This window comes from Notolabrus celidotus, chromosome 7 (genome assembly GCF_009762535.1).
Source record: "Notolabrus celidotus isolate fNotCel1 chromosome 7, fNotCel1.pri, whole genome shotgun sequence".
NCBI classification, from domain to species: Eukaryota; Metazoa; Chordata; class Actinopteri; order Labriformes; family Labridae; genus Notolabrus; species Notolabrus celidotus.
Window position 1 is genome coordinate 34122665 of NC_048278.1, and position 144179 is coordinate 34266843.

Genomic DNA, 144179 nt, shown 5'->3' on the forward strand with positions numbered 1-144179 from the left:
TGTGAAGTACATCATGTATTATGTACAAATTGTAGTTCTTACCTGGGTCCTGTGCAGAGGCTTCACAATGCAACATATTGGAGGATATATCCTACCATTCATTTTAGTGTTTTAAACTTGTCATGAGAGTTCACTCTGCTTGATTGTTTTAGAGGATTGTGTGAAACAACAGCTGGCTAGTTGTTTTCAACGCTGTCATGAAGTTCAGTTAATTGGGCTCATCACTGCGACTGACAGTGAGGAAACTTTAAGTGCAGTAATATTGAAATATATGATGAGAAACAAAGTGGAACAAATTGGTTCAAATTGTTTAGGGACACATTTGGTTCCATTAAACACATTTATAACAAAGCTTTTACATTTCATCTTGTACTTTAGTCAGCTGTTGTTTTAAACCACTGTGTTGCTGTTGCACTTAAATGACACTATATTTAGCGGTACAGTGTGATACTGAATGTCAAACACTGAGGAACACATTCAAACTCTCATGACTGAATACCCTCCAAAGTGATTATCTTACGAAACAGTCTTATTAGGATGATTTCATGATAGAAGTATGATCAATTTCCTACCTTTATACTCTCAATTTGAAACTCCTGTGAGTATTTTTTATTACCTTGTTACAAAATAGACAGAATTTAACACAGATGTCCCATCCATCCATCCATCCATTTATTTTCTTCCGTTATCCAGGGTCTGGTCGCGGGGGTAACAGTCCAAGCAAACCAACCCAGACATCCCTCTCCCCAGCAACACTTTCCAGCTCCTCCTGGGGAATCCTGAGGTGATCCCAGACCAGGCGAGAGATATAATCCCTCCACTGCGTTCTGGGCCTTCTCTCCCAAACAGATGCCTCTTTATGAAAGCAACAAAAGCAAATGAGACCATCAATATTCAGACTGACTATTTATAAACAGTGATTTTTATTCTATGGTGCCTCTGGTGGGGGGAAGGTCTACGTTGCCGTCAATAAGTCATTTAATTGTCCACAAGAGTTTAGATGAGTAACACATTTTGGTGTGAGAGTAAAGCAGGAGGAGATTTGTTGTTTAAAAGCACTATACAGAACAAAATCAGTGAAGGAATAAGAGGTATGGCTTTTACCACAGGGGGCGCCAGAATCAACACAATCTGAAAGCTCTTTACAGGAGCTTTATTCACAGGACTTTTTTTCCTTGGAATTTTGCAAATGTCATTTTTTAAACCCCTCTGATAAAGCATTTAAATTGAGATGGTTTGATTGCCCCTTTACAAGAAATATCTTGATTTAAATAGTGGGTAGATATTGTGGATATTCTGTCATTAACAGCAAACATGGGTTAGTCAAACACAAACTAGGTTTGTTACACACCACAGGTAAACCAAATAATCCACGGCTCATTTAAGAAACAGCTTGTTGACTGTGCATGTTGCAACAGCCCGCATTGGTCCGAGCTGATGATCCAGGAAACTGTTCAGATGTCCTGTTTTGTATCCCTGTAGAGCTTTTCAGATCTCCACTCAAGGCTTAAAGTATTTACAACGCTGCAGTCTGCTTTCCTCCAGCAAAGTTCTCCCTGAGGACGGCATTACGGCTAATGGGAGGGATATGGCCGAACAGATGGAGCTGGCATGCTGCAGAGCCATCCGCTGTCTCAGAGAGTTTAAGATGGGGTTTATTTGTTTGTTAGTTTATTCATTTTGGAAACTTGGCCAGTTCTGGGGGTTAAATCTTAAATACCCGTTCCCTCACAGGCTTGAGTGGATTAATCGGGAGCCAAGTTCTAAACTGGTCCGTATCATTTGTAAAGAATTAGTGTGTCAGGAGATTCCCCTGAAGAAGTGTGATGATGGGTGTTTTTGTGGTTTAAGAAAGTGATCATTTATCAGTTTAATAAAACAAACAGGCTTGTGATTTCATGTGAAATTCTGGAAAATGTTTAATTTTTCATCATCAAGTGTTCTTTTGTGTCTGAGTGCTGGTTATCTCCAAGGGTCTAAACATTTCCAAGGTTCTGGTATCTGATGTTGCTCTCTCTGATCACTGCTGTGTTTTCTTTGAAAGTGATTTATCTGTGAACACTAATGTTCAAACTGAGGTTATCTCAAAACGTTACATTACTGAAAGTACCAGTGATATATTTATTCAGGCTTTCTCTTCCATAACCCCCCTCTCTAGGTTCTCTGCAAATGAACTTGTAGAAGATTTCACTTTAAAAATTACAAACATTATTGATTCCATTGCACCAACTAAATTAAAAGTGGTCTCCAATAAGAAAAAATCGCCTTGGAGGAATACCATGCAGGTCAAACATGAAAAAAAGGAATGTCGAAAAGCTGAGCGCAGGTGGCGTAAAACAAAGCTTCAGGTTCATTATGACATTTATAAAGAAAGACTTCACATGTTTAATCTAGAACTGAAAAAGTCAAGGCAGACCTTCTTCTCAGACATTATCTCCAAAAACAAAGATAATGCACGCGCCCTGTTTGCTACAGTCGACAGGCTAACAAACCCCCCTGTGCCAGTGGCCTCTGAACACTTATCTACCAAGGCCTGCAATGAATTTGCATTCTTCTTCACCGCCAAAATTCAGAAAATCAGACAAGCAGTCAGCACTACTGTACGAGGTACTGGGAATGTGTTATCTGTGTGTCCACCAAAAAACAACTCAATCACTATGACACAATTTAATCCAATAAATTACAAAAACCTACAAGATATAATACAGCATTTGAAATCCTCATCCTGCTGCCTTGACATTCTACCATCACCATTTTTCAAAAAGGTTTCAGACTGCATGACCTCGGATCTGCTTCAAATTGTCAACATGTCTCTTCTTACAGGTGTCTTCCCCCAGGCCATGAAAACAGCAGTAATTAAACCCCTCCTGAAGAAGAACAATTTAGATGCATCAGAAATGAACAACTATAGGCCGATATCAAACCTCCCTTTTTTAAGTAAAATTATTGAAAAAGCTGTTTTTCAACAACTGAACAATTATCTAATGATAAATGACTGTTTTGATGTCTTCCAATCAGGATTCCGATCACATCACAGCACAGAGACCGCTCTAGTCAAGGTCCTCAATGATATTCATTTAAACACAGACAACGGCAAAATCTCAGTTTTGGTATCACTTGATCTCAGTGCTGCTTTTGACACAGTTGACCACAAGATACTACTGGACAGACTTGAAAACTGGGTGGGAATCTCTGGTGCAGTACTAAATTGGCTTAAGTCCTATTTAAATGACCGGGACTATTTTGTGTCTATAGGTAAATACACATCTGAGCGGATGAAAATCGTATGTGGAGTACCTCAAGGATCCATTCTGGGGCCTCTACTATTCAACATCTACATGCTCCCCTTAGGTCAGATAATAAGAAACAACCAAATAAAATACCATAGCTATGCAGATGACACACACATTTACATCACCATATCACCAGGGGATTATAGTCCCATACAAACACTGAGTAAATGCATTGAACAAATCAATGACTGGACGAGCCAAAACTTTCTTCAGTTAAACAAAGAAAAAACTGAAATGATTGTTTTTGGAGCCAAGGAAGAAAGGTTAAAGGTTACTGCTCAGCTCCAATCTGCAATGATGAAATGTTCAAACCAAGCCAGAAACCTTGGTGTAGTCATAGACTCAGACCTTAATTTCAGCAGCCACATTAAGACAATTACAAAGTCAGCCTACTATCACCTTAAGAATATATCAAGGATTAAAGGACTTATGTCTCAGCAGGATGCAGAAAAACTCGTCCATGCATTTATCTTTAGCAGACTAGACTACTGTAACGGGGTCTTTACAGGACTCCCTAAAAAGTCCATCAGACGGCTGCAGCTCATACAGAATGCTGCTGCTCGAGTCCTAACAAGGACCAAAAAAGTAGACCACATTACTCCAGTTCTTAGATCTCTACACTGGCTTCCTGTCTGTCAGAGAATAGACTTTAAAATCCTGCTGATGGTTTATAAAGCACTGAATGGGTTAGGCCCAAAATACATTGCTGATCTGCTACTACTTTATGAACCACCTCGACCTCTGAGGTCATCAGGTACTGGTCTGCTTTCAGTTCCTAGAGTCAGAACGAAACATGGTGAAGCAGCGTTTAGTCATTATGCACCACATATCTGGAACAAGCTCCCTGAAAGCTGTAGGTCTGCTCAAACTCTCACCTCTTTTAAATCAAAGATTAAGACTTTTTTATTTACCTCTGCCTTCCTATCTTAGATTATTTTAACCCACTTTAAATTAAAATTTTAATGTAATCTTTAATATATTTCTAATTTTCCTTTTCTTTTCTGTTTTATCATATTTGTCATTTTAATTATGTTCTTTTATGCTTGTCTGAATGTCTCCAATGCTTTTGTGTTAATGTAAAGCACATTGAGTTGCCCTCGTGTATGAAATGCGCTATACAAATAAAGCTGCCTTGCCTTGCCTTACAGTACAAAGAGAGACTTAAGTGAAGGAACAAATACAAACTCACACACTCATACACACACACACCATCCAGCAAAACAATGTGTGGTAGCACTGATGTAGTAAAGAAAGAGAGATATCATACAAGTATTTACACAAACTGCTCTGCAGTTTGAAGTCTCATAAGACGACTGATATTCAAACATTAAGACATAATGCTTTATTGCATACATTAATGAAGCACCTTTTGTTCAGGTGGATTTGTTGGGAATGTACACCGATCAGCCAGAACATCATGACCACCTGCATAATATTATATACTCCTATAAAAACAGCCCTGACCTTAGGAGACATGGACTACACCAGACCTCTAAAGGGGTGCCGTTGTATCTGGCACCAAGACGTTAGCATCAGATCCTTTAAATCCTGGATGTTGTGAAGTGAGGCCTCCGTGGACTGTACTTGTTTGTCCATTACATCACACAGATTCTGGACTGAATTGAGATCTGGGGAATTTGGAGACCAAGTCATGACTGTGGTGTTCCTTCAGGCCAACCTCTGTGGTCCAGTTCTGATGCTCACATACTCATTGTAGGTGTTTTCAGTGGTGGACATCCTGACCGCTCTGCAGCTACACCACCACAAACACAACAAACTGTGATGCACTGTGTGCTCTGACACCAGCATTTTGAGCTCCAGTAGCTCTTATGCTAGATCGAACCACATAAGCAAACCTTCACTCTTCAGAAGCAACAATGACCCTAGGCTTCCCATGACCCTGTAGCTAGCTACTTCTTTTCCTTTCTTGGACAACTTTTGATAGGCTCTGACTACTGGAGATCGAGAACACCCAACAAGAGGTGCAGATTAGGACATGCTCACTCAGTCTCTTTTTTTAAAGTTATATTTTTGGGCATTTTGGCCTTTAATGGACAGGACAGCTGAATAGAGACAGAAAATGTGGGGAGTAGAGAATGGAGGAAGACATGCAGTAAATGGTCAACCAGCCGGGAATTGAACCAGCAACCTCTGCGACGAGGACTATGGGGAAACATGGGGAGCTTAGACCGCTAGGCCACCAGCATCCCAACTCACCCAGTCTCAACATCAGAATTTGTTCCTTGTCACAGTCGCTCACATTCTTACACTTGTACATTTTTTCTGCTTCGAACATCGACCTCAAGGACAAAAATGTTCACCCAAACAGATGCCACAGAAAATGATAATCCATGACATTCACTTGACCTGTTAGTGGTCATGGTGTTATGGCTGATCAGTGTAAATCATGTTTAAGGGGTCAGTTCACCAAAAACAAGACAAAAAAAAAATCCCTTTATTTTTGCTATGCAGATAGTTTGGTTTTATTAAGGGGAGGAGTTCGAATGAGAACGGTGACAGAGATATCTGAAATGTCCATGAGTAATGACATTTGTGATTAGATTTTGAATTACAATTTTAATTACATCACGAACAAAACATGTTTTCACAATAAAAAACAAAGTGGTTCCCAGCTCAGTTATCTCTTATGTGCAAAGAAAGTACGGCTGCTCAGTTCAAAACTTCAGCCAAAGCTTTTAAAGTTGGTTTGGAGTAACAGGAAGTTCAAGAAGTCGATACTAAATAAGGCAGGAGTGAAAGCACCATCATTGATTGATTGGGACGGGATTGGGAACTGACTTCTTGTGTTCTTCCAAAAGGCACAATGGAATCATTTAATAATAAGCAAACAGTCAGGATTCATAAAGAAGCACCGTGTCACAAATATATAACTGATTGCACAGACATATGTTTCCTGACATAACTCGTGTTCACACACAAAGTCCCTGAACAAAGTGATCGAAGAGTAAAAGTAGCACAGCTCAGATGGAGGAAGGTGGGGTTTTTTTCTTGGTAATTCAGGAAGTAATTCAACATTCCTTCCTAATCCAGGCTGTGCTACCTTTCTCTTTTCAACTGCTCCTTTCTATCCTTGAAGTTTTTGGGCAGCCTCATTATAAACGTTCAGTTTGTTCCTCTCCAGTCTGAAAGGAATATTTAATAAGCACCAAACTTGCAATGTGTTCTACGTGGCTCTGTTTTCTTTGCATAGAGCAGTATCCATGGCAAAAAGACCAAATAATCCCAGAGATTCTGCCACTCCTGTCATTATCCTGTTTCGTCTGTCTTCACTGGATACCAGGCGCCACCAGGTATCCATTAAAGGTGATGTAAACATCCACATCATCGCTGTAAACAGCATTCTCCCTCTCCCTCTTGTAGAGTCGAACCCAGACCTCGTCATTCAGAGCTAAGTTCATCATGACGCTCTGGCTCTGCATGATGGACCTCTCGCTGGGCTGAGCGTACAGGATCACCTGCTCCTTGTTGTTGTGCATGAGGTGCAGGTAGGTCTCCTTAAAGTTCCAGGTGTGGATGTTCACGTTGAAGAAGTAGATCCCCGGAACATAGCAGTAGAACTTTCCCTTGAACATGTTGAAGTGCTCGTGGATGTTGACAAAGACTGTGTCGAACACCAGCGCCTGGTAGTAGTCCACACTGTGCAGGGACTTGCGACGACCCACCGAGAAGGTAGAGTGAGGGATCTTGCAGGGATCGCCGGGAACACCCGCTTGGCCTTTGCTGCCTTTGGGGCCAATGGGTCCACGGAAGCCAGTAGGTCCATCTAAGCCAGCCTTTCCAGGTGTGCCTCTGTCGCCTCTGTCTCCTTTATCACCTTAGAGGAAAAGAAGAAACAGAAGGGAGTGATGTAGACTGAAACATCAGGGCCATAATCTGAAAGTAACAACATTCACTGACAGGGTTCCCACTCTTTTCCAGGGATCAATTTCCAGGACATTTCCAGTGAAGTTTTGAAGATGTGCGTGGCGATGTCTGTTGTAATCAGCGATGTCTACAACATGCAGTTTCTGTGCAGCTGTGTCGCTCTTTTCGTTTTGCTTGTTTTCACTATCAGGACTTTGCACTCCTACTAGCTACAGTACGGTAATTGAGCTCTCAACCTGCAGGGAAAGTAGTGAGGCACAGACCCCCAAGCTCTCTGCCCAACACCACTGGTCACTCTGTAACTTAAATATAAGACTCCTTGAATCAAAAGAGCACTCCACAAAGTAAATTTACCATACAATAGAAACAATAGACCCCTGTTTTATTTGAATGCATGATTATGACCAGTGAGGGAGAAAAGATGTGACAAAAGTTGCACAGCATGACCGGTCTGTGGCGCTGTCTTTTCCAGCACAGCGTGCACTCAGCTTTCAATGAATGGGAATGTGTTTTTTTAATCATGTCAGGTCGCACTCAGTCTTGTTGAAATAATTTTCCAGGACAATACGTGATTCTCCAGGACAATTAACTTTTTCTCCCATTTTCCAGGTGTTTTCCAGTACTGGAAAACTGGTCAACAGTTTTCCAGGTTTTTCAGGTTTTCCAGGACACGTGGGAACCCTGCACTGAGCTAGAGACCTCAAGTCCACTTCATTCTACTTCTACTATAAATTCAGGTGAGGTTGAAATGAGTCTGCATTGCGCCCATTAAAAAAACAAGCAAGGGGGCGCTGTTGGCCTAGCGGTCTGAGCGTGCACCCCATAACCAGAGGCTACAGCCCTCGTTGCAGAGGTTGCAGGTTCAATTCCAGCCTTGACCATCAACTGCATGTCATCCCCCACTCTCCACTCCCCACATTTCCTGTCTCTCTTCAGCTGTCCTGTCTATTAAAAGGTGAAAATTCCCTAAAAATATAACTTAAAAAAAAAAAGACAAGCTAGTTTAGGCTTCATGATTTCACCCTGATTGGCTGTCCCACATGAGTTTTGAATCACAGAAAGAATATTCATGATTTATAGAGACCAAATATCCATTTACCGAAATGCAGCTTGCTACTGAGTAAATTAAGTCAATCAATTAAAGCTCTCGCTCAAACCTTTCATCTTGACGTGCACCAAGCTTTTTTTATTGTCTTTCATAACAGTTACAAATCAGATATGGACACAGATTGCAGCAAGGCTTTCACATCAGTCATTCTAAATCCCTCTTATAAATCTAAAGCAATTCAGTTAAACCGATACTCATCTTAAATCTGTGAGCCTTCGGACGGCCAGACAAAATGTTCTCAGGGAAATGTTTTTGGGGGGGTCAGTCTGAAAAAATGTGAACATGCCAGGAGTTCAACACACCGAGTCAGACACATTTTTTATTTTACATTTGAACTTCTTTGACCTCTGATGATGTAAGCGTAGGAACTGCAGTTACATTAAATGCACAGTTAGGTGTGCTACTCCTCAGCCGATCTTTTCTTTCAGCACTTCCTCCATGTTTCCTGTTTTGCTGCTTCAAAAAACTCATTGTTTGTTTGGATTTTAAGACACCGTGTGACCTGACAGCAGCCTTTGAAAATGATTAATGCGCTCCTGAACGTTCTCCTTTTGCCACTCTTGACTGAAACCTTGCTGCTTATTTTAACATTTTGACTGCTGTTATTGTTCCAAGTACACAAAAGCCTCTTTGCTGTGATTTTGAGGTGACAATGTTTACAGGAATTCATCACCATATCACGACAAACAGCTTTCACAATTAAAGAAAAGTCCTTTGAGCACAGCAAACACTTCCTTCGTGATAAGCAGGAGTGAACAAAACAAAAGAGACTTGGTTGGAGGAAAAGCAAGTGACAACTCTGTGATCTTATTCATTTAAATAACTATATGTGGCTCTGTCAGGGTTTTCAAAAAACAGAGCAAAATAAAGCAAGCTTCAAAAAGGAAAAGAAGTGATTTCATGCCTGTGAGGCACAAAATAAATGTTGCTCTCGTGTGTTAAGGATAGTTTTTTAACCCAGACCTCTAATGCAGTCCTAAATTAAACGCCTGTGGGCTGGTTGAACCACACAGGAAGAAACTGCTGAGCGCTGCCCTCGTTCACTATGACCAACACTTCCTGCAGACCTGAGGTAAATACCAGTGATCCTCTGCACAGATGCTCAGTCTGTTCATGATCCGTGCAGCTGTGACCAGTGTCCACACAAAGAGCCCAGAGGGGGGAGTTACAGCAGTTTCCACTAACAGCAGCTTAGCAGCACCTCTGTGCCAGATGCCTGTAAACCAGACTGATTCTTTATCTGAAGATCTAAAAACAACATAAATGTCCTATTGTAATCCTGACTGTTCTTTTGGATATTACACAAGAGTAACCATTATTAAAGGTGACATATCACGCTTTTTTCATCAATATATATTGGTCTAAGAGGTCCCAAAAACATGGCTTTAAAGTTTATGCTCAAAAAAACACTTTGAAATCAGATTTTGACATGCCTGAAAAATCCTTTTCTTCAGTCCTCCTCAGAACACTCTGTTTTCTCTCTGACCACGCCCCCTCAGGAAGTGGATGTGGTCTCGGCTCTCCAGCACGTTGATCTAATGTTTACATGTTGGCTCTGAATATACACGGCTGCTCAGAGATCACGTTACTTCAACCCTCTGAATCTGATCCAGAATCTGATCCTGACGGAGAGGCGCCTGCAGCAGGACCTTTCTTAACGATTGGTCATAGATTTAGTGTTTCTTGTTGTTTTATTTATCAGTATGTCGACGTGTGTCTTGGTACACAGCTACGGACATGTAGCTATGTGGCTATGCTAACTAGCGCTAGCACTTATCCATGATAAATAAAAATCATCCACTAGATCTTCAAATCTGCAGGCCTGGGGAGTAAATCCGACCTCTACCAGAAAGGCAGCAGGACCTTTTATGAAGGATTGGTCACAGATTCTGTGTTTCTTGTTGTATTTGTCAGTATGTAGACGTGTGTCTTGGTACACAGCTACAGCTATGAACATGTAGCTATGTAGCTATGCTAACTAGCGCTAGCACTTATTCATGATGAATAAAAATCATCCACTAGATCTTCAAATCTGCAGACGTGGGGAGTAAAATCGACCTTTGTGTTTATTAAGACAGCCTACAACTAGCATGCCTCCCTCCTAAGCTCCTTGTTAGCACACATTTGTGTAGGTAATGAAAAACAGAGGGGGGATTCAGTATTATTTTATACAGTCTATGGGCTGAACAAGCTCCGAGCTCTGACTCCGTGACAGACCGGATATTGTTGTTACGTAACAAAAACACGGAAGTCTGAAACGGCTCGTTTCACACACATAAAGGTGGAGAAATCAGAACAGGGGCAGAATGGATTTTTTTCATTCTTGGGGGGTTTGTAGACAGGGACACATATTTCAGGTAGAGAACCATTAAAAAGTCCATTTTGCATGATATGTCACCTTTAAGACACCCAAACACTGACAGAGATATGTCTGTGATGTTTGATAAGTTCAAGGAGTGAAATGAGGGGAAACATCATGAGCTACTCTTCTGATTAACGTTCAGCCGGTCTCATCTGCTTTTAAGTGAGCCGTTGATTTTCCGCACTGTGCCTCTGCTTCGCTTACAGAAAACAAGAGGACCTCTTCATCGATTGAACACAGAAAGACAGTGAACGAGACTAAGTCAAAGCAGGGAACTACAATCAAAACAGTCTGTGGCAGTAAGACCGAGACATCGAAACATGTTGCAGAACCAGACACTGAAGACCATTGAACAGAGGAATGGGTTAGGGTTAGACGGAAACCTCCAGGGCTAAGAAAGAAATGAAACCAACGTGAAGCTCAAACTGCAGATCCATGAGTGGCCACTCGAGGCATGCCATTAAAGTCTGTCCATCTCCATTAGGCCTCATATTCAAATGCTAAACTTTACTGCAGAATTAAACATGTTTACAGTCTTGTATGAACAAAAGTGTTGATCTTTATCATTCTTTTCTCTGTTCATGACACTGTCAAGGGGTGAACTGTGACTGATACTGATACTCTCTGGTCTTGAGTATTCTAAGGCTCAAAGATATCCGAGCTGTCTGCATGGTATAATCTAAGCGACAAGTCACTGAACTCAACTTCTCTGGCTCATTTGTTGTTGTTGTTTTTTTGTTGATGCCTTTTGGAGATGTTTCAAAGGTGACATATCATGCAAAATTGACTTTTTAATGGTTCTTTACCTGAAATATGTGTCCCTGACATGTCTACAAACCCCCCCGAGAATGAAAAAATTCCATTCTGCCCCTGTTTTGATTTCTCCACCTTTCTGTAAATGTGTGTGAAACGAGCCGTTTCAGACTTCCGTGTTTTTGTTACGTAACAGCAATATCCGGTCTGTCACGGAGTCAGAGCTCGGAGCTTGTTCAGCCCATAGACTGTATAAAATAATACTGAATCCCCTCCTCCGTTTTTCATTACCTGCACAGATGTGTGCTAACAAGGAGCTTAGGAGGGAGGCATGCTAGTTGTAGGCTGTCTTAATAAACACAAAGGTCGGTTTTACTCCCCACGTCTGCAGATTTGAAGATCTAGTGGATGATTTTTATTTATCATGGATAAGTGCTAGCGCTAGTTAGCATAGCCACATAGCTACATGTTCGTAGCTGTGTACCAAGACACATGTCTACATACTGATAAATAAAACAACAAGAAACACTAAATCTGTGACCAATCCTTCAGACAGTTCCTGCTACAGGCGCCTCTCCATCAGGATCAGATTCTGGATCAGATTCAGAGGGTTGAAGTAATGTGATCTCTGAGCAGCCGTGTATGTTCAGCCAACATGTAAACATTAGATCAACGTGCTGGAGAGCCGAGACCACATCCACTTCCTGAGGGGGCGTGGTCAGAGAGAAAACAGAGTGTTCTGAAGAGGACTGAAGAAGAGGGCTTTTCAGACATGCCTAAATCTGATTTCAAAGTGTTTTTTTGAGCATAAACTTTAAAGACATGTTTTGGGGACCTCTTAGACCAATATATATTGATGAAAAAAGCATGATATGTCACCTTTAATGCAAATATCTGTCATATAATATATTATATATGTGTTAAAATGTGCTTCCAAGAAGTATTATAGATAAGGTTGTCTATACTTTAGTACTAACACATGCTTTATAATGTCCAATTATGCACATTCATATCAAAAAGTACCAAAAAATGAAAAATCTGATCTTTAATCAAAAACAGAGTGAGCAGTGGTTATGGAGTTACATTAGCTGTGTTTCCATCATGTGGTCAGGCTCAGTTTGGCACGATACCATACCGAATTACTTGCATTTCTGTTGTTAAAAATGAGGAGGGGTCCCAAAATTACCAATCCATACCATCCTACTTTTTTGGCACGCTTCTGTTGGGGTACCTAATATACTGATCAGGCCCATAGACCCTATTTTCCTTAATTATGACTCTGTTTTATGTACAGTTGTAGTTTTGGGTGTTATACAGGTGTCAGGGGATAGTCTCATCAGGAAACAATCTTGATGATAGACAGACACCAGCTGAGCGGTAAGAGGGGCACAGAGATCAATGCAAAGGGAGAGGGAGATGCACAACACATATCTTTTAGCCGACTAAACGTGCACAGTTTTGGGTAAGCCGGGATGTGTAGTTTACCTGCCCTCCTTCAACTTCTAGAATGAAAAATAAACAACTCTAGTGAGCAACCATCACAAAAAAATCACGGGCATATACTGGTCAGCTTCAATAACTTTGTGGATGCTAACCCCTCACTGTTTTCCACCTTCATCCTTTACTCCAAACATTGTCACTTTTAGCTCCAAATACAGAGGCTTCAAAAAAAGGCAGTTCAACAAACCAATTGGGGATCCCCACTATCTCAACAATGTCCAAGAAAAACACTGAAGGTCTAGTAACAAAAAGCTAAGTGACCTTATTCAACAGAATTCAGTCATAAACAACACTTAGAAAAAAAAAGAAAAGCACAGCAAAAGCAATACAACTGGTTTATATAACTAAAAGCATAATAAAGTGTCTCAATACATCAAGGCTGGGTGAAATCTACTTTAATTCTGCACATGTAGAAAAACAAGATGTCAAACGTTACGGTTCACGGTCATCTTTTTCCACGTTGGAGAGTTCTGGTTTCTTTTAAACAACTTGGCAAACTGCGCTCTAACTTTGGGACTGGCCGAAAAAACTGATTGTGGGTTATGCTCTTTAAATCCAATCACTGCAGCTTTTTTGCAGGAGCACGCCCAAACTCAAACACAATCAAAGCAGCGTATGTTTTAATGTCAGCTGTCAGTGGATCAGTGCAGCACGGGGAAGAAAAGTGAGTTTATGTTTTCTGCCACATAAGCAGGTTCAGTGCCAGGTAAATGCACGTTATGAGACCTCCTTCATTGCACAGCTGGAATGTAGGACATCTGTATTCTGCTTTATTGGCACTTTGTACAGAAGAGCACTAAACGGAGATATGACATGCAACTCTTCAGCTTTAGCATGAATCCATCTTTTGGATGTTATTTCCTATCTTCTAATATATGCAGCACAATGCACAAAAACACAAACATCATATGTGATGGTTGCACATTTTGAAAAATCTGTAGCTGCCTCAAGATCGCAACCTACTCCATGTCACAGTGTGAACAGTCCTATGTGTTCAGAAAGCTCAACTCCCTTACTGAGAACTTTTCAGGTCATCCTTCTGGCAGAGTGCTTCTAAAAGTTTTCCTTGGAGGAAGTTTCTTTGCTGAACACAAAGTTTATGAAGGTATTGAAACTGAATCTGGATAGCTCAGTGGAAAAGTTGTGGGTTGTTTTTCAGTATGGAAAGGCATTTTTTGTTTGTGTGCCTATGCATCATCTCTGGATGGATGTGTGTGTGTGTGAGAGAGAGAAATACTTTTCTTTTCCACAGTTCAGCAGTTGGATTGTTTCAGAGGGTTGATCATGGGTCAGAACAGACTTGGCATGTCCAGTTATCAGAGATCCAGCAGATAAAACAGAAGAGTGATGACACATGGTTTGGACTCATCTGGTTCAGTTGGCTGCTAAGACTCCTGATATTGGATCCACATGTTCTGACAAATCCCTCCCCAGCTGTGATTGTGTGGTGTCTAGAGACTGGGAAATCCTCATATTTTAATCACTTGTTTCTCTTGTCAGATTTTCCAAACTCTTTAGGTTTCCCCTGGGCCTTCATACACTTGGACGAACCATGATGCACAAACACACCATCATCATCTCACACAACATAGTCACAGTGTGACCGAGACAGACTCCAAAGTGAATCAGGACTGTGTAACGAGCAGAGACTTCCATGAGTCTTCAAGTTTCCCAGACTCCAGAGTTTGAGTCAGGTTTGTTATAACTTTGTAGTCAGTCTAGGTATGTCACAATGTCATGGACAACATTGCCAAGGGTGGAGCGACACGCTACCTCATGAACTTGAAACGCAATCTACTAACTTCCATGTCATCATCGTTTCTAATGATGTTCAAAATCATGTTTTAAAGTTATATTTTTGGGCTTTTTGCCTTTATTCCATAGGACAGCTGAAGAGAGACAGGAAACATGGGGAGTAGAGAGTGGGGGAAGACATGCAGGAAAATGGTCGACCGGTCGGGAATCGAGCCAGCGACCATTGCGACAATGACTATGGCCTCTGTATGTGGGGCGCTTAGACCGCTAGGCCACCAGGGCCCCCAAAATCATGTTTTATCTGCGTCACCAGCCCTGTGACAGACACTGACAGTCTTTTTTATGAAATCCCAAAAAACTAGCAGGGAAACTTTTTTTGAGTGTGCATAGAGTACCTCACTTTCATCTGTCATCTCCTCCAACATGATCTGTGCTGCAGAACAAGTTAAGCACTGTTGTAAAACACTAGCTAGCTAGCTGGTTACTGAGTCTTCTTCTGCTGCTGCTGCTAAATCTTCTCCATCTTTCTAATACTGCCCCCCAAATTCTTATTTTCAGCATAATATCAGTATTTGATATCAAGCACATTCCATAGAGAGTGTCCTAACGTACTGTATCACAGTGTGGTATGCAGGCTGCACCATGCGGACTAGAAGGCTCTGCAAAGACTCATCAGGTCTGCAGAAAAGATCACCGGCTGTCCCCTGCCCCCTCTGGATGAACTTGCCACCTCATGCTACACCAACAGAGCATCATTTCAGACCCCTCCCACCCTGGTCACCCCCTTTTTGAACTGTTACCATCTGGTAGACGCCTCAGAACTACCAAATCCCAAACCAGCAGACTCAGAGACAGTTTCTTTCACACAGCCATCAGCACACTCAATAAACAAAAACCCAAAAATGTTTTTTAGCCGCTAGTATACACTGCACTTTGCTGCACATAGACACTTTTTACATTTATTTATTACACTGTGACAATTGTTTTTATGGTGGCTCCTGTCTTATTGAATGTGTGTATTCATTTGTCTGAGTGCATCATTCGGGTTGAGTGGCAATATTAAGTTTGTTGTAGCACTACAATAAAGGATTCTGATTCTGATTCTGTTTCTGATTTCATTCTTTTGAAGACATTATTTTAAAAACAGGTATAATTCAACAGCCTTAATTCTGTATTTTGTTTTGGAGAAATTCAATTAAAAGCAGGGTTTTAGGTTCTTATGCAATATATAGAGAAGTAAAAACATACATAACCACTTGTGTCTACATATTCACAATAAGGCCCTGGGAAAGAGCATTTTTGGGAAGGCCTCAAGATTAGTTAAGGGGGCAATGTTGAGGTTTTAAAAAATAGGCATGACAAGCCACAAACGCTTATGTTACTCCCTGTCCAACCCCGACCTCTTTCCACCTTATTAAACAAATTAGAGAGGTGTAGTACTTGCACAACAGTCCTGCCTTCAACGGGCTATGTGACAGGGACCAGAGGGTCAGTTTGGATCTGGTCTAGTTGGTAAGGGGTCTATTTCAGACCTGGTCAAAATAACTGCAGATCTCTTTCAGATTGGATCTATTTTACTGTGTGCCATGTTGTGTATGAAACAAGCGGCAACCTCCGGTCTCAAAATATGAAGCCCATGCAGAAGTGTTATAAACTGCAATTCACCGAGAATCTGCTTGAGGCTGGCTGCAGAAACATCGGAAACCACATACACACCAATTCACAATAGATGATCTTTGAAGCATTAAAGGTGACATATCATGCAAAATTGACTTTTTAATGGTTCTCTACCTGAAATATGTGTCCCTGGCATGTCTACAAACCCCCCGAGAATGAAAAAAATCCATTCTGCCCCTGTTCTGATTTCTACACCTTTCTGTAAATGTGTGTGAAACCAGCCGTTTCAGACTTCCGTGTTTTTGTTACGTAACAACAATATCCGGTCTGTCACGGAGTCAGAGCTCGGAGCTTGTTCAGCCCATAGACTGTATAAAATAATACTGAATCCCCTCCTCTGTTTTTCATTACCTGCACACATGTGTGCTAACAAGGAGCTTAGGAGGGAGGCATGCTAGTTGTAGGCTGTCTTAATAAACACAAAGGTCGGTTTTACTCCCCACGTCTGCAGATTTGAAGATCTAGTGGATGATTTTTATTTGTCATTGTTTAAGTGCTAGCGCTAATTAGCATAGCCACATAGCTATATGTTCATAGCTGTAGCTGTAGCTGTAGCTGTAGCTGTAGCTGTAGCTGTGTACCAAGACACACGTCGACATACTGACAAATAAAACAACAAGAAACACTAAATCTGTGACCAATCCTTCAGAAAGGTCCCGCTGCCTTTCTGGTAGAGGTCGGTTTTACTCCCCACATCTGCAGATTTGAATATCTAGTGGATGATTTTTATTTATCATGGGTAAGTGCTAGCGCTAGTTAGCATAGTCACATAGCTACATGTTCGTAGCTGTGTACCAAGACACACGTCGACATACTGATAAATAAAACAACAAGAAACACTAAATCTGTGACCAATCCTTCAGAAAGGTCCTGCTACAGGCGCCTCTCCGTCAGGATCAGATTCTGGATCAGATTCAGAGGGTGGAAGTAACGCGATCTCTGAGCAGCCGTGTATATTCAGCCAACATGTAAACATTAGATCAACGTGCTGGAGAGCCGAGGCACATCCACTTCCGGAGGGGGCGTGGTCAGAGAGAAAACAGAGTGTTCTGATGAGGAATGAAGAAGAGGGATTTTCAGGCAGACCAAAATCTGATTTCAAAGTGTTTTTTTGAGCATAAACTTTAAAGACATGTTTTGGGGACCTCTTAGACCAATATATATTGATATGTCCCCTTTAATAAACATGTTTACAGCCTGGTTCAAAAAAACTCAAAAATGACTGACTTGACCGGCAGGCGGGAACACATAGCTGTTGGCTAGGAGGCTCAAACCCCTCCTCTTTACGTCACACTATTTTAGTTGAGTTCAACATTTCCAGTATGGCTCCCGCTGACAATTGGCTTCAAAACAGCGCTCAGGAACAGATGGGTGACGTCACGGATACTACGTCCATTATTTATACAATCTATGGTATGAATGTAATGTATGCATGTATGAAACTATGTGTGGTTCTTGTAGATTTTCCATTGATGTGTTCCAAATCAAATTCCAAAACATTAGTTTGAAGACATCCAGTAACAAGTAACAAGTAAACTGAAGTTAGGAGTTTGTTTTCATGTTATCGGTAGCTAGACTGGCATAGTGATACTCTTCAGTGACAGACTACATGCATACAAATGATGAGGTTGTGATTTTCTGTGGTTTTTAGATAGATATGAGATTTCTGAAAAGGAAATTTTCCCACTTTTGCTGTAAAATAAAACTTTACTGGAGCTATAATCCAGTGTGCAAAAAAATCAAATATCATAGCTTACAAAATTCATGTATCAAAAGGCATTTCCTCAAACATGCACTGTCAGAAGCTTTTTAAAGTCACTGTTACTCTGCAGTCTGGTTCTTTTCAAAACGCTGATTATGGTTTGACTCTTTAAATGGTTCCAGGTTGAGAGTCCTACTTCATTGTTAAAAGGAAAGTCTAACTGTGGTCTCAGTGCCAATAAACTTTCAGTGTGAACTTCAGCAGAGCTGCTGCATTACGATGAAATACGTGATTACTCATTTCATCAGATATATAGTTAGCTGCCTGAAAATAAGAATTACAACATCCAGATAAGAAGAAGCGTATCCATGCTCTGGTACCTTTAAGGATGGTCATGTTGATGACAGTGTGGACCTCAGGCATCTGATATTTGGTGGAGGTTGCTGGAGGCTCAAGGTGGTCGCAGCACCTCCTGCATAGTCTGGAAGGAGATCGGGAGGGGGAGGGGACACTGCTGACCAGGGGGAGGAGCAAAAGCAGCCTCAAACATGGGGTCAACATGGCTGTCACAACCTGGAGTGAAACAGAAAGAAAGGAGAGGGGTCAAGGTTTAAAGTTGAATGTTTATAGAGCATATTCACCCTTATGAATGTATTGCAAATGGACACTTTTAACATATATGTAGACTTGAAAACCTGTTTGAGGATGGGAGCAAGCGGGAGCTTCATCACAAAAATCAGTATTCAAGAGGAACTTCAAAAAGTCAAACAAGTTCAGCACAAAAAACGGAAAAACCCTCGACCCCAAACCAACATTTTTGGGTTTGAATTGGCAGTGTACGTTTGACATTCCTGTGGATAACTGGCAAAGAGTACATTTTCCTGACAGCCGAGTTGGAGGATTGTCTTTGAAGAATTGAGATTACAGACAGTAATCATTTTGCATTTCTGTCCCTTTGGAAACAAGCAAAACGTTCATGTTTTTGCCCTCATGCTGCAGCAATCAATCACAGAGGAGGCCGTGTAACAGAGCTGCCTCCTAATAGTCAACCCTTATAACCGTCAATCATTGGAAAGACAGAAGACCTAGTTGATTATTGATCAAGTAGTCCCAGATATAAAGTTGTTTGCTGTCTAAACATCTGCTTGATCTAACTGTAGAATACCCTGCCCTACTCTTTTAGGGAGGTCAGCTTATAAATATTAAATAATTTTGATACAGCAGCTCCTCAACATATACATAAACAGTATGTATGTTTCTGGAGTAAACCAGCCCCCAATAGCAAGGACCAAAAATACAAAAAATTGACATTGGAGTTATTGTTTTTGACTTTAATTTGAAATGCAATGCACAACATGTAAAATGCGGTGGAGCTGCTGTATTGTTGTTGTTAAAATATTACCTTTCAACCAGGTACTGTATGGTTTTTAAACTTTTGTAGCTTGTTAAAAAGGACATACAGTAAAAAAAAATCAAAAATCTCTCAAATTTTAGGAGTGCTGGGATTCAATTTAGAGGTGCTTCAGCACCACCAAAAATGGACTAGAAGCGCCTATGGCACTGAGGTATACCTCAGATGGAGTAAAGTACAAGTTCATATGACATGCAAAGCAAGAATTTTAAAGGTACAGCAGTCAGAATGAAGTGTCTTGGTAAGCTTGGGTCTTAGCATAGTGGTTGTGAAGGCATACATTGTGTTTGAATTGAGTGAATTAAACACGTTTTATGCAGTTTTAGCACAGAATCCAACAAACAATACTTAACCGTTAGTTATTTAGCTAGCTAGCATAGACTTGCCAGGTTTAAGCTGACTGAATGAGTCCAAAGGGACCACCAACCTTCAAAATGCATGGTTTAAATAACAGAAGCAGGGGTGGAACAATGTTAAATTGAAGTGGAATTAGCGTTAAGTCCCCATTAGTTTTTGGTGTCACATTCAAAATAAGAACTGCTTTTTCTGTTGGCAAGCAATGCCATCTGTGCATGCACTTGTTGATTTGAAGTTGGTTCCTGTCTAGCATAGCATCAAAAGTTGTGTTTATTAAATTCTCATTCAGCCCTGGAATTCAGACCATTTACTTCTGAACCAAAGGTATTAAGATAATGAATATAATCTGCAATGAAAGTCTTTAGATGGGAACAGCTGTAAATGTATGTATTGGGATACCATTTTCTCCAGCAGCAAGTCAGGGCCTGTGTCCACTAATGCCTGTTTTTGCACTGGCAGTGCCTGCTTTCTCTACAATACCAATGCAGTTAAGCGTATGTATAGCGCTCAGGGGTAGAGCATACAACCTAACCTGGCTTCTTGCCATGACTCTGTCATCTCCGTCTTTTAATTAAGCATACAGAGCAAGTTAAAACTGACTTAATGGTCACTACCAAGGAAGTGCAAGGAGACAACTTTTGCAACCCAGCTATAGGAGCTGGTAAGAAGCAGTGATTTTGAGGTTGTAGCTGGACCCAGGCCTTAATACTTTGTAAAATTGTAATAGAGATGAAGCCAAAGTCGTGAATATGTCCCAACCTTGTGCACTGCCTTTCAAATTGTTCATCTCTAATAATCCTTTCACAGATAACTTTTGGCAGCTGTTGAAAGATGTCTGTCAGACGTGTTGGTACTTCAGCTTTTGTTTTTTCCCTGTCTTGTCGTATTAGTGGTTTCCTACATTTCCAAAGAATGTTCCCTTTAGCTTCCAAGGCCAAAAGGAAACTGCAGTTTGAAGGTAAAAAAACACAGATGACAGATTGTCTCGTGGCCTTGGAAGTTCTCATATGGGGTCCAGAGTGAAATACGAGTCCTGCAGAGAAGCTACAGATTTGAAAAGTGAGAAGGATGAAGTTATGCGGCCTCCAATATGTACACATTATGCACACCTGGACTCAATCTGATGAAAAAACATCAGCCATTATTGAACTCTCTGTACGTAAAGAAAGCAGTGAACACTTTCATGCACGTGTCCAAGGACGACATGTGGTGTTGAACCTGTTACCCTTGTCACACCTCTTCATATTACCCAGATCCACACACTCAAATGTCTTTGTTTGCAACATAACACACTAGAAGCATCATAATAAGATATTAAAACTTGATCAATATACTAGGTGTACTCATTTCAGATTAACTTTACAATAATAAGACGGCAGTGAATGAAACTGTAAGGATACAAAGACATCCATAGTAGGTCTGTATTCTGCATTATGTAACACAAAACATCTGGCCCCTGTTTGATGTTGTTACCCAGAATGCCTCATGGTAAACTGAGTGCATATGTTACAAGGATTATCCCTGAGGGCCGGGACCTCCTGAGTCACACGAGACCCTGATGTGACATAAAACAAACTGATTAAGAATTACAGGATACATTTTAGTGGATATTTAAGCATCCTTACAACACTACGTGTAGTATTTGTTTTATGTTGGGTTAAATCTGGCGTGAGGACGTTTTACAAACACAGGATATGAACATCTGCAACATTCAAACCCTTCTCTAATGAGTTTACAAAGCGTTTGGTTTCTTAGTGGTGCATCACTGATTTTGTTTGTTTCTACTGTGAAGTTTAGAGTAACAGGGGACTCTATCTACAAAGTGAGTTTAACAGCAGATCGTCATATCTTTACAAGAACAGAGCAAACTATGATATTAGAAACATTTGAAGAAGTTAGGCACACAGTGATCCAGAGTGAAATCAACACAGCTGAAGAGAGAACAAGGCAGAAAAAGAAAAGACACTGCCAGTGAATGCACAAATTATGGCTCATTATCTTTCCCATCATTATACCGCATAATAGATCTGATGATATAAACTCCAGATTTTTTTTTCATTAAGCTGTGTTACTTAAGTGAGCTTTGGATGCAATATTTCAGCTATCAAATGGAGGAGTATGGTGATGACAAACATGGATATAAAAACACAATTCAAAGCCATATGCATGAGCTGTTCTACACCCAATAAGTGGCCTGCAAAAACTTCAAGCCTTTGGTGTTGAGCTTCTTACAGTCTCTGTTATAGCAGGGGTTCCCAAATTTTCAGCCCGCAACCCCCCAAAATATTGGTGCCAAAGACTTGCGACCCCCGCTGTCCCTCAAAGTGATTTAATGTGGCTTCATTTAGCTGTTCTGCAGAAAATTAGCCTACCTACATGAGCCTGTGGTTGTGTTTCCTGTGCTGTTATGAATTAACCTGCTGCTTACTGATGCTTTTGATAATATAACTGTTTACTAACTCTAAACTTAGGAGTCATCTGGCAAAAAGAAAGGCAGAAAACTCATTACATTTTCTATTTTCAAGGTTTTATTTCAAGTTTAGCTACTGTTTTTTTCAATATTTTTGTTACTATAATGGATAAAATGTACTATTTTTAGATAATTAAGAAGAAAAAACATTCTGGAAGACATCTCACGACCCCGCATTTGTGTCTGGCGACCCCCCAGGGGGTCCTGACCCACACTTTGGGATCCCCTGTGTGATGATATCGGCACAATTAATAACTTTCATTACTAAAGTGTTCTGTCAGTCTTTCTCCTTCCTCCCCTCTACCAATCAGCTCACAGAGCTCCAGGATCAAGGGAATCTACTGCTCAGTGATTTTCAGAAGATGAGTAGGTTATGGATTCAGCAAAGTTTACCATGCTGATCTGAGAAGTGAACCAACTTTGTAAACCCTGACGTTACCTAAAGAACTGAAAATCCTGGTTTGAAGTACAGGCCTCTCTGTCCTTTACTTTTTTCTCTGTTTTGGTCTCCACCATCCCACAATAATAATGTCAAATTCCTTAAGTGCTAGATGCTTCATTATGCACTCCAATGCCAAGTTTATCTGTCTATTTGGAGAGCAGGGGGTGGTGTACAGTGGGTTTATCAGTGCATATTTCCCAAAGCAGCAGCAGTCTGCTGTGGGAAAGTTGATGAGAGTGGAATTCAGGGATCAAACCACCAAAACGATAAGCTAAAACAAACCCTTGTTTCTGTTCTTGGATTTACAGTAAATCTGCTCCCCACTTTCTATCCCCCATCCTCCTACATTTCCGTCTTCTTTCCATCCATCTTAGTGTTTTGCCCCCTTAAACCCACACATGTGTATCACAAATCCTCTTGAGGGGAGGATTGAGAAGAGAAAACAAAAGCAAACGTTGGGATGAGAGAGCAAACTAAAAAAGAACATAAACAGGGGATAACAGAGACATTCCCAGGAGCTTTTAGAGTGATGGATGGCTGTTAACTGGATTTGAGATGACGGATAGAGCATGTCTGTGAGAAAATGAAACAACTGGAGCACTGCAACATAATATTATCAGACTACTGATATTAGAATATAAACATAACAGGTATTATCTGAGTCTGCAGCCAGACAAATGTTGAGGGAAACATTAACAGTTACTTATGCAAGTTCATGATCATCATTTTAGGCTTGACATTTTTGTGCATGCATAATACATCCTAATTATAAACCTGTTTATTATTTGGCAGTAGCTCAGTCTGCAGAGACTTGGCCTCAAAACTGGAAGGTTGCAGGTTCAAGTCCTGGAAATTGCACTGGTAGCTGGCGAGGTGAAAGTTCACTTCCAGGCCACTGCCAAGATGCTCTTGTGCCAGGCACCAAACCCCTAACTGCTCCTGTGCTCAACCATGTGCAGTCCCCCCCAGCCTCTCCATTATTGCATGATCATAGGATCCTGTTTGTGCATGTGTGTGTGTGTATTTCAGCAAATGAATAATGAGCGGAATCAAATTAATTTCCCCATGGGGACTCAGAAAGTACATCTCCTTCTTTTTACACTTGATTACTCAACGTCTCACTGCTTTTATAAAACCACTGGTTGTGCTTTCTCATGACCTGATGTTGCAAAATCCAATAACACTGATTTACCTTAAAAAAAACGTATGGTACGTTCTTTTAATTTACAGACCATATTACTCTTAACATATAGCCTAGTTGCAATTCTTGGCAATTATCTGATGCAGGTTAGTTATGCAGGTGAAAACAACTTTCAACTATTAAATTATTAGATGCAATTAAATGACAAATGAAGAGTTCATTTGCAAAAACAGATGACACCGTTCATATACATTTTCAAAAAACACATTTCTTCTTTATTTACATATTTAATAGTTACATTTTTAACAAGCCTCTAATGATTAATGCCATTTTGACTTAGTCAAAGCCACCTAACTTCAGTTGATTGATAATATTGATAAAGCTAGCAATATAAAAAAATATGTTTTTGAAACATTTTGAAAACATTTTAAAAGTGAGTTATCTGTTTTTTGCAAATTAACTTTTCAAATATTGAAATATCTTGACAATTTTTAAAAAGAGACTGATCTCTTTAAAAATGTTTTTTAACAAAATTATCAGTAATGTGTTTGGCACGTTCAGGTACCCTCGTATTTTCGCACATTTTTGTGCAACCGGAGCTACACACGTGCCAAAATGACTTCAGCCCACCATGACCTTATGATACCGCATGCACTCACCCTTCCTCGCCCACCAATCATGACTCCCCCCGGAGCTGTGTGCACAGCTGACACCACGACCACGGTGCCATCAATGCTGCTAATGAAGTGAGCACACACTGATTCACAATAGACCTGCAAACCACAACACACATGCATAACACTCATAATGAATTCATTGGGGGAGCCACGTCTACAAAGCCAGAGCATCAGTTTGGCATGCAGCTGCAAACCGGATAACCTCACACACACACTCACACGCACACACAACTAAAACTGTAACACACACTTACGCACAGTGCGCTTTTCAGGAGCGTATCAGGGAGCCGGCGCGCGTCAACGTGCACGATGATGCAGAAGGGATAACTTTTGGAAAAAAGGATAAAAAAGCTGCTGAGTTGGAGACTTGTGAATAACTTCTTCTATGCTGCACGTCCCTGCAAGCACGCCAACGCGCCGCCGGGTGTTTCTTCCTCTACTACTACTTTTACCTTTAAAGCTCCACAGCAGGATTATTCTGCAGAGTCGTGTCGGCTGAGTTGTCAGAGTTGTGTCAGATCGTGTCACAGAGCCTGGTCGCGTTTCTTACCTGCTGCTGGAGCTCACTTCAGCCGGGGAGGAAAAAAAACAGACTGCTGGTGTCAGACTGAGAGGAGGAACCACTGAGGAGAAACCTCTTTCCCTCTTTCCCTCCCTCCCTCTCTCTCCTTTCTTTTTTTTTTTTTTACACACACACACACACACACACACACACACACACACACACACACACACACACACACACACACACACACACACAAGATGTGAACACACACCTTTCACCCTCCCTCATCAAAGTGCATCAAAAGTCAAATTTGTCTCCAATATCATGTCCCCTCCTTTTCTTCCTTTTTTCTGCTCCTGTGATCATCTCCTGAACTTCCCCTCCTCCCCCTTCATCCCTCTTTTGACTCCTCATCCATCACTCTTAGTACTTATAAGAGAGTCAAAGCCAGCAGTGGAGGAGGTACTTTGAAAGAAAAGCTTTGCATGCTACTTATTGCATCAGAGTGGAAGAAGCTGAACCACGGCTAAGACTTCATCGGAAAAATGAAGACTGGTGGAAACACACTTTTGAAAAGTTGTTGAAATGGGAAAGCCGGTGTGAACATGCAGCTATGCATCTATTATTTAGTACTTAGTTTTCCTAAGTTTTCCTTGTTAATATGTGCTGTTTACTCCAGATCTTAGTTGCAAAACCACAAAACATCAGAGAAACATGGGCTCAGCTTACCTCATTAGTCAGGCTAATGGCAGATTGGCTTCCCGATCACAGTGACCTTTTTATTTCGCCTTGAAGAGCACAAGAATACTTTGTCATTATCACAAGACAAAACTTTCCTCGACATGTGCCAGCATTGATCCAGTCATTGAGTCATTCAGTTGTTAGCAATGAACCAGCTAACAACTGAAGTGGTTTGAAACTATTAAACACTTGCACACTTGAAATATTCAAGTTTAACTTTTAATTTTGGGAATGAAAACATTCAAAACAAAAAGACACAGATTCCTTCTGTTGCAGGAATACAAACCCCCCAGGAAATTTTACATTTGCAATATTAATTTGGATTTTTAATGGTTTTAAAACTGTGCAGCAGTATTCTGTGTCAGAATATCATGTTCACCTATAATGACCTAATGTAGCTCTAACGAAAGTTCAGACAGGAAGACTATAAAAGCAATCACAGCAGTTGTTTAACTCTCCTCTCCCTCGTTCGATAGCTCACCCGCTTCCAGCTGCACGCTCCGGAGCTGTCATTGGTTAATCAGCAGCGGTATCATCCAATAGCTCAGTGGCGTGCCCTTATCATCAGCCTATCAACTCTTCAGGATTTCTTCAGCTGCCAAATTCACACATCCTACTCTCATAACATTATCCCCATAGAGTCCTTACGCCAAAGATTTCTGTCAAGTTTCATTATTCATTAAGTTGTAATAAATAACCTTGATATTCAAATTGTGTCTCTCCTGCTTGAACTATATTTGTAGTGTCAGTGGTTAACCAAACAGACTGGCCTAAAGGTTTAAGTACTAGGTGCAAGTAAGTACTGAGTATGTAGCTGGATGATGTAACCAAGCCCTGTGATAGGCTGGCGAACTGTCCATGGTGTACCCTTCATTTCCGCCCGATGTCATCTGGGATAGGCTCCAGCCTCCCGTGACCCCGAATGGGATTAGCGGTCAAGATGATGGATGGATGGATGGATGGATGGATGGATGGATGGATGGATGGATGGATGGATGGATGGATGGATGGATGGATGGATGGATGGATGGATGGATGGATGGATGGATGGATGGATGAAGTTACCAAGCTACAACAAAACTTGGTTGAACTCAGTTTTATAATTCATCTAAGTCCACCTCTCTCAACACTGGTCTAAACTACTGTGCCTCTCTGCTTAAAACTCTGTCCTTCCCTCTCTCTCTTAGTCAACATTTTGCACTTCTCTGTCCATGACTCAGTTTCTGGACGGTAACAACTGCTTCTTCTTTAGTGCCAGAAAGAACTACATTTTATCACCTCTCATAAAGTCCAACTGGACTCCTTAAATCATTCTGACGAGTTTAATACCGCTGTCATTAACATAAACTCGTCATCTTTCCTCAGCTCTCATCTGATCCTCCATCTCTTGAGTGTAAGAGACGTGTTGCAGTGTCAAGATAATTTAGGAAAGGAGATAAGAGAAGTGTGCTTGTCATGTAAGAGGGATTACATTCAACAGATACTGATCGGTCTTTGTCTCTCACCAGTGTTTCATTCACTGTACTTAAAGAGGGGGTTCTTTTTTGACTCAGGCCCTTCAACAACATGACAGAGAGATATTGATTTGTTATATATTAGTGTGTGTGTTTCATATTTTTATGTTAGTGTCTTACCAGAAATAAAAAGCAACCAGATTCCATTCATTTAAAGGTGACATATCACGCTTTTTTCATCAATATATATTGGTCTAAGAGGTCCCCAAAACATGTCTTTAAAGTTTATGCTCAAAAAAACACTTTGAAATCAGATTTTGGTCTGCCTGAAAATCCCTCTTCTTCAGGCCTCCTCAGAACACTCTGTTTTCCCTCTGACCACGCCCCCTCAGGAAGTGGATGTGGTCTCGGCTCTCCAGCACATTGATCTAATGTTTACATGTTGGCTGAATATACACGGCTGCTCAGAGATCACTTTACTTCAACCCTCTGAATCTGATCCAGAATCTGATCCTGACGGAGAGGCGCCTGTAGCAGGACCTTTCTGAAGGATTGGTCACAGGTTTAGTGTTTCTTGTTGTTTTATTTATCAGTACCTTGACGTGTGTCTTGGTACACAGCTACGAACATGTAGCTATGTGGCTATGCTAACTAGCGCTAGCACTTATCCATGATAAATAAAAATCATCCACTAGATCTTCAAATCTGCAGACGTGGGGAGTAAAACCGACCTCTACCAGAAAGGCAGCGGGACCTTTTCTGAAGGATTGGTCACAGATTTAGTGTTTCTTGTTGTTTTATTTATCAGTATGTTGACGTGTGTCTTGGTACACAGCTACAGCTATGAACATGTAGCTATGCTAACTAGCGCTAGCACTTATCCATGACAAATAAAAATCATCCACTAGATCTTCAAATCTGCAGACGTGGGGAGTAAAACCGTCCTTTGTGTTTATTAATACAGCCTACAACTAGCATGCCTCCCTCCTAAGTTCCTTGTTAGCACACATTTGTGCAGGGAATGAAAAACGGAGGGGGGATTCAGTATTATTTTATACAGTCTATGGGCTGAACAAGCTCCGAGCTCTGACTCCGTGACAGACCGGATATTGTTGTTACGTAACAAAAACACGGAAGTCTGAAACGGCTGGTTTCAGCACACATTTACAGAAAGGTGGAGAAATCAGAACAGGGGCAGAATGGATTTTTTTCATTCTCGGGGGGGTTTGTAGACATGGACACATATTTCAGGTAGAGAACCATTAAAAAGTCCATTTTGCATAATATGTCACCTTTAAAATAAAAAAAGTTAACTTTACCAAACATAAGAGTAGCTAGCCATGATTTCTTCTGAAACTTTGTTAGTTATATTAGTTTGTTAGATATTTTTTAAAGTCAATTTAAACCCAACACACCATGTGTAATGAAAATCCCAAATAGCCCCAAAGCCTACCAGTCAGCATAGCAGCACACCAACAGCTGCTGTAAATGATCTCTGCTTGAAATGATCATTTTTAATGGATTCTGGTGTCTTTAATAGAGACAATACAATGGTTTACATTGCAACAAATATGCATATTCTTACTCTAAATCAAACAGGTTTAGTCTCAGTAGGTATCTGTTCTATAATGCAATAATACAATTAAAAAGGACATAATTTGAAGACCATGTGAGAAGTTTTTATCCTCAATCTTTTACCAATGTCTCTTTGTGACCTACATAGTAAAATGAGAAATACTGAAATTTTGTTTTTGTGCTCAGGTTTGATCTTCTACCAAAAAGCTGAGTTGATATTCGTCACTCACACCTAAGTGTCTCTGTCTAGAACTCTGCTGGTGAAGTCTGGCAGAGAGAAGAAAGCTAGCAAGTAGGGGGAGTTTGTTTTCAGTTGATAATTTTCCTTTTATGTAATATTTAGGCCTTATTTGATATTGGAGCAGGATTAGCAAAAAATACATTTTCTGTTGAAGTATTGTTTTAGACAGAGAAACTGTACAACCAGGGCTTTGCAAGGTAAAAGAGGCAAATGGCTATAAACAGAATGTGATGTTTCTAATGTGTATATGCTCAAACTGTGAGCATATTTATGTTATTTAGACATTTATTGAGACACGGAGCTCACATCATGACGCCAGGACTGTTACGGGTAACGTTAAACTGGTGTGTCTGCTTACCTTTTGTAAGCTAACTGATGGTAATAAATCTGAGTATAAAGAGTTTAGTTATGTTGCAGTTAATGATTTGACATAGCTATAAATCAATAAATCACCTCATCACTCTGAATCCTGCAAAAGTCTTCATGCATAAAGAAAAGAAGTACTTAAAAGAAGTATTCATTCACTTCCACAGAAAATGCACACTTTGGAGCCACATCTTTAGGACGGTTGGCGGTAGTGCTCATGGGATGTTTCAGCATGGATCCACTCTTTTCCAGATGTACTTGCAGTGAATCCAGCACACACTTTGGGATCTAACATCTGGGTGTCCTGGGTGCACAGAGGCCCGGCCTGCATAGCTTGAACCAGAAACCTCAAAAATGATGGTAACAGATTTCTCTGACAATCACAGAGTTTTGTTGAGCAGCATTTTGAGATGTTTAGTGGGTCAACATTTAGAGTTTGGAAGTTGTCTGAGGTTACCATCAAAAACCTAAACACCACGGAAATACCTCTTAATCATATAGTGTAAGATCAACCAAGAGGGTATTTCCATTTCATAAACAAACCTGTGAGAAGTCTCTTTCTCCTTTTGTAGTGGTCATGGCCTGGAGCTATCTTGCTTTTAGCCCTGTGATTGGCTGAAACTTATATGGAAGGATGGCTGCAATGGGAAACAGCTAATTATACAGCAAGCTCAAACCACACTTCTCATAAAGAACATTTTTTACCAGCTGCATTTCCCCCACTCACGGCAGCCTGCTCCAGTTCAGGGTCAGCGACCAGTAAACGATGACCCTAAGGCCAATCCAACAGGGGACTGCATGGACTGGATGGATTAAGTCTTGGCTGCTGCAGAAAGATTCAAGCTGGTTCTTGACTTTACCTCTCTGTTTTGTTATAGAAATGTAAACAAAAAAGGAGCAAAAGGTCTTTTTTCTCTCCTTACATAATTCTCCTAAAGCTCCCATAATATATGTCTTTAACCCACTTGTATTGCCCTCCCCCCCTCTCCTCCGTCTGGCTATTCATCACCAAGGACTTCACCTCCTTTCACTCTGAGGATTTGGCTGTGTTCTACTTCTTCTGTTTCCTGTTGGCCAGCCAAGAATGGAAAGCGGTCAGCCAACCAGACGCCACAGAGGTGGAAGGACAAAATACAGCAAACATATGAAGAGGAGGAGTGAAAGCCCTAAATCTATGGGAGCTTGTACTTGTAGAGTGAAGACAAAATGTCCAAACAAAGCTTGACTGAAGAGGAAACCCATCCAAGGATACAGACTAGATTTGCCACTATCAACGTTTTAGATGTAAATGTTTAAATATCTGTTCAGTGTTTGAACAAGAATGAGATCTTTTAGACTTGAGTTAGATGTTAATACTTCCCATCTGAGCTTTATTTGGGTGCTTAATGTTAACGCAGGATGTAGATGATGTAATGATGTAGTCTCGGTGATGTCACCCACTGGTTTCTGGAGAGGCATTTTCAAGCCCAACAATGACTCAGTCCAACTTCTGATGAACCGACACAAAAAGAGGTGGAGCTGAAGCTAGCTTTTAACCTCCTGGCACAAGTGCCCACCTGTCAGTCAACTCAGCTGGGCCTCTAATTATGCAAATGTGTAACTACTACAATCCTTTGTATTATCTAAACAGATGTGTTATATATATTTAAAAAAGAAATGCCCATGCATTGAATGAAGGAATTAGCTACATAGACTGTATGTGGCAAAGTTGTGTAATTGTTGACTTATTTAACCTTAGTGTTAAAGTATGGGAAATTGTTAATGGATTTGGGGCTTTGGGTGTTTTAAGGGCCTTTTTGTTCCTTTTCGATAGAGGTTAGTGTCACTTTAAGATAGAGCTGTGTGTTGTACCAAACAGTGGGTGAAGTCAGTGGAGTTATGCAGTTCTCTTACTGTTACTCTTAGTTTTGATTCCTGCATCATCTTGGAAATATTTGGTTTGTGACACATTTGTTTGTGCACTCTTTTATAAATGAGACCCCAGGTCTTTGGCTGAGCAGCTGCACCGGGGCTGTCAAGCCTTATGAACCATTTCTATGTACAGTCATGGCCAAAAGTTTTGAGAATGACACTATTACTATTAACTATTAATTTTCACAAAGTCTGCTGTTTCAGTTTTTATAATGGCAATTTGCATATACTCCAGAATGTTATGAGGAGTGATCAGCTCAACTGCAATTAATTGCAAAGTCCCTCTTTGCCTTGAAAATTAACTTTATCACCAAAAACACATTTCCACTGCATTTCAGCCCTGCCACAAAAGGACCAGCTAACATCATTTCAATGACACACAGGTGTCACACACATTAACACAGGTGTGGGTGTTGATGAGGACAAGGCTGGCGATCAATCTGTCATGATTGAGTGACTGGACACTTTAAAAGGAAGATGGTGCATGACACCATTGTTCCTCATCTGTTAGCCATGGTTACCTGCAAGGAAACACGTGCAGCCATCATTGCATTGCACAAAAAGGGCCTAACAGGGAAGTTTATAGCAGCGAGTAAGATTGCACCTCAGTCAACCGTCTATCCAATTATCAAGAACTTCTTTGTGACATAAGTTGCTTGTTTTTTTAACACTCTACAACGGCCCTGGAGTGGATGATTGCATCGGATACATCAGGAAGATACAAGTAAGCCATGACGACCAGCTAGCTTGCAGTTTAGATTGGGTACATAAACGATAAATGTCTTTGGAACCAGGATGTTTATTTCTGTTGTACAGCTGGCCCATCTAAAGGCTGATTTATACTTCTGCATCGAATCAACGCTGTTGCCTAAGCCTGAGGTCTGCATAGCTCCCGTACCTACACAGAAGCCTAAACACATAGCTGATGAGCACCTCCTCCAAAATGTAACTATTCGTAGAATCCACACAGACCGCAAGCCTTTTGATTGGTCGGCTCAGCGACATTCTATTTCCTGCATTTACAGCACTTCCGGGATCCCCACTTTTCGGCCTGCATAGCCCGTGTATTTCATCTCCTCCTCTCTATTCTTACTGTAATCATGTCTGCATGATAAACAGCAACATGTATCAGCTGTAGATTAACATAACATGCTCTGAATCTCTGTGGAAAAGTAAACAGAGATCGTAGCGGGGCTGGAAACAGGCGACCGGACTATCAAAGAGACCAAACTGCCCACTAGCATTTCGGCAGAGAATTGCTGCACGTCACGGACACATCGATGCACAAGTATGTGGTGCTCATGTCTGCGTCAACCCCAGTCAGCCCCTGCTGCGTAGGGGCGACACAGAAGTACAAATCAGCCTTAACATGCATGTTAATGGGGTCTCTTCAACTTTTGGAGCCAGCTTTGAGAGGCCACTTGAGGAACTGCAGTTTCTCACTTCTGCACTGGCCTCTTTTCAGGAGGTTGCTGCTTGGTGTAAATACAACTTGTTTGACTTGATGGATAAAGATCATCATCATTTGACACATTGGATGGATGAATCAGTTTAATGTATCTTGATCAAAGTGATGCTCATTCTTATAGTATCCTGTGCTCGCCTGTGAAGGTGCATTTTCTTTGAGTTGCATATTATGATGAGCGTGTTTAGACAGGTCTGTGGTTTAAAGACAGATGGAAAATATATCAACTGACAGGATCTCTATTTCCTCCCTTGAAGGCGAGACCTTGTAAACAGTAGTTAGCTCTCAAATAGACACACCAGCACCGATCCGTGGGATGTTATTTTGACCGTGTTTGTGTGCCAGTCACTGAATTCAGAGCAGCAGTTGTAACCACAGGTTTAATTCAATTGAAATACAGTTCTGCTCTTTTTAGGCATCTTTATTTAGAAGCTTTGCCGAGTCCACAATTACAAGAGTTAAACACTTTGTACTCTCTTACAGAGATCTTCAAATCCATCATATAAAAATGAGCTTTGTGAGGATGATAAAAAGCAGAAAATAACTCCAACAGTTTGAACTCTAGGTGAAGAGTGTGAAATGTAAGCAGGTGGGCAGTGCTTGTTTATGTGATTTTAACACCTCTTGCTGAAACTGCGGTGTGAAGGGAGTGACTCATGATTTAACCACAGGATGTGACCTGAGAAACACTCTGGGCTAAGGCAGTACTCTTATATAAACCTTGTGCTCTTTCATATAAACGCACTTTCCTTTAAGGCTCTGATTTATCTTCTTACTAACCCACACTCAAACTTAACCATCCAGGGGTCTCATTTATAAAAGGTTGCTTACGCACAAAACGGGGCCTGAAATTGGCGTACGCCAGTTTTCACGCCGAGTTTGTGATTTATAAAAAACAAACTTGACGTGAAAATGTGACTACAGGTAAACAAACTCTGACCCAGGCGTACGTACATTTTAGAGGCAGGGGGGAAATTGGCGACGCAGTTGGTGAGAGGGGGAACTGAAGTCAGATTATATTTTGATGCCTTTTACACATTTCATTCATTGGATAACAACATTAACAGACCCGCGTCACCATCATCACTAAAATCTACACATTCTATTTGAATGTGTGTCTGTGGTGAGTCGTTTCCAATAAGCTGTCATTAAAAGATAAAAGCGTGACTTAAAGTTCAAATATTTAATCAGCTTTGTCTCACCGTCACATTTCTCCAGTTTCTCCAAGGGTAGAGGAAACACACGGGCCGTATCCTAACGTGTTCGTCGGGAGGTAAAATCAAAGTAACATCAGAAGACGTAAATAAGCTGCAGAGCAAAGTGACAGTCATGTTTTCAATGTTTCTAACGCTGTGCGGAGTCATTGAGTGTAGTTATACTTTAAATAAAGACCGCTGTACGACGCACGCGGAGCGCAGAGACACAGTGACGGCTGCCTCACACACTGATCACATCTTCATCACCTGCATGTGTTTACTGTGTTAATGAGAAAAGTGTGGAGTAAAGCCATGACCGGTTCTCACAGTTATTATCTTACATATCAGTCAGAGTGCAGGCCAAGCTGCGCGGGATGAAACCAACGCATTAAAACTTATATTCACGGATCAAACTTCTGTCAGATAATATCAGAGAGGAGATCTCTGAAGGACGTGAGCTCTCTGTAATGTGAAATAAAAGTGTGTGTCCTGTAAACATGAAACACTGCAGTGAGACGTGCGTAATGATGAATGATGGATGCTCTGGCACTGCTGACGGATACACGCTGTATTGCACTTTGCAGTATAGAGTTTACAATTTTTGAAAAAGAAGACATTCACATCCAGTACAGACCAAACAATGTAAGGGGTTTTGCAGGCAGTGCTTGCTATCTTAAATGGTTTAATCTGTGATGCTAGTATTTTCTGCCATTTAGCTTTAAAAACAGCTCAGATGGATGAGAATGTTACTAGTTTTGCAGGCATTTGGTCATTAAATAAATTAGTGGACATTAGGTGGCTTTATATTTCAAATATCTTAATTGAGTTTTCATCACATATATAAATAAAAACAGAAAACACCAGGGTTGAGCAGTAATATTCTACATTGCCACAAATAGTACAGTAATGTGCAGGACAAGTAAGACAAACAAGTCTCTGTGGCAGTGACGGTAATACCTGATATAGTGCAATAGCCCTTTCCACACTCCCATCCCCAGTCCTATCCTCCCATCACCAGCTGTCCTGAAAAAACTAAGGCATAATATCTAAGAGTTGCATTAGGTGATTTTGACATAATGATGGCACTTGAAAAGTCAGAAGCAAGCAAGCTGCGACAATTCATCCCAAGGGGAGCATGAATATCTGTATTTGATTTTAAGGCAGTAAAGTGAACAGTTTTGAAGACCCTTTGATTTGAAACACAGATGTTCTGCAGCTGATACCAAAAGAAGAAGTGATAAAAAGTTGGATCATTTCCAAGGTGAGGAGGATGCAGCTTCTGGAGAACAATAAAAAGTAAAATCCTTTTGGTCCTTCCTTAAAACAATGAATGAGTCACTGTTAATTCTGACAGAAATAGTAGCATTCACATTGAGCTCAACAGAAACAAGAAAGGCTCAAAGCTCAGTGAAATCAGAGTCTATAGTCTCTGGAGGATGATTCAAAATGACGAGATACTTAAACATAAAAAATGAGTGTTGGGCGGAGCACTGCTTAAAATAATCAGCACTGATTTTCGAGAGAGTGAAGGCTGGTATTACTCTCACAGTTCTTCAGCACTGATTTGGCCAGTGGGCTCGTAAGTTAAACCGGCAATCTTCCAATCTTCAAAGCAGGAATTACAGTCGAAATGCTCTTCATCACATGAGAGTCTACAATCCTGGTCCCTTTAAGCTTTTAGCTCCACGTGTTCCAAGTTAGCGCTCATGTCCTTAAAGTTCCCTTTACACTCATGTGCTTCCAGCTATACTGAGGATGAATGCAGATTATCATTAACAGCAGGCCTGACACGATCAGGGTGTTAAAGAACTGCTTCAGATGTGGCTGTTTATGTCTTTGTTAAGTTCACTGTGAGAGCAGAGGAGTAAATCAGAAGGGTGTGGAACTTGTGTTGAAGGTTGTTCAACTCAAGTTATGATTTGTCTGTTTTTGTAGGTTGAAGAGTCTGGCCTAACACGGGACTTTCACCAGATCTGTGTCCAGTCCATCTCCAATCTGCTGCGGTCCGGCTCCTTGCTCTCTCAGCCGTCAACACCCATCGGTTGCGTTTTCGGAATGCAGCATGGAGCAGGACCGCCGGACAGCTGGAGTCATGTGACCAAGGTTTTCCCGTGGCGATCACTGAATCAAGGGTTATCTTCCTCCTCTCCTCATCCATGTTATCTTTATCAGACTCTGAAAACCTCTGACCCGTTGACTCCAGGCCTGGCTCCGCTCATCATGACGGTTTGTTGTCATAGTTGAGTTAAAAATTATGTAACGATAACACAGTGTTTTATTCTGTGTGCCTAACTTCCTGTCCCGCTCCATCTGCTGTATGCATATTGATGCATCGTGCGCCGGCATCTGGCAAAAATAGAAGATAGATGACTAGAATAGAAACCTATCAGATCTGGTGCCATGACAGATCGGAGACAGACTGGACAAGGATCTGGTGGAATTTGGTCATTAGTTTACCCTGCATCCATGTTGTGTCAAAGTTATCTATAGAATAAGGTCTTCAAATTGTACACTGGGGTCAATACGGTATATACTGTAGATCTTGCACATCAATAGGCTGGTAGCACCATGGGGGCAGGTTAAATATGCATCACGCTGCAAGGTGAAGAAACAACAAAAAGTTCTTTCCACAAGTGGTAACAGAAAAGAGAAAGATCCTAGAAGTTTTTGATTGATGTTTACACAGTTTGGTAGAATAGACCAGCCCTCTGCTGGGATCAGGATAACCCAGATTTATTTTGATCAAAGTTATCCCCATCCTACTCAAAAGCTTTTAACTCAAACTGAAGGTTGGATCCAAAGAAAAACAGGGTTGGATAACCTGAAATTATCTGATCGTTACTATTTTTCTTTCCAACAACTGCTTTGTTTTTTTAAGATTTGATCCAGTGTGCAGAAGCTTTAACCATGTTTCTTTCCAACAACTGGATCCATGGTTTAAGAAAATGGAGACTACATCATCTTTATGAGCAGACACAGGAGTCCATAAAAAACAGACAATTCTCCCATCTCAAAAATGAGATATAAACAAAGTTAAAACAATGTAAGGATGAGGGGGTGTGGGACACAAATGTGGACCACTGGGTTCTTAAAGTTATTCCAAAAGGAATAACCACTACAACTGCAAGCAAGCAAATGCAGAGAGAAGAAAGAAGGCCAATGCAAAGGCTCCTTTAACCAAACAAAGCCTCAGAAAGATAAGGGGAATCTAAACCACTGCTGCAGAGTTATGAGAGGAACCCAGGAGGGCCCAGGAAAACTCCTTCAACTCAATGGCTATTGAGGATGCAAAAGACCGGGCAAAGACCTGCCCAACTCCTACAAAGCTCTTCTTTAATTGTGAGGAGCAATAGAGTAAATTGCACAGGAGAGGTTTTTGTGTGGTGCTTAGGCAAACAACACAGAGAACACACAGAAAAGAAACCACTCACTACCTCAGAAGGAGAGCTAATGAGTCAGCACAGGATGCTGGAGTCCAAGAGTTTATATAAGCTTCCCACACCTGCTCCAAATCAGGGGCAATCAGACACACACACACCTGACTCTGATGATTCCCTCACCAACACTCACTCACTCTAAGTTCTAAAATTTGGTGCAACAAAATAATGTAATAAATCAGGATAGATTTGAATAACACCGTGTGAAAAGCTGCCCATATTGCTTGCAAAAAAAGGTGTACTGTTCCTTTAACATCTTGTCTCACAGCTGTGAGCTACAGCAGTAAAAATCATTGAGGAAGCCTTAGCTGTAAATATTACAATCTTACATTTCAGAGTGATGTAAGTGAGGCTGTGTTCCTCCGAGCAGCCCCCACCTGTCACAGTATTCATGATCTCTCTGCTACCTCGCTGAATGAATATTAAACTTTTACAACACTTCCTGTCTCTCTATCACACATCTTCTCTTCCGAGTGTCTCTCTGCTCCTCTCTTTCTCTCAGCACGTCTTCCAACTTTTTTTTTTTACAGTGCAGTTTTATCATCCCGGCTCTGTGCGACACATTTGGGTCCCATAAGAGGATGAGACAGATGTTTGGGAGAGACCGGGGGAGTATGAAGTGTGTGTGGGTGTGTGTAATGATGTAGTTTAGCGGTGCCTGGAGAGTACTCTGTTTGTTTCTGCAGTGTCGCCCTCTCACTTTGTCTCTTCTAAACGACTCTCATGCTCTCTGTGTGTGAGTCTTTTTTTATGTGAGAAAGAGTGTTCGCATGCTGGAGTGAGATAATTTAGTTAAAAGCTGAGAGCTACATTTAAAAGCAGGAGGGCTAATTGCATCAGCAGCAGCACATGTGAGTATGTTATGTCTCTAAACCCTCTAACCATAGAAACACTAAAAACACTTCATTCTAATTTTTGAATCCACTCAGTTTAAGGATTCCTCTAAAACTGTGTAAACACATGTAAAACACAGAGACTGAAATAGAGTGTATCTTCTTGAGAGCCTCATCTTTCGCTGTTGTTGTAACATGAGTGAATGGAAAGCTTTTAAAGGGGAGACTCTCATCTATAAAGACGGATACAGGTATGCAAATTCAGAGCTGAGACTTTGAGGATGCTTAATGCATAAAGATGTTTTGATATCCTCTCTATCCTTTGTCATTCACTGTTCCACTTTTCCATTATATTGAGCATATCCCTCCTTTGCCCTTATAATAAAAATTGGGCTCATAAGGACAGTTAGGTCTTGAATTTCAATACAGTTGTATTTAAAGGGATCTTTCCATTTTTTTGAAGTGGGGTTGTATGAGTTGCATGTCACTAGTATTGTACTAAACACAATGGATGCTGGTCAGATTGGCCCCTTTCATGAGAAACTGCCAGTGGGAACATCACGCAAGCTAGGCTAGCAAGTTATCTGCAGATGGGGCCATGTAATTTGGCTAATCTAGAGAGACCCAAATGCCCCCTTGCAAAACTTTGTGATTACGTATGCAAAACGCCTCCTTAGAGTCCATCCATCCATCCATCCATCCATCCATCCATCCATCCATCCATTTTCTTCTGCTTATCGGGGGTCAGGTCGCCGAGTTAGCAGTCCAAGCAAATTGACCCCGACATCCCTCTCCCCAGCAACACTTTCCAGCTCCTCCTGGGGAATCCTGAGACGATCCCAGACCATGTGGGATATGTAATACCTCCACAGAGTTCTGGGTCTTCCCCGGGGCCTTTTCCCAATTAGACGTGCCCGGAACACCTCCGAGAGGCAACCTTATCAGATGCCCGGACCACCTCAGCTGACTCCTTTCAACACGAAGGAGGAGCGGCTCTACTCCGAGCTCCCTCCGGATGTCTGAGCTCCTGACCCTCTCTCTACCCTTCACAGGAAACTCATTTCAGCCGCTTGTATCCGAGATCTTATTCTTTCGGTCACGACCCACAGCTGATGACCATAGGTGAGGGTTGGAATGTAGACCGACTGGTAAATCGAAAGCTTTGTCTTCTGGCTCAGCTCCTTCTTCACCACAGCGGTCCAGTGCAGAGTGAATTCTAAAATAAGAGTCATGCATTTCCCAGGTGTAATGTGGCAAAACACTGAAGAGCTACACCCGGAGTCAAACTGAGGGACCTCGTTTATGTGCTGGAACTTTATATGTGGAGTTTTTTTCTTTGTTTCTTTTGCTAATTTGTCAAACTTTCTTAACTCTACTCCATCGACCTGCTTTTCTCAGACGTTCACTCATCTACTTCTCTGAAGTGTTGATTCATCAAGAAGAGTTTTGTGGAGACTCCCGGTTAGGGAGTCTAATATTTGTGTCAAAATTTCCACCATAAACAGCCTTCTGTGTTTTACCACTGTTTATCTGTGCATAGTTCCACTTGGTGCGGCCAAAAAGAATCAAGAATCTGGTATCGGGTTTCTAAAAAACATTCCTGACATGAAGACTGCAGAGAAGAAGACAGCTTTATCAGCTTGGGCAGTGCAGGCCGAGCATGCAGGCCACTTTTGTCCAAAGGCATATTCTTGTTGTGCAACTTGTTTTCACTTACATCCACAAAATGAGGAGGAAGTGGAATCCTTTACTTAACATTTTAGTACTGATGTTGGAAGTTTATTTACTCTATGGATACTCCCTCATCTACTGTCCTGCTTTGTTTAACTGTAATTGAATGTAATCAGACTTTGCAGAGTTGCTCAATATTACATTTTCATCCAGTGACATTCATTCCCAGCAGAAATAAAATACAGTAAAGCTTGAGTCAGACTCAGTGACACTAAATAGCTTTGGTTTATGTCCACAGAGGCAGCTCTGGCTCAAACTGTGTACACTGAGTTTGTTTTTGTTTAGTTTACTCGTCTCTGACTGTGAGCTCCACTTACTCTGCTGTCTGTTTCTGTCTGTTCAGCTGCCTTACACAAAGATGTCTGCAAACATTGTTACATGAGAGGAAAAAAAGCTCTGTGAAGAAGGTTATGTTTTTGGTGTTCTCTCATGTGTGCTCAACCCTTCCTCCCCCTCAGTGATTAACCTCTTCACTAACAATGCCACGTCATTGTATAGTAAGGTTTATTTGAAATATGCTCAAGGGTTGAGGCTGTGTTGGATGAGTGGTGCTCCAGCATAGACTGTGTAAATAATGGACGTAGTATCCGTGATGTCATCCATCTGTTCCTGAGCGCTGTTTTGAAGCCGATCGTTGGCGGCAGCCATATTGGTAATGCTGAACTCAACCAGTCAAAGTGTGAGGTAAAGAGGCGGGGTTTGAGCCTCCTAGCCAACAGCTATGTGTTCCCGCCAAGCGGCAAACTCCGGTCTCAAACGATGAAGCCAATGCGGAAGTGATATAAACTGCAATACATCGAAAATCCGCTTGAGGCTGGCTGCAGAAACACCGGAAACCACATAGATATGAATGGGAAAAAGACGATCTTTGCAGCATTAATAAACATGTTTACAGCCTGGTTCAAAAAACGGCTTGGCCCTACAACGCTAATCTCTCTAATGGCACACACTGTACGGGGGTGAATTTTTTTCTAACGTGACGGTTAAGAAGATATTAAGATTATGAGTTTTGCCCAAATAAGGACATAACTGACGTGACTCCCGGTCGGGAACACACAGCCATTGGCTAAGAGACTCACACTACGTCACACTCTGCCTAGTTGAGTTCCGCATTACCAATATGGCTGCCGCCGTCGATTTGCTTCAAAACAGCTCTCAGGAACAGATGGGTGACGTCACGGATACTACGTCCATATTTTTTACAGTCTATGGTTCCCGCCTGTCAGTCAAGTCAGTCATGTCCTTATTTGGGCAAAACTAGTAATCTTAATATCTTCTAAACCGTCTTGTAGAAAAAAATTCACCTCCTGTACAGTGTGTGCCGATAGAGAAATTAGCAAGCAACAAGCAATTAGCCATTTTTTTTAACCAGGCTGTAAACATGTTTATTAATGCTGCAAAGATCTTCTTCTTTGAATTGGTGTGTATGTGGTTTCCTGTGTTTCTGCAGCCAGCCTCAAGCAGATGCTCAATGAATTGCAGCTCAATCAAGAGAGACAGTTTGAAGATGAAATCTTATTAATCACAACTGAATGATTAATGAAACTTGACAGAAATCTTTGGTGTAATTACTCTATGGGGATAATTTTGTGAGGGTAGGATGTGTGAATTTGGCAGCCGAAGAAATCCCCCTGGAGTCCAGACACTGGTGGTGGTGGTTGATGAATTCTAGAAATTGAAGACTTACAGAGATCAGGTGGAGATGGGGAGGTGGAGGGGTGTGCGCCATCAATGCAAGAAGGAACTAGCTGGAGAGAGAGACACATTTAAAAAGACAGCAGAAAGTTGATAGGCTGATGATAAGGACAAGGACAAGTGCCACTGAGCTATTGGATGACAGCCGCCGCTGATTAACCAATGGCAGAGCATGCAGCTGGAAGTGGGTGAGCTATTGAACGAGGGAGAGGAGAGTTAAACAACTACTGTGATTGCTTGTATAGTCTTCCTGTCTGAACTGGGGGCATGGGCTTCATATTTTGAGACCGGAGGTTGCCGCTTGGGCTCCAGGTTGCCTGAACTGTCAGGAACTGGGGGATTGAGATCCAGGGCAGGGGCACAAGGCCTGAAATGTTATCCATGCAAGAGGTCTCCTCTTTCCTCCAAATATCTCTAGGATGAATCATGTTTATAAGTTGTGCACTTTTTTGTAAATCCATCCATAAAATTGGTATATCCTGAGCAGCTTTTGGAAGCTATGAAATACTTTATGTAACATCATATGGTAAGGTAGTTTTGTATTGCAACAGGGTCAAAATGAAAGAAGTTTAAACTTTAAACACAGTTTTCTCATCTGATCCGTCACAAAAGGTCTGAGTTTCTTGTCTTTCCGTGTCTTTCCCATAACCCTTCACTGTCAGCTATTTCCATTTCATCCGACATGCTCGGAGAAAAGGGAACTGTTTTGCGGCCCCCTTGTCTGCTTTAAATCTGCTTTTATGAGTCAGACACATAAACCTTGAAACAACCTTCTGCAGATCTCTCCACCCGAAAGTCTTACTAAACTAAATCTGCATGAACTCAAAAAAAGAGTTTCAGACAAAACTTTTCTGCTTTTCAACTTTTCAAGTTTGAACGACACTGCAGTTCTTTATAAAATTCACAACATATGACACTGTTAAACCCAAGCCAGCACAGCAGTGGGGATAGAGTTCAATCTGACATACGGTGTTAGCGTTTCTGCTCTAATGTTATTGTTGGAGAATTATACCACTAAACACCATAGCATAGGAAGTTTCATCAACATGTTGCATGGGGCCTTGACTTTATGAAAGAACACAAGTATTGTAAATGTCCAGAAGTTATGCTGTGCTGTGATAACACTCTGTTGTTTACGTGCTCGACTAATCATCCTGCTGCTGCTAGACATTTAAATCTGTTCTCCTCTGTTTCACTTTGAATTACAGCGTTTCACTTTGAGCATTGCAACCCTCCTCATCTTGCATCCTTCCTTCACCACCACCATTACCTGTGTTGTATTTTCTTTGTTGTAATATTTCTTAGATTTCCGGCTTATTTTGTAAGTTCCTTAAGTCCTGTGTGCGTGTCTCTTGGTGCCTTGTCTTGTGTTGTTATTCCTTGTGTGTTTTCAGCATATCATGTGTCCTGTTTTATGTTGTAGTTCTTGATCCCTGTGTGTCTGGCTTATAGTTTTGCTTCCTGTCCTTGTGCGTTTTCCCTCCTTTTTGAATATCTACATCTGCGTCTTGTTGCTCTCACCTGTGTCTCCTTACTCGTTCCCCTGTGTGTGTACTGTATATTCTCACTGTGTTTCCTCCCTTCTGTGCCGGTTCATTGTTATGTGTAGTCTGCCTGAGTGTTAGCATGTTTTCTCTTTTCCCAGTGCTCTTGTGTTTCTCGTGGATTTTGTGTTAAAGAAAGTTTGGTTTTACCCCCTGTTGTTGTTGTTGTTTTGTTAATTAAACTTTTATGTTAATCCTCTCTTTGTTTTTTCCTTAAACCTGTGTCTAGACCAAGCGGCAAATCTGGTCTCAAAATATGAATATATATGCAGAAGTGTTATAAACTGCAGTTCATCGAGCATCCACTTGAAGCTGGCTGCAGAAACACCAGAAACCACATACACACCAATTCAAAGAAGACGATCTTTGCAGCAGTAATACAATGTTTAAAGCATGCTTCAAAAAACATCTTGGGGCTACGTAATTCATTTCTCTATCGGCACACACCTTACGGGGGGTACATTTTTTTCTAACGCGACAATTCAGAAGATATTAAGATTACCAGTTTTGCCCAAAAAAGGGCATGACTGACTTGACTGACAGGCAGGAACACATAGCTGTTGGCGAGGAGGCTCAAACCCCGCCTCTGTACCTCACACTAAGGCTGTTTCCGAAATGGCCTGCTACATACTACTTACTAATGTAGTAGGCAGTAGGTATTGCCTACTACATACTGCGTTTGAATTTAGTATGTAGTATGACTGTTCTGTCCGATCTGTCATGCAGCATGCTGAGCCAGACTTCGCTGGATTTCCGGTTTCGGAAAGCGGAAGTAAACAACGGCGAAGCCGATAAATAAAATGCTTATTTAGCATCCATTTATGATTTAAAAAGTTAGGAAGTGGTTTATATGTAATTTGATAACTTTCACAGTACCCAAAAACGGATTTCCTCCTGTCAAAAAATGAGGAAAAAGAAAAAGCAGAACGAGCGCTGTGCATTATGGGAAACAGTACGCGAGGCAGACTGGTCCGATGCATACTGAGATATTTTCAGTAGACAGTAGACATCCGGGGAGTTTTGGCTTACTGCAGATTTTGCTCTTGTTCACATACTACTTACTACATTCTGAATTTTGGACATATCAGTACGTACTGCTAGTATAGTAGGCGATTTCGGAAACAGCCTAAGTTTGGTTGAGTTCAGCATTTCAATATGGCTCCCGCAGACGATTGGCTTCAAATCAGCGCTCAGGAACAGATGGGTGACGTCACGGATACTACGTCCATTATTGATACAGTCTATGGTCTAGACTGCTTCAGAGGGATCCAAACCTGCTCTTTGCCTCACTCATTGAGAAAAATCATTGCACATTTCTCACATCTTCTCAACTAGTTAAATAAATAATTCTCCACTCATAATGAAATCTCTCCTGATTGAAGTAAATTAACAGGTTGTGTGCTTGGGCAGTTTGACCCATGACCCATTCAAGATAAGAAGATGGCCTCAAGCTGCTGTAGAGTGTTGAATACAAACTGAACCTACCTCCTTTCCCGAAGTTACTCTCCCCATCATCTTCACCTCTTCTTTCAGCTAACATCGTGGTTTGTGTTGTAGTACTTTCACTGGCACTCTCACACATAGTTAAGTGTCATTGTTCATGTCAGCTCGCCCAGGGGTTCCCAAAATTCTCAGCTCTCAACAACCAAAATAAAGGCGCCAAACACTCGTGACCCCCACTGTCACTCGAAGTGCTTCAAACTTCATTTAACTGGTCTGCAGAAAATAAGCCTCCCTTTATGCACGTGGCTGTTTCCTGTGCTGTCATGAATTAACCTGCTGCTACTGATGCTTCTGTAAATTAACGGTTATATAACCCTAACTCAAACATGAGAAGTCATTTGGCATCAAAATAAATATTGTATTTGCAAGTTTAACTCAAATTTTTGTAGATGTTTTTACAATAATGGGTAAAATAATCAATTTTAGAGAGATTCTGGATGACATCTCAGGACCCCCCATTAGTGTGCTACGACCCCCCAGAGGGTCCCAACCATAGACTGTAAATAAAAATGGACAGCGTTGCTCCGCCTCTTCCCGTTGTACAGTTCTGAAGCCAAAAAATCCCTCTCCTGGGCGCAGCCATTGTGCAGCCAGAGCCTGTGAAGCCTTTGTAATAAGCTCCGCCCTACAGCGTAACGTCACAAGACGCTGTGTGCCCTTTGAAGTTTCATTCTACGGCGGCTGTGAATCAAAGGAAACAGGAAGTAAAACCCCGTTTTTAAACTCTAATAACTAACGAAAAATAAACTTTTCAGAAAAAAGAGGCCTTGGACACAAAACAGTCAAATACTAACTACATATCACCACAGCATACGGATGTGAGAGACATTCGTACGACGTGTATTTATTTTTTAAAGTTTGACTGCTCCCCCATTCAAATGAATGGGGGAGACGGATTTTTTGACCTATACTGCAGCCAGCCACCAGGGGGCAGTCACACTGCTGAAAGCCTCACCACCAGGGCCGTATCTGGCACGCTTGGTCCCAACCCACACTTTTGGAACCCCTGAGCTAGCCTATCCTGTCATTCAGCTATGTAGACATGTTGCTTTCCTCAGTATACTGTAAGTGTGTTTCTACTGTGACACATCTGTCTTTATGTAAAACTTCTTCCAAGTGGAGACAGATTTCTGTCATTGAATGTGACACGATCACCACCTTTCTTCTCTTCTCCCTCTCAAACACAGTGATTCTGTCTGGATTGACTGATTCAATGAAAAGCTCTGACAACAAGGCCTGGACTGTAAAAGGAAAAGGTCTTTTTTTTTTACTCGTCTAGTCTCAGATCTCATTGTGGCGCTCTTTTTCTGATCCATCTCCACGTCTATTTCACGCCCACCATTTCCCTTCTTCCATCTCTTTTCACTTTAATATCTTCTTCATTCTTTCAATCCAATTTTCTCCTCCTCCCTCCTCCTGTCATCTCCTGTCCTCTGTGCTCTGCGCCCTGACTCGCTCTCATCATTTACTTCTTTTCATCTCCCGGTCATGCTGTCTATTTGATTGGAGCTCGCCTAAATGGAGTTTTCCATCCTGTGGCTCTGGGGTCATTCTTTTTGTCTGTTTCATTCCCATATCCTCCTCCTACATCCATCCACTATCATCCTCTTCTTTTCAAAGGAACTTGAATTCTCTCCGTCTAGTTTTCCCTCCATCTCCTCTCGCTCTCAGATTTCTTCTCCCTCCTGCTGAGCTGTAACCTCTTCTTTTTTCTCTTGTTCCAGGCTCATAACTGTCCCCTCAGCTCCAAACGACCCCACTATCATGCTCTGGCTGTACTTCTTCTTTTAACCTCCAACTCTAATATTCTCTGTAATAAAATTTCACGAGCTATACTAATACCATATGCCACCGCTTTCCTAGGAGTGCATTTTTTTTGGCAGTGTGTCTCTTTAGAGTGCATGAAATGATGAAGACTTTGTAGCATGTTGGAAAATATATTATATAATAGTGATTTCATGTGGAAACACAAATCTGGTAACACAGCCTACAAGGCTCTAATGTCGGCATTGAGCTGAATATTGGGGAAATGCATGAGTCAAACATTCACAACACACCTAAGCACAATCCCCAAGTGAGACTAAAAGTCAATGTTGACTTACTTTTCATGAGGTATGTAAAGTACCTGCCCGTAGGCATCCTCCTAATGTGGATGTTCCAGACTCCAGCTGATACGGACGTGTTGGACTCCACACAATCATCGCTCCCTCCATCTCTTATTCTCCTCTAATGCCATCAGGTTGAAAGTGTAAAGCCTCCCCTGAAATATCAGCAGCAGCTTAGCTAAGTTGGTAAGCCACTGGCGTTGTAACCAACAGTTTACCCCTCTAGCCCTGGGTTAAAGTCCCCTAAAGGAGGGTTACTATTTGCCTCAACTTCTGATGCGTTTACAGCAAAAGTGTAAAGCTTCCCCTGAATAAGCAGTATCAGTTTAGCTCACCTGGTAAGCCATGTTACCAACATAGCTCATATAGCCTTGGTTTGAGTCCAACCTTGGCCAGGCCTGTTTTTCCATCCTAGATTTATTCTTTAGGAGCCATTAATTGAAGGAAAGATCAATGCAGCCAAGTACAGAGATATCCTGGACGAAAACCTTTTCCAGAGTGCTCAGGACCTCAGACTGGGTTGAAGCACACAGCTAAAATAACTAAATAGCTAAATAAGGTGTAGCTTCAGAACGACTCCGTGACTGTTCTTGAATGGCCCAGCCAGAGCCCTGACCTAAACCCAATTGAGCATCTCTGGAGAGACCTGAAAATGGTTGTCCACCAACGTTCACCATCCAACCTGACAGAACTGGAGAGGATCTGCAAGGAGGAATGGCAGAGGATCCCCAAATCCAGATGTGAAAAACTGGTTGCATCATTCCCAAGAAGACTCATGGCTTTATTAGCTCACGAAGGTGCTTCTACTCAATACTGAGCAAAGGGTCTGATACTTATGGCCATGTGATATTTCAGTTTTTCTTTTTTAATGAATCTGCAAAAAAATTCTACAATTCTGTGTTTTTCTGTCAATATGGGGTGCTGTGTGTACATTAAAGGCCCTGTGAGGAGTTTTGAGCTGGCTGAGAAACAGACTGAAAATGATACCGATGCCTCTTTATGACCTTCAATAGCAAACAAGACCATCAGCAGCAACACTAACACCTTCTCTGTTGTCGTTTTGAGTGCCTGAAACTGTAGGGGGGTAGGTGTCAGACCGGATGATGGACATCTCGCTTCAGAAAAAGCCTTTATTTGACTGTTTTCATGGAAAATAATCACATTCCCTGATAAAGTTGACTGTTGAAAACACAACACTACCTCTGCATGTATAGCACAAGAGATAAGAGGTATCACTTTGTCCACAAGGGGGCGCCAGAATCTATACAAAACAAGAGTTCCTCACAGCAGCTTTAATGAGGAAAAAAAAAAACTTCAATGATTTTGGAAAATGGCTGCAATATGACAAAGAGTGAAAAATGTAAGGGGGTCTGACCACTTAATGTACCCGCTGTAGCTCGCTGCTGTAGACCTGGGTTCAAGTCTCACCTTAGCTGTCCATTCTGTGTCCATTATTTGAATTTAATGTATCTTATTTTTTTGTAGTATTTGCGTTGTAGAGGTTTCAAACTGTCTTCATTTACATTTTTAACACTTAACTCAAAAGGGGGTTGCTGAGTATTTAATTTGTTACCATCAATTTGCACCTCTACTGTATAGCACAAGAGATAAGAGGTATCACTTTGTCCACAAGGGGGCGCCAGAATCTATACAAAACAAGAGTTCCTCACAGCAGCTTTAATGAGGAAAAAAAAAAACTTCAATGATTTTGGAAAATGGCTGCAATATGACAAAGAGTGAAAAATGTAAGGGGGTCTGACCACTTAATGTACCCACTGTAGCTCGCTGCTGTAGACCTGGGTTCAAGTCTCACCTTAACTGTCCATTCTGTGTCCATTATTTGAATTTATTGTATCTTATTTTTTTGTAGTATTTGCGTTGTAGAGGTTTCAAACTGTCTTCATTTACATTTTTAACACTTAACTCAATAGGGGGTTGCTGATTTAATTTGTTACCATCAATTTGCACCTCTGCATGTATAGCACAAGAGATAAGAGGTATCACTTTGTCCACAAGGGGGCGCCAGAATCTATACAAAACAAGAGTTCCTCACAGCAGCTTTAAGGAGGAAAAAAAAAAACTTCATTGATTTTGGAAAATGGCTGCAATATGACAAAGAGTGAAAAATGTAAGGGGGTCTGACCACTTAATGTACCCACTGTAGCTTGCTGCTGTAGACCTGGGTTCATGTCTCACCTTAGCTGTCCATTCTGTGTCCATTATTTGAATTTATCGTATCTTATTTTTTTGTAGTATTTGCGTTGTAGAGGTTTCAAACTGTCTTCATTTACATTTTTAACACTTAACTCAATAGGGGGGTTGCTGATTTAATTTGTTACCATCAATTTGCACCTCTAGTTCTAGGTTTGAGTCTCACCTTGGTGGGGACTGTTTATCCCCTGTAGTCTTGCAATGTTATTTTTTGTTGCAGCCAGACACTTGGGAAATGTGGGTGTCTCTTGTACATGAATGTGTTGGACCTGCTTTACCTTATTTTAAGGTATCATTATTATTTTCAGCTTCTCACTTTTTAGTAGTTGTGCGCAGTATGCAAAGTGGGTAACACTGCTGTTTCTGCTGTACGAAGGGAAGAATAAAGATTAAAATGGAGGAAGAATGTTTGAACGACAGACAATCTCATCCATTCCCATGCATCCATTTTAATGAATCTGTAAAAAGTACATTTTTACGCTGTAATCTGACATAAAACCATCATAAAAATGCTTTAATGGATGGAAAATCTTTGAAATATAGACTCTTCTGTTCCCTTTCCTCTGTTATCTCCCTCTTTAGAGATAAACCGCAGGCAGTGGCTGCAGGCTGCGGCCAGTCAGAGTTCTGATTGAGCGTCCGTGTCAGAGGGGTGAATGTGGGTCAGACTAATCAGTGCGCTTCATGCATTCACTCACACAGTCAGATGATATAATGAGCTTTCTCTATCTTTAGCTGTTTTTTTTATCTTCTGTCCTCTTCTCTCTTTTTGTGTCTTCATTTTTTCCTTACATAAACCAAACCCCAGAGCACGTGTGTATGGCTCGTGTTTGTGTGACTCTGTGTGGTTTATCTAAGATTTGATTTACTGAATTTTCCACAAGCATGTTTTATTTGTTATCTTTTTGATTCAGTGTGTTTGAGTTATTTTGCGGCTGCGGGCAGAAATATCGCAGAGATTCTCGAACACAGCATCCATTCCAGCGATGGGAAGTTCGGCTCTTTTCAGAGAGCCGGGACTTTTGACTCGGCTCCCAAAGAAGAGAACCAGAACCAAACTCAAGCAGACACAATCAGAACCAACTCAAGCAAACAGAACCAGAACCAAACTTAAGGAAAACAGAGCCAGAACCAACTCAAGCAAACAGAACCAGAACCAAACTCAAGCAAACAGAACCAGAACTAGAACCAAACTCAAGCAAACAGAACCAGAACCAAACTCAAGCAAACAGAACCAGAACTAGAACCAAACTCAAGCAAATAGAACCAGAACCAACTTATCAAACAGAACCAGAACCAAACTCAAGTAAACAGAACCAGAACCAACTCAAGCAAACAGAACCAGAACCAAACTCAAGCAAACAGAACCAGAACCAAACTCATACTCAAGCAAACAGAACCAGAACCAATTCAAGTCAACAGAACCAGAACCAAACACAAGCAAACCGAACCAGAACCAAACTCAAGCAAACAGAACCAGAATCAACTCAAGCAAACAGAACCAGAACCAAACTCAAGCAAACAGAACCAGAACTAGAACCAAACTCAAGCAAACAGAACCAGAACCAAACACAAGCAAACCGAACCAGAACCAAACTCAAGCAAACAGAACCAGAATCAACTCAAGCAAACAGAACTAGAACCAAACTCAAGGAAACAGAACGAGAACCAAACTCAAGCAAACAGAACCAGAACCAAACTGGAGAAAACAGAACCAGAACCAAACTCAAGCCAATTGAACCAGAACCAAACTCAAGCAAACAGAACCAGAACCAACTCAAGCAAACAGAACTAGAACCAAACTCAAGGAAACAGAACGAGAACCAAACTCAAGCAAACAGAACCAGAACCAAACTCAAGCAAACAGAACCAGAACCAAACTCAAGGAAACAGAACCAGAACCAAACTCAAGCAAACAGAACCAGAACCTACTCAAGCAAACGGAACCAGAACCAGAACCAAACTCAATCAAACAAAACCAGAACCTACTCAAGCAAACTGAACCAGATCCAAACTCAATCAAACAAAACCAGAACCTACTCAAGCAAACAGAACCAGAACCATCTCAAACAAACTTAACCAGAACCAAACTCGAGCAAACAGAACCAGAACCAAACTCAAGCAAACAGAACCAGAACCAAACTCAAGCAAACATTATTAATGTCCTCAGGTTGGCATTGAGAAAAATCAGATGCCTCAGCTTGGATGGGCTGATCCGGTTTCTTCTCTCAGTGAGTATTTGCCCTGCCTTTGAGAAGACCCTTTCAGAAGGTACAGATGTAGCCACGATACACAGCCTCCCCTCCATCACCTGTATCCTATATCCTCACATGTGATTGGCTGCATGGCCGCCATGCTGACCAATCAAAACAAAGTTCTGCTGTTAGCAGAGCTGGGGCTGAGCACTGTGAGAGCTAAGCAGCGAAAGGAAAAAACTGGGAGCCGGCTCTCTCTCAATGCGAGCCGGCTCTTCTGATTCACTATAAAGCATCGGCTCTCAGAGCCACAGCTTTTGATCACTAATCCAGTCCCTCTTGTTTGTTGACATTGCCCCCTCAACTATCTTTGCCTCTTTGCACTCGACTTGTTGTCTTGATGATGCAAGCGTTACCAAAAAATAAAGCTAACGCCCCTCTTCTCTTTCTCTTTCTCAAAATCCCTTCTTCTTCCCTAAAAATACGAATGTGGCATCACGTCAAGCAGCATGAGGATCCTTGAGACGCCAGCAGGCAAAGAAAGAAAGAAACATCTGATCCCCATTAACCTGGATGTAAACACACAAGCTGTGTCCCACTTCAGCAGCTTGACTGCCTCCTTCAAGGTTTCAGTTCAAGGCTGAAAATGTCGTAATGGTTTGACATGGTTTTCTAAACAGAAAAGGCTCCCACACATAGGAAATACAGTCTTGTTATGAATCTGGTGTAGTCACAGTCAGCCTGTCTTCAAGTCTGTGAATAAGGAACAGAGGCACACATTCATGTCTGCAGTGTACTCACCAATAAATGTGATGAATTATGAAATGACTTCACCTGATGATTATTACATGTCAAGGCCTTCCTGTCACTCTGTGTCCAATTTCCTGACATTGTGCTTATGTATTCATAATCCGAAATTGGTGGCAAAATAATAAAAACAAATCTTGTATGTGAGTCTTATAGTGGTTGATAAATTGTAAGAAAATATAACCATCTGCATGGAAACTCTGTGCACAGCCCCAGCTCTGCTACTCTGTGCACTGCTGTTACACACTGTGTCAGAGCTTGTATCAAATAGAGAAAGTCACGACACTGGTGATAGATGAAGCTTGTTTTTAAAAGTGTTTCATTCAGCTTTGGCTATTAGAAAGAAATAGTTACTGCATTCATCACTCAAGTCCTGATTGCCAGAACTTGTGACTTGGACCCAAGCATTGATGATGTAGTCTGGGACTCAAGCATTGCCTGCATTGAGACTCTGATGTTGGAGAGAATGACTCACACTGATTCATTGATTAACACTTTGTATTGTGTTGTTAGTTTTTCTTTTAGGCCCAAATAATGGATTCAGTTCTAAGTAAGAGCTGGCTCAGGTGTCCCCCTGCATGTGTTCATGTACCATCTTGTTCAGGTACTGTGAGGATGCCTAACGAGACATCACAGATTGTGCATTTTTGCTTCCAAAGATTTTTAAATGCACACTACAGCAGCAACATTTAGGATATGTTAAAAAAAACATGGAGGTGAAGACTTGGACAAGCTCAGACTTTACAATGTTATAATGTTACAATGTCATTTAGCAGACGCTTTTATCCAAAGCGACGTACATACTAGAACAAGAACAACACAAGCAAAGATCTAGACAAGAGGAAACAAGATCAGTAAGAGTAACAAAGTGCTTCAATTCAATTTGGGTGCAGGTACTGCCAAGCAGTGTAAAGGCAATGCACAAAAATGAATAAGGATTTTTTTTTTTGTAAAATAAGGAACATCTACAATGAAGCAACCAAACCATTTAAGACCTTCCGTTATCATCATCAACAATTAACATCACCACAATAATGACCAAAGTACCAAGTGCTGGGTCACTCAAGACCTGAACACAGATTCCTAGAGTAGAGCAGGACAGTGAGAGTCAACTGTAGCTGGACGACATGATCTGCCACTGGGGACAACAGTGGAGAACAGTCTAGCTAAGTGCATAGTGCTTCCTAAAGAGCTGGGTCTTTAGCTGTCTTTTGAAAGTAGAGAGGGACTCTGCAGATCGAATGGAGTTGGCCAATTCATTCCACCGTTTAGGGGCAACAGAAGAGAAGAGTCCAGCTAGTGATTTTGAGGCCTTGTGTGCTGGAAGCACTAGGCGCTTTTCAGAGGCTGAGCGTAGCGGGCGAGAAGGGCAGTAGACCTGGATGAGGGGTTCCAGGTAAACTGGAGTTGTTTTGGTTGTGGATGTTGTCCCCTCCCAAATCTGCACAAACTAAGATGTTATCTTAAACCGTATTAAAAATAAATAAGCACGAGAAGAGTGCCTCTGTCTGAAAGGCTTCAGCTGGAGGATTATGGGTGCAGAAGTAAAGTGTCTGGTTTGCTGGGATTTCTTTTCTTTTTCCACTTCTTAACCTCATGTGTTTACAGTGGTTGGGCCTACAGTTGAAACCATAAGTTTACATACACTGTATAAAAAGATACATAATCTTTTTTTTCTCTCACTGTCTGACATCAAATCAGACTAAACGTTTCTTGCTTCCGGTCTGTAAGGATTACCAAAATTATTTCTATTTGCTAAATGTCAGAATAATGAGAGAGATAATTTATTAGAGATTTTAGTATTATTTTCTTCCAAGCCAAAAGTTTACATACATTTCCCTAGTATTTGGTTGCATTGCCTTTAAACTGTATGACTTGGGTCAAATGTTTTGGGTAACCTTCTATAAGCCTCTTACAATAGTTAGCTGGAGTTTTGTCCCATTCCTCCTTACAGAACTGGTGTAACTGAATCAGGTTTGTAGGCCGTCTTGCTCGCACATACCTTTTCAGATCTGCCCACAAATTTTCTATGGGATTGAGATCAGGGCTTTGTGATGGCGACTCCAAAATATTGACTTTGTTGTCCTTAAGCCACTTTGTTACTAATGTGGCAGTATGCTTAGGGTCATTGTCCATTTGAAAGACCCATTTGCACCCAAGCGTTAACTTCCTGGCTGATGTCTTGAGATGTTGCTTCAATATTTCCACATAATGTTCTTTCTACATGATGCCATCTATTTTGTGAAGAGCACCAGTCCCTCCTGCAGCAAAACACCCCCACAACATGATGCTGTCACCCCAATACTTCACAGTTCGGATGGTGTTCTCAGGCTTGCAAGCTTCCCCCTTTTTCCTCCAAATGTAACGATGGTCATTATGGCCGAACAGTTCAATTTTCGTTTCATCAAACCACAGGACATGTCTCCAAAAATGAAGGTCTTTGTCCCTGTGTGCATTTGCAAACTGTAATCTGGCCTTTTTATGTTGCTTTCTGAGTAATGGCTTCTTCCTTGCTGAGTGGCCTTTCAGCCCATGTCGGTGCAGGACTCGTTTGACTGTGGACAATGACACTTTCTCACCAGCTTCAGCCAGCATCTTCCCATGGTCTTCTGCTTTTGTTCTGGGGTTGATAAACACATTTTGCACCAATAAAAGTTCATCTCTGGGACACAGGAGCAGTCTCCTTCCTGGGCGGGATGATGCCTGGACATTCCCATGGTGTTTATACTTGTGTATAATTGTTTGCACAGATGGATGTGGCACCTTCAGGCATCTGGAAATTGTACCCCGGGCGGAACCAGAGTTGTGGAGGTCGACAATTCTCTTCCTGATATCTTGGCTGATTTCTTTTGATTTTCCCATGATGTCTCACGAGGAAGCAGTGTGTTTGAGTTGTGCCAATAAAATACATCCACAAGTGTGCCTCCAGTTAACTCAATTGTTGTCAATAAACCTATCAAATGCTTCCAAAGCCATCATCATCATCATCATCTGGGCTTTCCCAAATTGTTTAAAGGCACAGTAATCTTAATGTATGTAACAAACTTTTGACTTTGAAGAGAGTAATACTAAAACCTCCAATAAATTATCTCTCTCAATATACTGACATTTAGCAAATATAACTAATTTTGTTGATCCTAACTGACCTAAAACAAGAAACATTAAGTCTGATTTGATGTCAGACAGTGAGAAAAAAAGATGATGTGTCTTTTTATAGAGTGTATGTAAACTTCTGGTTTCAACTGTAACTTCTGTAAATTACCCACCATGCCCTCTGTAAAGTGGAGTATAACTGTAATGTCCCAGTGGGGCAATTGTAGCCAACTCTGTATCTGTTCATGCTGCACCTGAAGACCGAACCTTCTCCCTGATGGAAGCAGCTAAAACTCCTCATGTAAAGGATGCTGGGGGTCCTGAACTATGACTTGTCGCAGAGATGGCTCTACCTTCATATATGTGCTAAATGTCAATAAGACAAATCTTAAAGCACTGCCTGATGGTTTCTATAAGATTTGACTTGTTTTTGGTTTTTTTCTTTTAAAAGCCCCACAGGGAAACTCCAGAGACAAACCAAACCATCTAACCACACTGTAAACCAGATAAAGTTGAAATAACTCAGAATGTTTGTCTTAACTGATTACATAAAAGTTTTGAAGTAGCTGAAACCCATTTTTTGAGTATAATTGAAGAGGGGAAAGAAACATGTATAAGTGATGAAAATTGGAACATGTATATTGTTAACTGGTTATTTACAGCTGAGGAAAAAAACGAACATCCAACCATCCTGTTGTTAAACCTGGTCCTCAAAGTCTAGGATCGTTGTGTTCCTGAAGAGCTTTCACCCTCTTTGCAAATCGAAATCGGACCGATTAACCACCCCTAATGTGTATGCATACGTATGCATGTGTGTGCATATGTGTGTTTATGTGTATATATGTATTTCTATTTATTTTATTACTTATCTTTGTTTATTTTGTTATTTAAAATCATTTCTCAACTAACATTTTCTTCACGTGTTTTCTATTAATTAATTTTTCTGTTTTTTATTTTTCATATTATCAATTTTATTTTATTTCATTTCACATGTCTGAGCCCCTGTTTGATTGCATTTGTTTTGTCTTGTTGTTACATTACAAAAGTTACAAATAAAATATAAAAAAAAATAAAAATGATGTATTGGTCTTTTGTCCCACCACTTTATTCTTTTAACCTCACGTTCTATTCTGTTTTGCGTTGCTAATATTCCTCCTCCTTGTCAAAACACTTTGTAAACACTTGTTTTTAAAGGTGCTATATAAATACAGTTATTATAATAATAATAATTATTGTTATTATCATTATTATTATTATCATTATTATAACTGAAAGCCAAAGTTAGCATTTAGGAGCCAAAACCAGATATTGGATATAAATGAAATAAATGATAAACAAATAGTTTGTTAGAGAATTACCTGACACAATTCAGTAACCTGATGAGTAACAGTAAATTATATTGTTATATACATACAGACGTAAATATAAACTTTTTTTTTTTCCAATCATTTTATTTTTTTCAATCGGTAAAGATACAAAAAAAAATCAAACTTTTACTGTGTGGGCTAACCGGAGTACCCGGGGAAAACCCAGACGTGTCAACAAGTGAAGTCCTGGCAGTCAGAAACTACAAGATTCTTCACATGGAAACACTGGCCTCTTCCTTCTCTTTCTTCATGCGTTTGGACTTATATAAACGTTTGTGTTTTGGAGTGAGAAATTTTTTGAACCTCCTCCAGAGAGAGATATTCTCCTCGTGTTCCTCCTTGTCCACTGGATGTTCTTCTTGGATCGTCTCAGGGTCTTCCTGGACAGCCTGTTCTTCCTGGACAGTCTGTTGTTCCTCCTCGATCATGGAATGTACGTCATGGACCGTCTGAGGTTTTTCCTGGACTGTCTGTTTTTCCTCCTTGTCCACTGGATGTTCTTCCTGGATTGTCTCAGGGTCTTCTTCAACCATCTCATGTCTTGGTTTGACTGTCTCTGTAGTGGGACTGATTGGTTCCCTCCTTCGAAGCTGTTCTCTGACCTCCTTCACCTCATTCTGCAGCGCCTGACTAATGTCCTTCAGAGCTCTAAGTTTGGAGGCCCTTTCCTCCAACTGAGCCTCTAATGTCTTCAACTTATGCTCAAGTTGTTCTTCCTGGACCATCTGAGGTTCCTCCTGGACAGTCTGTTGTTCTTCCTGGACTGTCTGTTTTTCCTCCTTGTCCACTGGATGTTCTTCTTGGATCGTCTCAGGGTCTTCTTCAACCATCTCATGTCTTGGTTTGACTGTCTCTGTAGTGGGACTGATTGGTTCCCTCGTTTGAAGCTGTTCTCTGAGGTCCTCCACCTCCTTCTGCAGCGCCTGACTAATGTCCTCCTGAGCTCTAAGTTTGGAGGCACTTTCCTCCAACTGAGCCTCTAATGTCTTCCACTTCTGCTCATGTTGGACTTTGATGGTGTCCACGAGATTCAAGGATCTGGAGCAATGAACCAGGTGCAGGTACATTCCATCATACATCTTCTTCTTTAGATTTTTAATCTTTAAGCCACGTCCTTTTGTATCTCTAGCCGAAAATATCAGGATCCTATTCAGTACATCGAGTTCAGCATCATATCTCCTGATGTATTCTTCAGTCTGTTTTCGCCATTTCTGCTCCCAGGGTTGGCTCTCCCTTCTATTAGTCTTAACCTTGCGCAGCTTCTTCACCTTGCGCTGCTTCTTCACCTTGCGCTGTTTATGGTATTCATCCTCTTCCATCATAACTCGGGCAGATGGGAGGAGGTTTCCCTCAGTTGCAGTCACGTACTCCTCCTTACTAGTAAAGGAACATACACTGACCACAGAATTAAATTGCCCTCCGTTCTTTAGGATTTCCCCAGAATCTTTCAATGGGTGCTTTACATAGCTCTTGAGCTTTGTCTGTTTTTCCTCCTTGTCCACTGGATGTTCTTCTTGGATCGTCTCAGGGTCTTCCTCAACTATCTCATGTCTTGGTTCGACTGTCTCTGTAGTGGGACTGATTGGTTCCCTCCTTTGAAGCTGTTCTCTGAGGTCCTCCACCTCCTTCTGCAGCGCCTGACTATTGTCCTCCTGAGCTCTAAGTTTGGAGGCACTTTCCTCCAACTGAGCCTCTAATGTCTTCAACTCATCCTCATCTTCCGACAAGGTGTCCACAAGGTCCAGGGATATGGAGGCATGACGCAGGTGGTGGTTACCTGCTTCATTCAGCTGGTTCTTTAGATCTTGAATTATTATGTCATCTTTTTTTAAATGTCTCAATGAAAGTGGAACTGAATGTATCGGGGTGTTATTCAGTTCTTCGAGCTCTGCCTCAGATATCCTGATGTAATCTTTAGTCTGTTTTCTCCATCTCTGCTCCCAGAGCGGCCTCTTCCTTCTATTAGTCTCAACAGGCTGCTTCTTCACCTTGCGCTGTTTATCATATTCCTCCTCTTTCATCATAACTCGGGCAGATGGGAGGAGGTTTCGCTCAGTTGTAGTCGGGTACTGGAGCTGATTAGAGCCCCCAACTTCTGGTACGGACTCCTTCTCCTTTCTATTAAAGTAACATATTTCGACCATCGAATTAAATTTCACTTTCTTCTTTGGGATTCCCTCAGAATCTTTCCATGGGCTCTTTAAACAGCTCTTGAGCTTTGGTGCTGTTAGTTTAGTCCACATTTTTGAAAAAGTCGTTGCTAATGCTGATGACATTGTTAGGTTTAAAAGAATTAAAAGCGATTCGCAAAGTCTTTTTCCACACGGTTGTGTCTCAGGTCTGGATCTGTGAGCTGCTTGTTGGCTTTTGTGGTTTACAGCCTACCCTGACTCAACACTCCAAACTACTTTGTGATGTCATAGTCAAAAAAAAAATTGCCAGTGATCTTTCATCACATTCAGTTTCTGTGTTGCCATGGTAATTTCATCAAAGAGAACAGTGGTCAGTGGTGTTGTCTGTTGTTGGAGAGCTACATGTGTCTGCTTTGCAATCCAGCTGTTCAGCTTTAACATGGCCGTTACCGAGGAGCAGGAGGAGAACACAGTTGTAAAAACGTTTTTGTTCTCAATGCTTTTATTTTGAAACACAGGCTTTTATTTTGAAACACAGGTTTTTATTTTGGTGAGTCCAGTTTGAGTTTTTTCTACTGATCAGCATGGTAGCCATTTTGAACACATTTCCAGAGGATCACGCAATCCAGTTCCATCCTGCTTTCGTTTAACACCTTGGGAATTGCCAGTAAGAAATATTGTCCAGATACAAAGAGCGTTTGCACCAATGGCAGTACTTAAATACAACAACTGTACTGGCCTTTTCATGACCATAACCCCAAGCCCCTCCCACCCAAACCTCACATTACTTACATAAGAAAAAACAACAATGATATTTTTTAATAAATTCTCAGTTTGTTTAACCCTCCTGTCATGTTGTGGGTCAAATTGACCCTTTTAAAGTCTATTTAATGCAATATGTGCCTTCCAAACCAGCTAAATGAAGCTTAAAAATCTGGGCAGCATGTGACAGAAGAGGTGTCTTGTGTTCATTTATTAACATCACTTCATAAAAAGAAAAAAATTCAAAAAGTAAAACTATTGTATTTATATTTAGGACCTTCCAATGTACATTAAAAATGTGTTAACATGAATTTTCATGAAAAACAAGTGAGTTGTCCACATTGAACTATGATCTGTGAGAATTAAAGAACACCAATGGACTAAATATTGATTTAAATGGTTAGTAATGGAGTTAAAAATTAGATTTAAAAAATGTGTATTGGGATTTTGTGGACAATGACACTTTCTCACCAGCTTCAGCCAGCATCTTCCCATGGTTTTCTGCTTTTGTTCTGGGGTTGATAAACACATTTTGCAGCAATGAAAGTTCATCTCTGGGACACAGGAGCAGTCTCCTTCCTGGGCGGGATGATGCCTGGACATTCCCATGGTGTTTATACTTGTGTATAATTGTTTGCACAGATGGATGTGGCACCTTCAGGCATCTGGAAATTGTACCCCGGGCGGAACCAGAGTTGTGGAGGTCGACAATTCTCTTCCTGATATCTTGGCTGATTTCTTTTGATTTTCCCATGATGTCTCACGAGGAAGCAGTGTGTTTGAGTTGTGCCAATAAAATACATCCACAAGTGTGCCTCCAGTTAACTCAATTGTTGTCAATAAACCTATCAAATGCTTCCAAAGCCATCATCATCATCATCATCTGGGCTTTCCCAAATTGTTTAAAGGCACAGTAATCTTAATGTATGTAACAAACTTTTGACTTTGAAGAGAGTAATACTAAAACCTCCAATAAATTATCTCTCTCAATATACTGACATTTAGCAAATATAACTAATTTTGTTGATCCTAACTGACCTAAAACAAGAAACATTAAGTCTGATTTGATGTCAGACAGTGAGAAAAAAAGATGATGTGTCTTTTTATAGAGTGTATGTAAACTTCTGGTTTCAACTGTAACTTCTGTAAATTACCCACCATGCCCTCTGTAAAGTGGAGTATAACTGTAATGTCCCAGTGGGGCAATTGTAGCCAACTCTGTATCTGTTCATGCTGCACCTGAAGACCGAACCTTCTCCCTGATGGAAGCAGCTAAAACTCCTCATGTAAAGGATGCTGGGGGTCCTGAACTATGACTCTTCGCAGAGATGGCTCTACCTTCATATATGTGCTAAATGTCAATAAGACAAATCTTAAAGCACTGCCTGATGGTTTCTATAAGATTTGACTTGTTTTTGTTTTTTTTCTTTTAAAAGCCCCACAGGGAAACTCCAGAGACAAACCAAACCATCTAACCACACTGTAAACCAGATCAAGTTGAAATAACTCAGAATGTTTGTCTTAACTGATTACATAAGAGTTTTGAAGTAGCTGAAACCCATTTTTTGAGTATAATTGAAGAGGGGAAAGAAACATGTATAAGTGATGAAAATTGGAACATGTATATTGTTAACTGGTTATTTACAGCTGAGGAAAAAAACGAACATCCAACCATCCTGTTGTTAAACCTGGTCCTCAAAGTCTAGGATCGTTGTGTTCCTGAAGAGCTTTCACCCTCTTTGCAAATCGAAATCGGACCGATTAACCACCCCTAATGTGTATGCATACGTATGCATGTGTGTGCATATGTGTGTTTATGTGTATATATGTATTTCTATTTATTTTATTACTTATCTTTGTTTATTTTGTTATTTAAAATCATTTCTCAACTAACATTTTCTTCACGTGTTTTCTATTAATTAATTTTTCTGTTTTTTATTTTTCATATTATCAATTTTATTTTATTTCATTTCACATGTCTGAGCCCCTGTTTGATTGCATTTGTTTTGTCTTGTTGTTACATTACAAAAGTTACAAATAAAATATAAAAAAAAAAAAAAAATGATGTATTGGTCTTTTGTCCCACCACTTTATTCTTTTTAACCTCACGTTCTATTCTGTTTTGCGTTGCTAATATTCCTCCTCCTTGTCAAAACACTTTGTAAACACTTGTTTTTAAAGGTGCTATATAAATACAGTTATTATAATAATAATTATTATTGTTATTATCATTATTATTATTATCATTATTATAACTGAAAGCCAAAGTTAGCATTTAGGAGCCAAAACCAGATATTGGATATAAATGAAATAAATGCTAAACAAATAGTTTGTTAGAGAATTACCTGACACAATTCAGTAACCTGATGAGTAACAGTAAATTATATTGTTATATACATACAGACGTAAATATAAACTTTTTTTTTTTCCAATCATTTTATTTTTTTCAATCGGTAAAGATACAAAAAAAAATCAAACTTTTACTGTGTGGGCTAACCGGAGTACCCGGGGAAAACCCAGACATGTCAACAAGTGAAGTCCTGGCAGTCAGAAACTACAAGATTCTTCACATGGAAACACTGGCCTCTTCCTTCTCTTTCTTCATGCGTTTGGACTTATATAAACGTTTGTGTTTTGGAGTGAGAAATTTTTTGAACCTCCTCCAGAGAGAGATATTCTCCTCGTGTTCCTCCTTGTCCACTGGATGTTCTTCTTGGATCGTCTCAGGGTCTTCCTGGACAGCCTGTTCTTCCTGGACAGTCTGTTGTTCCTCCTCGATCATGGAATGTACGTCATGGACCGTCTGAGGTTTTTCCTGGACTGTCTGTTTTTCCTCCTTGTCCACTGGATGTTCTTCCTGGATTGTCTCAGGGTCTTCTTCAACCATCTCATGTCTTGGTTTGACTGTCTCTGTAGTGGGACTGATTGGTTCCCTCCTTCGAAGCTGTTCTCTGACCTCCTTCACCTCATTCTGCAGCGCCTGACTAATGTCCTTCAGAGCTCTAAGTTTGGAGGCCCTTTCCTCCAACTGAGCCTCTAATGTCTTCAACTTATGCTCAAGTTGTTCTTCCTGGACCATCTGAGGTTCCTCCTGGACAGTCTGTTGTTCTTCCTGGACTGTCTGTTTTTCCTCCTTGTCCACTGGATGTTCTTCTTGGATCGTCTCAGGGTCTTCTTCAACCATCTCATGTCTTGGTTTGACTGTCTCTGTAGTGGGACTGATTGGTTCCCTCGTTTGAAGCTGTTCTCTGAGGTCCTCCACCTCCTTCTGCAGCGCCTGACTAATGTCCTCCTGAGCTCTAAGTTTGGAGGCACTTTCCTCCAACTGAGCCTCTAATGTCTTCCACTTCTGCTCATGTTGGACTTTGATGGTGTCCACGAGATTCAAGGATCTGGAGCAATGAACCAGGTGCAGGTACATTCCATCATACATCTTCTTCTTTAGATTTTTAATCTTTAAGCCACGTCCTTTTGTATCTCTAGCCGAAAATATCAGGATCCTATTCAGTACATCGAGTTCAGCATCATATCTCCTGATGTATTCTTCAGTCTGTTTTCGCCATTTCTGCTCCCAGGGTTGGCTCTCCCTTCTATTAGTCTTAACCTTGCGCAGCTTCTTCACCTTGCGCTGCTTCTTCACCTTGCGCTGTTTATGGTATTCATCCTCTTCCATCATAACTCGGGCAGATGGGAGGAGGTTTCCCTCAGTTGCAGTCACGTACTCCTCCTTACTAGTAAAGGAACATACACTGACCACAGAATTAAATTGCCCTCCGTTCTTTAGGATTTCCCCAGAATCTTTCAATGGGTGCTTTACATAGCTCTTGAGCTTTGTCTGTTTTTCCTCCTTGTCCACTGGATGTTCTTCTTGGATCGTCTCAGGGTCTTCCTCAACTATCTCATGTCTTGGTTTGACTGTCTCTGTAGTGGGACTGATTGGTTCCCTCCTTTGAAGCTGTTCTCTGAGGTCCTCCACCTCCTTCTGCAGCGCCTGACTATTGTCCTCCTGAGCTCTAAGTTTGGAGGCACTTTCCTCCAACTGAGCCTCTAATGTCTTCAACTCATCCTCATCTTCCGACAAGGTGTCCACAAGGTCCAGGGATATGGAGGCATGACGCAGGTGGTGGTTACCTGCTTCATTCAGCTGGTTCTTTAGATCTTGAATTATTATGTCATCTTTTTTTAAATTTCTCAATGAAAGTGGAACTGAATGTATCGGGGTGTTATTCAGTTCTTCGAGCTCTGCCTCAGATATCCTGATGTAATCTTTAGTCTGTTTTCTCCATCTCTGCTCCCAGAGCGGCCTCTTCCTTCTATTAGTCTCAACAGGCTGCTTCTTCACCTTGCGCTGTTTATCATATTCCTCCTCTTTCATCATAACTCGGGCAGATGGGAGGAGGTTTCGCTCAGTTGTAGTCGGGTACTGGAGCTGATTAGAGCCCCCAACTTCTGGTACGGACTCCTTCTCCTTTCTAGTAAAGTAACATATTTCGACCATCGAATTAAATTTCACTTTCTTCTTTGGGATTCCCTCAGAATCTTTCCATGGGCTCTTTAAACAGCTCTTGAGCTTTGGTGCTGTTAGTTTAGTCCACATTTTTGAAAAAGTCGTTGCTAATGCTGATGACATTGTTAGGTTTAAAAGAATTAAAAGCGATTCGCAAAGTCTTTTTCCACACGGTTGTGTCTCAGGTCTGGATCTGTGAGCTGCTTGTTGGCTTTTGTGGTTTACAGCCTACCCTGACTCAACACTCTAAACTACTTTGTGATGTCATAGTCAAAAAGAAAAATTGCCAGTGATCTTTCATCACATTCAGTTTCTGTGTTGCCATGGTAATTTCATCAAAGAGAACAGTGGTCAGTGGTGTTGTCTGTTGTTGGAGAGCTACATGTGTCTGCTTTGCAATCCAGCTGTTCAGCTTTAACATGGCCGTTACCGAGGAGCAGGAGGAGAACACAGTTGTAAAAACGTTTTTGTTCTCAATGCTTTTATTTTGAAACACAGGCTTTTATTTTGAAACACAGGTTTTTATTTTGGTGAGTCCAGTTTGAGTTTTTTCTACTGATCAGCATGGTAGCCATTTTGAACACATTTCCAGAGGATCACGCAATCCAGTTCCATCCTGCTTTCGTTTAACACCTTGGGAATTGCCAGTAAGAAATATTGTCCAGATACAAAGAGCGTTTGCACCAATGGCAGTACTTAAATACAACAACTGTACTGGCCTTTTCATGACCATAACCCCAAGCCCCTCCCACCCAAACTTCACATTACTTACATAAGAAAAAACAACAATGATATTTTTTAATAAATTCTCAGTTTGTTTAACCCTCCTGTCATGTTGTGGGTCAAATTGACCCTTTTAAAGTCTATTTAATGCAATATGTGCCTTCCAAACCAGCTAAATGAAGCTTAAAAATCTGGGCAGCATGTGACAGAAGAGGTGTCTTGTGTTCATTTATTAACATCACTTCATAAAAAGAAAAAAAATCAAAAAGTAAAACTATTGTATTTATATTTAGGACCTTCCAATGTACATTAAAAATGTTTTAACATGAATTTTCATGAAAAACAAGTGAGTTGTCCACATTGAACTATGATCTGTGAGAATTAAAGAACACCAATGGACTAAATATTGATTTAAATGGTTAGTAATGGAGTTAAAAATTAGATTTAAAAAATGTGTATTGGGATTTTGTGGACAATGACACTTTCTCACCAGCTTCAGCCAGCATCTTCCCATGGTTTTCTGCTTTTGTTCTGGGGTTGATGAACACATTTTGCAGCAATGAAAGTTCATCTCTGGGACACAGGAGCAGTCTCCTTCCTGGGCAGGATGATGCCTGGACATTCCCATGGTGTTTATACTTGTGTATAATTGTTTGCACAGATGGATGTGGCACCTTCAGGCATCTGGAAATTGTACCCCGGGCGGAACCAGAGTTGTGGAGGTCGACAATTCTCTTCCTGATATCTTGGCTGATTTCTTTTGATTTTCCCATGATGTCTCACGAGGAAGCAGTGTGTTTGAGTTGTGCCAATAAAATACATCCACAAGTGTGCCTCCAGTTAACTCAATTGTTGTCAATAAACCTATCAAATGCTTCCAAAGCCATCATCATCATCATCATCTGGGCTTTCCCAAATTGTTTAAAGGCACAGTAATCTTAATGTATGTAACAAACTTTTGACTTTGAAGAGAGTAATACTAAAACCTCCAATAAATTATCTCTCTCAATATACTGACATTTAGCAAATATAACTAATTTTGTTGATCCTAACTGACCTAAAACAAGAAACATTAAGTCTGATTTGATGTCAGACAGTGAGAAAAAAAGATGATGTGTCTTTTTATAGAGTGTATGTAAACTTCTGGTTTCAACTGTAACTTCTGTAAATTACCCACCATGCCCTCTGTAAAGTGGAGTATAACTGTAATGTCCCAGTGGGGCAATTGTAGCCAACTCTGTATCTGTTCATGCTGCACCTGAAGACCGAACCTTCTCCCTGATGGAAGCAGCTAAAACTCCTCATGTAAAGGATGCTGGGGGTCCTGAACTATGACTTGTCGCAGAGATGGCTCTACCTTCATATATGTGCTAATGTCAATAAGACAAATCTTAAAGCACTGCCTGATGGTTTCTATAAGATTTGACTTGTTTTTGTTTTTTTTCTTTTAAAAGCCCCACAGGGAAACTCCAGAGACAAACCAAACCATCTAACCACACTGTAAACCAGATCAAGTTGAAATAACTCAGAATGTTTGTCTTAACTGATTACATAAAAGTTTTGAAGTAGCTGAAACCCATTTTTTGAGTATAATTGAAGAGGGGAAAGAAACATGTATAAGTGATGAAAATTGGAACATGTATATTGTTAACTGGTTATTTACAGCTGAGGAAAAAAACGAACATCCAACCATCCTGTTGTTAAACCTGGTCCTCAAAGTCTAGGATCGTTGTGTTCCTGAAGAGCTTTCACCCTCTTTGCAAATCGAAATCGGACCGATTAACCACCCCTAATGTGTATGCATACGTATGCATGTGTGTGCATATGTGTGTTTATGTGTATATATGTATTTCTATTTATTTTATTACTTATCTTTGTTTATTTTGTTATTTAAAATCATTTCTCAACTAACATTTTCTTCACGTGTTTTCTATTAATTAATTTTTCTGTTTTTTATTTTTCATATTATCAATTTTATTTTATTTCATTTCACATGTCTGAGCCCCTGTTTGATTGCATTTGTTTTGTCTTGTTGTTACATTACAAAAGTTACAAATAAAATATATAAAAAAAAAAAAAATGATGTATTGGTCTTTTGTCCCACCACTTTATTCTTTTTAACCTCACGTTCTATTCTGTTTTGCGTTGCTAATATTCCTCCTCCTTGTCAAAACACTTTGTAAACACTTGTTTTTAAAGGTGCTATATAAATACGGTTATTATAATTATAATAATAATAATAATTTTTATTATCATTATTATTATTATCATTATTACAACTGAAAGCCAAAGTTAGCATTTAGGAGCCAAAACCAGATATTGGATATAAATGAAATAAATGATAAACAAATAGTTTGTTAGAGAATTACCTGACACAATTCAGTAACCTGATGAGTAACAGTAAATTATATTGTTATATACATACAGACGTAAATATAAACTTTTTTTTTTTCCAATCATTTTATTTTTTTCAATCGGTAAAGATAAAAAAAAAAATCAAACTTTTACTGTGTGGGCTAACCGGAGTACCCGGGGAAAACCCAGACGTGTCAACAAGTGAAGTCCTGGCAGTCAGAAACTACAAGATTCTTCACATGGAAACACTGGCCTCTTCCTTCTCTTTCTTCATGCGTTTGGACTTATATAAACGTTTGTGTTTTGGAGTGAGAAATTTTTTGAACCTCCTCCAGAGAGAGATATTCTCCTCATGTTCCTCCTTGTCCACTGGATGTTCTTCTTGGATCGTCTCAGGGTCTTCCTGGACAGCCTGTTCTTCCTGGACAGTCTGTTGTTCCTCCTCGATCATGGAATGTACGTCATGGACCGTCTGAGGTTTTTCTTGGACAGTCTGTTGTTCTTCCTGGACCATCTGAGGTTCTTCTTGGACAGTCTGTTGTTCTTCCTGGACTGTCTGTTTTTCCTCCTTGTCCACTGGATGTTCTTCCTGGATTGTCTCAGGGTCTTCTTCAACCATCTCATGTCTTGGTTTGACTGTCTCTGTAGTGGGACTGATTGGTTCCCTCCTTCGAAGCTGTTCTCTGACCTCCTTCACCTCCTTCTGCAGCGCCTGACTAATGTCCTCCAGAGCTCTAAGTTTGGAGGCCCTTTCCTCCAACTGAGCCTCTAATGTCTTCAACTTATGCTCAAGTTGTTCTTCGTGGACCATCTGAGGTTCCTCCTGGACAGTCTGTTGTTCTTCCTGGACCATCTGAGGTTCCTCCTGGACAGTCTGTTGTTCTTCCTGGACCATCTGAGGTTCCTCCTGGACAGTCTGTTGTTCTTCCTGGACTGTCTGTTTTTCCTCCTTGTCCACTGGATGTTCTTCTTGGATCGTCTCAGGGTCTTCTTCAACCATCTCATGTCTTGATTTGACTGTCTCTGTAGTGGGACTGATTGGTTCCCTCGTTTGAAGCTGTTCTCTGAGGTCCTCCACCTCCTTCTGCAGCGCCTGACTAATGTCCTCCTGAGCTCTAAGTTTGGAGGCACTCTCCTCCAACTGAGCCTCTAATGTCTTCCACTTCTGCTCATGTTGGACTTTGATGGTGTCCACGAGATTCAAGGATCTGGAGCAATGAACCAGGTGCAGGTACATTCCATCATACATCTTCTTCTTTAGATTTTTAATCTTTAAGCCACGTCCTTTTGTATCTCTAGCCGAAAATATCAGGATCCTATTCAGTACATCGAGTTCAGCATCATATCTCCTGATGTATTCTTCAGTCTGTTTTCGCCATTTCTGCTCCCAGGGTTGGCTCTCCCTTCTATTAGTCTTAACCTTGCGCAGCTTCTTCACCTTGCGCTGCTTCTTCACCTTGCGCTGTTTATGGTATTCATCCTCTTCCATCATAACTCGGGCAGATGGGAGGAGGTTTCCCTCAGTTGCAGTCACGTACTCCTCCTTACTAGTAAAGGAACATACACTGACCACAGAATTAAATTGCCCTCCGTTCTTAGGATTTCCCCAGAATCTTTCAATGGGTGCTTTACATAGCTCTTGAGCTTTGTCTGTTTTTCCTCCTTGTCCACTGGATGTTCTTCTTGGATCGTCTCAGGGTCTTCCTCAACTATCTCATGTCTTGGTTTGACTGTCTCTGTAGTGGGACTGATTGGTTCCCTCCTTTGAAGCTGTTCTCTGAGGTCCTCCACCTCCTTCTGCAGCGCCTGACTATTGTCCTCCTGAGCTCTAAGTTTGGAGGCACTTTCCTCCAACTGAGCCTCTAATGTCTTCAACTCATCCTCATCTTCCGACAAGGTGTCCACAAGGTCCAGGGATATGGAGGCATGACGCAGGTGGTGGTTACCTGCTTCATTCAGCTGGTTCTTTAGATCTTGAATTATTATGTCATCTTTTTTTAAATTTCTCAATGAAAGTGGAACTGAATGTATCGGGGTGTTATTCAGTTCTTCGAGCTCTGCCTCAGATATCCTGATGTAATCTTTAGTCTGTTTTCTCCATCTCTGCTCCCAGAGCGGCCTCTTCCTTCTATTAGTCTCAACAGGCTGCTTCTTCACCTTGCGCTGTTTATCATATTCCTCCTCTTTCATCATAACTCGGGCAGATGGGAGGAGGTTTCGCTCAGTTGTAGTCGGGTACTGGAGCTGATTAGAGCCCCCAACTTCTGGTACGGACTCCTTCTCCTTTCTAGTAAAGTAACATATTTCGACCATCGAATTAAATTTCACTTTCTTCTTTGGGATTCCCTCAGAATCTTTCCATGGGCTCTTTAAACAGCTCTTGAGCTTTGGTGCTGTTAGTTTAGTCCACATTTTTGAAAAAGTCGTTGCTAATGCTGATGACATTGTTAGGTTTAAAAGAATTAAAAGCGATTCGCAAAGTCTTTTTCCACACGGTTGTGTCTCAGGTCTGGATCTGTGAGCTGCTTGTTGGCTTTTGTGGTTTACAGCCTACCCTGACTCAACACTCTAAACTACTTTGTGATGTCATAGTCAAAAAAAAAATTGCCAGTGATCTTTCATCACATTCAGTTTCTGTGTTGCCATGGTAATTTCATCAAAGAGAACAGTGGTCAGTGGTGTTGTCTGTTGTTGGAGAGCTACATGTGTCTGCTTTGCAATCCAGCTGTTCAGCTTTAACATGGCCGTTACCGAGGAGCAGGAGGAGGACACAGTTGTAAAAACGTTTTTGTTCTCAATGCTTTTATTTTGAAACACAGGCTTTTATTTTGAAACACAGGTTTTTATTTTGGTGAGTCCAGTTTGAGTTTTTTCTACTGATCAGCATGGTAGCCATTTTGAACACATTTCCAGAGGATCACGCAATCCAGTTCCATCCTGCTTTCGTTTAACACCTTGGGAATTGCCAGTAAGAAATATTGTCCAGATACAAAGAGCGTTTGCACCAATGGCAGTACTTAAATACAACAACTGTACTGGCCTTTTCATGACCATAACCCCAAGCCCCTCCCACCCAAACCTCACATTACTTACATAAGAAAAAACAACAATGATATTTTTTAATAAATTCTCAGTTTGTTTAACCCTCCTGTCATGTTGTTGGTCAAATTGACCCTTTTAAAGTCTATTTAATGCAATATGTGCCTTCCAAACCAGCTAAATGAAGCTTAAAAATCTGGGCAGCATGTGACAGAAGAGGTGTCTTGTGTTCATTTATTAACATCACTTCATAAAAAGAAAAAAATTCAAAAAGTAAAACTATTGTATTTATATTTAGGACCTTCCAATGTACATTAAAAATGTTTTAACATGAATTTTCATGAAAAACAAGTGAGTTGTCCACATTGAACTATGATCTGTGAGAATTAAAGAACACCAATGGACTAAATATTGATTTAAATGGTTAGTAATGGAGTTAAAAATTAGATTTAAAAAATGTGTATTGGGATTTTGTGGACAATGACACTTTCTCACCAGCTTCAGCCAGCATCTTCCCATGGTTTTCTGCTTTTGACCTGGGGTTGATAAACACATTTTGCAGCAATGAAAGTTCATCTCTGGGACACAGGAGCAGTCTCCTTCCTGGGCGGGATGATGCCTGGACATTCCCATGGTGTTTATACTTGTGTATAATTGTTTGCACAGATGGATGTGGCACCTTCAGGCATCTGGAAATTGTACCCCGGGCGGAACCAGAGTTGTGGAGGTCGACAATTCTCTTCCTGATATCTTGGCTGATTTCTTTTGATTTTCCCATGATGTCTCACGAGGAAGCAGTGTGTTTGAGTTGTGCCAATAAAATACATCCACAAGTGTGCCTCCAGTTAACTCAGTTGTTGTCAATAAACCTATCAAATGCTTCCAAAGCCATCATCATCATCATCATCTGGGCTTTCCCAAATTGTTTAAAGGCACAGTAATCTTAATGTATGTAACAAACTTTTGACTTTGAAGAGAGTAATACTAAAACCTCCAATAAATTATCTCTCTCAATATACTGACATTTAGCAAATATAACTAATTTTGTTGATCCTAACTGACCTAAAACAAGAAACATTAAGTCTGATTTGATGTCAGACAGTGAGAAAAAAAGATGATGTGTCTTTTTATAGAGTGTATGTAAACTTCTGGTTTCAACTGTAACTTCTGTAAATTACCCACCATGCCCTCTGTAAAGTGGAGTATAACTGTAATGTCCCAGTGGGGCAATTGTAGCCAACTCTGTATCTGTTCATGCTGCACCTGAAGACCGAACCTTCTCCCTGATGGAAGCAGCTAAAACTCCTCATGTAAAGGATGCTGGGGGTCCTGAACTATGACTTGTCGCAGAGATGGCTCTACCTTCATATATGTGCTAAATGTCAATAAGACAAATCTTAAAGCACTGCCTGATGGTTTCTATAAGATTTGACTTGTTTTTGTTTTTTTTCTTTTAAAAGCCCCACAGGGAAACTCCAGAGACAAACCAAACCATCTAACCACACTGTAAACCAGATCAAGTTGAAATAACTCAGAATGTTTGTCTTAACTGATTACATAAAAGTTCTGAAGTAGCTGAAACCCATTTTTTGAGTATAATTGAAGAGGGGAAAGAAACATGTATAAGTGATGAAAATTGGAACATGTATATTGTTAACTGGTTATTTACAGCTGAGGAAAAAAACGAACATCCAACCATCCTGTTGTTAAACCTGGTCCTCAAAGTCTAGGATCGTTGTGTTCCTGAAGAGCTTTCACCCTCTTTGCAAATCGAAATCGGACCGATTAACCACCCCTAATGTGTATGCATACGTATGCATGTGTGTGCATATGTGTGTTTATGTGTATATATGTATTTCTATTTATTTTATTACTTATCTTTGTTTATTTTGTTATTTAAAATCATTTCTCAACTAACATTTTCTTCACGTGTTTTCTATTAATTAATTTTTCTGTTTTTTATTTTTCATATTATCAATTTTATTTTATTTCATTTCACATATCTGAGCCCCTGTTTGATTGCATTTGTTTTGTCTTGTTGTTACATTACAAAAGTTACAAATAAAATATAAAAAAAAAAAAAAATGATGTATTGGTCTTTTGTCCCACCACTTTATTCTTTTTAACCTCACGTTCTATTCTGTTTTGCGTTGCTAATATTCCTCCTCCTTGTCAAAACACTTTGTAAACACTTGTTTTTAAAGGTGCTATATAAATACAGTTATTATAATAATAATTATTATTGTTATTATCATTATTATTATTATCATTATTACAACTGAAAGCCAAAGTTAGCATTTAGGAGCCAAAACCAGATATTGGATATAAATGAAATAAATGATAAACAAATAGTTTGTTAGAGAATTACCTGACACAATTCAGTAACCTGATGAGTAACTGTAAATTATATTGTTATATACATACAGACGTAAATATAAACTTTTTTTTTTTCCAATCATTTTATTTTTTTCAATCGGTAAAGATAAAAAAAAAAATCAAACTTTTACTGTGTGGGCTAACCGGAGTACCCGGGGAAAACCCAGACGTGTCAACAAGTGAAGTCCTGGCAGTCAGAAACTACAAGATTCTTCACATGGAAACACTGGCCTCTTCCTTCTCTTTCTTCATGCGTTTGGACTTATATAAACGTTTGTGTTTTGGAGTGAGAAATTTTTTGAACCTCCTCCAGAGAGAGATATTCTCCTCGTGTTCCTCCTTGTCCACTGGATGTTCTTCTTGGATCGTATCAGGGTCTTCCTGGACAGCCTGTTCTTCCTGGACAGTCTGTTGTTCCTCCTCGATCATGGAATGTACGTCATGGACCGTCTGAGGTTTTTCCTGGACTGTCTGTTTTTCCTCCTTGTCCACTGGATGTTCTTCTTGGATTGTCTCAGGGTCTTCTTCAACCATCTCATGTCTTGGTTTGACTGTCTCTGTAGTGGGACTGATTGGTTCCCTCCTTCGAAGCTGTTCTCTGACCTCCTTCACCTCCTTCTGCAGCGCCTGACTAATGTCCTTCAGAGCTCTAAGTTTGGAGGCCCTTTCCTCCAACTGAGCCTCTAATGTCTTCAACTTATGCTCAAGTTGTTCTTCCTGGACCATCTGAGGTTCCTCCTGGACTGTCTGTTGTTCTTCCTGGACTGTCTGTTTTTCCTCCTTGTCCACTGGATGTTCTTCTTGGATCGTCTCAGGGTCTTCCTGGACAGCCTGTTCTTCCTGGACAATCTGTTGTTCCTCCTCGATCATGGAATGTACGTCATGGACCATCTGAGGTTCTTCTTGGATCGTCTCAGGGTCTTCTTCAACCATCTCATGTCTTGGTTTGACTGTCTCTGTAGTGGGACTGATTGGTTCCCTCGTTTGAAGCTGTTCTCTGAGGTCCTCCACCTCCTTCTGCAGCGCCTGACTAATGTCCTCCTGAGCTCTAAGTTTGGAGGCACTTTCCTCCAACTGAGCCTCTAATGTCTTCCACTTCTGGTCATGTTGGACTTTGATGGTGTCCACGAGATTCAAGGATCTGGAGCAATGAACCAGGTGCAGGTACATTCCATCATACATCTTCTTCTTTAGATTTTTAATCTTTAAGCCACGTCCTTTTGTATCTCTAGCCGAAAATATCAGGATCCTATTCAGTACATCGAGTTCAGCATCATATCTCCTGATGTATTCTTCAGTCTGTTTTCGCCATTTCTGCTCCCAGGGTTGGCTCTCCCTTCTATTAGTCTTAACCTTGCGCAGCTTCTTCACCTTGCGCTGCTTCTTCACCTTGCGCTGTTTATGGTATTCATCCTCTTCCATCATAACTCGGGCAGATGGGAGGAGGTTTCCCTCAGTTGCAGTCACGTACTCCTCCTTACTAGTAAAGGAACATACACTGACCACAGAATTAAATTGCCCTCCGTTCTTTAGGATTTCCCCAGAATCTTTCAATGGGTGCTTTACATAGCTCTTGAGCTTTGTCTGTTTTTCCTCCTTGTCCACTGGATGTTGTTCTTGGATCGTCTCAGGGTCTTCCTCAACTATCTCATGTCTTGGTTTGACTGTCTCTGTAGTGGGACTGATTGGTTCCCTCCTTTGAAGCTGTTCTCTGAGGTCCTCCACCTCCTTCTGCAGCGCCTGACTATTGTCCTCCTGAGCTCTAAGTTTGGAGGCACTTTCCTCCAACTGAGCCTCTAATGTCTTCAACTCATCCTCATCTTCCGACAAGGTGTCCACAAGGTCCAGGGATATGGAGGCATGACGCAGGTGGTGGTTACCTGCTTCATTCAGCTGGTTCTTTAGATCTTGAATTATTATGTCATCTTTTTTTAAATGTCTTAATGAAAGTGGAGCTGAATGTATCGGGGTGTTATTCAGTTCTTCGAGCTCTGCCTCAGATATCCTGATGTAATCTTTAGTCTGTTTTCTCCATCTCTGCTCCCAGAGCGGCCTCTTCCTTCTATTAGTCTCAACAGGCTGCTTCTTCACCTTGCGCTGTTTATCATATTCCTCCTCTTTCATCATAACTCGGGCAGATGGGAGGAGGTTTCGCTCAGTTGTAGTCGGGTACTGGAGCTGATTAGAGCCCCCAACTTCTGGTACGGACTCCTTCTCCTTTCTAGTAAAGTAACATATTTCGACCATCGAATTAAATTTCACTTTCTTCTTTGGGATTCCCTCAGAATCTTTCCATGGGCTCTTTAAACAGCTCTTGAGCTTTGGTGCTGTTAGTTTAGTCCACATTTTTGAAAAAGTCGTTGCTAATGCTGATGACATTGTTAGGTTTAAAAGAATTAAAAGCGATTCGCAAAGTCTTTTTCCACACGGTTGTGTCTCAGGTCTGGATCTGTGAGCTGCTTGTTGGCTTTTGTGGTTTACAGCCTACCCTGACTCAACACTCCAAACTACTTTGTGATGTCATAGTCAAAAAAAAATTGCCAGTGATCTTTCATCACATTCAGTTTCTGTGTTGCCATGGTAATTTCATCAAAGAGAACAGTGGTCAGTGGTGTTGTCTGTTGTTGGAGAGCTACATGTGTCTGCTTTGCAATCCAGCTGTTCAGCTTTAACATGGCCGTTACCGAGGAGCAGGAGGAGAACACAGTTGTAAAAACGTTTTTGTTCTCAATGCTTTTATTTTGAAACACAGGCTTTTATTTTGAAACACAGGTTTTTATTTTGGTGAGTCCAGTTTGAGTTTTTTCTACTGATCAGCATGGTAGCCATTTTGAACACATTTCCAGAGGATCACGCAATCCAGTTCCATCCTGCTTTTGTTTAACACCTTGGGAATTGCCAGTAAGAAATATTGTCCAGATACAAAGAGCGTTTGCACCAATGGCAGTACTTAAATACAACAACTGTACTGGCCTTTTCATGACCATAACCCCAAGCCCCTCCCACCCAAACCTCACATTACTTACATAAGAAAAAACAACAATGATATTTTTTAATAAATTCTCAGTTTGTTTAACCCTCCTGTCATGTTGTGGGTCAAATTGACCCTTTTAAAGTCTATTTAATGCAATATGTGCCTTCCAAACCAGCTAAATGAAGCTTAAAAATCTGGGCAGCATGTGACAGAAGAGGTGTCTTGTGTTCATTTATTAACATCACTTCATAAAAAGAAAAAAATTCAAAAAGTAAAACTATTGTATTTATATTTAGGACCTTCCAATGTACATTAAAAATGTTTTAACATGAATTTTCATGAAAAACAAGTGAGTTGTCCACATTGAACTATGATCTGTGAGAATTAAAGAACACCAATGGACTAAATATTGATTTAAATGGTTAGTAATGGAGTTAAAAATTAGATTTAAAAAATGTGTATTGGGATTTTGTGGACAATGACACTTTCTCACCAGCTTCAGCCAGCATCTTCCCATGGTTTTCTGCTTTTGTTCTGGGGTTGATAAACACATTTTGCAGCAATGAAAGTTCATCTCTGGGACACAGGAGCAGTCTCCTTCCTGGGCGGGATGATGCCTGGACATTCCCATGGTGTTTATACTTGTGTATAATTGTTTGCACAGATGGATGTGGCACCTTCAGGCATCTGGAAATTGTACCCCGGGCGGAACCAGAGTTGTGGAGGTCGACAATTCTCTTCCTGATATCTTGGCTGATTTCTTTTGATTTTCCCATGATGTCTCACGAGGAAGCAGTGTGTTTGAGTTGTGCCAATAAAATACATCCACAAGTGTGCCTCCAGTTAACTCAATTGTTGTCAATAAACCTATCAAATGCTTCCAAAGCCATCATCATCATCATCATCATCTGGGCTTTCCCAAATTGTTTAAAGGCACAGTAATCTTAATGTATGTAACAAACTTTTGACTTTGAAGAGAGTAATACTAAAACCTCCAATAAATTATCTCTCTCAATATACTGACATTTAGCAAATATAACTAATTTTGTTGATCCTAACTGACCTAAAACAAGAAACATTAAGTCTGATTTGATGTCAGACAGTGAGAAAAAAAGATGATGTGTCTTTTTATAGAGTGTATGTAAACTTCTGGTTTCAACTGTAACTTCTGTAAATTACCCACCATGCCCTCTGTAAAGTGGAGTATAACTGTAATGTCCCAGTGGGGCAATTGTAGCCAACTCTGTATCTGTTCATGCTGCACCTGAAGACCGAACCTTCTCCCTGATGGAAGCAGCTAAAACTCCTCATGTAAAGGGTGCTGGGGGTCCTGAACTATGACTTGTCGCAGAGATGGCTCTACCTTCATATATGTGCTAAATGTCAATAAGACAAATCTTAAAGCACTGCCTGATGGTTTCTATAAGATTTGACTTGTTTTTGTTTTTTTTCTTTTAAAAGCCCCACAGGGAAACTCCAGAGACAAACCAAACCATCTAACCACACTGTAAACCAGATCAAGTTGAAATAACTCAGAATGTTTGTCTTAACTTATTACATAAAAGTTTTGAAGTAGCTGAAACCCATTTTTTGAGTATAATTGAAGAGGGGAAAGAAACATGTATAAGTGATGAAAATTGGAACATGTATATTGTTAACTGGTTATTTACAGCTGAGGAAAAAAAACGAACATCCAACCATCCTGTTGTTAAACCTGGTCCTCAAAGTCTAGGATCGTTGTGTTCCTGAAAGCTTTCACCCTCTTTGCAAATCGAAATCGGACCGATTAACCACCCCTAATGTGTATGCATACGTATGCATGTGTGTGCATATGTGTGTTTATGTGTATATATGTATTTCTATTTATTTTATTACTTATCTTTGTTTAGTTTGTTATTTAAAATCATTTCTCAACTAACATTTTCTTCACGTGTTTTCTATTAATTAATTTTTCTGTTTTTTATTTTTCATATTATTAATTTTATTTTATTTCATTTCACATGTCTGAGCCCCTGTTTGATTGCATTTGTTTTGTCTTGTTGTTACATTACAAAAGTTACAAATAAAATATAAAAAAAAAAAAAAAATGATGTATTGGTCTTTTGTCCCACCACTTTATTCTTTTTAACCTCACGTTCTATTCTGTTTTGCGTTGCTAATATTCCTCCTCCTTGTCAAAACACTTTGTAAACACTTGTTTTTAAAGGTGCTATATAAATACGGTTATTATAATTATAATAATAATAATAATTTTTATTATCATTATTATTATTATCATTATTACAACTGAAAGCCAAAGTTAGCATTTAGGAACCAAAACCAGATATTGGATATAAATGAAATAAATGATAAACAAATAGTTTGTTAGAGAATTACCTGACACAATTCAGTAACCTGATGAGTAACAGTAAATTATATTGTTATATACATACAGACGTAAATATAAACTTTTTTTTTTTCCAATCATTTTATTTTTTTCAATCGGTAAAGATACAAAAAAAAATCAAACTTTTACTGTGTGGGCTAACCGGAGTACCCGGGGAAAACCCAGACGTGTCAACAAGTGAAGTCCTGGCAGTCAGAAACTACAAGATTCTTCACATGGAAACACTGGCCTCTTCCTTCTCTTTCTTCATGCGTTTGGACTTATATAAACGTTTGTGTTTTGGAGTGAGAAATTTTTTGAACCTCCTCCAGAGAGAGATATTCTCCTCGTGTTCCTCCTTGTCCACTGGATGTTCTTCTTGGATCGTCTCAGGGTCTTCCTGGACAGCCTGTTCTTCCTGGACAGTCTGTTGTTCCTCCTTGATCATGGAATGTACGTCATGGACCGTCTGAGGTTTTTCCTGGACTGTCTGTTTTTCCTCCTTGTCCACTGGATGTTCTTCCTGGATTGTCTCAGGGTCTTCTTCAACCATCTCATGTCTTGGTTTGACTGTCTCTGTAGTGGGACTGATTGGTTCCCTCCTTCGAAGCTGTTCTCTGACCTCCTTCACCTCCTTCTGCAGCGCCTGACTAATGTCCTTCAGAGCTCTAAGTTTGGAGGCCCTTTCCTCCAACTGAGCCTCTAATGTCTTCAACTTATGCTCAAGTTGTTCTTCCTGGACCATCTGAGGTTCCTCCTGGACAGTCTGTTGTTCTTCCTGGACCATCTGAGGTTCCTCCTGGACAGTCTGTTGTTCTTCCTGGACTGTCTGTTTTTCCTCCTTGTCCACTGGATGTTCTTCTTGGATTGTCTCAGTGTCTTCTTCAACCATCTCATGTCTTGGTTTGACTGTCTCTGTAGTGGGACTGATTGGTTCCCTCGTTTGAAGCTGTTCTCTGAGGTCCTCCACCTCCTTCTGCAGCGCCTGACTAATGTCCTCCTGAGCTCTAAGTTTGGAGGCACTTTCCTCCAACTGAGCCTCTAATGTCTTCCACTTCTGCTCATGTTGGACTTTGATGGTGTCCACGAGATTCAAGGATCTGGAGCAATGAACCAGGTGCAGGTACATTCCATCATACATCTTCTTCTTTAGATTTTTAATCTTTAAGCCACGTCCTTTTGTATCTCTAGCCGAAAATATCAGGATCCTATTCAGTACATCGAGTTCAGCATCATATCTCCTGATGTATTCTTCAGTCTGTTTTCGCCATTTCTGCTCCCAGGGTTGGCTCTCCCTTCTATTAGTCTTAACCTTGCGCAGCTTCTTCACCTTGCGCTGCTTCTTCACCTTGCGCTGTTTATGGTATTCATCCTCTTCCATCATAACTCGGGCAGATGGGAGGAGGTTTCCCTCAGTTGCAGTCACGTACTCCTCCTTACTAGTAAAGGAACATACACTGACCACAGAATTAAATTGCCCTCCGTTCTTTAGGATTTCCCCAGAATCTTTCAATGGGTGCTTTACATAGCTCTTGAGCTTTGTCTGTTTTTCCTCCTTGTCCACTGGATGTTCTTCTTGGATCGTCTCAGAGTCTTCCTCAACTATCTCATGTCTTGGTTTGACTGTCTCTGTAGTGGGACTGATTGGTTCCCTCCTTTGAAGCTGTTCTCTGAGGTCCTCCACCTCCTTCTGCAGCGCCTGACTATTGTCCTCCTGAGCTCTAAGTTTGGAGGCACTTTCCTCCAACTGAGCCTCTAATGTCTTCAACTCATCCTCATCTTCCGACAAGGTGTCCACAAGGTCCAGGGATATGGAGGCATGACGCAGGTGGTGGTTACCTGCTTCATTCAGCTGGTTCTTTAGATCTTGAATTATTATGTCATCTTTTTTTAAATGTCTTAATGAAAGTGGAACTGAATGTATCGGGGTGTTATTCAGTTCTTCGAGCTCTGCCTCAGATATCCTGATGTAATCTTTAGTCTGTTTTCTCCATCTCTGCTCCCAGAGCGGCCTCTTCCTTCTATTAGTCTCAACAGGCTGCTTCTTCACCTTGCGCTGTTTATCATATTCCTCCTCTTTCATCATAACTCGGGCAGATGGGAGGAGGTTTCGCTCAGTTGTAGTCGGGTACTGGAGCTGATTAGAGCCCCCAACTTCTGGTACGGACTCCTTCTCCTTTCTAGTAAAGTAACATATTTCGACCATCGAATTAAATTTCACTTTCTTCTTTGGGATTCCCTCAGAATCTTTCCATGGGCTCTTTAAACAGCTCTTGAGCTTTGGTGCTGTTAGTTTAGTCCACATTTTTGAAAAAGTCGTTGCTAATGCTGATGACATTGTTAGGTTTAAAAGAATTAAAAGCGATTCGCAAAGTCTTTTTCCACACGGTTGTGTCTCAGGTCTGGATCTGTGAGCTGCTTGTTGGCTTTTGTGGTTTACAGCCTACCCTGACTCAACACTCTAAACTACTTTGTGATGTCATAGTCAAAAAAAAAATTGCCAGTGATCTTTCATCACATTCAGTTTCTGTGTTGCCATGGTAATTTCATCAAAGAGAACAGTGGTCAGTGGTGTTGTCTGTTGTTGGAGAGCTACATGTGTCTGCTTTGCAATCCAGCTGTTCAGCTTTAACATGGCCGTTACCGAGGAGCAGGAGGAGAACACAGTTGTAAAAACGTTTTTGTTCTCAATGCTTTTATTTTGAAACACAGGCTTTTATTTTGAAACACAGGTTTTTATTTTGGTGAGTCCAGTTTGAGTTTTTTCTACTGATCAGCATGGTAGCCATTTTGAACACATTTCCAGAGGATCACGCAATCCAGTTCCATCCTGCTTTCGTTTAACACCTTGGGAATTGCCAGTAAGAAATATTGTCCAGATACAAAGAGCGTTTGCACCAATGGCAGTACTTAAATACAACAACTGTACTGGCCTTTTCATGACCATAACCCCAAGCCCCTCCCACCCAAACCTCACATTACTTACATAAGAAAAAACAACAATGATATTTTTTAATAAATTCTCAGTTTGTTTAACCCTCCTGTCATGTTGTGGGTCAAATTGACCCTTTTAAAGTCTATTTAATGCAATATGTGCCTTCCAAACCAGCTAAATGAAGCTTAAAAATCTGGGCAGCATGTGACAGAAGAGGTGTCTTGTGTTCATTTATTAACATCACTTCATAAAAAGAAAAAAAATCAAAAAGTAAAACTATTGTATTTATATTTAGGACCTTCCAATGTACATTAAAAATGTTTTAACATGAATTTTCATGAAAAACAAGTGAGTTGTCCACATTGAACTATGATCTGTGAGAATTAAAGAACACCAATGGACTAAATATTGATTTAAATGGTTAGTAATGGAGTTAAAAATTAGATTTAAAAAATGTGTATTGGGATTTTTTGGTGGTTCTGACACTTTTGGATAATTGAATATGCCCTGGGACAAATTGACCCAGGAACATTATTGCTGTTCCAGAGAAACGAACATAACAGGAGGGTTCATTTTATATGGCATCCATTCCATTTTTTGAGTAAACCTGTTTTGCAACACACAAGCCAGAAATATCACAACCTGCAGAAGTGGCCCAGAAGGTTTTTGCTAAAAAAGTTGCCATTACAGTGTGTTTGTGTGTGTTTCAGTGTGTGTGGCACAGTTCCAGTGTCCAGAGGACAGCCAGTGTGTGGATTACTACAAGGTGTGCGACCAACACCCGGACTGCCCTGAAGCAACGGACGAGATGAACTGTACAGATGGTAACATATTCAAACCACATGTACAGACTCAACGTATCAGATGTCACACACACACAAAATACCTCACAGCTATTTACAGTCAGTACGTCCTTATACCTTATCTACCTGGAGGCAGTGGTGGACAAAGTACACAGCTTCATTACTTAAGTCAAAGTAAAGATACACCAGGTCATATATTACTCCAATACAAGTGAAAGTTGCTCTGTCAGATTATTACTTGAGTTAAAGTACTGAAGTACTTACTTTTAAAAATACTTAAGTATTCAAGGTACTTCTTAAAAAATCTCAAAACATTGTATTTTCATTATACATAAATGCAGTTAAGAATACATAGGAGTACATTCGGTTACATTACATTACATACATACCATGGAATAAAAACAGCACCTAAGTTACTCCAAACACAGACAACTTAGTTTGAAATGTTCATCTGGAATGAAACAAATGTTATAGCTCAACACGCTTTCTCAGGTTGGACAGTGAATGTTTGTTTGTTTGGGCAGAGTGGTAAACAGAGAGAACATTCTAAACAATAAGTATCATTCTTCATTTCAAAAACCTCTAACACGGGCTGAAGATATGGACATGGGAGCTCAGGTGGAGAATTATAGCCATCATTACCACCTCGAAATGAACTGCCTGATCTGAGTGAAATCTGCTCTGTGTTTGCTCCACGTTCAACTGTGGAGACGCACGATATACAGGTATGACTAAACCACTGAGACAAACAGAACTACACAAACACATGTTACTGTCTTAGGGATCAGATTTCAGAAAAGAGATAAATATTCATGAGCTGACTCCACAGCAAAAATAGTGAGTAACTAGAGCATTGATAGAAATGTAGTGGAGTAAAAAGTACAATAATTGTCTTCTGAATGTAGTGGAGTAAAAGTAATAAGTTCCCCAAAAAATAATACTCAAGTAAAGTACAGATTCTCAAAAAGTGTACTCAAGTACTTTAACTCTATTACAGTACACCACTGCCTGTAGGTCATAGTTACACCTCCTGAGATGTCTTCTACCCTACATCCTGAGTTCTTCACAACACATGCTGTACGTTTGAGAATTTCTTTGCAAAGACTTTTACATCAAAAGTATTACAAATATGTGTGTGTGTGTGTGTGTGTGTGTGTGTGTGTGTGTGTGTGTGTGTGTGTGTGTCCAGCTGTGCAGTGCACAGATATGACCTATGTGTGTGCCGATGGAACATGTCTGAAGAAACCAAACCCAGAGTGCGACTTTGTCACTGACTGCCCCGACGCATCAGATGAGAAACAGTGTGGTAGGAAGATAATCACGCCATTTTTATTATTACATTTATTCTTATTGTTTTAAATTTTTTTATTTTTGACACACTTTTATAGAAAAATTGAAAAATACTCTTAATTAATGTAGAGCTAGTTTTTTCTTTTTCCCACAATGAAAGAAGAAAGACACATTTCTCTAGTACAGCTTTGCTTGTTTAGTATTATATGTACTATAAGTATTATATCAAGCTATCAGTACATCCACCCATGCTTTGCTCTGTGTGTCAGACTGCGGCCTGAGGCAGTTCTCCAGCCGTATCGTCGGGGGTACAAACGCCTCAGAAGGGGAGTGGCCGTGGCAGGTCAGCCTGCAGGTGCGAGGTACCCACATCTGCGGGGGCACGCTGATCTCCAGACAGTGGGTGGTGTCTGCTGCTCACTGTTTTGATGACGACCGGTGAGTGCAGCAAGAGAGTGGAGGAAGTGTGTGTTGACTAAGGTGTTAAAATGTTCTCAAAACTAGGGCAGAGGAGAGGACAAATATAAGAGAAAGGTTTTTACTCATGTTGTAGAGAAGAAGTTTTTTGTCTCTCCAGACTTCATCTACACTCAGTGCTCCTGCTGCGTCTCGGTTATATAAGGTTAGACATCTGCAACACTCAGTCTGACTGACAGACTTCATGCTGGTGTATTTTAAAGTCAGAAAAAAACTGATGCAATTATGTGTGTTTGACATATATTTTGAGGCTTTGGCAGGTATGACCCCAAACAGCTTGAATTGGCATGATGCCTTCATTTATTATGACCACATTTAAGCTCCACCCCTCCATGACCCTGTACAGGATAAGGAGTGTAGACGATGGATGACTGCATGGAAGATAAAGAGATGTGACCGAAGGTTTGAGACTGTGAATATTGTGTTTAAATGAAGTGTTGGAACACATTGGTTTTATTTTATTCTGTCTTTGGATTCAAACCAACGTTGTTTGAAAAAGTTTTTGTGAACTTTTGCTGGAAAAGTCTCAAGAGCTTGAAATGTTTGAGTTGCTGAATTAGATTTAAGAACCAAGGTTGATGCTTTTGGGGTGATGTTTGGCTTTTCCTTCCTCAGACTCATTTAGAGTAGAGTGGATGAAATATACAGTGTTTGACACTAGTGGATGCAGATCTTGTTTTTTAATCTTGTTTCAAATTGTGCAAAGTTTCCTAAATCCTGTGGTTTTATTTTTTTACAATTTTTTAAATTTTTTTAGGAGTTTTGTGTTTGTTGTAATCTTACATAAAAACAAAACACTTATTTGAATCTTTATTCTAAAGTAGGTGGTATATTTTCAAGACAGATACAGCTCTTGTCAGCAGTAATTGAGATCACTGCAAAAACTCAAAATATTACCAAGTGAAATTGTCTCATTTTTAGTCAAAATGTCTTCTCCCACTTGATTTAAGATACATTTACTTAACAAGTAACATTTGAGCAAGAAAGAGGGACTTGTTTTAAGACATCTTAAATATCTTGTTAAGTCAAACAATCTTGAAATGATCTTTTTTTAAATTATAATTTAGAAGAAACAAGGTTTATTTTACATTTCAAACATTTTTCAAGCTGAGATCTTATTTGTAGAAGATGGACAATCTTGATTTAAGACAAACCCTCCACTTAAGTAAATGCATTTATTAGAGTATCTATCAGAAAACAGCTCCATTGATAAAAGAAAGAAAGAAAGAAAGAAAGAATAAAATAACGAAAGAAAGAAGGAATAAAAGAAAGAAGAAAGAAGAAAAGAAAGAATGGAAGAAAGAAAGAAAGAAAGAAAGAATGGATGGAAGGAAAAAAGGAAGAAAAGAAAGAAGAAAGAAAGAAGGAATAAAAGAAAGAAAGAAAGAAAGGAAGGAAGGAAGGAAGGAAGGAAGGAAGAATAAAATAACGAAAGAAAGAAAGAATAAAAAGAAAGAAGAAAAAAGAAGGAAGAAAGGAAGGAAGGAATGATGGAAGGAAGGAAGAAAGAATAAAAGAATGAAAGAAAGAAGGAAGAAAAGAAAGAAAGAAAAGTTGTTGTTTTTAAGGGTGGGTTTCAGTTTTCAGGCACTGTTTCTTCTAAATCAGATAAAAATAAACATCCTCAAACTACATGCACACAATGAAACATCTACTTTTTAGCATAGCTGTCTTATCCTAAAAAACAACATGACTGAATATTAGTATATCCAGCTCACTATGAGAAGACATTATATCTCAACATGCTCAAATTAAACTTTGGAATCTTATTTCAAGTACAAGATGCTCTTAAACCTAGAGAAGTGCCACTATGATACAACTCAAATTAAGGTGAATATATCTCAAATGATGAAGTTGACATGAAATGTTACCTTAAAGAAAAAAACATTTCTCCCTGTAAAGCGTAACCGTCCTCCTCCCTGTCTTGCAGTCTGTTCTCCCCTTCAATGTGGACGGTGTACCTGGGTAAACTCCTCCTGAACCGCAGCAGCCCCACTGAGGAGGTGGCTCGAGTTCAGAGGATCCTCCTCCACCAATACTACGATGACGAGTCCCACGACTACGACCTGGCCCTGCTGAAGCTCGACAGGCTGGTGGTACATGCTCGACCCGCCTGCCTGCCTCCGCCCACGCACCAGCTGGAGCCTGACCTGCTCTGCTGGGTGACTGGCTGGGGGTCCCTCCGTGAGGGAGGTGAGGAGGGACAGAGGGAAGGGAAAATTGGGGCATTGTGAGGGATGAAGTAATAGTGGTGTAGTGTCTGTAAGGTGCAGTTTTCTTCTGGAATCATTTGTGTTTCAGAGAGGCCTTTTAGGAAGTCTTTCCTAATCTTGACAGGTTTTTTGACCTCTTTAAAAAATATCTGCTCCTCCCATACACTTGAAAAAATTACCCTCCAAAAAACAAGAAAAAAAAAAACTTATTTCAAGGTACTTTTACCTTGAAATAAGAAAAAAAAACTTCCAATAGAACAATTAAAATTTGCTTGGTAAGATTTCTTAAAATAAGACATAATATTTAGAAAACTGTGATCTTAAAATTAGCAGGGAAAACTTATTATAAGTAATATTTTACCAGTATTTTAAAGCTTAGTGTCTCAGAATGCTAACAATTAATATTTTTTCATTAAAAAAAAAGATTTTTGCACAAATAAATTTCACAAACAAATTTTCTTCTTCATTTGAGATATATTCACCTTAATTTGAGTTGTATCATAGCGGCACTTCTCTAGGTTTAAGAGCATCTTGTACTTGAAATAAGATTCCAAAGTTTAATTTGAGCATTTTGAGATATAATGTCTTCTCATAGTGAGCTGGATATACTAATATTCAGTCATGTTGTTTTTTAGGATAAGACAGCTATGCTCAAAAGTAGATGTTTCATTGTGTGCATGTAGTTTGAGGATGTTTATTTTTATCTGATTTAGAAGAAACAGTGTCTGAAAACTGAAACCCACCCTTAAAAACAACAACTTTTCTTTCTTTCTTCCTTTCTTACTATCTTTCTTTCTTTTTTTTTCTTCCTTTCTTTCTTCCTCTCTTTCTTTCTTTTTTTCTTTATTTCTTTTCTTTCTTTACTTTCTTTCCTTCTTTCCTTTCTTTATTTATTTCCTTCCTTCCTTCCTTCCTTTCTTTCTTTCTTTCTTTTTTTCTTTCCTTCTTTACTTTCTTTCTTTCTTTCTTTCTTCCTTCCTTCCTTTCTTTCTTTCTTTCTTTCTTTCTTTCTTTCTTTCTTTCTTTCTTTCTTTCTTTCTTTCTTTCATTCTTTCCTTCATTCTTTCCTTCCTTCCTTCCTTCCTTTTTTTCTTTCTTTCTTTTTTTTCTTTATTCTTTCTTCTTTCTTTATTTATTTCCTTCTTTTATTCCTTCTTTTTTTTCTTTATTTCTTTCTTCCTTCCTTCCTTCTTTCTTTCTGTATTTCTTTTTTTCTTTCTTTTCTTCCTTCCTTCCTTCCTTCCTTACTTCCTTTCTTTCTTTCTTTCTTTCTTTCTTTCCTTCATTCCTTCTTCCTTCCTTCCTTTCTTTCTTTCTTTTCTTTCTTTCTTTCTTCTTTCTTTCTTTCATTTCTTCCTTCTTCCTTCTTTCTTTCTTTTCTTTCATTCCTTCTCTTTCCTTCCTTCCTTCCTTTTTCTTTCTTTCTTTCTTTTCTTTCCTTCCTTCTCTTTCCTTCCTCCTTCCTTCCTTCCTTCCTTCCTTCCTTCCTTCTTTCTTTCTTTCTTCTTTCTTTCCCTTCCTTCCTTCCCTTCCTCCTTCCTTCCTTCCTTCCTTCCTTCCTTCCTCCTTCCTTCCTTCCTTTTCTTCTTTCTTTCTTTCTTTCTTTCTGTCTTTCTTTCTTTCTTTCCTTCCTTCCTACACTTCCTTCCATCCTTCCTTTCCTTCCGCCCTTCCTTTCTTCTTTCTTTCTTTCTTTGTTGCTTTCTTTCTTTCCTTCTTTCTTTCCTTCTTTCTTTCTTTCTTCTGCTGTAAAGATTGGCTTTTTAGAATTGGTGTGTATGTGGTTTCTGGTACTTCCAAGGCCAGCCTCAAGCCGATCCTCGATGAACTGCAGTTTTTAGCACCTCCACATTGGCCTCATATTTTTAGGCCGGAGGTTGCCGACTGAGTTTAATGCAGTCTTTTCACAGGAAGGGGATTTGTGCAGCTTTTAAAACAACATTCTTCTGTTGCACTTTCTGATTGTGACTGGATGTGGGAAGTCTCTGTGGAGGAACATTAATTTGCCATTAAGATAGCAGAGTGAAAACCTATTAAATGAACAGGATTAGATTAAAAGATGCAAGAAGCAGGTAGAGTGATCTGTCTGGTGGTGTCTTGGTTGTGGTTTCTGAAGAACAATGAAAACAATGAAACTAGGTGAGAGGTGAGATTGAAAAAGAAGGTGTTAAAAAACATTGTTCTGCACAAACAGTTTCCTAGAAATTCAACACATTTAAGTGGCTTTAATGGGCATTGAACACCACAATATTTTGTGCATCGGGGGGTTTTATGGTTCTGTGATCTGCAGCTCTAGAATTGGCTTCCAGCAGGTGAATGGAAACTGAGCATTACAGATGTCAGTTTGAGTTTTCTGCAGACTCAAGAATCATTTCTCCTTTACAGTGTAATCAAATATGACTCTTTGCTTGATGTTGCAAATATAACTCTTGAACACAATGAGGAAAGAATCCCAGCAGGATGAACACTGGCTGACTGTGTCCCTCTGACCTCTTCAGGCCGTGCCAGTAATGTGCTTCAGAAGGTGGATGTTCGCCTGGTCAGCGAGGAAGCTTGTGTACGCTCCTATGGCCAGCTTGTTACTCCCAGAATGCTTTGCGCCGGTTATCGCACTGGGGAGAAAGACGCCTGTCAGGTAAATATAAATTTATGCATGAGTTTTTAGCTTTTGCAGAAGGCAGCTTGCTTTTAGACAACAGCTACACAAACCCACTGAATGATATCTGACCAGCCCCACACAGCAGACTGACTAAATTAACAACTGTCTGAGTAACAAAGTGGATGATTTCACAAGTTTAAGTGTCCAGGATGTCTTTAAAGTTTGGACACACCTTCTCATTCAATGGTTTTTAATTATTTTAAATATTTTCAACATTGTAGTTTAATACTGAAGACATCAAAACTATGAAATAATCTGGTTTTACCATAATCTGGATTACAACAGTAGTCCCATTGTGTACTAACCCTACCTCTGAAAAACACAACTGATGGTCTCAAACACATTAAGAAGGCAAGTCATTCTACAAATGAACTCTTGATAAGGCTCATGTTAATTAGAAACCATTCCAGGAGACCACTTCATGAAGCAGACTGAGAGAATACCAAGAGTGTGCAAAGCTGTCATGAAGGAAAAAAGGGGGCTACTTTACAGAATCTAAAATATAAAACATATTCTGCTTTGTTTAACACTTTAAAATAATTCCATATATGTTCTTGCATAGTGTTGATGCCTTCAGTATTAATCTACAGTGTTTCAAATACTTAAAATAAATACAAACCCTTGAATGAGAAGGTGTTTCCAAACTTTTGACAGGTAGTGTACATGTTGTCAGTGTTTAGTTTGGAGCTGGAGTTTCACTGCCCTCAAGTGGAGGAAGATAATTCCTGCAGCTCTGAGGCTCTCCTTCCGTTTTTCAATGAATATTTTAACTGCAGTTACATTAAGAAACAAGACTCATGACACATGAAAACACTTGAAAAAGCCAAAGCTTTTCATGTTTCATTTGTAAGATACAGTGTAAAAACAATCTACCCCAATATAACCCATTTTAGTTTACATTTGTTATACAAAAGGCAGTAAAGTTAAAGAGAGTGAATATTTATTAAAAGCATTATATGTTCACCAGAAGGAACATATGATGCCGCCTGTATTTCAGCAAACCTTTCCTCTCTCTATCAGGGAGACTCTGGAGGTCCCTTAGTTTGCCAGGAGCCGTCAGGTCGTTGGTTCCTGGCAGGTGTGGTGAGCTGGGGCAGAGGCTGCGGGCGTCCGGACTACTATGGTGTCTACACCCGCATCACCAGGCTCACCGACTGGATCAAGGTGGTCATCAGCAGCCCCTGAGACACCTGGGATGTTCTCCATGTTCTTCTTCCACCACCTGAAGCGAGGTGCTGATGAAAACATGAACATGTGAGGGGAGAGAAGATGTTGGATTGATTCTCCTTTAAATGGGTCAGACAACAATTACCTACTTTACTTATGCTGGACCTTTCAGAGACTTTCAGGAATGATAATGTCAAGTTTTTTCACCAGAATTCACCAAAACATTGAAAATAACATATGTTAACAAGCATGAATGTTGAGTTAGAGACAACACTACAACACTGTGATCATGTAATTGCTTGTTCAATCATATAACGAACCAATCCCCTTCATTTCAAAGAAAATGAACTTTTCTATAATAAAGGATCTTCAATATTCACATAAAGTTTCCACTGTACTCTGTTTGTTTGCATGCTTGGTTAAATAATACTCCAACTCAGGGGCGTTGCTAGGCACAAAGCTCTACTGGGGCACAGGCCTCCTACTACTTCCCCTTCCTCACACACACACACACACCCATACACACACACACACACACACACACGCACACACACACACACACACTTTTTATGAGTAGGTGTTTTCTCGTGCCCTCTAAAGAGATCCAGAGCTTTTTTCCAGTTAGTGAAACCAGTGCTCACAAATGTGTCATGTTTCATGTGTTTACCAAACATCCTACATGAGAAACAAAAAGCTGCATCTCTATTTACAGAGTATTATAACCAGGGAAAGCTTTCAAACCATTGTGAATTTAATGATGTTTTTTTTTTAACCCCAAGCAGTGCTGGGGATAGTGGGACTTCACTTGTTTAGGAATTAATGAATGTATGGGAAACACTGCGGTGGATGCAACACATTAACAACTGCACCTAAAGTCTTTTACTTCACTTCCCATGGCCAGTCCGCCCCTGATACTGGGGCACAGCTCATTTATACTGAGGCATGTGCCCCAGTAAAGGGGGTCTGGCGACACCCCTGCAGTCCAACTAGAGTCGTACACATATCATGCCAGCTTCTGGAGCATTTTGCAAAACAAGAAATATGAACATCTTAGTGACGCCTGGGGAATACGGGGATAACCAAAGTCATTAGGATTTGAGCCTATACACACACACACACGCACACACGCACACACATGCACACACACTGGGTAACGAGTAAGGAGATAGGTGAGAACAACATGGCACAGGTGAAGATGATCAAAAAAGGAGGGAAAACACAGGAAGTAAAACTAAACCAGACACACGGGGATCAATAACTACAAAATAAAACAGGAAACAAGATAGACTAGAAACACACAAGGATCACTAAGAAACATGGCACAAGACAAGAATCACTAAACATAAACAATACAGAATATAAACGGGGATGAAACAAGGTAAATCTACAGTGATACAGGAAATCAAACAACACAAAGGCAATAGAAAGTAAACAAAATGACAAAATTGACTTTCTTGATAACCTGCAGAGACTCCTACTGAGGTCTGACTCAGAGCTGTATAACCAAAAAAGCCCCATGATGTCCTCTTATCTTAGCACACCCTAGAAAGATAGATATAGATCAAATAATACAATCTGTGTTTGGGATCTGTGATGCATCATGGCATATATGAAAAATGATACTCTGTGGGAAACATAGTGATTGGTAAATTGACTTCTACTTAAACATCTTTGTTCTAGTCTTTCTGACCACTAGAAGAAATTTAGCAGATTGGGATTCAGTGTCTTGCCCAAGGACACTTCTGCATGTGACTGCAGAAGCTGGGACCGAACAGCCAACTTTCCAAATGAGAGACGACCAACTCTGCCCACTGAGCCACAGCCATTAGGGGGCAGTTGTTGACTTTTCTCTGCATTTCCTTATAAGAAAACTCCTTAAATACATTTTGAGCGCCAAACAAATTTGCATCGTACCAAATCAAAATCTCATAGGGTGCAAAATTGGCCCTTCTTTTCTACTTCTTTTACCGAGACAAAACAAGAAGATCTTTTGGGGATTTGGCTCTAGAAGGACTTCAGAGTCTGCAGAATAAAGGTTTGACCTTGCGTTTGACTGTTTAATGTACAGTTTAGCATGTCCTGACTTAATGCAGGTACTGCGGTCAGTGAGTGATCAGATTTGAGCCGAGACACGACAGGACATTATGCAGGTTGGCTGGAGGAAGCTCCATCTGTCCTCCTAGCTGTTCTCATGACTGCAGCAAAACATAAGAGCAGCAAGATGGCTGATGTTCATAATTTAATCACCATCCCACATCAAGTCTGTCGGCCTTTTTCTTCTGGCTCCCCCCTCTGCTCTTTGAGTTTGGTTAATCAGTCCTCCTCTGTGGACCACACACTCTCTTAAGTTCTTCTACTTTACGTCATATTTATGAACTGATTGTGTGTTTGACCTCAAACATAAATTGATGGATACGACTTAATCTTAATTGACCGTAGAAAGAGAGGTTAAGGAAGCTGCATCCTGAACTCAGTCACACTTCATTTTTTTCCTGGCACTGTAATCCTTTAAACCCTCGACTTCTCCGAGGCTGAGTGGAAACAGCTCATTATGCAGTAAAAAAAAACAAGCCAACACACTGCACTGGTCCCTGTAACCATCCAGGGATCTAACTTTTATGATCTCGGGTTGCTGATGGTGACATGTTTTTAAAAAGTCATCATTTCTGGTGGGTAAGCAAACAACAACCTCAATCTTAAGACCTCTGGGGATTATTATTATATTTATATAATATTATATATATTATAGTATATAAGACAGTCCAAACCTCTTTGTGTGTTTGATCCTCGTGAGATTGACCTCTGGACAGAGAACTTTCAGATGGTAACCTTGAATGAGATCATGAGACAGAAGGATGACTTGGTGTTTGCTGAGATGTTGAACAGGCTCCGTGTGAAGAACAAGTCAGATGAGCTTTCTGAAGCAGACCGAGCTTTGCTGTCACAGCGTATCACAGAACCAGAACTCTGTCCCACTGATGTCCTGCACATTTTTGCAACCAACAGACAGGTCGACGCACACAACTCTGCAACGCTCTCTCTGCTCCATTCTGACATCACCAGCATCGATGCAGGCGACTTTAAAAAGGACCAACACACTGGACACATGAAAAGACAAGGTGCACCGTGTAAAGGAGGCATAAGTGATTTACCTGACACACTGAATGTTGCCGTAGGTGTTCGAGTCATGCTCACCAGAAACATAGATGTGTCTCAAGGATTGGTGAATGGATCATTTGCTACGGTAGGTAAAGTCGTCAACACTGAAAGAAATGATTCTTCCCACGTCACTATGCTTGGGCTCAGGATGGATGATGAAACAGCTGGTGGGAGCTATCGTTCCAGAGGAGACAATCTGGTGTACATAGACAGATCAGAGGAGGCCCTGAAACACAAAGGAGTGGTATGTAGACAGTTCCCCGTTAAACTTGCCTTTGCATGCACGATCCACAAGGTTCAAGGTATGACAAAGAAATCAGCTGTAGTCTCTCTGAAACACATTTTTGAACCTGGCATGGCCTACGTAGCGATCAGCAGAGTGACCTCTCTGAGTGGACTCCACATTCTTGACTTGGATGAGAGTAAAATCCACGCTAACCCTCATGTCAGTGTTTCCTTAGAGACCATGAGACAAGCCAACTTAGACCACATGATGCCTCTTCTCCAGATCCAGCATTCACTCAGCAGACGTGACACTGTGACCATCGTTCACCACAACACAGAGGGACTACCATCTCATGTGAACGACATCAAAAGCCATCATGAGCTGTGTCTTGCAGATGTTTTGTGTCTCACAGAAACTCATGTTTACTAGAATTCCGCACACGTCACAGTTAATCTGTGGCGTGATGCCGCCCTTTGTGAGGTGATGGTTGGTGCAGAGGTCTGCCTGACACACCTCAAAGGGAGTGACTCTGCATTTGGCTACCGGCTGCAGTCTTCACTCTACACCACAGTCAAGGTGATTATTAATAATATTTTTTTTAATATGTAACACCTAAAACGGCTCTCAACCCAATTTATCCCAGCAAACTGAGCCAAAACTAATTTTTACTTTTTATTTTCAGTTTCTATTGATGCTTTTGGTGTTTTTTCCTGAAAGACAGAGAGAGAAAAAGACATAGAGAGTGATTGAAAGATACAGACAGACTGACAGTCAGAGAGACAGAGAGGGAGAATAAGAGACAAAAGTCAGACTGATAGAAAGGCAAAGGGACGAAGCTGAGTGTTTCATAGCGTGGGCTTAAGAAGTATAGTGTGTACAGTAACAGCACCCTTTTCCAGAAGGAGCAGAGTAGTAAAATAAGAAAAGAAAGAAAGAAAGAAAGAAAGAAACATGGACAGAGCACACACGCACACACGCACACACACATACAAGTGATTAAGACGACCTCATCAGTGCTGACACACACACACACACACCCACACACACACACACCAACACACACCCACCCACCCACACACCCACACACACACAGGTTACACATTTTCATAGTTTGTCAAGCAGTTTTATAGGTGCTACTACTTCTACCACTTCTGCTTTTTCTTCTTTTTCCACTTCTTAAAATGTTTAAGACCCTTCTACTTATTCTGCTCTTTTTAACTTTTGTTTATATTTTCTTTACTTCACATTTCCACATGTTCAGCTGTGTTTCACAGCTTTCAGCCTTCAGCTTCAGCATTTCAACGCATTTGCTTTCAGGAAATGCAACCTTTCTAGTTATTCTATTTATCTAGATTTTTTTTTAGTACACAAGAATGTAGCATGTTAACATATGGCAGCTATATAAATTATTTAACTTGAGCATATTTTCGCTGCTTATTAGATTAAAAAAAAAGAACATGAACAATAACAAACACAAACTCAAGATTTTATTTAATTTTATGGTGATTTAAATTACACTTCTAAAATTATCCTTTAAACTCTTTTTGGAGAAATTGTTCATTTTTAAGTGTGTAGTAATATTATGTCATATTTAGTGTGTGTGTATGAGAAATGTGGGAGCCAGTCAAATAACTAGGTCAGGACTTCACTCGAGTAGCACACAGTGGGCGTGGCTTTGAATACTGTAGCCAATCAAATCCCCCCATTTCCAAGTGGGCGTGGCAAACACGCAGCTACCAGACACCGAAGCTAACCCGAATAAACAACTAAGTTAGCTTGAGAGACAGCTAGCAATATCTGGTATGACTGCTTCTAAAACGGGCTTTAATTTACACTGTTACCTTTAATATGTATAGTATAAACGTTTGGGGATGTGGTTGATGTATTAACAGCTATAGGGAATCATTATGTTTCCTTATTCGATTTAAAAGTGGTATATTTAATAACAGCAAGTTCGGCTAGCTTAAGCTAGCTGAGATAACATCCTAACTTTCTGTATTTTGTTTACTTCTCTTCTTTGTTGTTGTTTGTAGACATGGCGTCGTTACAGGCGACAGAAGCAGCAGTATGCCCGGTAGTAATACCAGCAGCAGCAGCAGCAGTAGAGTCCATAGTGCCCGCTTGTATGTTTGCACCAGACCAGGGATGTGTCGACGACCCAGCCGGCGGAGAGGGCTCTGAAGACGGGGACGGCACCAACGGAGAGCCCGGGGATCATCTAGACCTCAGCAGCAAGGTGGGCCTCACTCAGAATTAAATATAGTAACGCTCACTTTAAAGATATTTGTGTGTTGATTTAGGAGACGAGTGTTGTGCTGTTGCATTGCAAATTCCACTTGCATGTAATCTGCACACTTAGCATATTTTTGCTGGCTGTGCAAAAACACCAAAGAGAGTGACACGTATATATGCATGCATGTGGGACTGCATCCAGCTGGCACTTCTCTGCAGGAGGATCACCCAAGGACATCAGACTCCATTTACATATGTTTTGACTGATATGCAAAAGCACGTTGCATGACATTAGAAGTTAATATTTGGGATTACTTGTGGAAGTTGTCAGTGTTTGCCTTTGAAGTGTTTGCTCTCACTTTGCAGATGGTCCTCGTGAGTCCAACAGGGGAGCAGTATGATTCATTACTGAGGCACCTGAGGGAGCTGATAGATGAGGGCTGTGGAGAGACAATCTATGTGGTTGGGATGGGCTCAGGTAAGAGAGACTAATGAGGAATCTTTATATGCCAATAACTGAGTACATTATGAAGGCAAAGGATGAGGTTTTCTGTGTTAGAAGCACTCTGGTCTCTGTTTTAACCCTAGAACACTATCGCTGAAATTAGTAACAAGTTAGAGTAGTGTTCTTTTATTGTAAACTGTGCCATGTCTAACAAAATGAAAAAAAAATGTATCATGGGGGGACCCTATAAAAATGGGACCAAAAAATTCTTAAACAAAAAGTGATGAAACTGGAAACTTGGTGTTTGGTCCACCCATTCCCTGGGATATTTGAGATTTCCCTGATGAAGGCACAGTCTCCTTGACACACAAACAGCTGCAGGAGAGAGAAACAAATAAGGGTGAAAATCACCCGAACACGTGCCTTTTAGGAAAAAGGGAGTTTTGGAGTAGGGAAACTCCCACACCTTCAAAGACGTCAAAGACGATGCTGAAGTTACCCAGTGACCCATGACACTCAGATAAACGCAACATAATGAAAATCATATAAATGTGCTTGCTCGGGTGAAAATCACCCGGCGATAGTGTTCCATGGTTAAGATGGAGTGTTATAAACAAATCATATTCGAGTAAGCTGCCAGACCATAGTGTATGCAGAGAGCAAAAATCCATTGTAACTTCTTGGTTGATTAAGCTGTAATTAAGCCCTGTAAAAATCAACTGCATAAGTGTACAGGTATGTTTATAGGGCTACTACTTCCTGATTAAATGTCCTGTTGTTAAAAAAAACGTCTCCCGTGAGTAACAGAAAAATGAAAAAATAAATAACAGAAGAGTCACAGTGCTAATTATTCATATTAGTATAAGAGCCCTGTTCACAAGAGTCAAAATCCCTCTATGTGCACACATACCCGCCCAATAAAGCTGAATCTGGTATCCTCCCAGTTGTGGATGTGGCCTCAGGTTTCTCTGCAAACTGTCAACAATGACCGACAGATAGAAGAGGAAGTATTGGCTCAGATTAATCAATTGTTGGCTATGTGCTGACTACGCCAAAGTCTTAAATCCCAAGAGGTCAAATCTTCTTTAAAAAAAAAGCAGATGGTGTCTTAGATTGTCTTTTGAGCAGCTGCAGGATGAACTCTTTTATTGAGCGTTCACTTGGAGCTCTAAATTGAACATTCCTTTAAATTCAAGCAAATTTTTTGGAACAATTAGAACCTTTAAGTCATAGAGGAAGCAGTGTGTAGTGCTAAATAACATTGAAAGTTGAGTTTAAAGGGACTCTGGGACTGTGATCCGTGTACAGCATGATGGGGGGATTGCACGGTTTCTGTTGGTAATGTGAAACAGCTCAGAAGACTCATCAATAAACTATGTCGTCCTGAAACAACCTCTCCCCTGTTATCACCTCTGATTAGACCTCCACTGATAGTCTACTGACCTCTAGACTTTCACATGTATGTTACCTGAAAGTTACAGTCCTGACTCCTGAGTAAACAAATCCAAATAAATATTCAATATCTGGAATAAAAGGTGGCAGAATATATTCATTAAGTTGTTTTTAAGTGATGATAATAAGAGGTTAATGTAAGTTGTCTTACTGGCAACTCTGACAACATAAAAATATGATATTACAGTAAAATAAAAACATGTTTGTTGATATTAATTTAACTATAGAAAGGACGTTGGATGATGCTCATTTCCATTTTCTTTAATTTTCTTTGTTTTTGAATGTTTTTTCATATATTCATATATGCAGTCTGTCTTATAATAATCATCAAATGATGCTCATATAAGATTGTAAGCATCCTGACTCACATGAGCACAAACAAAAACTAATAGACCTAAACACGGCCGTAAACATAATTTAATGACAAGACAGAAATGTCCTTGTATAAATGAAAATGAAATGATTGACAGGCTGAGAGTTTGAGAAATGTTTTGACAGCACTTTAGAAAGAAATATCCCATCAGTGTTTTGAGGGAGATTGATTGGTCTTGGGCTCATTAATGTCAAACTAAGCTTTGGAAATGTTTTGGCCTGTGATGCTCTTTACTATCAAGACAATGTTGGTTTATGATTCAGTCTGATGAGGCTGAACATGCCATTTGAAAAGCAAGGACAGGAATTGTTTTAGGAGTGTGGTGTGAGGCAAATATTTCCAGTAGATGGCACCAAAATCTTTTTTTGAATGTACCAAAAGTAGAAAGGAAAACCAAAGAGATGTTCTGTGAGACTACTGCTGTTTGTTGTCCTCGGGAGATATAGATATTGAAGCTTGTGGAATTTATATATTTAATCAAAAGAGGACATTCTTACAAATCTGTCGTACCTTATTTTTTAGTATATTTAGGACCAGGACACCAATGTGTGTTGGTGAAGATATCACATCTGTCATCTGTGCGCCCCTCCCAGACAGCTGACCCTGTTTATGTGCTGTTCATTTCACTCTCAAACCTCCACAGACACACTCACACACTCACACACTCACACACAGACACACCGACAAACTATCCCACCGACACCACAGCTTTTGTCAGAGTTATTTCTGCCTGTTACAGCAACATGTGTGACCTATGTGGCCTGTCAGCGGGTCAAAGTGCACGCAGTGAAAAGGGTGTCCTTTTTCCCTCACTCAGCACCGGGCAGGACTGTCACTAATTCACCAGTTCATGTCTGTCTGTCTGTCTGGTTGGCTGTTTGTCTGGAGGGGCAGCGTGCTGACTGGTCTACTGACCCGACCAGTTGTTTCTGTTTCCTCTGACTCATAATAACCTTTGTGGTCAGTCAGGGGGAGTTAGTGTTTGTGTTTCTATTCAAGACTTTAGAGACATATTGTCATGTGATTTTGGAGAGTGCAAAAAGTACAAAAGTAATATGTATCTGTTTATCTACAAAGATAAAAACAAGAATCCTGCAGTTCTATAATTAGTAGAGCTCCACAATAGAAACACTCCACGAGTGTTGACAATGATATGTTCAACTTCAAAGATTACACATGTTTTGTCATTAGATTGAGGTAAATAAATATATGGAATATAATAATCCAAGGGAAATAATGCAATAAGAATCATTGACAAAATATTTAATAATCTGTTTTATATTTAATATAAATAATATTGATACAAAACATTTGGGATTAATAATAATAATAATAATAATAATAATGAAAATGATAATGATAATAATAATAATAATAATAATAATAATAATAATGGAATGATAAAAAAAATAAAAAAAATAATAATAAAAAAAATTGAATAAAATAAAAAAGCTTGATATTTGTACCATGATTTCTAATTCATGTTTGTATACAAAGGCTACACAATGTTACACTTAATCATCAGAATACAATTTAACTGATTCACTTTATTATATTAACTGCAATTGATATTGCCTGAAAAATAATAAAAAAACATCTGCAATATAAATCTAATATATAAATTTAATATAAATAAAAATAAATAGATAAATAAAAATAAATTATAATGCAATAAATGCATCTAATGTATCACATAAATAGCAATGTAATAAACAAAAATAAATAAATAAAAATGAATTATAATCTAATACATAAATCGAATATAATAAATAAAAATAAATAGATAAATACAAATAAATAAATTAAATATTATTATAATGTAATAAATAAATCTAATATATTACATAAATAATAATGTAATAAATACAAATAATAATTAAAAAAAATATATAATCTAATAAATAAATCTAATATAAACAGAAACAGAGCATGTTTTAAACACGCTCTATTTTTTTTTATATTAGATTTATTGAAACATGATTATGGACACAGTGATATCCTGAATCCAGTATATGGCCTCCTGCATGTTTTTGCCCTTATCTACACTACAAATAATGACATCATCAACAAATGTACAGTGTGATGGCCGGACTGATAAAAGCCTGAACGTTTTTCTGCAAAACTAAGTTCTGACGCCGTCATAGTTCTTATTCCTGTTAAGAGAGACTCCCTCAGACACCTCAAGGTTGTCCTTTACATCGGGTTGATTACGTCTGAGGCTAGATTTTTAAAACCCAGTCATACCCTCATGCACCCACCTGTCCTTTTAGTCACACCTCTAAAAGTCTGCCCCCCACTGTGTCCCAGAGCAAGTCTCACAATCCTCAGAGCAAGGCTAGACAGCAGATGTGTAAAATTACAGTCCTCAGTGTCTTCTTTACGCTACAATTAGTCCCTCTCTTCTTCTCTCTCTCTCTTTGTTTAGACGGCGGTGACTATGGTTTGGACGACAAGGACATGGAGGCGTCAGTGGCCACCGTGAGGTCGCTGTGTGAGCAGATCGAGGCTGACCTGATCCTTCTTAGGGAGAGGACAGACACCGGCGGAAAGCTTCAGGACTACCTCATCCGCAGGCGTGTGGGGGAGCAGGACTTCCTGGAAGTCAGGTAACTTTAAGAGAATACCCAATTAGCTGCTGATAAGGTGCTCATGAGCTCTGGACCACAGCTCCGCATCAGTTTGGAAACATTTTACACGTTTATCTTCTAAAAACTGCATCAAAATGTTGCCTTACCTTCATGAAAATATTCAAACCATTTCTCCTTATCTCTTCTCTTCAGGGTGGCGGTTGTGGGGAACGTGGATGCAGGCAAGAGCACTCTGCTGGGGGTACTGACCCACGGGGAGCTGGACAATGGCAGAGGCTTCGCTCGCCAGAAGCTGTTCAGACACAAACATGAGATGGAGAGCGGCAGGACCAGCAGCGTGGGCAATGACATCCTGGGTTTTGACCAGGAGGGACAGGTGAGCCTCTACTTCTGATTTAACTCACAAACTTATGTGAGAGAACTTTGACGCCATCTAATTATGTCTGTTCCTTTTAGGTTGTGAACAAGCCGGACAGCCACGGCGGCGGTCTAGACTGGACTAAGATCTGTGAGAAATCCTCAAAAGTCATCACCTTCATCGACCTGGCTGGCCACGAGAAGTACCTCAAGACCACCGTATTCGGCATGACGGGGCACCTGCCTGACTTCTGCATGCTCATGGTGAGAGAGAGGAGTGGCGTGCAAGATTTACCTAGTCCTTAGTTGTTTGTTATTCAAATTTAGAGCCATGATTAACTTCCTGTTTCTCATCTTCTTTGTCTCAGGTCGGCAGTAACGCTGGCATCGTTGGCATGACCAAAGAGCATCTGGGTCTGGCGCTGGCCCTCAACGTGCCGGTGTTTGTGGTGGTTACAAAGATAGACATGTGTCCAGCTAACATCCTGCAAGGTGAACAGATATGTCACTACAGTGTATCTCCTTTAAGTCTTGGATCTGATAGTGTGACATCCTAGAAGAAGTTGAATAACTTCAGAGATTTAGGTGCCGTGTCCACTAACTCCTTTTTTTGCGCTTGGGGTTTCTGTCAAAAACCAAAGCCAAACATTTTTTCCCCTGAATCTTATTTTCACGACACAATGTATATAACTGACAGTCTTGAATATCTACTGATCGTATTGAGGTGTTTGAAACGTTAAACACCCTGAATATTAACATGTGGAGCAGGCTCATAATCTCTGCAGACACACAGTCATAAAAGTGAAGGCTCAGACTTCAACAAGGGAACTGAACAGAAACATATTTCAGACACAGTGTCCAGTTTTCTGTCTACTCGGTCTTATTGAGTAAAATAAGCATGTGAACACAGTCAGGTGTCAGCCAGGAGCGCAACCGGGTCATAATCGGTCCGGCGGCAGAGTAAAAAAAGCGCTCGTGGAGACCTGTCACTCAGCTGCAGCCCCCAGCTGAGAGTCTCCGCTGTGTGCAACACCTTCAGTCAGCTGATTCACTTGAAACATGCTTTAAACTTTAAACACCTCCCTGATAGCAGAACCAAATATGAGACCACATGATGTTTGTTCCACGGGATAGAAAATCGAAACAGAAAAATGTGTTAGAGTAAGTTCTTAACAATCAATTAATCGATACTGGATTAATTGATTCCATCCCTAATTCAAACCAAATGTGATTCAGTGTCCTTCCTGCAAAAACGACCTTAGCGTTTGTTGCAGTTCTCTCAGTTGAGAACAGTCCAACTCTTCCAACACCACTGCGCTCACCTATGTCACTTCTTGATCACTGACCAATCAGAATCAAGTAGGGGCGGGGCTTGTGGTATTAACTTTGGATGAGGAAGTTATCACACTCGTATTTTTGAGCTACAATATCCAAGTCTAGAGCTGCTGCTGATGCTACGACACAATTTCTATCTATATTTTACAGTTTCTTGTTAAGATGTCGTTGAATGAAAGCAAATATGAAGTATACAGAGCATTTTAAAACTGACCTAAAGGTTGATACCATAAGACGCGGCCGGGAAGCGCTCTGAAATTGAGGTTGTGGTCTCTGCCGACACAAAAAAACGCCTTAATGAACACGGCTCCTCATATCCCTCGACCAGCTTCTTATTTTTCCCCTTAATAAGGGAGAATAAAGTTAGTTTGAATTAATTAAGACTCAGAACGCATCCTGTGCTGCATGCTGCAATTATTCCTGTGCTGCAGTGTGAGGATACTCAACACTCACTTACTGTAAAAGCCTCTGAGGGAAGGTTAATGTTTAGACCCACAAACTTCTGGAAAGTTGTTTCATGTAAACTAAAGGAAAAGTTAAGATATCTTAAAGAGCAAATTAACAACGCTAGTGGGAGCAGTTAAGCAAACAAGGTGTCTTCTTACTTAAATATGATTGAATATGTGGGCAAGTTAGGAAGAGAAGGCTGTATCTAATGAAGTCCTGTGTTTACCTCCAGTTCCTTGTTGTGTTTAGAATTACCTCAGGCGTTTTAACAGCCTTTAATTTAGTGTTGAGTTGTACTCGTGTTGAATTTCTGTGCTGATTGTTGTTTCTTATTTTGTGTTTCTGCAGAGACGCTAAAATTGTTACAAAGGTTATTGAAGTCGCCGGGCTGCAGGAAAATCCCCGTGTTGGTCCAGAACAAGGATGATGTCATCGTCACAGCCTCCAACTTCAGCTCTGAGAGGTAAAGACACAGCCTGGAAAAAAAGACAGAGCAAAGACAGTGAAGAGGACAAATCAGACTGACAAACACAGGCAGGAAGGAGGAGGAGGATGTAGAGGGAAATGTCCTGTGGTTTAAGTTACTATCAGTATCTCAAAACAGTGACGGACACACTCCTCTTCAAGTTGATGTGAGGAGTTTTTAGCTACAACAGATCAAAAATTCATACTGATGCCTCTTTATCATCCACAGAAGTAAACAAAACCTTCAGCATGCACAATGAATCTTTCTTTTTTGAGTTCTGAAACTCATTGAGGAGGTTTGGTGTCAGATAATGTTGTCATAAGGAAGCAGCCGAACCGGCTGCGTCTTTCGATGAGTGATGCATTTGATTGTTGACATATAGGGACATGATCAGCAAAGAGATGAGGTGCCACTTTGTCCGGAGGGGGCGCCAAAGTCAAGGAAAACCAGAAGTCTCTCACTGGAGCTTTAAAACTCATGAAATGGAAGATTAATTGCAACACAATTATTTCTCTGGAGCACAAAACATACAACTTCCAAGTTCAGTTTCAATTAATCATTATCTTTATTTGTACAACGCCAAATCACAACAAACGTTATCTCAAGACGCCTTTGCAACCACCACCTTAATCCACCATGAGCATTGCACCTCACAGTATTTAGCTAGTTACAGCAGCGAGGACAAACTTCCTTTTAAAAGGCAGAAACCTCGAGCAGGACCAGACTCATGTTAGACACACATCTGCCTTGACCGAGTTGGGTCTGGAAAGAGGGATAGAGGAGAATAAGAGATAGAGGGAGCGATGATAGTGATGAGACGAGTAGTAGTAGCTGTTGCCACTGGAGTCCAGCACGTCCACAGCAGGAGGACATCTACAGCAGCTCAGAGGAACCTACGAGACAAGGGAGCTCAGGGACTTCAGAAAGGTCTATGGTTAGTAACTTTAATGGGACAGGAAGAGTTAAAGTGAGTGACAGGCAGACAGAGGAGAGAGAGGGGGATCCCAGTGTGTCAGTTCCCCCGGCAGTCTAAGCCTATAACAGCCTGGTCCAAGCCTGATCCAGCTCTAACTATAAGCTTTATCAAAAAGGAAAGTTTGAAGCCTACTCTTAAAAGTAGAGAGGGTGTCTGCCTCCCTGACCCTGACTGGTAGATGATTCCAAAAGGAGAGGGGCCTGATAACTGAAGCTTCTACCTCCCATACTACTTTTAGAGACTTTAGGTACGATGATCAGGCCTGCATGTTGGGAGCGTAGTGTCAATGTGAGGTTGTCTGTTTGTTAGAGTTCACAATCCTGTGTGATATCCAGCAGAACATGTCGTCCAGACAGTGTTGAAATATTCTGCAGATCATAAGATTCACATTGAAACATGTAAGTGTAAAACACCATGCTTCTAATGATCATGAGAAAAGAAGCAAGCCCTCTAATAAAACATCAGTCTGTTTCCACACCATTTTATTTTTGCATAATTTTACTTATTTTATGTGACCGTAACAATGAGTCTCATGTATTTTAATTTGGCTGAACATGAACCCTTCCTACTGCAGGTTCTGTTTGCGTTTTAGGCTCTTAAGAAAGCTGCAGATTTCACTTTAATATATTTCCTTTTGCATTTTATATTAATTTGCAGTATTTCACCTATATTGCAGAATTCTGCAAATGTTCAAGTCCTGGATTAGTTAGCATCTCTCATAGAAAATCTAACAACAGGGGAGGTCAGACGTCAGGGTTGTTGAAGCTACAGCAGCTAGTGTCCTTGAACATGCAGACCAGATGCTTGCAGACACTGTGTCTCTGTTTTGTAGTCACTATGTTGCTCTCTCACTCCTCTCTCTTCTGCCTCCCTCCCTCCCTCTCTGCAGGATGTGTCCAATCTTCCAGATCTCCAACGTGACGGGGGAGAACATGGACCTGCTCAAGATGTTCCTCAACCTCCTCTCCTCGAGAACGAACTTCAGCAACGATGAGCCCGCTGAGTTCCAAATAGACGACACATATTCAGTACCGGTAAGAAATCAAACCCACACAGAGCCACACATGTGGATTCCTCCTCCCCCTCTAGCTGGTTCTCTCCTCTCTGTTCTGGTTCCTCTCGTCTCTTTTTAACACTTTAAAGTGTTTACCAACAGCGGTCCAAATGTTAGAGTCAGGCCCTGAGGGGAGACAAACAGCAGAGTCTGAATCTGCAGCGTCACTGTCAGAGGTCTGTCTGTGAAGCCACATCAACAGCAGGGCTGAGTGTGAAAGCGAGGATCATGTGTACTCTTCTACGGCACATTAAAACCCTCGAAGCCCCCCAGGTACCAAAAGTGTACATTCATATTTTCGCTATTCAATATATCGGTCAGTTTAATGGGTAATGGTATGAGGATTTGTCATGAATTCCCCCCCCCCCCCCCTCTTTTGCAAAATGTACAGCATAGGAGATAGTACCAATTCGCACACTATATGTCTTAGGCAATTTTGGTCCCCCATCTACTCCCATTATAAACACGTAAATATTCATATTTTCGATATACTGTAATCCTGACATGTTATGATGATTTTCCCATGATTACCAAATAAATCTAAGCATCCCCCTTCAAAATCAAGGGAAAAAAGGTTTTAGGTCTACTTTGACCCCTAAACCACCAGATGGAGCCAGATACACTTTCAATGTGCTTTGCCATCTGCTTATCATTAAAAACAGCTATAAACCAGAAAAACTGGTCTTGGTGTGTTGGGATTGATATTTAAGTGGTTGGATGTGGTTCAAAGTGTATTGTGTGTGTGTGTGTGTGTGTATGTGTGTCTGTGTGTGAGAGATACATTTTAGTCATAAAGGTCAAATCAGCTCCCTTATGCCTTTTTCTTGTCCAGGGCCTAATTGACTCGTACCATCGGGCCTGTCCCCTCTGACCTGATGAGGTGCTTTGCTCAGGACTGTAGTCCGGATCAGAGTCTAAAAAGCTCTCACCAACAAGCAAAATAATAATGACATTTAGTAAGTCCTACAGAAAAATATATGTACTGTAGCGTCCGTCCGGACGCTGTAGGGATGACGAGCCGATTGGTGAACACGTTGATCTTTAATAACCGGTCACTGTCGGCCGTGATCACAACAACCAACAAAACAACAATCAATGTTTGAATGAATGAAGAACTTCTCCTCTTGTCTCTCCTCTCTCCCGCTCACACACTCTACACCTCTCCTGATGCCTTCACTGACTGTCAACACTGTAGGAATTAAGAACATCTACACTGAACAGGTTTAACAAACAGTAGAGCTGTTACAGTATTATATATGTGTTATAACTTTTCTCCTGATATCGTGTCACCAGGACAACTGGATAATGCTAGCATGCTAGTTGTGAGTGCTAACAGCAACCATGTTTGTTTGTGTTTTTAACTTTCACTATGATAATGTTTTGGTGAGGACCGGTTTTGAATCAGTCACCATCATATGGTCGCAATTTCGGAGGAGCTCCGAGAGGAGGAGGGGGGGGTTAGACGGAGTCCTGAGGAAATGCTACATTCACATTCATGCTAGTTTTCCGAGATTACCGACCCTAGCTTTAAATTGTTTTCCTTTAATGTGTTTTTTGATATCTTAGTCATGATTCTTTTAACGTCTTCTATGAAGCACTCTGAGTTTCCTTGTTGCTGAACTGTGCTTTATAATGAAACTTGCAGTAAGTGTGTGATCTTCGTCTCTTTGCAGGGCGTGGGCACGGTAGTATCAGGAACTACGTTACGTGGAATGATCAGACTCAACGACACGCTACTCTTAGGCCCAGACCCGCTGGGCACCTTCATCCCCATCGCTGTTAAATCCATCCACCGCAAGAGGATGCCCGTCAGAGAGGTCCGCGGGGGGCAGACGGCGTCCTTCGCTCTCAAAAAGGTGTGTGAGGAAGACGACCAAGAAAGTTTCTGAAAAGTTGAATTACTCTGAAACTTTAGGATGTGACGTGAATTTGAATCAGAGGTCTAACTTTCTATTTATAATTATGTAAAGTGAGGGAGCAGGCAGGGGTCTCTCTCTGGCTCTGCTCTGACTTCACCGTTCTCCTAAAACCACAAAACCTGAGCCCCCCTCTTCTTCTTCCCCTAACTTCTGTTTTTTTCTCAAACGCTCTCTCAGATCAAACGTTCGTCTATAAGGAAAGGCATGGTGATGGTGTCCCCCAAGTTGATGCCACAGGCCACCTGGGAGTTTGAGGCTGAGATTTTGGTGCTGCACCACCCCACAACGATATCCCCGAGATACCAGGCCATGGGTAAGTGACAGCAGAGTCAGATCCTGTGATGTGCACCAGACTTCTGAGGCTTTGTTTGATCTTTTTCCCCATGTGTTCACCTTGCATCCACACAACTCCAGGATGTTTCATCCCCAAGCTCAGAAATGTCTCTCTTGAAATGCTGCCGTCAGGTGTCAGATTTTCAAACTCTTCTTTTCCTTCACACCAGTGCACTGCGGCAGCATCAGACAGACAGCCACCATCCTGACCATGAACAGAGACTGTTTACGGACAGGAGACAAGGCCTTAGTTCACTTCCGCTTCATCAAGACTCCCGAGTATCTGCACTGTGACCAGAAACTGGTGTTCAGGGAAGGACGCACGAAAGCAGTGGGCACTATCACAAAGGTAATGCAGAATATGCAAACATCTGTCTTTAGATGTATATTAAAACTGCAGCTCTTTGAGTGACCCCTGAAACACAGGTGAACTGATTCTGTCTTTGCTGTTTCAGCTCCTCCAGTCGGTGAACACTCAGGCAGCTAAGGCCCAGCAGGCGAAGATGCAGGCCAGTAAGAAGACTTTCAAAGACGGCACAGCAGCCAGCGAGGAGGCTGGATCATCAGGACGGCCGCCCAGTCCCAACACAGCACAGCTACCAGTGAGTACATCAACACGTAGGGAACATTTTAAAGCATGCAGGATGTTTTTACAGTGAGAAGTTGTTGTGGTGCTGGTTTTAAGCCTCACTCTTTCAATCCAGAACTTTGCAATCCTCAAATTATTTTGTAAAGCTTTTAACGATGCAGTATTTTGATTTCAGAGACAGAAACACATTTAGAGTTTGAGTCTCCATTAAAAAGATTTAACTTCACCTCATCTTATTAACGATGGAGATTAGGGGTGGGAATTGATAAGATTTTATCAATGATCAAAAGGAATCATTTTATGTTTTCCAAAATGATATCTGCACAAGACTGAACATGAACAGATTCAACTTGAACATACTGAACAAAAGGTTGACCTCATTCTCGGCCGCGTGAGTCCGGACGTGGACCCTCGAGCCTGGAGGAAAAGACCTTGAATTTGGAGAGGAAAGCGCTTTCCTCTGGGGGTCATCGCGGAGGTATTTTACCCGCTCTCTGTGCCTCCTTTTCGGCCGTGTGAGTCCGGACGTGGGCCCCGGAGCCTGGAGAAAAAACGCTTTTCCTCCGGGGGTCATCGCGGAGGTATTTTACCCGCTCTCTGTGCCTCCTTTTCGGCCATGTGAGTCCGGACGTGGGCCCCGGAGCCTGGAGAAAAAAGGCTTTTCCTCCGGGGGTCATTGCGGAGGTATTTTACCTGCTCTCGGGGCCTCATTTTCAACCACGTGAGTCAGGACGTGTCCCCTCAAGCCTGAGGGAAACCATCCCGATTCTGAAGGGGGAGAGGTAGGCGGGGGTTCACCTCCCCGACGCGAAAGTGTTCACATGGAACCCTTCTCCACTTCTACCCTACGCAAACCCCAAGCTTTAAGGCCGAGTCGACAAATGCTTCATCATATTTGAGGTAATTGCACCTAGGAGTTCTGCGTCGCAGAGTGTGTGATGTAATGCAACGTACCGCGGCATGACGTCGTGCTGAGAAATGAATCGTTAAGAAGAATCGATAACATTTGAGGTGTACAATTCATGTCGGATCCGGTTTTCGATTCCCACCCCTAATGGAGATTATATACGTTTTTGTTTCATGCTCTTCTTTAAAAGTGACCTGTCTCCTCTCATTCCTGGTCTTGACGGTCTCGCTGCTTAATAATCTCTCCATTCTGTCCTCTCTCTCTCCTCCCTCAATGATGTGGTTTCTCTCCCTCCCCTGTTAATTCCCTTTGTTCACAAACCTCCTGTCATATGCCTTCTTACCCTCCCCTTAAAACCCTCCTTTCATCCTCATGTATGGATACACCTGTCCACCTGCATCATCCTTCCTCATTCACTCACATCCTCATTCCCCCTCCTCGCCCTTCATGCTCTTTCCTTCAACTTTAACGCTTTCTTTTTTCTGCTCCTCTCTCTCTCTCTTTCTCCTGCTTCCTGCTCCCTCTCTCCCTCCCTCTCTCCCTGTCTTGGCACGCTGCGTCAGACAGTGGCAGAGGAGGAGGCTCTGTGTAAAGAAGGCAACAAAGAGAACAAGGTAAAGAAGTTTGTGCAGCCTGCGGGAGTCATGACGAGGTCCCTGTCTTCTTAAGCTTGGCTGTGTTTTTGTTGTTTTGGTTCCTTCCCTTTCTAAACTTTGTAAACAATGTTTCCTGAGCATGCACACTTACTCAGACTCAGAGTTCTGCAGAGTGACACGAGGAAACCGCTGCAGCCGTTCTGCAGTGTTTTACTGCTGGCTTTTAAGACGCCTCACTCTGTGAGTTATTAAATGCTTAATTGCTGAAGGAGCTTCTGAACTGGACCCCGGTGGGTTTTAAGTCAGAATCAGTCGACGTTCTTTTCTGTAAAAGAGAAAAATGAGAATTTGTTCATAATTTAGAGTTCCCTCTGGTCGAGGAAATTAAAAATTAACATGTTTTCTTGAGTATGCACTCAAAAAGAGCTGCATTTAAGTACAACAAGAATATTAAGTGCTTCATCAAGACTGTGTTAATGCAGAGGCTGAACACCCAGCCTGCAATGACATCACCTGCCAAAGTCAGTTTGTAAGGCCGCAGAAGACAGCAGTCACTCAAATTAACACCGTGTTGAAGTAAGTGTCATAGCAGGCGTGCTTCCCCCCTTGTGCTGTATCTAGGGATGGGCGATAATTATCGTGTATTCATGTAATAATCATGTAATTACACCCCAAACCATTGGAAAGAGAGGGGCCTCAAACGCAAGTTGCCGCCCAACATTTGACAGAAGAAGAAGACGGCATTAAACAGCCAATCATGTCGCAGGATGAGAGGTAGGCGGGGCTTAAAGACGTTCGGCGCAGAATGTAAACACAGCTGAAATGAGCGCCAGCGACACAACTCAAAACCTAGCAGCTCAAAGCAGAGTTGTTAGTCTGACACTGTGTCGACTCTGTGTTAACTTTTAACTTAATACACTTCATTAAATAAACTTTCAGGATGTGGGTAAAGGAAGACCACAGAGACAACTTCTGCTGTGCATTTCTAACACGTTCAATGTCCACCACGACCATTGGAACACTGAATAACCGTGATGCATTCACTGCACTGTGGGAAACGACATCGCTCTGCCAGTGACCTTTAGAAATCTTAAAGGGGAGAGCACAACTCAAAACAAGGCTCTACTAAACTGATACACAGTTTACATATGGATTTACCTTTGTTGTACATTTAAATTAAATTATGCAAATGACCTCAATCTGAGAAAAATAAGAATCTACAAACTAAAACTCCACAAAAATCTCATCTTACATTAAAGACCTGCTTCCTGTTAGCACCGTCAGAAATGATGGATTCAAGAAGTTGATCAGAAAACTAAACCCAGGCACAAACTAACAAACCGTCTGGTTTCTTCAACTTTCACTCAGGAGCAAAAATCTGCATTAACATTTAAATGAAATACTGATTTGATATTCTATCACGATAACATCATTTTCAGTATTCCCCAGCACTAGCTGTGTCTGTATCATTTTTAGTGAAGCTCAGCCAAACTGTGGATCGTCTGTAGCGGTCTGCCATGATCCTCTACTCGCAACTTTGTTGACATGCTGCGTGCGTCACACAATGTTAAGCCGACACAGCAGATTCCTTGCGGGGGAGAAAAACTTTCTGTGGACTGCAAAATTCTCACTGAGGTTAAATCCTGAAAGATCTAAGTCGCTGTAAGGAACCAAAGAGCCAAAGCAAAAAGAGCATTTCTTATCAAATCCACAAATCTGAGAAATTTGGAACCGGTACACAAGGCTAAGCACAGTTGTATCATATTTGACTGTAGAATGCAAACATTAAACTATGCATTTACCATTTTCAGTGCAGCATTGATCCTCCTCAGTCACATCAGCTGTTATGAGTTTCATGTTGTACCTCGTCTAGAGTGTTTGATCTCCAGTCCACCATGGTTTGAAACTGTAAAACAGAACGTAGTGATCTAAAGCGAGTGATCACTCAGCTTGAAAAGTCCCAGAAACTGCAGAAGGACTTTTGAATGATGCAGGACTGTGAGTAATTTTGAGACTGAATGTAAAGTTTACAGTCTGCCCTTCTGCTGCCCCTCCATCGCTCTGCGTACGATGCCCACGCTGAAAACAACAGTACAGAGATTCAGCTGACAGCGTAGGTCAACTCAGGGTCGTCTGGATTGATGGTTTGAAGTTGAGAAATGTAAGAGTTTGTCCTGGACACGATTAAACTTTAATTCTACATAACAACAAACCTGCAGGAAAATCAAAGTGCTGCATCACAGAGAGACGATCTGCATATTTAATGACTGACAGAGTTGTAAAGGGCTTTCTCCCTCCACTTAACATCTCCTGCAGGGAACCCTGAGTTGTTGTGATTTACTTTTTTCATTTGATTCCTTCCAGACTTCAGAAAAACTTTAACCGAGTCTGTGCCCTCTTAACCTTTCCAAGTTTGAAGCTCTATTTAAAAATGCATCAACACCTTCAAACTCATGTGGACCAATCCCTGTATGTCTTTAGTAAGCCTCTAAACTCTGTTTAAAGGTGTCTTTCAGCCCCCAGAACTACTTTACCCTGAACTAAAAGGTTCCTGTGCCCCCATTGTTGTCTGCGTTTCGAGCGTGGGCTGAAGTCCCGGGTAGATTGTGCAAATCAGGCCAGTGACATATGGAGAAAAACAAAAAGTAAAGGCACTACACCACCAGACCAGTAGAGGGCAGTAAAACAAAGAAGCACCATAGAAGCAGACGGACAGGCAGGTATCATTATGAGCAACACGACAGTTAGCCTGTTAGCATGAAGAGACTCAGCTGGCGCTGTTTTAGATGGTGCTATATTTCATCACAGATGGATTCAGTGAATCAACACGTGAGAGGAGATAAGCGCGAGTAGCAAAGACGTTTCAACACGGCTTTAAAATCCTTTTGAACTCAAAAAGCCGTGGCAGAGATCGGCCGGTGTTTTGGTTTAAACAGCGACCCTGTTAACTGGAGACTCTCAGCCGGATGCATCCCTCATAAACGTCTTTAGACGATCATTAAATATCTGATGAGGATATTTTGAAATCTTAATAAAAACTAAACTAGTTTGCATTCCCAGGAACTCCCTCTGTGTTTCAACAGCTGTGTAAACTCCACAAACACTGACACGTTCAGCTGAAGGTCTCCAGTTTACAGGGTCACTTTTAAAACCGGAACACCGGGAGAGATGCATTCACGGTGGGCTGAGAGAAGACTACTGTTACAAGCTGCTAAATCAAGAGAATCACAGCTTCTTCTTTTGAAAAGTACACACACATACAAAAAAGATAGAACAAATAAAAACTAATGAAAGAAAGAGAAATCAAGTGAATCACAGATGTGTGTGATGTTATTGTGGACGGCGGGCGGAATAAAAACACTGCGGTTAATCTACCAATCAGACATGTTCAGCATTGCAGACCCTGCCCCCTGAAAGTCCTGGGACCTTTGAAAAGTACTACCCCCCAAGCAGGGGCTTTTCAAGGGGGGAGATTATCTACCCCTGAACTAAATTTAGACCCTGGGTCCACCGGTCGAAACGCACGTAGTTCAGGGGTTAAGTTCCTGGGGTTGAAAAACGCCTATGCATCCTGTGTCTCTGAAATGCATCATCATCTTCAAACTCAAGTGGACCAATCCCTGCCTGTCTTCAGTAAGCCTCTAAACTCTGTTTATGTAACAGCCGGCTCACTCTGGTGTTTCTGTCTGTCTGTCTGCAGCTCAAGTCTGGAGGCGGGGGACGCAGGAGAGGAGGTCAGAGACATCGAGGGAAAGGCCTGAACGCTGCGACAATCTCAACAGCCGTTCCTGCAGGAACAGCAGGCACCGCCTAAAAAACACAAACCTTTCTTTCCTCTCCTCAGCTGTCTGCTCCCTCCCAGGGAGGTGGGGGAGTGACTGCATCAGCCGTCTGGATGCACATTTCTCCAGCATCATAAGAGAGTGAAGTTTGTTCCATGTTTAGTCATCTGGAAGCTTTATTGTTGTAATCACTCAAGTTTTAATTTAGTTTGAGCTTTATTTTAGTTTTCTGCAATTTGAAGATAACGTGATGGACTTTATATTTTTCAATTTCAAAGCAAGCAGTCGGGGAAATCCATGTTGTTCAGCAGAACTTCTTTGATAGCATTAACAGTGTTTCCAGCCTGCAGCGGCCCCCAGTCACTCCCCCTCCTTCCCTCCCTCTCCTCAATCTACCGTTCTTCCTCTTCTTTTTCCTCATTCTCCATCCTTATGTTCTCACACACCTAGCTTTCTGTCACATCATTCAAAGACATAGAGTGTGTTCAAGTAGTGGAAAGTCGACCAGTGTTTTTCTTTTACAAAGCAACTTGTCGTTGAGCGTGGCAGTTTGAACGCACGTCGGGGGGAAATTGGTTGAAGTGAAAGGGAAATGATGCCAAGCAGAAATGAGACTTCCACTCTGTTTTTAAAGGAAGCTTGATCAGCCTCAGAATAATCCAAATATGACTTTTTGGGAAGATTCACGTCACTGGTGTTGCGGTCATGTTCCAACAGATCCGTGTCCGGTCCGTCTCCGATCCGTCACTGCACTGGATCCGAGAGGTTTCTACTCTAGTCAATGTATTAACTTCCACTGGATCCGCTCCGTTGCACACAAGACTTCTAGTTTTGCTGGATGCCGGAACGGAGCCAGGCCTGGAGTCAGAAGGTCAGAGGTTTCTCAGAGGCTGATAAAGACAACGTGGATAAGGAGAGGAGGAGGAGAAGGGAAAACCTCGGTCACATGACTCCAGCTGTCTGGCGTTCCTGCTTCCTTGACCTCAGCGGATCGGAGACGGACCGTAAACGGATCTGGTGGAAGTCCCATGTTAGTGGGGCGTCACCAGAAGTGTGGATCTTTTGATACTACTTGTTTAAAAAGATAATCTCTGTTGGTTTCACCTTTCATACTTTTGAAAAATATGAAGCACAAACTGAACAAATTAACCTACATTGAGATTCTCACCAAAAGGACACTAAGAACACGGGAAGCGAGCACAAAGCGACCAATCAGAGACTTTAGATCTGTGTATACGCAGCAGTGAGGCTCCAGAGTCTTGCTTCCTCCTGACAGCCACCATGCAACATACATTTTCTACTCCCAGGTTGGCTGACACCTCGTCACCACCGTGGTTTCAGCAGAGGTTTCAAGAGCTGCTTTTGTTTTTTACACTAGCATCACTGATGTGTAAAACGTTGGTGTCTTGACAGCTCTACGTAACACTGCCAGGGTTCGGGGTTATTTTTCTACCCAAACCTTGTGGCTGTACTGACGCCATCTTCATCTCCTGTCTTTTGAAACATCCACAATTATGGAGCGCATACCTTCTCATCCACTGGAGGTTAATTCAGCTCTGGAAAGACGACTTCAACGTTCCTGCAAAAAAAATAACAGGTTAAATAAGATCTCATGAGATCCAAAGTATCTTATATTTATGTTGCAAGCCACAAGACTTCATCATGTCTACTAAATACCTCTCTGAAAACTAAACATCAATAAACCAGAGGCTGACAGATCCAGAATTATGTACCATTTTTATGCAAAAAAACTAAACAAAACCTGAAGTTGTCTCACATCTCGAATGTCTAAAGCCAAGAAGAACATTTTTAATTGACATAAAAAGTTTTGTACTTCCTTTTAAATCAGATTTCAGCTGCACAAAAACCCCAAACATTTAATGCATCGCTTCAACCAGAGACTAAATCTTTTATACTTGATCAGTTTGCAGATCCTGAACCTCACATGACTTCAGTTTAACCATGAGACACAAGCGACCTTCAGTAAAAACAGCATAGTTTACAAGGAGTCAGCAATGCTTACAAGTGAGAACATTTATCACATAAACTAAAAACTTAATTGTGTTGTCATTTTGTATTTCAACAGACAACATCCTGTTTCCCATTCTTCTTCTGCTGGTTAAATGAAGTTGTTCAGCGGTGCGTTCCCTTGTTCATACTGAAAAGTAAACTTAGTAAACTGATTGGTTTCTCCCTCTGGGGTCCTTCCCTTCCCTTCATATACAGCACCATGATTTCATTCTGATATGATTTTTGTTTCCTTTTCTTTTCAAAAGATCTCACTGGTTTTATTTTGAAGGGACACATTTTTAGTGTGTATGTTTGTTCTAAAGCTGCGCAGAAGAACTGAGGATGAAAAAGATGCCATTTAAATTAAATGCTGCCACTTTGTGTTGTAAATCCTTTTAAATAAAGATGTTCTAAAAAAGTTTATCACGGGTAATATTTTTTTACATTTAAATCTTGGAGCTAACGCCTTTATGCAGATGATTGGATTCCGCCTCAGACGGTTATTGGCCCCCATTACTACACGTGTTATAGAAGACTTTAAAAACAACTCTTAAGTCACATCATCAACAGAAGAAGTTATGAAGTAAGCATGAACTGGCATGGGACCTTTGGGGTATTAACCAAGTGGCAAAGACGTTTCAACACGGCTTTAAAAATCCTTTTTAACTCAAAAAGCCGTGGCAGAGATAGGCCGGTGTTTTGGTTTAAACATGACAACAATGACAAAAAAAAAATTTGAAAAAAAATATTTTGAGAAAAAAAAATGAAAAAAAAATTTTCTGAGAAAATAATTTGGTCATTTTTTTTTGGGAAAAAAAAAAAAAGACCAAAAAATTTTGACAAAAAATAAATTTGAAAAAAAAATTTGAAAAAAGAAAAAATTTGAAAAAAGAAAAAATTTGAAAAAAGAAAAAATTTGAAAAAAGAAAAAATTTGAAAAGAAAACTTTGACAAAAAAGTTGACCCGGAGTCTGTCGAAAAAACAAATTTTCCTAAAATTTGAAATTGTGCTCCAAAAGCAGAAAAACATGAAAAAAAGTGAAAGTTTTGCACCTGCGGTTAAAAACATGGAAAAAGCAATGAATGAATCAACACGTGAGAGGAGATAAGCGTGAGTAGCAAAGACGTCTTTAAATATCTGATTAGGATATTTTGAAATCTTAATAAAAAACTAAACTAGTTTGCATTCCCAGGAACTCCCTCTGTGTTTCAACAGCTGTGTAAACTCCACAAACACTGACACGTTCAGCTGAAGGTCTCCAGTTTACAGGGTCACTTTTAAAACCGGAACACCGGGAGAGACGCATTCACGGTGGGCTGAGAGAAGACTACTGTTACAAGCTGCTAAATCAAGAGAATCACAGCTTCTTCTTTTGAAAAGTACACACACATACAAAAAAGATAGAACAAATAAAAACTAATGAAAGAAAGAGAAATCAAGTGAATCACAGATGTAAAAAACAATGAATGTGAATGGTTTTTGGTAAAATATGACCCAAAAAAATTGACAAAAAAATGAAAGAAAAAAATTGAGAAAATAAATTTTGAGAAAAAAATTGACACATTTAAAAAAAAAAAAAAAATTACAAAAAAAAATTGACCAAAAAAAATTTGAAAAAAAAAAATTACAAAAAAAAATAATTTAGAAAAATAAATTTGAAAAAAAAATTATTTCGAAAAAAAAATTTGACAAAAAAGTTGACCCGGATCCTGTCGAAAATACTAACACTGACCACAAACACTGACACGTTCAGCTGAAGGTCTCCAGTTTACAGGGTCACTTTTAAAACCGGAACACAGGGAGGAGAGACGCATTCATGGTGGGCTGAGAGAAGACTACTGTTGCAAGCTGCTAAATCAAGAGAATCACAGCTTCTTCTTTTGAAAAGTACACACACATACAAAAAAGATAGAACAAATAAAAACTAATGAAAGAAAGAGAAATCAAGTGAATCACAGATGTGTGTGATGTTATTGTGGACGGCGGGCGGAATAAAAACACTGCAGGTTAGTCTACCAATCAGACACGTTCAGCATTGCAGGCCCTGCCACCTGAAAGTCCTGGGACCTTTGAAAAGTACTACCACCCCAAGCAGGGGGTTTTAGGGGGGAGATGATCTACCCCTGAACTAAATTTAGACCCTGGGTCAACCAATCGAAACGCAAGTAGTTCAGGGGTAAATTTCCTGCGTTTAAAAAACGCCAGGAGGAAATATTAGACTTTTGTTTATGACATGCGCAGAACAAATCTAGGTTATTTTAAACAAGGTTACATGAGGTAAAAGGGTTCAAAGATGATGCAAAGTAGGACAACCCAACAAAAAGCTTTCTTACTTCTCACTCAGTGGTAAATTCCCTGAGTGTAAGCTGCTAGATTAAAAAAGAGAGTAAGCGAGCATCACTTCACAACCTCCTCTTTTAGTTATTATCCACACAATTTTGGGTTCCTTTGGGGCACTTTGCATGACAGCCAGCTATTGATGCAAATGGCTTTCAATCAGATTTGTTCAATAGATCAGAGAGATTCAGCCTCCCGGCCTAATTGTCTTCTTAATACGGCAGAGTGTAACAGCTGATTGCTTAGGTAGCGTTTCAATCAGTCTCCCTCTGAACCTTTAAGCTCATTTTCACAGGTGGCGTCGACCCAGATGGTGTAAAATGAAGAAAGGGAGAAGTCTGTGGTGCAGAGCCGGGGATCAATGGAGGACTTGATGACTTTAAGTGGGGGGCTCTGAAACAGTTTATTAGAGGAATAGAAACAACTTCCTGCATCGTGTGTCTTTGTTTACCCCCCTTTTGTTTTTGATTCACCCTGAATGCTATAAAATCTTACCCCCTATGATCCAGACCAGCTCTCATTCAGTGTCCCCCCCCCTCTGATTTTACTGACACAGCATGCAGCGACCTCATCCCCAAGTCTGCAGGACTGATGATTCGAGCGCTGTGGAAATATGCAGACTCATTGTTTCACCTCAAGCATGATATAAAGAGACTTTATATCTTTACTGGGGATTCTGAAAGGACAGCGGTGCAGCCTCACACACACACACACACACACACACACGTTTGATGCAGCTCAGACTGAGCAGTCAGCATCTCCAGTGTAATCTATAGCTCTATAATTTACATTTCACTGTATACGTTTAATGCTCTCACAGTGATGAACAATGAGCGCAGTGGAAGAATAACCCTGACTCATCGGACGAATATTAAAGGGGCTGTAAGTCACAACAACACTGACAATAATGCTGTGAGTGTGGAATATTTACTTCAGAGATGTGTCTTTGTGTAGCCGCAACATTAAGCTTTCCTTTTTGTTCTACACACTGACTGTATAAAGATGGATGATGCATCCTTTCCTCCTCCCAATGTACAAAAATGAAGACAAAATAAGATAAGATATTACTTAATTGATCCCCGTGGGGAAATTCGGTTGTTGCAGCAACCCAGACATGAGTACAAATACCCCCAAAGACAGGTGCTGACATCTTTTGCAGAGTCAGTGCAGCAGGGATTGGTCGGTAATGAAGCTCAGCCCCTTCCTCCAAACCAAAACACACTGTAACTCAGTGATATAGCAACAAAGATCCCTCAGGTCACAGATTCATAAGTTGATTTGAAGCTGACAGTCACAGTAAAGGAGTATGAAGACTTTTATGTTTGTTGTGTTTCCCCTAACCGTTCCTCCTCTACTCTGATAATCTGGCATGCACGGCTACAGGAACCATATTTGTCAACAGAGCTGTCTATCCAACCCTTATACATAAATTTAACGAGCAATAACTACTTTCATTCACATTAAACTTCTTTCAAAATGTAAAATGTGGATGCTAATGAGATCTGAAATTACAGAAACCATGTTTAAGATTTTATTTTTCTTTGAATATTTTGATTTTCAGGTTTGAGTTTATGTTTATAAAACTGCAGACAGTGAAAAAAGGGAACTCCTGATTTTTTGGCTTCACTTTTCTGAAGTCACCTTGTCTCCCATCTTTTTTTATGCAGTCCATGGTGTTAGCTTTAAAGTCTTTGCTGTCTCTTGATTATTATAATAATAATAATAATAATAATAATAATAATAATAATAATAATAATAATAATAATGATGATAATAATAATAACAATAATAATATTATTATTATTATTATTAATAATAATAATATTATTATTAATGATAATAATAATAATAATAATAACAATATTATTATTATTAATAATAATAATAATAATAATAAAAAGCAATAATAATAATAGTAACAATAAAAATATAAAACAATAATATTAATGATAATAATAACCAATAATAATAATAATAAAAAGTTATAATGATAAAACGCAATAATAATAATAATAATAAAAAGCAGTTATAATGATAAAACGCAATAATAATAATAATAATAATAATAATAATAATAATACAAACAATAATAATAATAAAAAGCAATAATAATAATTGTAATAAAAACGAATAATAATAATAAAAAGAGTAATAATAATAATAAAAACAATAATATTAATGATAACAAAAAACAATAATTATAATAATACAAGTTGCTAAGACTACTCAAAGATGCTTTACATGAAGTGCAAAAAAAAAGTATATGTATATATATGTATATACAGTATATAGCCACTTGAAGGCAGAGAAGCTATCTGACATGTCTGTATAATTCTTCATGCTCGTCTTGAAAACACTCAGGCTGTAGCGGACATGAGGAGACATCTACATAACTTGTCAGTAGAGGGCGTAATGGGACGGGTTTATCCACTAAGCATTCATCCTTCTTATCTTTTAATTCTCAAAAATAAAAAGGACATATCACATTCATTAAAAGTTGAATTTAGTTTCAGTTATTAAAGAAACAGGATTTCATACATAGTGTGATATGGTTGGGTTTACTCAAATGGAGGCACAGAGTGTGCACTCTGAGCTAAGATACATTTATTAACACAGGAAGTAACACTGCAGTTTTCTGCATCATTCCATTCTTACCTTATCTGGAGCCAGAGTGTTGCTTTCTTTATTATAAAGTTTTTATACTCTGAGTTGCTTTTCGCTATAATAACCTAGCAGGCCTGTGTAGCTCCATTAAGTGGGAGGGGAGAGTCAGTGGATGTGCCAAATGTCCCTTTTTATGGGGACCAAATGAGACCCAGAGGAGAAAGTAGAGAGTCAGCAGCACCTGTTGTCTCAGACTGAGGTTTAAGGTTTTGTGAAGAAAGCCTGAGTGTGTCGAGGTGAAGTTAAGACTCTTTCAAGTTCCCTTACCAACACACAAACAGCTAGCATGCTAAGTAAATCTAGTAATGAAATGCACATAGAAACAATGTGGTGTGTGTGAACTTGCTTATTCTCACCCACACTATGCTAACTCAATAGCATGGATTTTAGCTCAATATTTGGGACCAAGGCTTTGTTTGTTTATCTCTGAATTCAACATGGCCGCCTCTGGAGGCCTCTGGCCAAGTGACAAGACGGACAACCAAGTTCACACCATTATTCATGAGAGCCAATTAGCTGGTGGACACCACAGCCTGCAGAGAGCAGATAGTGAACAGGGAGAATCTCTTCCTCGTCAGAATAGACACTGAAACTTTCAAAGTGTCTTCTTGAGATTTCACTGTTTGGTGTTCAGAAAGGTGACTAACAGATAAATATTCAGTCTGTTCTATGTCATATTCTGTATGATGGGGACTTAGGTTAGGTTTCATCATCCAAAGAGGATCAAGCAGGGCCAGCTTGACTTGTAGGATGCTGTCTCCTCTTTATCTTTGATCTGATCTCTCTCTTTAATATCTGATCACTGGTTTGAAATACAATCCTAAAGTTACTGTGGTCAAAACTTCAGAATCGAATAAACATCATCAAATAGAGAAGCAGCGGTTGGCAGCATAAATGACATCACGGTACAAACTGCTGATTCCATCACTGTGAGGCCATCCATCAAAGAAGCACCATCTGTGCGTGTTCATAATTGTCACTTGTTTGCTTGCAGAATCAGTTTCTGCATCTTTGTGTAAAAACTGAGGAAGGTTCGTGTTTGAGCTACAGGAGTTTTAAAGGGGACATATCACGCTTTTTTCATCAATATATACTGGTCTAAGAGGTCCCCAAAACATGTCTTTAAAGTTTATGCTCAAAAAAACACTTTGAAATCAGATTTTGGCATGCCTGAAAAGTCCTCTTCTTCATTCCTCATCAAAACACTCTGTTTTCCCTCTGACCACGCCCCCTCCGGAAGTGGATGTGCCTCGGCTCTCCAGCACGTTGATCTAATGTTTACATGTTGGCTGAATATACACGGCTGCTCAGAGATCGCGTTACTTCAACCCTCTGAATCTGATCCTGACGGAGAGGCGCCTGTAGCAGGACCTTTCTGAACGATTGATCATAGATTTAGTGTTTCCTGTTGATTTATTTATCAGTATGTAGACGTGTGTCTTGGTACACAGCTACGAACGTGTAGCTATGTGGCTATGCTAATTAGCGCTAGCACTTATCCATGACAAATACAAATCATCCACTATATCTTCAAATCTGCAGACGTGGGGAGTAAAACCGACCTTTGTGTTTATTAAGACAGCCTACAACTAGCATGCCTCCCTCCTAAGCTCCTTGTTAGCACACATTTGTGCAGGTAATGAAAAACGGAGGGGGGATTCAGTATTATTTTATACAGTCTATGGGCTGAACAAGCTCCGAGCTCTGACTCCGTGACAGACCGGATATTGTTGTTACGTAACAAAAACACGGAAGTCTGAAACGGCTCGTTTCACACACATTTACAGAAAGGTGTAGAAATCAAAACAGGGGCAGAATGGATTTTTTTCATTCTCGGGGGGTGTGTAGACATGCCAGGGACACATATTTCAGGTAAAGAACCATTAAAAAGTCAATTTTGCATGATATGTCACCTTTAATTTTCAAAAATGACACGACCAAGTTTGATCAATTTTGTGAACTTTTTTTAATCTTGCAAATAAGGAATCATCTCTTAGTACCTCTATGAGAAGTGTGTGTCACATAGGCCCTGTGGTTAAAGAGGCTCTGGCTGTATTAGAAATATACATTTTTGAACGTCCCAGCTTTTGCGATCCTGGATCAGCTCATCCAATTTGCTTTAATGCTCTTCTTTTTTTACTTATTAAAACTGGACTGAATCATCCTGATCTAGGTACAGACTTTTCAAGATTACCATATCAAGAGCACCAGTGCTCTGCCTATGACATACTTTGTCCACAGGGGGGCGCCAAAATCCACATAAATTGAAGTTCACCAAAGTAACTTTAAATCAGGTATTTTATGTTAAATACTGAAACTTTTTTATGGTTAACTTTATGGAGACAAGACCTTTTTTTTTAAAGAAATGAATGTGTCAGATTGATCTAGTGTAAAATATATAAAATGTCTAGAGTATTAAACAAATAGTAAAAATGTTGTTTTGTTTCACCAATTCCAAAATTTAGCAACAATCCGACCAGATTACTTTAGAACAACTGGGCCCAAACCAGTTAATGGTCTTGGAAAATAGTTGGCCCAATAGATGAAAGGATTGGTCAAATCATTATATAACCTACTTCAAGTCTAATGTCAAAGTCCTTAGCAAACTTAAGATGGTATAACCTCTTGAAAACGTTCATCAATGCAACCATGTTAATATTATCCCTGGCAGGTAACAGACCTTCACTTACAGTCCCACCAAATACAGCAGAGGTTGAATTAGTGTGCATAATGTTAGATACATTGGGTCTGCCCCATAGACTCTATAATAAAAGTAGTATCCCTGACGTCACACATCTGTTTCCGAAAGCCAGGCGGCAGCCATATTGGAAATGCTGAACTCAACCTAACTTCTGTAGAGCGATTGTGCCATAAAGAGGCGGGCTTTGAGCCTCCTCGCTAACAGCTACAGTGTTCCCGCCTGTCAATCAAGTCAGATTTGCCTCTCGTAATGGTAAACTCGTCATCTTAAATGCTGTGTTAAAAAATTCACCCCCTGTACAGTGTGTGCCGATTGAGAATGAGCTCTCCAGACTACTCTCGTTTTTTTTGTACCAGGCTGTAAACATGTTTATTTCTTCTGTAGAGATCAGCTTTTTTGAATGGGAGTGTATGTGGTTGCTGGTACTTTCGGAGTCAGCCTCAAGTGGACACTCAAGGAACTGCAGTTTTCAACACTTCTGCGTTGGCTTCAATTCTCGCGGCTGGAGGTTGCAGCTTGGTCTGCCGACAGTTTTGTACTCAGGATTAGATTCTTTTCATGAAAGGTTTGATAATTGAACACATTCAGGCTTTGGGTTAGCAGCACATGAGCAGTTTAAAAGTTTCCATTCCTGCTTAGTGAACTATACTATATATATTTGGAAGCAACACTTAGTGTACCTAGACTCTGCTATAAAGTAACAATGCTTTGAAGCAACATAAATCAACACACACAGGTTTAAATCCTTATTATTGAATTAAAACCTGAAAACAAAGTGTGATATCAATGCCAATGTGACCTAGAAGATCAACATATAACTCTGTATGGGCAACATTTCTTAAACAATGTTATCAAAGGCAGTTAAATCACATGTAAAGACAGACAAATTGGATAAATGAACTGTATTGGATGATAAAGACAGAGAGTAATGGCAGACAGATTTTGCAGTTAATAAAAAGACTTCTGTCACACAACATCAGAAGATAAGAGCAGGAAGCAGGAGTGACAGGCTCTGATTGACTGACTCTTTAATGTCAGTCATTGTGATAAGTTAATGGGCGATAAAGATCATTAAACTGCTCTTAGCGCACGACTAAAAGAGATTTTCTAAATTTTACTTTGACACCAGCATGTTCTGGGGAAAGAGAGGCCAACTCCTATAATTAGTTTAGTCAGAGTGTGTTTGTGCTCCACTGGTGGCTTTCTGTACAAGAATGAATCCAATCAGTCATAAACCATCTGGCACCTTTCAAAGCCAGCCTCAGCAGTTTCAAGTTCTGAAAACAAAAAGTGTCGCTTCCACATTTCACATGATACCTCTCCCTGCTTTAGGGTATACATTTAAATTCTGTAGGAAGGATTGATGTGCATGAAGTTGTATTTATCTGCTTGTCCGTGAGTTATTATGAGAGGAAGATGATTTCCTTGGATTGCAACTTTACTGTATGAACCGTGTTTCCATGTGCAGGTGTCGAAGATTTCAGATTTCCCCAACACTTTCCCAAAGTGGCATCCAATTTTGCTCCAGATTGAAGCAGATTTGAGAAACTGCAGAGTGCTGGTGAGGCACTTTCAATATGTAATAAGTAATGAGCAGAGGTTTTTTTTATTACAAGTGTCTCTACCACTAACCATGCCTCAACTTTCTGCTGAAATGTGAATATCAAGTAGTGTAGAGTTTTTGCTGACTGAATGATTGGTGTCTTCAAAATCAATCAGATGAGTAGTGGTTGTCGTGGCTTGTAGTGCTTTAAAAAGATCCATCCTGTTGCGTAGGTTTGGGTCCCTCTCGCTCAAAGAGCTGTCAGAATACCAGCGAGGGGTTTCAATACGTCCTTTTAAAACTCACAGATGGAAATACAGGCCAAAGGGTCGGGAATTGATGCGATTTTACCAATGTCAATGCCTTTGTCGATTCTGCTTATCAATCCAATTCCTCATTAATTCTCCTAACGATTCCTGAGTATTGTTTGGAGGGGGAAAAAAGGAGTTCTACACAGTCTTCTGCACCGAAACCATTTAATTTTTTCCAAAATGATGTCTGCACAAGACTCAACATGAACATATTCAACTTGGACATACTGAACAATAGGTTGACCTCATTATCGGCCGCGTGAGTCCGGACGTGACTTTGAATTTGGTGAGGGAAAACGCTTTTCCTCCGGGGTTCATCGCAGAGGTATTTTACCCGCTCTCGGTGCCTCATTTTCGGCCGCGTGAGTCTGGATGTGGCCCCTGGAGCCTGGAGGAAAATACTTTGAATTTGGAGAGGAAAAACGCTTTTCCTCCGGGGGTCATCGCGGAGATATTTTACCCGCTCTCGTTGCCTCATTTTCCTGAGTGAAAGCGTCCCAGCTCCGAAAGGTGAGAGGTAGGTGGGGGTTCGCCACCCCGACGCGAACTTGTTCACATGGAACCCTTCTCCACTTCAGCCCGACACAAACCCCAAAGCTGTGTCGACTAATGCTTCATCATATTTGAGGTGTTTGCTCCTAGGTTGCAAGACCCGAAACCCCCAGTGATTCCAGGAAACAACACCGATGATGTGTCCAAGGTTGTGCATCAGAGGATGTTTCTTAAACTGTGTTTTCAGACTCTAAAAACTGAGGACTGGTACTGTGTATCAGTTTGAGTGGTTGGTGTAAACTCGCTTTGAGGATGCAGAGAGCAAGATGGTGGTGTCACTGTCACTCGGTTTGGTAACTCAACCTCTGATGTCGCTCCTGTCCTGCCTTCACTGTTCAAATTCAGAGCGAGTTGTCGTCCCAGAGGCTCTTTGTTCATACAATATTCATGTTCAGTCGTCTTCTTCCGGTCTTCCCCTGTAGACTTCAACACCACAGAGACTCTGATAGTCACTCTTTCAGAAGCCTCTGATTGAACCTGAAACAGGCTCCTCCTGAGACGCTTGTGTCAGGGTCTGATGATTTTAAATTCCAGTCTTATTTAAGTCTTGATATTATTATATACAGTATGTAACCATATTATGCATTCATACGCATAGAGCATTTAAGAGAAAGCATTTGTTTTATGTCCCCTGTGGCTGCCCTCGGGAACAAACAATCACTCACACCGACAGAGTCACTCAGCCTGGTATCGATCTCCTGCGTGTTCTTTGAGCCCTCAGACCGAGCTTCAGGGATTTCACACTTATGCTGTTGTCACAGTGTTGTGCTTGATTTTGATGAAGTGGTAAACTTCTCTCTCACACATGAGCTTCAGTTCTTAAAATGTTTTAGTGACGGGCAGAAAGTGCTCGGATGTTTCTAACATAGTTACATGTCTTTCAATAAAGCAGCAGTATAAGATATTTAAGGCATGAACTTCTAGCTGCAAACTTTAAATACAGAAGGCCTTAACTAAAGTCAGGATTGTTTGTTCACTCTAAATAACTTCAGGAATTGGACTCCACTGGAAGGGAACCAATCGTTTTGTTGAAGTAACAAAAGAAAAATCCATCTTTAATACAAAGCAAATCAAAAAATACAAATGAAAGTTATTGCCCCTTTCTGCCAGTGAATCCACCAAAACTAATACATTTGTCTCGTTAAGATATTAAAGTTCTGGACTTGAATTTCAACAATGTTACAATTTATGACTGTAAATTAAATGGGAATCTTCTTCTTTGATGAAAACAAAAATTAAGAGTTGCAGCTAATGTCAACTCAAATGACCTAAATCAGCTGTTTTTGCACCATAGGGAATTCCCACTGCGTTTTGGTCGTGCCCCTGCAGAGTGGCACCCCCACTGGTGTCCGGGGGGTGTCCTTTATTTTTCTGCTTGGAAAGTGGCAACCCTACATGTGATTGTAATGGCAATTTCTTGTTCAGGCTATGATGTCAGCGTGATGAATGAAATAAACTCATGGAGAAACAAATGATTGTCTTTTGTCAAGTTTTATTATCAGCGCTCTTTGCAAAGAGGGAGAAAACAAATGAACTTCACTCAGTGGAAGTCAGACGTCTTCTGCCCCCACAAATGTGAGTTCAAAGAGTACTGTTCTCCTCTACTGTTCCCCCATGCTACTACAACATGCTAACTGTCTCCAACATAAACAAACTCATACGCACCACAAACACTGCCACCAAAATCATCCGCCTCCCCACACCCAGCCTGTCTGACCTCAACAACAGAGCCATCATACGCAGAGCACGGACTATAACACTGGACCCCCAACACTCTACTCAGTCTTCACACTACTCCCCTCCGGTCGCAGATACAGATCCCCATACTGTAGGCGAGCCCGGTTTGGCAGAAGCTTCGTCCCATCGGCCATTGCACTGCTAAATAAAATGCCAATGTAATGTGTCCGGTGTGTTTATATGTGTCCTGTGTGTTCATATGTGTTCAGTGTGTTCATATGTGTACATATGTGGGATGAGGTGCACCATTGTTGTGAGGCTGGGTGGATGTTTATTGTTTATTGTGTTTATACATGTATTCCTGTACAGACTGTGGCAACAAATCGCCTTATTAAGGACAAATAAAGATCTATCGATATAGAAAATAATCAAATAGGTGTGGTACATTGACAGGAAGCTTCTTCCAAAAAAGGTAACATCCTTTGGTCTAACAAAGATCATTGATGGGTAGAGTGCAGAATCTGTGAAAACAAAAGCCTGTACTTCTGTACATGACCTTGGACAAATGCACATGCAACAGTTCCTATCAGTGTCTTACAGAAACACAGACAGTGTATTAATTTATCACCAGAATACGTCATCAACGAAAGAGGGAGTTTATGGGAATACACAAGATACTTCTTACTTCTTATCAAGCAAAAAGCCTTCCGTGCAGACCTTGGAGATTTGCAACTGGAACTGTTTATACAATCATTTTCCACCACATGATACATTCAGAACGTTACAGTATGTTCAGTGAGACAACTATGACATTGCAAGTAATTGCACTGCCCTAGTTTATACTTCTAACACTTACATACATCATGTTCCCCTTACATACAGTATGTCCTTACCCCACTGGCCAGCCCAGTTTACACCAGTGCTTGTAAAAACAACAAATCTGCAGCAGCTCCTGGAGAAAACATTTAAATGTACACTATTGCTCTTGAGTGCAATTTTAGATTTGAATCACTTTTTATTGTGGGATTTTTGTATTGTTATTGTACCTCAAACCAAGCCAGAAACCTTGGTGTAGTCATAGACTCAGACCTTAATTTCAGCAGCCACATTAAGACAATTACAAAGTCAGCCTACTATCACCTTAAGAATATATCAAGGATTAAAGGACTTATGTCTCAGCAGGATGCAGAGAAACTGGTCCATGCATTTATCTTTAGCAGACTAGACTACTGTAACGGGGTCTTTACAGGACTCCCTAAAAAGTCCATCAGACGGCTGCAGCTCATACAGAATGCTGCTGCTCGAGTCCTAACAAGGACCAAAAAAGTAGGCCACATCACTCCAGTTCTTAGATCCCTACACTGGCTTCCTGTCTGTCAGAGAATAGACTTTAAAATCCTGCTGATGGTTTATAAAGCACTGAATGGTTTAGGCCCAAAATACTGATCTGCTACTACTTTATGAACCACCTTGACCTCTGAGGTCATCAGGTACTGGTCTGCTTTCAGTTCCTAGAGTCAGAAGGAAACATGGTGAAGCAGCTTTTAGTCATTATGCACCACATATCTGGAACAAGCTCCCTGAAAGCTGCAGGTCTGCTCCAACTCTCACCTCTTTTAAATCAAAGACTAAGACTTTTTTATTTGCTACTGCCTTCCTATCTTAGATTATTTTAACCCACTTTAAATTAAAATTTTAATGTAATTTTTAATATATTTCTAATTTTCCTTTTCTTTTCTGTTTTATCATATTTGTCGTTTTAATTGTGTTCTTTTATGCCTGTCTGAATGTCTCCAATGCTTTTAATGTTTTAATGTAAAGCACATTGAGTTGCCCTCGTGTATGAAATGCGCTATACAAATAAAGCTGCCTTGCCTTGCCTTGCCTCTGCAAATGCAAAATCGACTTTTTAATGGTTCTCTACCTGAAATATGTGTCCCTGTCTACAAACCCCCCGGAAATGAAAAAAATCCATTCTGCCCCTGTTCTGATTTCTCCACCTTTCTGTAAATGTGTGCTTAAACGAGCCGTTTCAGTTTTCAGTGTTTTTCATACGTCACAACGCCATCCGGTCTGTAACAGGAAGTCAGAGCTCGGAGCTTGTTCAGCCCATAGACTGTATAAAAAACAACTCAACCCCTCCTCAGTTTTTCATTCCCTGCACACATGTGTGCTAACAAGGAGCTTAGGAGGGAGGCATGCTAGTTGTAGGCTGTCTTAATAAACACAAAGGTCGGTTTTACTCCCCACGTCTGCAGATTCAAGATCTAGTGGATGATTTTTATTTATCATGGAAAAGTGCTAGCGCTAGTTAGCATAGCCACATAGCTACATGTTGGTAGCTGTGTACCAAGACACACGTCTACATACTGACAAATAAAACAACAAGAAACACAAAATCTGTGACCAATGGTTCAGAAAGGTCCTGCTGCAGGTGCCTCTCCGTCAGAGATCACGTTACTTCAACCCTCTGAATCTGATCCAGAATCTGATCCTGACGGAGAGGCGCCTGCAGCAGGACCTTTCTGAACCATTGGTCACAGATTTAGTGTTTCTTGTTGTTTTATTTATCAGTATGTCGACGTGTGTCTTGGGGTGCATCTCAAAGCTCTAAACTGCAGTCTCCTCGCTCCTCGATCGAACCGGAAGTACTTACTGACGCGCCATTTTAACTTGCGTCCCAAAGCTCTAAACGCTGCTGGAGGAGAGAGGAGCGAGGAGCGAGGAGACTGATCCGAGGAGGGATAATCGAGGAAACACGAGAGCAGACTTTGCGGAAGTCTTTTCTCTGACAGACACGCCCCCTTGTCGGATATCACTCACTGATTGGACGCTGCAGCGGCTCGGACTTAACCGAAACCTAACATCAGCTGAGTTTAATAACAGAGAAAAGACGGACCTTAAAACAGTCATTAAGGGTGCCCTGAAACAGATCATAAACATCCGTCGGTTTCTAAACAGTCTGTATTTGATGAGCTGAGATTGAAAAGTGTTTGATGCGAATTTTAAAAACAAAATACTGATCGCAAAATCATAAATTCAATATAACAGAGGGTGGATTATGTTATATCTGATTGTTTTTGTCAGATTCACTGTCTAATGAAATAGAGTAATAGAGTCTAACATCATTGATAGAATATATATCAATGATCAGTTATTCCTCCTGTTAGTTTCCCCATTTCTTCTCGTTTTCTTCATGAAGGGAAGTCTGACAGTAAAGTTTGTCTGTTAGTAAAAACACTTGTTATATTTCCTGTCAGGTTAATAAAGTTTCATACGAGGCTGATCATTAATGAGCACAGGGGTTGAAAAGAGTTGCATGGTTTCTATTTTCCCTTGAAGTAATAAATAATTTAGTAATGAGGCATTTTACCGGTGAATCGATCCGTGATGCTTTAGGACAGAATAAACAGAGAGCTGATTCTCTTCATGTGCAAGTGTGTGTTGAACAGGTGTGTGTTAAACATGTAAACACAGAGACAGAGCTCTGTTACTGTTTATATTTATCAGAGTTATTACAGTGAACATGTGTGCAGACACAAACAGCTGTTAAAGCCGTCATCACAAACCGATGTCGCTTCACGTGACGCTCCGGAGGAGAGGACGTCTCATTTCTCTAAATACAAATCTCCTCTCTCCTCTGGTTTCATTTCCTCGCATCTCTGGTGGGCGGGACTGAGACGCGAGGAAGAGACGCGAGGAAGAGACGCGAGGAAGAGACGCGAGGATGGACATTTAGAGCTTTGAGATGCACCCTTGGTACACAGCTACGAACATGTAGCTATGTGGCTATGCTAACTAGAGCTAGCACTTCTCCATGATAAATAAAAATCATCCACTAGATCTTCAAATCTGCAGACGTGGGGAGTAAAACTGACCTTTGTGTTTATTAAGACAGCCTACAACTAGCATGCCTCCCTCCTAAGCTCCTTGTTAGCACACATGTGTGCAGGGAATGAAAAACTGAGGAGGGGTTGAGTTGTATTTTATACAGTCTATGGGTTGAACAAGCTCCGAGCTCTGACTTCCGTTACAGACCGGATGGCGTTGTGACGTATGAAAAACACTGAAAACTGAAACGGCTGGTTTCAGCACACATTTACAGAAAGGTGGAGAAATCAGAACAGGGGCAGAATGGATTTTTTTTTGTTTGTAGACATGCCAGGGAAACATATTTCAGGTAGAGAACCATTAAAAAGTCCATTTTGCATGATATTTCACCTTTAAAGCCTGCTGTGAATTGAAGCTGTTTATGAGCTGACTCATTTTCTGCCTTTGTTCAGGTGAAAAAAAAAGTTCATATTCACATAAATAACTAAATGTTCTATCCAGGATAATACCACACACAGAATAAGACATTTTTTAAACTCAACCACAAAAAAAAAGAAAATCTTAAAGTGCCACATGTTTATATAATGACTGAATAAGCTGTGCTTTTTAAAATGATTTGATGAGTACATTTTACTGATCATGCACACACTTCTGTTAATCTAACCAGACCTTGGTTGCATCAGTGTCCTGCGTTCCTGGCACTGTTTTATCATCAGAACTGAGACACTCGTCTTTCACACTGTTTTGAAGTGTGGATTGTTTTTTTCATCCATCTAGAGTTCCAAGAAATATTTGCCTCCCTGGCTACTGTTGTAGCTTTTTAAATACCAACTCACAGTATGAGTTGAATGCTGTGTAAATATTAGGCAACCCTTTCAGTTTCAAAAGGGCAGGGCTGGACTATATATAATTGTGATATCCAAAGACACTGCACAAATCCAAGGAACACAGGAGGAGAAGATTCAAGGTGAGTGAAAAACTCATATTGGAGGAATTAAAATGAAAGAAACAGATTCATTTTATTGTCTTTATGTTTTTTAACACTTTAAATTCCTCTTGTTTTCTCTCAGTATGGGGCTGATGTTGTGGCTTTTCCCTCTCTGTTTCCTCGGTGAGTCTTAAACAAAAATAGTTAACAGCTAACTAAAACATTTCAACAATATTCCTTTTTATTGATTGATTGATTTTGTGTTTTCAGTGATTCCTCATGTCCAGTCCTCTTCAAAAGAGTGGACAATCAATGTGCCAGAGAGGATTCCCGTCGTGGAGGGTCACTGTGTGGTCATTCCCTGCACCGTCACCTTCCCTTGGCACGCCAAGAAAAGAGTGGTCCCCTACAAAGTCAGAGGATACTGGAAAAGAGGGCAAACAGTCATCTCAACCAATAACCGAAGACCCCCGAGAACATCACAGGAGTACAAGGGCCGCACCCAGTTTCTGGGAGATATGCGCCATCGTTGTTGCACCATGAAGCTGCATCGAGTCAGTCCGAGGGACACTGGCCCCTTCTACTTCAGGATTGAAATCCCGTGGTTCAACAGGTTCTCCTACATCAACAATGCAGTGACCATTGACGTCCTACGTGAGTGCAGTATATTTAAAGCAAACATCCTGACCCTTCTTGATCATAATACTTTATCCATTGTGTTTGAGAAATGTTAATGACTTATACTAGTTTAATATTTTCATTCCGCAGGTGACCCCCTGCCCCCTACTCTGTCTGTGAAGGGGACGGCTCAAAGGAGAGTCTACTGCTCGGCGATTTTTTCCTGCCCGTCTTACATCCCTCAGCTCTCCTGGAATACGCAGGTATGGGCCAGAACCCGAGCGAGGAAGCGGAAGTCATGGCAGTGGGAGATATACTCAACCTTTACCTTTACCCCAAAAGTTGGCATTAACACTACTTTTACATGCATGGTGAAGTATCGCAATGGGAAGAAGGCCCAGAGCTCCATCATCATCACGAAGTGAGATGAATATCACCTTTTGGTCTCCAGGGTAAAGTAATTCATGTCTGCATATTCTGGATGTCTTACTCTTACTTTGTGTTGTGCAGCTGACAGGGATATATTACCCTGCAGTCAAATACCACAGATTTACTGTGTCACTACTACTTTATGTCTACACTCAGAGACACAATCAGTCTGTTCAAAAACACAGAACGTTTTGATTTCATTCTGCAGATGTGACTCCTTTGTCATCTTTAAGCTTACCACATCATATTTACTGTTGCTGAAGATCAGGTATTTGCAGCAATGCTCTGCAGTTTGATGCTTCTTTCATGTATTCCTGTTATTATGAATCATTGTGTCTGATTAACAATAAACGATCTATATGCAACTCTATTTTTGTGTTTGGCTTTTCTTTTTTTTTTGTGATCAATTGTTTATTGTTCTTTTTTTTTTGTTACAGTGGCTTTGACATTGCACAGCATAGCATAATTGTTCAGCCACTTCATTGCCCCCCCCCCCCCCCCCTCCACACACCGCTTGGCAGTGAACATAGGGTAGTAATAAAAGAGGACAGGATCATATACACCTAAAAAAAAAAAAAAAAAAGAGAAGAAGTAAAGGACCCTAAAAGATAGTAAAATAGTAATAATAATTAAAAGAAGAAAAAAAAAAAAAAGTATTTGTAAAAGTATAATTATAATAGTAACAACAATAATCAGTTATTAGTCATGATGACATTGATAGTAGACTAAGAAAATTAAATATATAACTAAAATTCCAATCCCTCCCCCATCTTGGTATCCCATTAGCAGTCTGTACATAGACTTAAACAATCACAGATATTCGTGCATACACACACACATATATACGCACCCATATACACATTGTGGAATCTTGATTAATATCCTCTATTATAATCATGCATTTTCTTTTAAATATAATCATGTTTTTCTTATTATGCTCATGTATTCTTCTTTTAACAATTATATTCATATATTTTCCATTTTATATGTTTTATTGAGGAAACCAGCAAATAGTAATGCATAAGGCCAGAGATCTGTGCAGATCTCTGAATAAAGGTGAGACTGAGGTCAGAGCCCCAGCTTCTGCAAGATTCAATGTAGGTTCAGCTTAGAGGTGGAAAAGTTCATCTATTTATAAGTTGTATTGCAAAGATCAAAGAACCAATCCTAGCTTTATATTACATTTAAAGGTAAGCGAAGGGGATTTTTGGTAACTATGCTAAACGTGTTGTTAATAATAATAATAATAATACCTAAGTTTTATATAGCGCTTTTAAATAACTCAAAGACGCTTTACAAGAGAGACAAATAAATAAATAAATAAATACAAATAAAGACATACAAGACAAGCAGACGACAAGGGAAGAGGTGGAAAAATTAATGTGAGGGGAATGCCTGTTTGAAAAGGTAAGTTTTTAACTGTTTCTTAAATGAAAGAAGTGAGTCAGAAGCACGGATGTGAGGGGGGAGAGAGTTCCAGAGGGTGGGGGCGGCTATGGCAAAGGCCCGGTCCCCCAAGGTACGGTGCTTGGATTTAGTGATGGGAGTGAGGAGGCTGGAGTCAGAGGATCAGAGACGGGCGGGAGGGGTGGCAGTACTGGAGAAGGTCAGTGAGGTATGGGGGGGCCAGGTTATTGTTAGGTAAAAGAGCCGACGTACGCTTTTAAGAATTGTTGATATGTGCTTTTGATAACCAAATGTCATAAGATGAATAGGAATATGTGCAGACGTGTGCTTTTTGAAAATCACTAGACTAAGGTAAATGTCTCTGTTGCTTCCTGAGTATTGTATTTACCCGACATGACCTTTGTCTCACCCTTGATTGCAATTCACCCACACCTGTTCCCCCCCCTTTTTTCCCCCTTTCTTTCGTTTTTCCTTACGTATGAACAACTGTATTAAAGGTCATACGTCTACATGTTTTCCCCCCTCCCTTTTTCCTCCCTTATGTTTGAAGAACTATAAAGTATTGATCATCTCTGTCACTCAGCGGAGAACTTCAGATGCTCTTGAGTATGCTGTAACTTCTCTCTCATGCTGCATGAATAAACTCTGTGTGTAAACTTTGATACTGAGTTCGAAGCCTCATTTCTGGTCACTGCTCCGCTGGACCATCGCCTCACGGCTGGGTCACCCTACCACAACATATACATACATACACATATACGTACATACATAGTACATATGCATTTATGAAGAAGAAAACATGCATGCATGCATATGTACATACACCAAGATAAACATATGATATGGTGGCACCTAATCACAAGTAGCTATAGTAAGCCAGAGATATTTTGTAGTAGCTTCAGCCAAAACAACAAGTAACATTTTGTGTTTTAGTATAATTTAGTATAATGTAATCTAGCTGTGTTTGGCTTTTTGATGATTTGAAGAAAGAAAGGTAAGATGGGGAGAGATGCCACCCTTTAAAAGCATTGTCTTCTCAAAAACAAACAAAAAAACAGCAATGTAGTGCTTCAATATGAATTCATTTTAACTTGTGAGTTCAAAACTCAGCTTTGGGCCTCTGGTGTTACTCTAGTAACACTCTAGAGCATATGTGTCAAACTCAAGGCCCGCGGGCAAAGTCCGGCCCGCGGTGGCATTATCTTTAGCCCACTAAAACTACAAGTCCCACAATGCACTGCATGTCAATCGAGGGCCCGCACGCGAGAGCCGTTACCCGACTCCGCTCATCATCAGCCTTATGAAGCTAGTAACCTGCAGTCAACTTTCAGCTTTCCCTCTCCCCCAAAAACGGCTAAACGAAAGGTGGACTTTGAAAACAGGGGGGTTCAAGGCAGGTGGGAGGCAGAGTATATGCATGTGCGCAACAGAGGAACTTTTGGGATTAAGATCAATGCATGGCACAACTACGGGGAAAGATCTCTTTGAAGAGGTATCCAGATGTGTAAATGAAATGAGGCTGCCTTTGGATAAGCGTGTGGGACTGACGACGGATGAGCGTCCGCGAAGTGCGGGCAAAAGAGTGGATTAGTGGGCAGGATCCGGGAGAAGATGCGGGAGGAAAACAGCGCAGGTGAGCTTACAGTTTATCACTGCATCATACATCAGGAATCGCTGTGTGGCAAAGCCTTGAAAATGGACCATGTGATGAGCACCGTAACATGAGCAGTTAACTTCATAAGAGCCATGTGTTTAAATCAGCGCCAGTTCAAGTCCTTTCTGGAGGAGTTGGGTTCAGAATATGGTGACTTGCCCCATCACACAGAGGTAAGATGGCTAAGCCAAGAAAAAGTGCTGTAAAGGTGTATTGAGTTGCGTGAGGAGATCTGTCAGTTCATGGAGAGCAAAGGGAAAGACACAACAGAGCTCCGTGATACAAAGTTGCTGTGTGAAGTGGCGTTTCTGTGTGACATCACGAGCCATCTCAATGTGCTCAACCTGCAGCTTCAGGGGCGGGGCCGTGTGATCACAGACGCTGCAGTGAGGGCTTTTAAAACCACACCCCCCGTGTGGGACACGCAGATGTTGCAAGAAAACTTGAGCCATTCTCCGTGCTGCCAAACTACCTGTGTGCACAACTGTTCTCTTTGATTAGGTTAAACAAAACATCTCACAGGAGTCGTCTTACTGATGAACACCTTCACTCAATCCTGAGGATTTCCTCAGCTCAGAGCCTGACCCCAAACACTGATGAACTTGCATCCAAGATGAGATGCTGAGTATCTTAGACTAGTGTGCATCACAAAGCAGCAGACTGAGCTTTAATGTTTCCTTTTTGCACTTTTTCTTGCTACCACAGGGCATTTTTTGTTTTCTTTGCAGAACTTTTTTTTGCTAATGTTGTTTTGAAAAAATATTTTCAAAAGAAATTAGTAAAGCTCGTTCATTAGATAAGCTGCAGATTGAGCAATAAGAAATGAATGCAACATATTTTTCATTTTTTAAATGTTTGTAGGCAATAACTTAAGCTTTGCTAGTTCAATGTTCAATATGTGCAATAAGTTCATTTCAATAAGTTTTGCAATAAACATTAAACCAGTCCGGCCCCTGGCTTGCACCGATTTTTTTATTTTGGCCCTCTGTGTATTTGAGTTTGACACCCCTGCTCTAGAGGGCGTATGAGGTTCCAATTTTAGGGGTGTTGTTATTTAAGTTTTTATTGACTTCATCACAAGAAATTCATTCACTATAAATGATTCATACTTCACTAGCAAGGACCACGCCACACGAGAATATAAGTTTGAACATATAATGATTTATTGTGCGTCGTATAGCCCAGCGGATGGAGACTCAGGATGGGGATTACGTCTCAGCGTTATCCTAGCCGGAGCTGATCTTGATCCCAGGCAGTACCTGGAATTAGACAAGGGCACAAAAGAGCGTTGAGTAGTAAGGGGTAAGATAAAGGGCAATTGAAGCAGAGCAAGGTGAGGGAGGGCGGGTCGAAGAGCAACAGACGAGCGGTTGAGTAGTCTTGCTACGTTTAAGTAGGCTTGTCAGGTGATTGAGGGTGTGGTTTAGGCGTGGTCCTGCTCCCGAATTTAAGTTAACACCTTAACTTCATATATTGAAGGACATGTACTATCAACAGACAGCACAGCCAATTTTTGGTCGAAAGACCCTTTTGACAAAAAACAAAAGACCCTAAACACTCGTCGTCCGCCCCCCCCCAACAAAAGAGACAAAAACAAACAAAAAAAAACCCAACACTAAAAGGCAGCCCCACATTAAGTGTCAATAAGTAACACTGTTCAATAAATTGTATTTTTTAAGTTCATCTACACACCTGTACACACATTCTCTGACATTATATACAAACCTTAGGTAGATAAGCCTCGCCCCCTTAGTACATTGTGTCCTCTCTAGGATGTTTCATCGCCCATTGAAGTCAGAAAAGCTTACCATAATTGTCTAGTTTTGCTTTGTGCATTATTTAATCTGGTGATCATGCTTTCAAACGCAGCAGTTTAGGCCATGAGTCTGAACCACTCTTTAAACTCTGGTTTGTGTGGGCTCTTCCAATCACGCAGAATAAGCCTAGCTGCATCAATACAGCCTGTTATTATCAGTGCAGATTCTGCTTTGGTAACACCAGATGGCACTAGAGAAAAGTCCCCTAAAAGACACAACTGAGGAGACTCTGGAAGAGGTTGTTTAAGCTAGCCTTCAAAACTTTTCAACACCGTTCTCCAAAAAGGTAATGCCGTGTTGCAGCCCCATAGAGCATGGAGAAATGTGCCCACTTCTTTATTACATTTCCAGGATTTATTATCCTTGTTTAGGCCCATTTTAAATATTTTTACGGGTGTGAAATAATATCTATGTACAATTTTATAATGTATAAATTTACACCTTGCATCTCTTGTGGCCCTGCCTACGTTTGAAATAATTTCCTGCCACTGGTCTTCACTTATCACGCTGTCAAGATCTTTTTGCCATATTAATCTTAGGCTTTCACAAATTCTAGTTTTGGTATCCAGTATTTTCCTATAAAATATTGAAGCAGAGTGTCGAGCATGTTGCACAAAGAAAAAGAAAATATCTAAATATCTTTTCCACCAAATATTTCAATAACAATCCATCAATCACATTCATAGGCTGTACTGTGTTGGTGAAAGGATGCAATCACTTCAGTGTTCTTATCTTTGAGGTAAGACGTTACCCATGCAGCTTTCTCTTTAACTATCAGTACACTGACTAGTTTCACATTGTTTTAAAAGTATTGGAGCAAACACAGAATCCTTTCACTTTTGTTGAAAGTTAAGAGTTAAAGGTGACATATTACGCTCTTTTTCATCAAAATATATTGGTCTAAGAGGTCCCCAAAACATGTCTTTAAAGTTTATGCTCAAAAAAACACTTTGAAATCAGATTTTGGCATGCCTGAAAACCCCTCTTTTTCAGCCCAGCCCCTCAGAACAGTACTGAGGGGGCTCCACATCTTTCTCAACCTTCATGGTGCTCAAATGAGTTCTTGCCACATCCTTAGGTCTCCCCCTGCTGGCAGAGTAATGTTTCTCAATTAAGGACCTTAAAAACATCACACAACCACTGAAACTCAACCCAAACTGCAGGCTAATGTGCCTGTACTTTCATAAGACACATTTCCACTGCATATCGATAAACACACAATGTTAAAAAAGTGTAAATCCTTTTGAAATGTTTTGTTGATTCTTGAGATCTGTAGCTGAAAAGAGTAACTTAAAATATGCAATGTACTTTATATTCTTTGCCAACTTACCATTCTTTAACTCCCACTGCGATTAAAACTATCACCAAAGTCACACCTGTCCCAAAGACTATGTAAATATACAGATTCTGCATCTTACATGCCCAAAAAGAAAGCTGCGTGTTGTTTGCCAGACAGTGGACAAACTCAGATGATCCAAACTCTGCCTGTAGAGTCCTGATGGTAACCGGGTCTTGTTTCTCTTCCTTTGCTTTTGGCAGGACTCTGTCAGAGAGCACAAAATGGACCATCCTGGGAGGCCTGGACTCTGCAATGCACACACACTTTACCTAAGTGTCTGCCTCTGAGGAGCAGGAGGACCCAGTCTTAATCTCTGGGGCATCTGGAAGCAAAAAAACTCAACTCTATGAGTTAGCCATACTTTTATTTTGTTATTATAATAGTAATACAGGGTTGATATAAATAGCTCTTTAAAAAAGTTACAAAGAGCTTAAAAAACAGCTTAAAATATGATGAATAATTATGAAAATGATATATAGTTGAAACCAGAAGTTTACATACACTGCATAAAAACAGATTACTTTTTTTTTCTCACTGTCTGACATCAAATCAGACTAATCTTTTTTTGTTTTAGGTCAGTTAGGATTGCCAAAATTATTTCTATTTGCTAAATGTCAGAATAATGACAGAGAGAATTTATTAGAGATTTTAGTATTACTTTCTTCAATGTCAAAAGTTTACATACACTGTGATTACTATGCCTTTAAACAACTTGGGAAAGCCCAGATGATGGTGTCATGGCTCTGGAAGCTTTTGATAGGTTTATTGACAACAATTGAGTTAACTGGAGGCACACCTGTGGATGTATTTTAAAGGCACAACTCAAACACACTGCTTCCTTGTGAGACATCATGGGAAAATCAAAATAATTCAGCCAAGATATCAGGAAGATAACTGTCAACCTCCACAACTCTGGTTTCATCCTTGGGTACAATTTCCAGATGGGACCGGGGAGAAAGACCTTAATTTTTGGAGACATGTCCTGTGGTCTGATGAAACGAAAACTGAACTGTTTGGCCTTAACGACCATCGTTACATTTGGAGGAAAAAGGGGGAAGCTGAGCCTGAGAACACCATCCCAACTGTGAAGTATTGGGGTGATAGCATCATGTTGTGGGGGTGTTTTGCTGCAGGAGGAACTGGTGCACTTCACAAAATAGATGACATCATGAAGAAAGAACATTATGTGGAAATATTGAAGCAACATCTCAAGACATCAGCCAGGAAGTTAAAGGTGACATATCATGCAAAATGGACTTTTTAATGGTTCTTTACCTGAAATATGTGTCCCTGTCTACAAACCCCCTGAGAATGAAAAAAATCCATTCTGCCCCTGTTTTGATTTCAACACCTTTCTGTAAATGTGTGTGAAACCAGCCGTTTCAGACTTCCGTGTTTTTGTTACATAACAACAATATCCGGTCTGTCACGGAGTCAGAGCTCGGAGCTTGTTCAGCCCATAGACTGTATAAAATAATACTGAATCCCCTCCTCCGTTTTTCATTACCTGCACAAATGTGTGCTAACAAGGAGCTTAGGAGGGAGGCATGCTAGTTGTAGGCTGTCTTAATAAACACAAAGGTCGGTTTTACTCCCCACGTCTGCAGATTTGAAGATCTAGTGGATGATTTTTATTTATCATGGATAAGTGCTAGCGCTAGTTAGCATAGCTACATAGCTACATTTTCGTAGCTGTAGCTGTGTACCAAGACACACGTCGACATACTGACAAATAAAACAACAAGAAACACAGAATCTGTGACCAATCCTTCATAAAAGGTCCTGCTGCCTTTCTGGCAAAGGTCGGTTTTACTCCCCACGTCTGCAGATTTGAAGATCTAGTGGATGATTTTTATTAAGCATGGATAAGTGCTAGCGCTAGTTAGCATAGCCACATAGCTACATGTTCATAGCAGTAGCTGGAGCTAAAGCTGTGTACCAAGACACACGTCAACATAATGACAAAAAAAACAACAAGAAACACTAAATCTGTGACCAATCCTTCATAAAAGGTCCTGCTGCCTTTCTGGCAAAGGTCGGTTTTACTCCCCACGTCTGCAGATTTGAAGATCTAGTGGATGATTTTTATTTATCAAGGATAAGTGCTAGCGCTAGTTAGCATAGCCACATAGCTACATTTCCGTAGCTGTGTACCAAGACACACGTCTACATACTGACAAATAAAACAACAAGAAACACTAAATCTGTGACCAATCCTTCAGAAAGGTCCTGCTACAGGCGTCTCTCCGTCAGGATCAGATTCTGGATCAGATTCAGAGGGTTGAAGTAACGCGATCTCTGAGCAGCCGTGTATATTCAGCCAACATGTAAACATTAGATCAACGTGCTGGAGAGCCGAGGCACATCCACTTCCTGAGGGGGCGTGGTCAGAGAGAAAACAGAGTGTTCTGAGGAGGACTGAAGAAGAGGGGTTTTCAGGCAGACCAAAATCTGATTTCAAAGTGTTTTTTTGAACATTAACTTTAAAGACATGTTTTGGGGACCTCTTAGACCAATATATATTGATGAAAAAAAGCGTGATATGTCACCTTTAAAGCTTGGGCGCAAATGGGTCTTTCAAATGGACAATGACCCTAAGTATACTGCTATATATAACCCATTTTCAGATTTCATACTACACAATAAGGTGTATTCATCCAGAATGCAACAATCTACATTTATTAGCTTGTAGGCATAACCTGTGTAACGGATGGACATAGTCTCTTTACAGTCACCGACCGATTGGTTTCTGGAGAGACATGTTTGAAGCCCATGTGGCAGTCACCATATTGGAAATGCTGACTCCCCGATCTCCCCCCACCTTTCAATCAACCTCAGACAGAGAGGTGGAGTCGAGGCCATAGCTCAACTCAGCTGTCCCCCTTATTATGCTAATTTAAATAAAACTCTACGCCTCTCAATCAGACCAATCAATCAGACTATCTAGGGATTCCTTGGCTTTTGGGGGCCAGCTTCAAGTGGACACTCAAGGAACTGCAGTTTTTGCACCTTTGCACTGGCTTCATTTTTCAACATCAGAGGTTGCATCTTGCGTGTAAACACACAGCTGCTTGGCTAGCAAACAAACACATTGTTTGTTTCTTGGCAAAAGATTGGGAAATAATCCAGTTATTGTGGTTGTATTATAAACACAACATAATTCCAACCCTACAGGCTATTATTTCATATCTAAAGACATGCCAGATTGAAGGAAGTGTGACCTCAGTGTCCTATTTGTCATCATGTATATCATATTTTTGGCAATAAGATGTCATTTGAAGAAAAGGACCACAGAAGTGTAGAAACTAAACAGCAGGCTTAAACTCCCCGTACCCTGATTGTAAACCAGGGGACAGATGTGAATGTGCTTCCCTAGATTAGATATCCTCAATTTATGATGACAATGAAAAGTGTTTAATTAGTAGAAGGCCAGAAGGCATGCTAGCACAGTGAAAATGAGCCAACTCCCACGTTAGCCTTTGTCCTTTTTCAGCAGGCCTCTGTCCACTAGTAATTACAGTCACTTGACTCCAACTGTGGAGTTAGTTTAAGCCAACGCAATACTTTTTGGCTCCTGAAGCGCTTTCAGAAAGCGCTTGCATGAGAAACAAGACAATCTGCTGGAGAAGTGCTACAGGACTGGAAGAGGAGGATGCCAACTGTGGAATATACTGTACAGAGAGGAAGAGCTAACAGACTGATGGACAGATGGAGAGAGATGGACTGGCAGTAAAGCAGGCAGAAGGAAAAGTGTATTGATTCAAAACATTGGTGGGTGAAGAGGGAGACAATAAGATTGAGGATGAGTCAGAGGAAAGAGAACATTGGAGAACAATGTGTGACTGTAAAAAGACGAGGAAGCAATAAGAGACTGACGCTGAGGATGAGGTCAAATGGTTAATCCATGGCTAGAAAAAACAAGAGAAGAAGAATGAACGCTTCACAAGGGGATTTATTATACGCTCCCATCACTGTGCTGTGAGGGAACACTTGGTGGTGAAGAATTGCAAACCCCAAATCCTGTGGCAAAGAAAAGAGTTAGTCCCATAGACGGTACAAAGCATGGACGTCATCCATTTGTTTCTAGGGAGAGACATTTTGAAGCCCAACATTGGGCGTCACGTTTTGGAAATGCAGACTCAACCGAACTTTCAATCAACCTAGAAAGGAAGGAACTTTACCTCCTATTTGGTTATATTTGTTCTGTCTCTTTTGTATGTGTGTGAACTTTTCAAAAGAAGAACAGTGAACAGTCGTCTCTAAACCCACCGCGAATGCGTCTCTCCCGGTGTTACGGTTTTAAAAGTGACCCTGTAAACTGGAGACCTTCAGCTGAACGTGTCAGTGTTTGTGGAGTTTACACAGCTGTTGAAACACAGAGGGAGTTCCTGGGAATGCAAACTAGTTTAGTTTTTATTAAGATTTGAAAATATCCTCATCAGATATTTAATGATCGTCTAAAGACGTTTATGAGGGATGCATCCGGCTGAAAGTCTCCAGTTAACAGGGTCACTGTTTAAACCAAAACACCGGCCGATCTCTGCCACGGCTTTTTGAGTTCAAAAGGATTTTAAAGCCGTGTTGAAACGTCTTTGCTACTCGCGCTTATCTCTTCTCACGTGTTGATTCAGTGAATCCATCTGTGATGAAATATAGCACCATCTAAAACAGCGCCAGCTGAGTCTCTTCATGCTAACAGGCTAACTGTTGTGTTGCTCATAATGATACCTGCCTGTCCGTCTGCTTCTATGGTGTCATCTGTGATGAACGGCAAATGTCTTTGTCTTACTGCCCTCTACTGGTCTGGTGGTGTAGTGCATTTACTTTTTTCCTCCCTCCATACGTCACTGGCCTGATTTGCACAATCTACCCGGGACTTCAGCCCGTGGTCGAAACGCAGACAACAATGGGGGCACAGGAACCTTTTAGTTCAGGGTAAAGTCGTTCTGGGGGCTAAAAGACCCCGGAACTTTTGGTCGAAATGCACTTATTGATCCTATGATGGATTCCAATGATGGGAAAGCCTGGGAAACGTGTTTTTTCTTTACACCCTCAGAGTGAGGTGCACTTTTCCACAGAGTCCCTGAAAATCTGTGGAGCTGCAACACATTTCAGAAACTGAATCTGCAAAAAGAAGTTAAATCATGACTTGTAATCAGAGACTTATTCACTTAACTACTATTTATGTCCGTTCAGTTTTTAATTGAGGCATTTCAGCAGTCAGAATTTGTTAAACCTCCATGTTTTGACTACAACCTTCTGATTTTCTCATTCTGCCCCCAACATCACTGAGAAACATCACTGACTACGTCTGGTGGTGTAGTGGATTTACTGTTTTTCCCCCTCCATATGTCACTGGCCTGATTTGCACAATCTACCCGGGACTTCAGCCCATGGTCGCAATGCAGACAACAATGGGGGCACAGGAACCTTTTAGTTCAGGGGGCTAAAAGACCCCAGAACTCTTGGTCGAAATGCACCTTTAGAGACTTTAGGTACGATGAGCAGGCCTGCATGCTGGGAGCGTAGTTTTCTAGAGGGGTAATAGGGCGCTATGAGCTCTTTAAGATATGAGACACTTAATTTGTTTACTTTTTTGCATTCATGTCTTTGTTGATGTCACTTTGAAAATCAAATTTTACGGCCACAGTCTGAGTTAATCACAGAAATGTTTCAAGGACCTTTGTGTGGCAGCCTCTATTTAAATTCAATGATCTCCCACATTGTGATTCAGTGAACACACACAGGCGTCAACTTTCTCCTTTGTTCCAGAGAAAGACAAAATCTATGCTGATTTATGTTGGATGAAAATGAAAAACATGGAGGATTAAGTCTTTCA

General features: G+C 40.6%; 5 protein-coding genes and 2 long non-coding RNA genes across 29 annotated transcripts; 5 read left to right on the forward strand and 2 right to left on the reverse strand.

Moving 5' to 3' along the window:
- Positions 1-5855: 5855 nt before the first annotated feature.
- Positions 5856-25172, reverse strand: c1qtnf6b (C1q and TNF related 6b). Of its 7 annotated transcripts, none has more exons than XM_034686963.1 (4): positions 24986-25087; positions 24792-24860; positions 18416-18608; positions 5856-7128 (listed from the first exon to the last, which is right to left on the reverse strand). In XM_034686963.1, the coding sequence occupies exons 3-4, from the start codon at positions 18594-18596 to the stop codon at positions 6581-6583; spliced, it is 729 nt and encodes a 242-aa protein (XP_034542854.1). In that variant the 5' UTR covers positions 18597-18608; positions 24792-24860; positions 24986-25087; the 3' UTR covers positions 5856-6580. The 7 variants fall into 7 exon arrangements, with proteins under 7 accessions (XP_034542854.1, XP_034542851.1, XP_034542850.1 ...); XM_034686960.1 differs by having other exon boundaries at positions 24788-24860; XM_034686959.1 differs by lacking the exon at positions 24792-24860 and having other exon boundaries at positions 25084-25172.
- A 31399-nt stretch (positions 25173-56571) lies between these two features.
- Positions 56572-80387, reverse strand: LOC117815433 (golgin subfamily A member 6-like protein 22). Of its 17 annotated transcripts, none has more exons than XM_034687147.1 (7): positions 78604-80387; positions 78258-78537; positions 73120-73196; positions 67363-67915; positions 62109-62549; positions 57033-57301; positions 56572-56888 (listed from the first exon to the last, which is right to left on the reverse strand). In XM_034687147.1, the coding sequence occupies exons 1-7, from the start codon at positions 80077-80079 to the stop codon at positions 56721-56723; spliced, it is 3264 nt and encodes a 1087-aa protein (XP_034543038.1). In that variant the 5' UTR covers positions 80080-80387; the 3' UTR covers positions 56572-56720. The 17 variants fall into 17 exon arrangements, with proteins under 17 accessions (XP_034543038.1, XP_034543046.1, XP_034543045.1 ...); XM_034687155.1 differs by having other exon boundaries at positions 56572-56924; positions 57222-57301; positions 78604-80386; XM_034687154.1 differs by having other exon boundaries at positions 56572-57301; positions 62109-62172; positions 62470-62549; positions 78604-80384.
- LOC117815438 lies at positions 58959-60266 on the forward strand. The gene is made up of 2 exons (XR_004631820.1): positions 58959-59307; positions 60045-60266. It is a non-coding gene; the product is annotated as an uncharacterized LOC117815438 (long non-coding RNA).
- LOC117815437 lies at positions 62398-65515 on the forward strand. The gene is made up of 2 exons (XR_004631819.1): positions 62398-64556; positions 65294-65515. It is a non-coding gene; the product is annotated as an uncharacterized LOC117815437 (long non-coding RNA).
- Positions 79653-89664, forward strand: LOC117815436 (transmembrane protease serine 6-like). The gene is made up of 7 exons (XM_034687164.1): positions 79653-80602; positions 81387-81500; positions 82669-82785; positions 83039-83207; positions 85177-85439; positions 87958-88094; positions 89139-89664. Coding segments are annotated over exons 1-7 (966 nt in total). The 5' UTR covers positions 79653-80601; the 3' UTR covers positions 89304-89664.
- A 4696-nt stretch (positions 89665-94360) lies between these two features.
- Positions 94361-114954, forward strand: gtpbp1l (GTP binding protein 1, like). The gene is made up of 14 exons (XM_034687419.1): positions 94361-94470; positions 94704-94906; positions 95269-95380; positions 99598-99778; positions 99953-100136; positions 100217-100381; positions 100486-100609; positions 102248-102362; positions 104231-104375; positions 106069-106251; positions 106492-106627; positions 106818-106996; positions 107103-107249; positions 112440-114954. The coding sequence occupies exons 2-14, from the start codon at positions 94706-94708 to the stop codon at positions 112551-112553; spliced, it is 1986 nt and encodes a 661-aa protein (XP_034543310.1). The 5' UTR covers positions 94361-94470; positions 94704-94705; the 3' UTR covers positions 112554-114954.
- A 16063-nt stretch (positions 114955-131017) lies between these two features.
- LOC117816474 (sialic acid-binding Ig-like lectin 14) lies at positions 131018-132493 on the forward strand. The gene is made up of 4 exons (XM_034688761.1): positions 131018-131115; positions 131219-131259; positions 131347-131730; positions 131845-132493. The coding sequence occupies exons 2-4, from the start codon at positions 131220-131222 to the stop codon at positions 132117-132119; spliced, it is 699 nt and encodes a 232-aa protein (XP_034544652.1). The 5' UTR covers positions 131018-131115; position 131219; the 3' UTR covers positions 132120-132493.
- The last annotated feature ends 11686 nt before the right edge of the window (positions 132494-144179 follow it).

Excerpts from the sequence above, each read along its gene's own strand:
- c1qtnf6b (XM_034686958.1), bottom strand. The coding sequence starts at position 24,704 with ATGCTCTGGCTTTGTAGACGTGGCTCCCCCAATGAATTCATTATGAGT. Across the intron at positions 18,609-24,515 it reads TGATTGGTGGGCGAGGAAGG|GTTGTGACAGCCATGTTGAC; the intron begins GTGAGTGCATGC and ends GTTTCACTCCAG. Across the intron at positions 7,129-18,415 it reads CAACATGACCATCCTTAAAG|GTGATAAAGGAGACAGAGGC; the intron begins GTACCAGAGCAT and ends TTTTCCTCTAAG.
- LOC117815433 (XM_034687146.1), bottom strand. The coding sequence starts at position 80,079 with ATGTCATCAGCATTAGCAACGACTTTTTCAAAAATGTGGACTAAACTA. Across the intron at positions 78,538-78,603 it reads AAGACACTGAGACAATCCAA|GAACCTCAGATGGTCCAGGA; the intron begins GAAGAACATCCA and ends ACTGTCCAGGAG. Across the intron at positions 62,550-67,362 it reads TGAGACGATCCAAGAAGAAC|ATCCAGTGGACAAGGAGGAA; the intron begins ATCCAGTGGACA and ends TCCAAGAAGAAC.
- LOC117815436 (XM_034687164.1), top strand. Across the intron at positions 81,501-82,668 it reads CGAGATGAACTGTACAGATG|CTGTGCAGTGCACAGATATG; the intron begins GTAACATATTCA and ends GTGTGTGTCCAG. Across the intron at positions 88,095-89,138 it reads GGGAGAAAGACGCCTGTCAG|GGAGACTCTGGAGGTCCCTT; the intron begins GTAAATATAAAT and ends TCTCTCTATCAG.
- gtpbp1l (XM_034687419.1), top strand. The coding sequence starts at position 94,706 with ATGGCGTCGTTACAGGCGACAGAAGCAGCAGTATGCCCGGTAGTAATA. Across the intron at positions 95,381-99,597 it reads TGTGGTTGGGATGGGCTCAG|ACGGCGGTGACTATGGTTTG; the intron begins GTAAGAGAGACT and ends CTCTTTGTTTAG. Across the intron at positions 100,137-100,216 it reads GTTTTGACCAGGAGGGACAG|GTTGTGAACAAGCCGGACAG; the intron begins GTGAGCCTCTAC and ends TGTTCCTTTTAG.
- LOC117816474 (XM_034688761.1), top strand. The coding sequence starts at position 131,220 with ATGGGGCTGATGTTGTGGCTTTTCCCTCTCTGTTTCCTCG. Across the intron at positions 131,260-131,346 it reads TTTCCCTCTCTGTTTCCTCG|TGATTCCTCATGTCCAGTCC; the intron begins GTGAGTCTTAAA and ends TTGTGTTTTCAG. Across the intron at positions 131,731-131,844 it reads AGTGACCATTGACGTCCTAC|GTGACCCCCTGCCCCCTACT; the intron begins GTGAGTGCAGTA and ends TTCATTCCGCAG.